Source organism: Schistocerca gregaria, chromosome 2 (genome assembly GCF_023897955.1).
Source record: "Schistocerca gregaria isolate iqSchGreg1 chromosome 2, iqSchGreg1.2, whole genome shotgun sequence".
NCBI lineage: Eukaryota > Metazoa > Arthropoda > Insecta > Orthoptera > Acrididae > Schistocerca > Schistocerca gregaria.
Genome location: NC_064921.1, coordinates 233,363,227 through 233,506,800, shown reverse-complemented (window position 1 = coordinate 233,506,800; position 143,574 = coordinate 233,363,227). Strand labels below are relative to the sequence as shown.

The following is a 143,574-nucleotide window of genomic DNA, read 5'->3' as shown; positions in this document are numbered from 1 at the left end:
CAGCATAGGTGTGACCTATGTGAAGACGAACAAGGAGGATCTCGTCCCGTCGACTTGGTTGGAAGGAGGTACGCCAGTGCCGAGTTGTGGGCTTTAGTATAAGGAGCTTACTGTCAGTCACTTCCAGCCACTTGCCTTCCCATCGAGACATGGCTTCGTACCTCAACAGCGAGGTAATGGTATGTAGGGGGATGGCACACCAAAGTAACTGAGGATCACGACACACCCTTTCGTTCCCCCGCAACACCCATGTGCCACGGAACCCAGCAGAAAGACACCTCCTTCCCCAGTCGTCATCGTTGGTCATCCTGGATAGTCTGGATTACTTTATCTGCTGGGTATAAATGTTGGAGAGTGTGAAGGGCAGTCAGATAATCGGAACAGACAAGCAATTTAACACTGGGAGAACGTCTCATCTGCTCCAATGCCTGAAAGATCGCATATAATTTTGCGTCGAAGATAGTAAATTCTTGAGGCAGTTGGACCTTGAGACACAATCCGGGAAAACGACAGAGCAACCAACGGAATTCCCCTACTTAGACCCATCCGTAAAGACACTAGCGTAGTTGTGGTGATCATATAAAAGGTTAGAAAATATCACATCAAAACAGGAGGGGTGCAGTCTCTCCTGCACTGCACTAAATTTAAAATTACGCTGGTACTTTGCAGTAACCAGGGCGGCAGACGGTTTAAACCATAGATTTGAGGTTGTACTTGCTGCACACTGAATGACTCCAGCACACGCTGCACGCGGATTCCAAACGGCTTTGTTGCTCGTGGACGGTTGGAGGAAAGGCGTTTCAGAGGTAGACGAGCAACAGTACGGTATGCTGGTGAAGCCGGAACTCCGAGGAACTTACGTGCCTGGTACACCAAGAGGGGCTGCCACCGGATGATGAGCGGCAGTTTCCTGGCCACAACATGGAGACAGAGCTTGGGACTGGCTCAGTAGGCACCAGTGCCTAGCCTATCACCTCATGGTGGACAATGTCAATGATCTCCAAATAAGGCCTCGCCGATCCATACACCACGCACACATAGTCCAGCCGCGAACGCACGAAAGCCGTGTAAACCTGGAGCAGAAGCGCCCAGTCTGCTCGACAAGAAGTATGGTTAAGGCACTTTAAGGTATTCAGTACCTTTAGGGATCTGGCTTTCAGGTGTCTCAGGTTGGGAAATCAGACAATTTAGAGTAAAAAATAAGGCCCATAAACCTGACTGAGCTTCTAAAATGTAGGATGGTGTCCCTCATATGAAAGACAGGTAAATTAAATATACGACGAGAACGATTAAGATGAGCGCACACAACTACCTGCATGAAACTGAAAACCCGCCTTTGCTGTCCACCCCTCTGACCTCCGCACTGTAAGCTGCAACTGATTGCTCGCTGTAGCAACACTGGAGGAGAACAGAAAACAGTAAACTCGTCTACAAATACAGAGCACTGTACAGGACTCTGCACCGTAGACGTGATACTGTTTATGGCCATGGCAGAGAGGGTAACACTTGAAACACTGCCTTGAACGACACCATTCTGCTCAAAACGATCTGACAGCGAATCACCAACTTGGGTCCTAAAAAAAACCGCTGAGACAGGGAAGACCATATGAAGATTGGGAGGTGGCCACGAAAGTACTATTGATGCAGTAGTGAGAGAATAGTGTCTAAAAGTAGTATCGTGTGTCTTATGATATGTTATGCCTAGACAGTGATGGCTATGTAGGGAAGCCTACAGAATAACCTCTCTAGTAGGGTCAGGTTTTTGGCAGTGGACCCAAATCTCCGGAATCGACACTGAGAGTGGCTAAGGAGTTGCCTAGTCCCTAACAACCAGATGAGACGACGGTTAACAATTCGATCCAGGGTCTTTCCAACACCGTGAAAGCAATACTACGATAACAGGGACATGTGCAGTCCTTTCCTGGTTTGAGAAGAGGTTTCAGAAGTGCCTCTGTTTCCTCTAGTTGGGGAAATTACCTTTCTGCTACACCAGATTAAAACATTAGAGGAGGATTTCCTTTGACGCTGCTGGCAAATGACAAAGCATGCAGTACTGGGTTTGGTCACGACTGGATGCAATATCACGAGTCTGACAGAGCCGATTCCAGATCCCACACGGAGGAAGTTGTAAGTCTCAGAATTGTTGGACTTGAAATCCAATTTTCGCCTCTCTACGACGAAACGCCGGACATTTCCTCGCACTGGCAGCAGTCCATGCAACATTCTCTGCCAGCATCTGAGCGATGTCTCCAGGTGCTGTTTGGAGACACCCCTGGTTCAACACTGCTGCTACTGGTAAACGCCTCTGTTCACCAGGAATCAACCTGATGGCTTCCCACTGTTTAGTAGAAAAAGTGGAACGATTGGTAGAGTCCACGAACATTTGCCATGACCTTTTCTTGCTCTCCTTAATTACGCATCGAGCCTTGGCTCCCACGACTTGAAAGACTATGAGGTTGTCTGCTGTAAGGCGGCATTTAAATCGGCGAAGAGCTGAACGCACTCATCTGCCCACCAAGCTTCAGGTCACCACCTAAGATGAGGCAAGGACTTTAGGATGGATAAGTCAACGGCATGATAGATCACTTGTGTGGTCCACCCATTCCTGGACGCTGTTATGTTCAAACACAGCCAGCTGGCTCAACAGCGTCCATTTAGCCCAGTTAAGTGAATGTGGAGCGGAAAGTGGTCACTGAATTGAAGGTCATCAATGGCCGCCCATTGAACAGAGTCTGAGGTCTGGAGAGCAGAAAAAGGGGTCGATGGCTGAAAATGACCCAGTAGCAGTACAGATGTGAGGGTTAGTATATGTATTGAGGATGCACAGCTAGAGACGTCGTAGGGATCTCAAAAACTCTACTCCAAGGGCACGTAGGGGTCAAGTACCACAAGACATGATGGGAATTGAAGTCTACCAGTAGGAAAAATGGTCTCGGGAGTTGTTCCACGAAATCTATGAAAGCTTCAGAATCTGTAGCATCTGTCGAAGGTAAATACAGCGAGCAAACGGTGATCCTCGGACACCTATGAATTTAGACAGCAATTGCTTGTAGATCAGTAGCTATGGGAAGACCGGAGAAGTGATGCGCATTATTGAGAAAAGCAAAAACACCTCCTTTGGCTCTGCCCTCAGTCAGATCATCCTTTCAGTGAAGGGTATACCGCCGTAACACAGGGGTGTCAGTGATTTTAAAATGTATGTCTTGTAAAAACAGGCACGGGGGCGTTCCTGCACTTGCAGTTTCAGTTCCTCCACATGTCCTGAACCCATTAAATTTCCACTATAATATGGGATCCATCTACCACAGGTCCTTTCACTCCATCTTTCCGCCAGAGATTGGAGCGCGTAATGTGTGGGGGCTCACTCTTGAGGAAAGATGATTGCCCAAGTCCAACACCAAGCTCCATTGACTCTATCGAAGAGTCAAGAGATATGTCTGATGGTAGGAGATAGATGTCGTCAGACTGTTTATTCCCTGGCTAGGTCGATGGGGGACGCTTGGCCTTTGATTTTTTTTGTGCTGAGTAAGCTTCGAGGTACAATTGTAGCAGTGGTAGTGGCAGCGCTGGATTGTGGACCAGACTGAACCTTATAGGGAGCAAGAAGCTCCGCAACGTTAGCGACCATAGACTTTTCCTATGTTTTGGGAGGAAGTGCAGGCTGCGAAGGAAGTGCGCCAGCAAAAGTACACTGAGAAAATCAGCTACTAGTGCTAACTAGAGCTACCTCCACTTGTGTAGCAGCATCGCTTTTCTGTATTGTCAGTCTAACAAGGAGGCAGCGGACGTCGGGGGATGCAGAACCTTATAAATCTTCTTGGCTTCACCGTAAGGGATCCGTTGTGTGGTTTTAATCTCCTGCAACTTCCGTTCTTCAAGGGAGACACAACAGTCCCTTCTCCAGACAGCGTGAGCTCCAGGACAATTCACACACTGCGGAGAAGATAAACATCCGATTCCTTCGTGAGTAGCCTTACCACATTTGCCACAAGTGGCTTCCCCCTTACATCCAAAGGTGGTGTGCCCAGATCGCTGGCATTTAAAACACCACTTTGGATTGGGGACATAGGGCCACACAGTTAAGCGAAGAAACCCCGTCTTAATGTGTTACAGGAGTTTTGTGCCATTAATAGTGAGGATGAAAGAGTCGTATTTAATCAGATCACCTTACACCCTTTTCATAACATTGTGTGCACTTCTACAATGCCTTCTTGACCCCATTCAACTTTCAGGCCTTCTTCTGGGATGTCCACCAGGTCTCTGTATGTCACAATATCGTTACTATAGTGTAATGTAGCGTGAAGCTTAGTCACAGTGCATATTTCCCAAGTGTTTTGGCCTTCTGCAGATTTGTTACCTGTTGGGAACTTAATGTTTCCACCAAAAGCGTCCCATTTCATAACGAATTAACTGATTTAAAATTACCTGTGCGCTAACCACTGTGCCACCTCGCTCATCATGTCCTCTGTCTTGTAACTTAAACATAGTGGCTGGAAGAACTCTTAGTACTTCGTCTGTTGCTGTTATTACCAAATATCTTAAGTTGCAGGCTCAAGATACTGCAAATAGTAAAACTTCAAAATTAACTATCTAATTACAACGTGGGACTTTACAGAATTACAAGCATTTCTCTGTAAACTGAAATAGCCTCATTGTTTAATTTATAGTGGATTTTTTGTTACTGTATATAATCTTATCTTGTGGTTAGACGTTATGTGAATTTTAAAGTTCATGTGTTTGGAGGATGTCTGAGCCTGCACATGAAATTCTTTGAACAGTAGCAGCAGTAACCTCGGAATGCTTGCACTGCAAGATGCAGAACATGTTGTTATAACATATCTTATACTGCAACAGAACATTCCAGGCCGAGTAGGAATTGCAATTGTGGAACACACAGACTAAGAAGTTTCGTAAGTATATTCTTTATACAATTTTGTGACACTCTGTGCATAAAACGTGTACACTGAGGTGGCAGGTGATATACACTCCTGGAAATTGAAATAAGAACACCGTGAATTCATTGTCCCAGGAAGGGGAAACTTTATTGACACATTCCTGGGGTTAGATACATCACATGATCACACTGACAGAACCACAGGCACATAGACACAGGCAACAGAGCATGCACAATGTCGGCACTAGTACAGTGTATATCCACCAGTCGCAGCAATGCAGGCTGCTATTCTCCCATGGAGACGATCGTAGAGATGCTGGATGTAGTCCTGTGGAACGGCTTGCCATGCCATTTCCACCTGGCGCCTCAGCTGGACCAGCGTTCGTGCTGGACATGCAGACTGCGTGAGACGACGCTCCATCCAGTCCCAAACATGCTCAATGGGGGACAGATCCGGAGATCTTGCTGGCCAGGGTAGTTGATTTACACCTTCTAGAGCACGTTGGGTGGCACGGGATACATGCGGACGTGCATTGTCCTGTTGGAACAGCTACTTCCCTTGCCGGTCTAGGAATGGTAGAACGATGGGTTCGATGACGGTTTGGATGTACCGTGCACTATTCAGTGTCCCCTCGACGATCACCAGAGGTTTACGGCCAGTGTAGGAGATCGTTCCCCACACGATGATGCCGGGTGTTGGCCCTGTGTGCCTCGGTCGTATGCAGTCCTGATTGTGGCGCTCACCTGCACGGCACTAAACACGCATACGACCATCATTGGCACCAAGGCAGAAGCGACTCTCATCGCTGAAGACGACACGTCTCCATTCGTCCCTCCATTCACGCCTGTCGCGACACCACTGGAGGCGGGCTGCACGATGTTGGGGCGTGAGCGGAAGACGGTCTAACGATGTGCGGGACCGTAGCCCAGCTTCATGGAGACGGTTGGGAATGGTCCTCGCCGATACCCCAGGAGCAACAGTGTCCCTAATTTGCTGGGAAGTGGCGGTGCGGTCCCCTACGGCAGTGCGTAGGATCCTACGGTCTTGGCGTGCATCCGTGCGTCGCTGCGGTCCGGTCCCAGGTCGACGGGCACGTGCACCTTCCGCCAACCACTGGCGACAACATCGATGTACTGTGGAGACCTCACGCCCCACGTGTTGAGCAATTCGGCGGTACGTGCACCCGGCCTCCCGCATGCCCACTATACGCCTTCGCTCAAAGTCCGTCAACTGCACATACGGTTCACGTCCACGCTGTCGCGGCATGCTACCAGTGTTAAAGACTGCGATGGAGCTCCGTATGCCACGGCAAATTGGCTGACACTGACGTCACAAATGCTGCGCAGCTAGCGCGCCATTCGACGGCCAACACCGCGGTTCCTGGTGTGTCTGCTGTGCCGTGCGTGTGATCATTGCTTATACAGCCCTCTCGCAGTGTCCGGAGCAAGTATGGTGGGTCTGATACACCGGTGTCAATGTGTTCTTTTTTCCATTTCCAGCAGTGTATACATGTACATATACATATACAGCGGCATCCCGTACACAGCGCATGAAAGGGAAGTGCATTGGCAGAGCTGTCGTTTGTACTCAACGCTTGAAATAACCGCAGAAATCAACGTGAGGCGTACGACGACGTAACCGTTAGGACATGCGGCGAAGTTCGCGCACTCTAACGCCATAGTGTGATTTCTTGAAAACTAATTGTTAAAAAGATTCTGCAACAAAATTTTGTCCCATGCATCTTTTCGGCAGAAAATGGACGCCATAGAAATTCAGTTTGGTAGAACGGTGATGCAGTTTGGGAACACGGTGATCACAAATATGACATGTAGGTTCATTCGATTCTGGGAAGTCGTGCTGCGAAGTTAGAACAGTGTGTAGAGGCCTGATTTGGCATATTAGAGTTCCAAAGCTCGCTCTAGAAGTATCTTTTGTTATTTTACAATTTTAATCTACCCAATAAGGCAGCAATATGTACTGTTTCTTAAACAATACTTGCCCTATAACTACAGTTTTTTTAGATTAATCGTAAAGATTATTGGTCAGAGGTGTCAGAAGTATCCTGAAGAGTAATAATCAGTTAAAAATTATCTGCTGTTGGACATAAATAACTACAGAACTCATCAATGTGAAGATGTTAAACATAATATATTCAGTAAGATCGACCAGTTGCAATACTCTATTAGTGACAGCATGTCTTTCACAAAACATACAATTGTCTTCAGAGCAGCAGATATCGCGTCTTCAAACATTTACAGACTTGCTGGATCATGTTTCTCTGGACTCTTCGCAGAATAACTGCGTCCACAGTTGCAAAAACGTAGAAGTTACAAGAGCATGGAAGCGCGTTGCCAGTTGCTCTACATTTATTGGCGGAGTGCGACAAACAGTCTCCTTAATGTGTCCCCACAGGAAGAAATCTAAGGGATTCATGTCAGGCGAATTCAGAGGCCATAAAATAGGAACTCTACAAACAAACAGTTTCCCGAGAAGTGAAACACTACGGTAAGTGTGCACGTTCACAATCATATCGGAACCACAATCTCTGCCGAACATGATGTGAAACATCTTCTTCTGCTTTAGGCAAATTATTTGTGAGATATGTATGAGACTTAGTCAACCTGTCTGCTACTTAAAACTAAACTTAAAAGAAAATACCTCTCGAACAAATAAAATTTTTCACCGTGCACAGTGTATCACAGAAATTAAATTCACACAGCATCTGATTGTAGTAATACCTCACAGGTAAGCATTAAAAGCCAGTCATGAGCAGTTTGGCTACATGACTCATCGGACAAGCAGGCAGAAGTTTTGATATTAAATACAAAGAACACATTGATGATTTAAGGCTTAGAAACTTGAACAAATCTGCATTTGCAGCTAATATTGATAAAGAAAACCATTCAATGAGAAACAATGAGAACAACTTAAAAATTTTACATCTAGCAGAAAAGGGACCCACTACGAATATATTGGAAGAAATAGATATACACATACACAAAAACACCACCGCAGACTATATCCTTAATGATCAGAGTTGACTAACACCCCTTTCCTGAATAATATCCAAAAATTGTTTTCCACCCTCCAAACCAAATAGTATTTCTACACCAATCTGCAGATCAATTAGCAAATTTATATGTTACTACAATTCTCATGTTGCTAAATATAAATAAATGAATAAACAAATAATGCATAGTCTACTGTCATGCTGCATCTTTGTAATTAGTGTAGCAGTATTTGCTAATATTCACAAAATCAGTGTCTCTCTGTACTGGTGTAAAAGGCGCTTCAGTTACATAAGTGAATATATGATCTTTTTCCAAACATAGAGCATCTTTATAAATCTACGATCTATCATTGCATCTTTGACACTCGTATGTTTGTAAACACTTTGTATCTATCGAAACATGCGTTGCGTGTTAGAAGTCTGTTCTGTGACTAATATGAAGTGCTGAGTGATACAAATTTACCTGTGCAACGGTAGGAATGTGATGGAAATGCATTCAATGACAAATGTGAAGCGCTCAATTATGTAAGTTTATGTGTGCAATGATGGGCATGTGGCGAAAACTACGAACGCCGTCTGCTGGACTATGAAAACAAGTACTCCAAACCGGCATTTCACGTGATGCACATCCCAATGCAAATCTGTAACACAGCCATATGTGTGACGTGCTTATAATTATGTATTATTTATATTTCAGGACAACTAATCAGTAAAAAAATGCACCACATGCTCTAATAAAAGCATGAAATCCGTCTGACGATGAATTGTAATGATTCGAAACCGGTAACGGTACATTTTCAATAAAATAAATTTGTAACATTGTTTTTCATAGTCTTCTTCATTATTTTATAAAGGGAATTTGTAACTGGAATTAACGGTTGCACAACTACAATTTTTATTTATTTTCTCGCTTCTTTGTTCGTTACTGGCTTGGAGTCTCAGCCTCATTTTAAGTTATTTGTGCGTAAATAGCACACAAAAAGTGCGTCTCCGTATTATGACACAAATTTTGGCGAATCACTTTAAAACAGCGTTATTCTGTAATTAATTCATGTAATACATAACAAAATACTTATTAAGACCTGCTCCTCCCCCCCTCCAAGTATAAACGTGTCTACTGCTGGTACCGACCTAATGTAATTAGCAAATATCTAACTTCCTCATAGGAATAAAATAGGTATCATCCATCCGAAGTGCCTTCAAGTACATCATACCTGTTTTATTCCCATGACAAATTATAGTTGTCTGTTTAGGACGCTCGAACCTAAAATACGTACATTTTACGGTTCGTGAAGATTAATTTCCTATTTTGTGGAATAAAAATTTTTAATGCCTGTACCGCATATATTTTTTGAAGCAATTAAAGCACGATAGCTAATTTCGGTTGCTTTCTGCAACAATCTGCGGATCGTCCAAACCGTAAAAGAAAGCGGAGCGGTCAATATGAAGTGAAAACCACCACCATTAGCTGTAAAAGAGCAATTACATGCATTCTTGTCGTGGGCTAAGAAGATCATGACATTAGCTAGTTACAAACTTCATCGCGAGCGAGCCAGTTTGTTAACCAAAACGTCGTTAGAAACGGTAATAAAGAAGGCGAATAGCGAAAAAGAGAGATATCGCATTCCATTTCATTTCAGGTAAGCCACTTTTAATTGTCTGCTACACATCACTCATTCGTCATTTGCAGTTTTTGGGTTTGGACTCTAAGATTGTAACCGTTCTTCCGCTACTCTGCGAGGGACAGCGTACAAGGCTGACCCTATGTTTAGAGAGTACGCTGTAGTCGGAAATAGTCGACTCTCGCTCTCGACTATCCCAGCCACTGCAGCTCCCCATCGCGCTGAGTGATTTGTGAGGAACATTGCGATAAGGCGGTGCTAGGAGCGCTGCCTCGTAAATAGGGTGGTATCTGACAGCCACCAGCAGTCGCAGCCGTAGTGCTTACAAGCCGACTACGTAGGACCTGCACTCAGAGGGGGCTCAAGTTGCTGAAGCGAGGATCTCTTACGATATGTCATCTTCTTTGCGCAGGCTCTATGTCGACGAACGTGACATACTAGGAAGGGCAGATTATTTTCTGAAAGCAGGTTGATTTTATTCAGGATTGCAGTTCACCGTATTATTCCCTGCTGTTTAGGCTACTAAGCCCTATTTTTCAACATAATCTTCGCTCAGTACTACAGTCTTACGCCACCGTACTGGGAAGGCCTGTACGCCCTCATGGTACCACTCTACTGGTCGACGTCTGCGTCAACGTCTCGCTGCGTCAATAACCTCCCAACCACCCACGTACTGCTTCCCGCCGAGTGCCTCCTTCATTGGGCCAAAGAACGGAAGTCGTAAGGTGCGAGATTTTGGCTGTTGGTTGGATGAGGAAGAACAGTCCAATGAAGTCTTGTGATCTCCTCTCGGGTGCACAGACGTGTGTGGGCCTTGAAGTTCGATGGAGAAAGGGAAGTTCGTTTCAATTTTTGTGGCGATGAACACGCTGAAGTCGTTTCTCCAGCTTTCTGGGGGTAGCACAGTACACTTGAGAGTTTACCCTTGCATCATGAGGGAGGACATCAAACAGAATAACGCCTTCAGAGTCCCAGAATACCATCGCCATGACTTTGCCGGCTTTGAACTTTTTCTTCGAACGGGATGTGATGTGGTGCCACTCGATGAGTTCCCGTTTTGTTTACGGATCGAAGTGATGAATCCGTGTTTCACCGCCTGTGACGATGCTCGACACAAAATAATCACAACCATCCTCGTAACGCGCAAGCAACCTTCGTTGCTCTTTTCGGCCTTCTCGTAGCCGGTGAGTAACCCAGCGAGCACACACCTTTGAGTGCACCAAACGAGTGTGTCAGCACTACCGACAGAGACGTCCAGTTGAGCAGCGAAGTGTCTGATTGCGATCCATTGATCACCTCAAATGAGAGTGTGAGCACGTTCCAACATTGCAGGAGTTACAGCTGTGTCGAGCTGGCACGTGGGAGATCGGACAGGTTTGAGCGATGTTTTTGTGATGATGACCGACGCCCAATAACTCGTGGTCCTTTTGTTCCCTGCCAGGTCACCAATAGACATTCTGAAAGCGTCTATGAGTATCTACGATGCTCTGGTTTTCCGCCCCCAAAAAAAAGCAATGTCATCTCTCTGCTTGAAACGCACCTTCGTCACAGATGCTATTTTGAAGGCTTCATGTGGCGCTGGCCACCTATCGGAGCTTCATGAAACTATAAGGGCTGAAACGTGAATGACTCACGATGTCCCACAAGAAATTTCTCTGCTTTTCAACCTAATTAAATGCAAAAAAGTGTTACATTACATATTGAATGCCCCTTGTATTTCTGCAGACTTGTGCCTATCAACATATTGCTCTATGGGTCCAACAGAACGAGGAGCATTCGCAATGTCTTAATTACCACCTCGAAAAAATTAAGTTTTCTAATTAATTTCTTATTTGTTTGCACGTACATGATTCCTGTCCTCATACATATGAAAATCCCCTCGCCGCAGTATCGTAGCACGCCCCTAGAAAAAGTCAGGACAGAATGTTTCTTTTTTTTTAATATGGTTTATTGGCCTTGGCATAAACCATTTAGCCATACAAGTGAGTAACTACAAATTTGGGTTACAATATCAGATATATAGCAAATTACATGAATTCCAAGTGTACGTCATGTGCGTTCACACACACAACAAATCCATATATCACAACTGCTTACGCTGGAACCTCTGTGACTGGCTTATAACTGGATATCCCCTCCTTACAAAAGCTGGGCAACACTCACATATTCCGTTGTGGGCAACTGTAGAAACAGGTCCGCCGCAGATGTAGGTTGGGGAATTCCTGCTCTGATCAAGGCCTTAAGGAACTTTCGTAGTTGTCTGTCATAGCGTGAACACCCTAGTATCACATGGTTGACGTCTGCAGTCTCAGTTGCATGGACTTCGCAGTATGGAGATGGCTGAACTTTCCTCCTAAAAAGATGTGAAGAGTAACAACCCATGACCCAGCCGGATCCACGATACAGTGGTGGTATGGCGTCTAGATAGTTTGATTTTAGAGAACCAGGGTGACCGCGGAATATTCGGCTGTATTGCAGCATAATGTTTCTTTGCACTGTTGTGAGATCTCCTATGTCTGTGACTAATTTTGATGGAAATTTTTCTTTATGCCAGCAACAAAATCTGTAAGTGGAAGGAAAGTCCAGTAAGGGTGGCCATCGATCACACTTTGTTTCGCCAGGTGGTCCGCCATCTCATTACATGAGATACCAGAGCGACCCTTGATGTATAAGAACTGGACACGTTTATGTTGACTTTCACACTGATAGATAATTACATCGAGCACAAGGCGGTTAGTGTTGGAGTCCCATTGCTACTTTCCAGTGCACTCTTCGAATCCGTGGCAATAAGGATGTCATCCAACTGATTTGCCGCTTATTGAAGGGCTTCCTTAATTGCAATAATTTCGGGAGTGAAGATTCTGGCTCAACAGTGGTCAAGATTGTGGATCTCTGCAGAAGTAAGTGAAGCCGGTCGCTCTCTTCTTTTGGAGCTGTCACTGAATATTTTGACCGATGGTGGCCCCGTTGATGCAATCAGCTGGGAAACGCCAGTGCAAGTAGTGAAAGTTCGATCTGACCCCTATGAACTGATAGAAGATTGGAGGATGGCAGATTAGTACACAGTATTCCAAGCTAAATGCAGGAGGCAGAGTGGCGTTTAGGGCGAGGGGTGCCACGTATCATTACTGCCTGAAACTTTAAACTAGGAGGATACCCTCCTCTTTGGAATCCTATCAACGTATCTGTTGTCCTCAACGAAGCAGTTACGATTTTGGAGAAGAGGATGATCTACAGTGAAGAGCCAAAGAAACTGGTACACCTGCCTAACATCGTGTAGGGCTCCCGGGAGCACGCAGAAGCGCCGCAGCACGACTTGGCATGGACTCGACTAATGTCTGAGGTAGAGGTGGAGGGAGCAGTCCCCATGAATCCTACAGGCCTATTCATAAATCCGTAGAAGCGCGAGGAGGTGGCGATATTTTCTGACCAGCACGTTGCACAGCATCCCAACTATGCCCAATCATGTTCATGTCTGGGGGGCAACGGAAGTGTTTAAACTCAGAAGAGTGTTCCTGGAGCCACTCCTTAGCAATTCAGGACGTGTGGGGGTGTCGCACTGTCCTGCTGGAATTGCCCACCATAATGTACAATGGACATTAACGGATGCAGGTGATGAGGTAGGATGCTTACCTACGTGTCACCAGCAGAGTCGTATCTAGACGTATCAGGGGTTCCTTATCATTCCAACTGCACACGCTCAACACCATTATAGAGCCCCCACCAGCTTGAAAAGTCACCTGCTGACATGTAGGGTCCATGGATTCATGAAGTTGTCTCCATACCCATACGCGCCCGTCCGCTCGATACAATCTGAAGGGAGACTCGTCCGACCAGGCAACATGTTTCCAGTCATCAACAACCCAATGTCGGTGTTGACGGGCCCATGCGAGGCGTAAATTTTTGTGTCGTGCAGTCATCAAGGGTGCACGAGTGGGCCTTCGGCTCCGACAGCCCATATCGATTATGTTCGGTCGAATGGTTCGAACGCTGATACTTGTTGAAGGCCCAGCACTGAAATGTGCAGCAGTTTGCGGAAGGGTGGCACTTCTGTCATGTTGAACGATTCTCTTCAGTCGTCGTTGGTCCCGTTCTTGCAGGATCTTTTTTCGGCCTCAGCGATGTCGGATATTTGATATTTTACCAGATCCCTGATATTCACCGTACATTCCCCACTTTATCGCTACCTGATGTGACCCATCGCTCGTGCGCCGTCTATGACACCACGTTCAAATTCACTTAAATCTTTATAACCTGCCATTGTAGCAGAATAACCGATCTAACTACTGCGCAGACTCCTGTTGTCTTATATAGGCGTTGCTGACGTCAGATCCGTGTTATGCCTGCTTATGTATCTCTGTATTTGAATACTCATGTCTATACCAGTTTCGTTGGTGCTGCTGTGTATTTCCGCTTCTTTAGTAAAGATAGTGCTCCGCAGTTGAAGGAGCGTCTCCCTTGCTTTCACCAAAAGCGTATTCACTGGTATAAATTTCATTACCAAAATATCTAATGGCACGGTACTACAGAGTATCGATCTTGTTTAGTAGAGACATGGAGGCGTTGCCATATGATGTATACCTATAATCCAGTACAGACCAGTCATGCCACGGTAGAGAAGGAGTGATCATCAGCTTCTCGCCATAAGCGAGATATCGTTCAAAAAAAAAAAAAAAAAAATAAAAATAAAAAAAAAGGTTCAAATGGCTCTGAGTACCATGGGACTTAACATCTATGGTCATCAGTCCCCTAGAACTTAGAACTACTTAAACCTAACTAACCTAAGGACATCACACACATCCATGCCCGAGGCAGGATTCGAACCTGCGACCGTAGCAGTCGCGCAGAGATCGTTCGTATGATATTGATTGACTTTCCCAAGTCAGTCTACTGTCAACAAAGAGTCCAAACCAGTTGATTGAGCTCCTAACTGGAATAGGAAAAGGCCATAATCGTATATCGGGCGTTGTTATCGCCCGTCTCTGCTGCGAATGACAACCGCTGAGGATTTGGTATCTGCCAGATTCTGTCTAGTTCCGCCCTAGCGCCAATATAGCACGTACTGAGCTCGGTCCAATCACCTTAGCGTCATCCTCAAGCTGAGAGAAAATGTGTACAACAGATTTCATCGATGTACATTAGGATATTTACTGAAAGACCAAAAATTGTGCTAAGGTCTGACAAGCACACTACACGAAGAATAGAACTTAAGATGGAGCCTTGCGGCAGTCCTCTGTGTCCCAGACGCAGTCCACGCAAGGCTTTATTCGGTTGTCTGACACATAGGGCACATTGCCCGGAGAGAGTAACGGTTGCGGCCGACGAGGTCTGGTACATTCATTGACTGGAGCTTCCGTCACCGGAAAAATAAAAAAAACAGTGACGTCAGGTAACAATCAGAAGCATAAATAGGTTCTATGTCGGTAGTTAAGAGACTTAGGCTGTTTGTGGGGTGTCTTCCTTTTCGAAACTCGTATTGACAGCATGACGAAAGGAAGTTCCTCTCAAATCACCATTCCAAATGGCGCTCTATGAGCCTTTCTACTGTTTTAAACACGCAAGAAGAAAGACCGATGGGTGTTATGTAATGCCCGGATCGGGTCTTTGCCAGGCTTGAGTATGGGCACAATAAGTGCACCAATGGTCCGGGAAGTTGCCTAGCTCCCATAAAAGATTGTAGATGTCGATCAATATGTCTCAGGCTTTGTCCGGCAGATTGTCCAGCATTTTATAGTGGATGTCGTGTAAGTAGGCTGTTTGGGTTTTTATGTTGGTAACGCCACGTAGCGCTCTGTATGAAAATCACGGGCTGTGCTATGTGTAGTCTGTGGCTGGTTGGCATTGTTGGAATATTCGCTATTGTAGTGTTGTCCAGTTGGACGTGAACAGTGCGTAGCGTTGGCAAGTTGGAGGTGAGCCGCCAGCAGAGGTGGATGTGGGGAGTGAGATGGCGGAGTTTTTAGAGCGGATGCTCTGGACGGGTGTAAATTTACCAGATACAGTAAATTTGTAAGACTGTATGTCGTGAACTAATGTATATATGATAACTTTTGAACATTTTTAAGGTAAATTCATTGTTTGTTCTCTACTGAAATCTTTCAGTTGCTAACTATGCCTATCAGTAGTTAGAATCTTTTATTTAGCTGGCAGTATTGGCGCTCGCTGTATTGCAATAGTTCGAAGATTTTTGTGAGGTAAGTGATTGATGAAAGGTATAGGTTGTTGTTAGTCAGGGCCATTCTTTTGTGGGGATAGTTGAAAGTCAGATTGCGTTGTGCAAAAAATATTGCGTGTCAGTTTAGTGATGATCAGAGTAAGTAAAGAGAGAAATGTCTGAGTACGTTCAGTTTTGCTCAGCTGTTTGAAAATCAAATAACGTAGAAGTTTACCAGCACCGTCATTTATAATTTTTGAAAGGGGACGTTACAGTTGTCATACCTTGGAGCAGAAATCCCGCAGTTCTAGGAGTTGAAATGAAGTCAATAAGGATTGCGTCGATCCCAGGAACAAAGGAGCAGCAGCAGATTGGCAGTCATTCAGGGATGACCGTTGGGGGCGCGACGATTCGTATGAAGTCATCCAGCCAACTAAAATTTTTGAGAAAATTTTTAAAGGTGCTGAGGAAGGTAGAATGAGGCAAGTGGCACCCCACTTTTCAGTCGGTCTTTTAAATAAACACGAACATATCTGCATTTTTTGTGCCTCTATAGGAGCAATTTCCGCTGGTGACACTATACGCAGACACCTCGAGCTATACATATTCCGTAGTGGTGTGGTGACGGGAGCGGTATCCAGCCACCCCTTAAATTGGCCATGTCAAATCTGTTCGTGGCTGTGCCGGCCCAGCTCCCATACGGGACAAAGGTACAAGAAAAAGGAAAGAAAAGCACACTGGGCAAAATGCTTACCATCCCCTTACTAAACCACGCTGGTCCCTTTGAAACGATGTAGATGGTGCAGAACTGGTACTAGGCAGATAACTGACCCTCCACCGCTGAAGTAAATAACGGTAACGAGGTTTTGTGTATGTGGCAGATGGTCTGCATGCAATTAGCGCAGTAGGACGAGTGGAGGATGTGAGGTATTCACGAATGCACCAAAGAATTACACCAACTGCCCACGGCGAGACTGAATGGCGCCTGGTGGTGTTGCGGTCACATGGCGCAATAAGATAAGTATACGAGCGGAACAGGTCGAAATGGGACACTTAGAGCGACAATAAAGGCAGCGAATGGGGAATCCATCTCCAGAAGAGACTCTGAAAAGAGCATATTGTTAAGGTGGGATGCCTGCGAACGAGCATCTCGGTCTGTTCGACTGTTCTCGTCCTGCTGTCACGAGCATCTACGGACAGTGGTTGAAGGACTGTGAAACGACGAGTTGGCGACGAGGTGTCGGACGTCCATGCTCAACACAGAACGTGGAAGTCGAAGACCTGCCCGCTATATAAAGCAGTGGGGGGGGGGGGGGCGGTGACCAGTGGCAGATACCACCGAGTCCAATGCAGGTGCAGGTATATTTCGGAGCAGACCATTCAGTGCACATTGCTGCACGCGCGGACGAGTCCTGCGTGGGCCACACGACATCGTCTGTTGCGATTGCTCTGCCACATGATCATCGACAATGGCTAATGGATCAATTGTAACGTGTCACCTGACTCTTAATCGACCGCTGTTCCATTGCTGCTAAGTGACATATACGCCCTGTGGCGTGGGTTGTGGTGGTATGGGAGACAGACGCTGTTGTTAGACAGACGCTGTTGTTGGCCAGAGCTTTTAAGAGTGGTGTGTAATGTCGTGCCGTAGTTTATGGGAGATGCAGGTATTTCTTGAGGTTTAGGAGATGTGGGGACTTTATGAGCTAATAAAGAAAGCAGGTGGCAGAAGATAGACGGATGTAAGTTGGAGTGCAAGTCGTTCAAGGATGTGAACAGAGTGATAAAATTTCGGAGGAACTGAGATACATACTACTTTTGAATAGCTGAGGCAGGGTGGGTGAAGATTTTGATCTTGTGGATGTTGGTCGTGGAATTTGGCTCTCTTTTAATCTATGAGAATTCCAATCTAGTTTTTCGAACAGTAATGGTCCTACGAATTTTAGTAGTTGCACGCCTGGTAGCTCAGTGGTCAACATGTCTGACTTCAATGTGGAGGATTCGGTTTCAATTCCCAGTACTACCAGGGATTTTCCGTTTTTGGGAGACCTGGAACGGGGTGCACTGAGCCTAATGACGCCAGTTGAGGAGCTACTTGAAGACAACTAGCGGCTTCCAGGGCTGGGAAGCTGAGATATGTCGCTCCATACCGCATCCGAATGACGTCGTGTGGCGCAGAAACACACGGCCCCCCGTCGGTACTGAATGGTCGTCACGGCCAGTAGAGGGAGGATTGGCTTTAGCATTTAGTGATTTAATGACGTAGAGAGGACTGTTATGAACACTTAAGTCACAGTGACGAATGGTTCGCGTTGTTTTTTCCTCAAATATTACAGCAGTTTTGCATGGTTGATTGCGAAGTATCAGTTGTGAAATGAAATAGTTGAAAGCTTTTCGCCATCTCGACAGCGGCGAAACTCAGGCGGGGTGGGAGATTGTGCTAGTTTTGGAAATCATCAAGCTGTGGAATCATCAGGCAGAGCTGTAATTTAGGTTTCGTTTTTATTGCCCCTTTACGCCATCAGAAAGATTGACATTACTCGAATCACTTACCGCATTTACTAATGAACTATAAATGAACCGTCTGGAACTATGCGACCGCTACGGTCGCAGGTTCGAATCCTGCCTCGGGCATGGATTGTGTGATGTTCTTAGGGTAGTTGAGTTTAAGTAGTTCTAAGTCTAGGGGACTGATGACCTCAGATGTTAAGTCCCATAGTGCTCAGAGCCATTCGAACCATTTCATAAATAACAGCAAAATTTAATTCTTTTCGATCAAGAAAATACGCATCTTGGTCATTCAGAGGAAAAGTGCGAAGTGCTGAAGTGCTCTTTGTACTCGCTGACAGTACTTAGCTATCAGCTGTTTGCATTGTTTATGTTCAACTTCAATTTACTACATACATTGTATTATTTTATGCATGAAACTGACTACAGCAAACTCGCTCGGTGAAGATAAAGTGGGGATGGAGGAAATATTGGGATAAAAGAAGGGTGGGATAGACCCAGGAACATTAACGACTCGATATTAGTTAAAATCGATGTATCTCTGTTGTAGTTCCTCAAGCTACTGGTAAAGAGAATGCTTGAAGACTGCGCAATTTGGTCATTTAATACATCGTATCTTATATTTTGTAGTGTAGTCAATCAAATGTCCTTTTTCTTTCATTTTGTGACATAATTATGTGCGCTGAAATGGGATTTACCTGAAACAAATATATACTCCGCAACTTGTTCAAAACTCCGCAACTATACTCTATTGATCGTACTAACGATCATATTGTAAACAAACTTATGCGCGGCGATTGTTCAGTGGTCGTAGCACATGTTCACGGATGTTGTTACATCATTGGAAGTGGACCCTAATTATGTGTTAGATATTTTGTCGGTAATGTAAATTAAGTATTAACAGACAGCAATGCGTTCAAATGCATGTCAAGTCTTATGGGGCTTAACTGCTAAGGTCATCAGTCCCTAAGGTTACACAGTACTTAACCTAAATTATCCTAAGGACAAACACACACACCCATGCCCGAGGGAGGACTCGAACCTCCACCGAGACCAGCCACACAATCCGTGACTGCAGCGCCTAAGACCCCACGGTTAATCCCGCGTGGCAACAAACAGAAATAATTTTGATCAAATACTACACTACTGGCTATTAAAATTGCTACACCACGAAGATGACGTGCTACAGACGCGAAATTTAACCGACAGGAAGAAGATGCTGTGATATGCAAATGATTAGCTTTTCAGAGCATTCGCGCAACACCTACGACGTGCTGACATGAGGAAAGTTTCCAACCGATTTCTCATAAACAAACAGCAGTTGACCGGCCTTGCCTAGTGAAACGTTGTTTTGATGCCTCACAACACGTTTCCGACTTTGATAAAGGTCGTATTGTAGCATATCGCGATTGCGGTTTATCGTATCGACCATCGCTGCTCGCGTTGGCCGAAATCCAATGATTGTTAACAGAATATGGAATCGGTGGGTCCAGGAGGGTAATACGGAAAGTCGTGCTGGATCCCAACGGCCTCGTATCGCTAGCAGTCGAGATGACAGGCATCTTATCCGCATGGCTGTAACGGATGGTGCAGCCACCTCTCATCCCCGAGTCAACAGATGAGGACGTTTGCAAGACAACAACCATCTGCACGAACAGTTCTATGACGTCTGCAGCAACAGCGGTTACCCTTGACGCTGCATCACAGACAGGAGACTCAATGACGAACCTGGGTGCACGAATGGCAAAACGTCATTTTTTCGGATAACGCATATAGGAAGCATGTATTCGTCATCGCCCTACTGGCGTATCACCCGGCGTGACACTATGGGGTGTCGCTGGTTACACGTCTCGGTCACCTCTTGTTCGCATTGACGGCACGTTGTACAGTGGACGTTACATTTCAGACGTGTTACGACCTTTGGCTCTACTCTTCATTCGATACCTGCGAAACCCTACATTTCAGCAGGATAATACACGACCGCATGTTGCAGGTCGTGTACGGGCCTTTCTGGATACAGAAAATGTTCGACTGCTGCCCTGGCCAGCACATTCTCCAGATTTCTGACCAATTTAAAACGTCTGGTCAATGGTGGCTGAGCAACTAGCTCATCACAATACGCGAGTCACTACTCTTGATGAACTGTGGTATCGTGTTGAAGCTGCATGGGCAGCTGTATCTGCACACGCCATCCAAGCTCTGACTCAATGCCCAGGCGTATCAAGGCCGTTATTACGGCCAGAGATGGTTATTTTGGATACTGATTTCCCAGGATGTATGCACCCAAATTGCGTGAAAATGTAATGACTTGTCAGTTCCAGTATAATAATTTGTCCAATGAATACCCGTTTATCATCTGCATTTCTTCTTGGAGTAGCAATTTTAATGGCCAGGGGCGTTAATGCTTACGCCATGTCTTTCTTCTTTCCAGTGTACAGTTGCTTTCTGTGAACTATTACGTGCACGACGTTATGACTAGTTCAGGTCAGCACATGGCGGCTTGGTTTGCAAATACTCTCTCAATTTCTCCTTTGAACATGAAATGCCGAAACGCTTGAGTTTTCACCTTCTTTGTAATAAATTTGAGAAACGTTAGCGACGACAGTGTTATGCATCTGGGGCGCTTGCGTCGGCTGATTGTGAGTTTTCACAGTGATAGTTCCGGAGGGCACGCCGAACCACTTTGACAGTATATGCACAACTGTCTTGAAGCCATACCACTGTACTTGTTTATTGTAATGTCACCGCGTATTTCCGAGCCACGGGAGACAAAGAACAATACCGGGTTGGATATATCGTTATAAAAATAACGCCAAATCTACACAGGTGTGGTAGCTTAAATGCATGTAGTAATTGGTTTGTGTACGAGAAGTTGTGGGTTCTATTCCACTTTTAAGTCAATTTTCTAAATGTTTATTGAGAGTAAATGGAGTATACGGAGGAAAATCAACATTTGTATGTGACAATGCATTGGCCATCATACCTCAGTTTGTAAGTGATGCCGGCCGCGGTGGCCGTGCGGTTCTGGCGCTGCAGTCCGGAACCGCGGGGCTGCTACGGTCGCAGGTTCGAATCCTGCCTCGGGTATGGGTGTGTGTGATGTCCTTAGGTTAATTAGGTTTAAATAGTTCTAAGTTCTAGGGGACTGATGACCTAAGATGTTGAGTCTCATAGTGCTCAGAGTCATTTTTTGTAAGTGATGATATTCCTGTGCAGGAGATTTCAGCTATCTATGTCTTGCTGAAGAAAACATCCGGAGGTTAGGAGGGAACAAAGAACCTCTCCCGGGAGGAGGAGGAGACTAGAGTTTAGCGTCGCGTCGACAACGAGGTCGTTGGGGACTGAGCACAAACTAGGGTTGGGGAAGGTCAGAGAATGAAATCAGCCGTGTCCTTCTCTAAGGAAACATCCCGGCATTTGTCTAAAGCGATTTAGGGAAATCACGAAAAGCCTAAATTAGGATGGCCAGTCGTGGGTTTGAATCTCCGTCCTCCCGACTGCGAGTCCACTGTGCCTCGCTCGGTAGAACCTCACCTGTTGTGAATAGTGAAGAAAATGGCAGGAAGTCTCAGGAAGTCTCAGCCTCCTCTCGCCCCCCCCCCCCCCTCACAAAATCACTTCTCAGCAGACAGGCGGAAAATCATTGTGGTGCTTCTCACTCGTTCGTGTTTCTCATGTCTAAAGTGAAAATGGCTGAAACTGCGTCGCGTTCTTTTGTGAAACAAAGAAGAGAAACCCTGGCCGTAAAAAAACGGTGAAAAACTGTTAGTTGTCAACGTTCTGAGAAGTTTTCTTCGCTGAGTAGTGCGGGTGCGCTACGCTGCAGCATAAAGCGTAAGGTTATTTTCGTATCAAACTATACACACCTGAAGCTCCTTGGGAAATTATATCCAACGAGGTAACAGCAAAAATGGAAGAATACGCCGTGTAATGTTCACATCACGATTTTCTTACGATGAACAGATTATAGCAGCAGACTAGTGACTTTTCTCTTAAATAACGCCGCAACATGTTTGTAAGGTCTATTGTAAGTTGTACCACTGTTAAACTTAAGACTACTATAATATCGTAATTAAAAAATCCACAAAAAAGATAAATTATTATCTTAAAAACCTTAACTGGCAAGGATAGCGAGAAAGCGGTTACATCAAAGAAAGCATTAGAACGGGCTTCAATTACAAGCCATATCATTTTGAATAAAACACTCGAGCTTTCGACTGCTGTCTCCACTGTCGTCACTGATGCAGCGCTTTATCTGTCACGATGAAAATTGCTTCCAATGTTCAAATGTGTGTGAATTCTTAAGGGAGAAAACTGCGAAGGTCATCGGTCCCTAGATTTACATACTACTTAAACTACCTTAAAGTAACTTATGATAAGAACAACACACACAACCATGTCCGAGGGAGGAGTCGAACCTCGGCGGCAGGGGCCGCGAAATTCTTGACATGGCGCCTCTAACCGCGCGGCGAAAATAGCTTCGGTACATTATTTACACTCATTTGATTATTATCACACCTCCAGATGTTTTACATAAAAAAGAATCATACTCCCATCATCAGATGTTATTTGATGAACCGAAAAAAATATCGAATGAAAAGAAAGCCACAACCAAGGACCATCAGTTTGGTAGTCTAAGCCAGCCCTCTGACCGAACAAGCTGAGCTACCTTGCCGGCAAATGAATCACCGAAAGAAGTGTCTTCTTATTTTCAATATATAATTTCCTCGCAAAACTTGAGACCAAATCGGGGACCCATGTGTCAGACCGTCCTTGTGAATTGCGGAGGTAGTGTTTACCTGTGGCGTCACCTGGTATACCATTTGCAAAGAAGAATCCAGTGACTTCTAGCGACCTCTTGCGTTGACCCAGGGCTGTTAATGTTGTGCTGCAGTGCTGTATTAGCGCTCGGCTGATACATCACATTGTGCGCTTTCAGGCTGTTGCGACAGGAAACTGGTGCAGTGTGTTCAGAGGTCAGGAACTGAGGACCGAGATGACGTAACAGTAACGTGTAGGTTAATTGTTACGTTGGTTTTCTACAGCTCTTCGACTATGTATGGTGAGTAGAAGCTGGATTATATGCATATGCATGGCTCTTTTTCACCGGCTATTGCTTATTTGAAGTACAAACTAGTGACATGCATATTTTCACTCTGTGTTCACAATATTTTAAAAATTTTGACGGCCGGTCTCCCGCTCGATCTAGTTTCGATGTCTCATAGATTGACCGTGACCTAGAACTGCGTGCAATCGCTAACCGAGAGGCCACCGCCTAGCGAAATTATTACAGAAGAGAAATAGGAACAGGCAGACAGAGTCAATGATCTTGCCCCCTCATCCCCGGTTAATCCCCTCCGCTGCCATACCGTACGCGTCGGCAACAAGTTAAACTACGCAAACTTTTAGTCGCTTGTCCATTGTTTCAGTTAAGCTCTCTATTTACCTGTACACAGTTGAATTTTGTTTACGATGTGTAGTGTGTAACATGTGGTGCGCCGTGCTGCCCGACAAAAACAAACGTCATTTCGTGTATTGCTGACCATCGTGGAACATTTACATGTGACTGAGTTGTTTTATATTGTCGAGTTTGCGAGAAAATGTTTCGTGCAAAAAAAAAAAAAAGTTTCAAATCGACCAGAATGTCAAGCCAAGTCTTCATATCGCAAGAATGTAGACGAAAGGTCCACGATAACAGCTTCTGACAACAGCAAAATGTCGGTTTAATATGGATCTGTGTGAATCATTCATTGCAAGCAATATTCCTCTTTACAAATTTGCAAACCCTGTCCTCAAAGGCTTCCTGTGCAAATATTGCTTAAATCAGAATATACCAGATGAATCGGTGGCCGAGCGGTACTAGGCGCTTCAGTCCGGAACCGCATGACTGCTACGGTCACAGGTTAGAATCCTGTCACGGGCATGGATGTGTGTGATGTCCTTAGGTTAGTTAGGTTTAAGTAGTTCTAAGTTCTAGGGGACTGATGACCTCAGATGTTATGTTCCATAGTGCTCAGAGCCATTTTGAACCAAATGAATCAATATTGCGTAAAAATTACATACCGGTTCACAGTTTCGACTTTGAGATATAATGCAAGCGGTAACTATGTTTTTTAATGTTTTGATCTTGCATATTTCGACACTTTTTATTCATTTTAAGTACTTTTCATGCATATTTTAAGGTTTTTATGATGCATAAAATCCGCCCTCTAATGATAAGATTTTGTAATGCCTACGCCGCACTGCGGCTCGTCTCTTTTGCTGGTTACACGTATTCCCTGTACGCTTCAACTTTCTACATTGTCGCCTAATCTTCCCCTCCCTCAATTTTCTCACGAACACTTACTGAGAATGTCGACGTGCTCACAATTCCACCCATCTGCAGAGCGCCTGCTACTGAAACTAGAAAAGATTACAGTCTTTGATATCATATTATGAACTGTGCATCATCTATATCACTTATTAGGAACACACCACTCGAACCCAGATCTCCCGCTTTACGCCAGCGGTCGCCTTAACCGCTTTGGCTGCCCATGCACAACTCACGGCAAAACTAAAACTTCCATATGTCCGAGTGTCCACGTTCCATAGTGGTTACATACAAATCGTACGATTTCCGCACAGGGAGAGACGTCGTTTTTGCTCGTCATATTGCTTTGCTTTGGCATGAAATACAGCAGGGCAGTGACTGTATAGTTCGATGTAAATTTACTTCGGACATGATTGCAACTTTGTATTGAATTATGCAGAAACTGTAAAATGGACATCGTCATTCTGAAATCGTATTATTTACATTACTATAATGTACAGTGAAAATGACTAAGTAAAACTTTCAAACAATGGAATACAAACAGGCAACGGGTTAAACTATGTATATATTTATTTATTTTTCTATTCGTCCGAGGATAATATCAATAAGTGGTTTAGTCATCATAGTACAATGAAAATAAATATACTAATATTTTCTGTGTGTATGTATATTAGAGATATTTAATAAACATATATGCAGAAAATATTATAGATATTTAATATACATACACACAGAAAATACCAGTACGTTTACGAGTTTAGGACAGGTGATCGGCCATGGCCTCGCTGAAGTAACCATCTCATCATTAGCTTCAAATAATCTGAACTGGAAGCAGAGTGGACAGAAAAAACTCCATCCTCTTCGATTTGAAGTTAGTGTCTTAACTACGCTGCCTCCTTCGTCCAGTCCGTCTTGTAAATACACTTTTGATCATACGAAATTTGAACGTGACGTAACTTGTAACACACACATTGAAAAAAGTTTTGCATCACCTCGGTTCCGAGAGTTCCAGAACTTGTACAGAAAATTGGAATAGAGATCAACAGAAACATCATCTCCGCCCTTTTTATTGCTCATGAAAACCACACATTGCATGTTACCACCGTAGAGCAAGACCTTCAGGAGTGGTGGTCCAGATTGCTGTACAATCCGATAACTCTAATACCCAGTAGCATGTCCTCTTGCACTGATGCATGCCTGTATTCGTCGTGGCATACTATCCAAAAGTTCATCAAGGCACTTTTGGTCCAGATTGTCCCACTCCTCAACGGCGATTCGGCGTAGATCCCTCAGTGATTGGTGGGTCACGTCGTCCATAAACAGCCCTTTTCAATCATCCCAGACATGTTTGATAGGGTTCATGACTGGAGAACTTGCTAGCCACTCTAGTCGAGCGATGTCGTCATTCTGAAGGAAGTCACTCACAAGATGTGCACGTGAATTGTCGTCCATGAAGACGAATGCCTTGCCAATATGCTGCCGATATGGTTGCACTGTCGGTCGGAGGATGGCATTCGCTTATCGTACAGCCGTTACGGCGCCTTCCATGACCACCTCGGCGTTCGTCAGCCCCACATAATGCCATCCCAAAACACCAGAGAACCTCCATCTTGCTGCACTCTGTGGAAGGTGTGTCTAAGGCGTTCAGCCTGATCGCGTTTCCTCCAAACACGTCCCCGACGATTGTCTGTTTGAAGGCATATGCAACACTCATCGGTGAAGAGAACGTGATGCCAATCCTGAGCAGTCCATTCAGCATGTTGTTGGGCCCATCTGTATTGCGCTGCGTGGTGTTGTTCTTGTAAAGATGGACCTCGCCATTGACGTCGGGAGTGAAGTTGCCCATCATGCAGCCTATTGCGCACAGTTTGAGTCGTAACACGAGGTCCTAAGATGCACGAAAAGCATTATTCAACATGGTGACGTTGTTGTCAGGGTTTCTCCGAACCATAATCCGTAGGTAGAGGTCATCCACTGTAGTAGCAGCCCTTGGACGGCCTGAGCGAGGCGTGTCATCGACAGTTCCTGTCTGTCTGTCTCTCCCCCATGTCCGAACAACATCGCTTTGGTTCACTCCGAGACGCCTGGGAACTTCCCTTGCTGTTGAGCACTACCTGGCACAAAGTAACAATGAGGACGCGATCGACTCTCGGTATTGACCGTCTAGGCACGGTTGAACTACAGACAACACGAGCGGTGGACCTCCTTCCTGGTGGAGTGACTGGAGCTGATCGGCTGTCGGACCCCCTCCGTCCAATAGGCGCTGCTCATGCATGGTTGTTTACACCTTTGGGCGGGTTCAGTGACATCTCTGAACAATCAAAGGGTCTATGTTTGTGATACAATATCCACAGTCAACGTCTATCTTCAGGAGTTCTGTGAACCGGGCTGATGTAAAACTTAGCGTTCTCGCTTCCCGTACACGGGTTCCCGGGTTCGATTTCCGGCGGGGTAAGGGATTTTCTCTGCCTCGTGATGGCTGGGTGGTGTGTGTTGTCCTTAGGTTAGTTAGGTTTAAGTAGTTCTAAGTTCTAGGGGACTGATGACCATAGATGTTAAGTCCCATAGTGCTCATAGCCATTTGAACCATTATTTTATGTAAAACTTTTTTTTGATTTGTGTATAAAACGTAGTTATGCACTGCACACACTATGGACACCCGCTGGTGACTGCAGGCCATTAATATGAGTATGCACGTCTGATATTCTTTCCTTCAGCACATCTATAAAACAAAGTCAGCGTACCCTCTGACGTGTGAGATGTCAGAAGAATGACAAGACCTTGGCACATTTGCTTCTAAAAGCATTATATTGTGATCACGTGATAGGGTGTTGGAGTTGTCTTGCGATCCACTAGGTAGTCTTTGTGTGGTATGCATTACGTAGGAAGTATTTTTTTGCTGCCTCTTTTTAATGGACTTGTCTCAGCAATCTTTTCCATCACCATGGGCGCTTTATTATACTGTTATACTCCCTGATAGAAAATGCTATTTTGAGTTTCTTGATTGGTTTTCCTTGTAAAATGCAGCTCCAAACTGACTCTTATTCCGTGTTTGTGTGAGAATTATTAGTGAAATACTTATTAATGTCTTTCCTCATATGCAAAACAGATATGTGGATCATGATTTTTGTTTATGGGGCGCTCAACAGCTTGGATATCAGCGCCCGTACAACATCCTATTCTTTACATAGTCCAGTCTCGCCATTTTCCCGAACGATGAAATGATGACACAAACAGCCAGTCCCCGGGAGGAGGAGGGGGGGGGGGGGGGACTAAGACCCAGGACGCCGTGATCCATAGGCAGCAATGCCAGCCATTATACCACGAACTGCGGACGGATGGATAGACGCACTGAACTGGTACAGTAAGGTTATTCAGACGGTTTCATCTTATGCCCTACATGGGAAATCATCGTTTCCTCATATTTGCGAAAACGTGCTTTCTGTTCGGTAGTTCCGTTTCGAATTTCCAAGAGCAGGGATGAAAATCTCCGTGCTGAGATCAAAGAATATGAATTGAAGGTAATAAGTTAGTGACATTTGTTTGTTTACTTAGATCAGCCTTCATTTATTTGTGTATTTTATTTGTGGTGGGAAGACAGTTACTTTCGTTGATAGCTGCCGTAGCCTTCCTTAATGTGTACGGGTGGAAAAATAAATAAATCTTCATCGAAGTATTTTTGCCCCGTATTCCGACACTCCAGCGATGCTGCACGTATCAATATTGTGACAAGTTGTATCTCTAAAATTACACATGGAAACAAATAAATCAAACTACAATAGGACGGCATTAAACATGTTCACCCTAAAAGTGCATTGACACCGACTTAGACGAAACATTCCCTTATTAGTTTCCTCTGTGCTGTAAAACACACAATTGCTTACACAGGTTGGGGAATACGCGTTTTAAGTACCGTTTGTTTGAAGATATATCGCATTGAAAGCTAATCCATGAAGTACAAAAGGGCTTACGTAGGTTTCCAATTCTACAACTGTACGTTCCCTCTTCTGCTTTAGAAAACGCTGGACAAATACAATGTAAGTTTTTGTTCGTTAGTTGGTTTTTCGATTATGTAAAGTTTCTTTTGCCATATGAGGAAAAACAAGAGGCATATACTCCTGAATTTGTCTATGTGCTCTAGCTTTTCCATTTTATAGCATAAGATTTTTGTCTCTTCTTTAGACGCTTATTCATCATTTGATATTTGCGACCACATTATTCAGCGTTGCTTAGTGTCATCTACTACTTTGAGAGGAAAAATTTGTTCTTGACGACCATGCGTGCCGTTAGTCTTTAGGTCCAGACCGAATTACCTTACATTATGAAACACTTTCTTTCTTGTAAATAAAAATTCTCTGCTTCAACAGTGAGACGTATTTTCGCTATCTTAAAATGAGGATGTGTGGATAAAATATGTTTGATAACTTCTAATGTTCTGTAACTAGGTAGTATTGGCAATTGTAAATGAAGTACTGGCCTTGTCTTTTTCACCTGTAGCTACACTTGACAAACCATCTTATGGTATGTAGCGGAGGGTACTTTGTGTAACACTGAAAGTACCACTCCTCCCTTTCCCACCCAGTTCGCCATACGTTCGCGGGGAGCCTACGTCTTCTAAGGTCGAATAGCTCTAATTTTATCATCACGGTCTTTCCGCGAGATGTGTGTAGGAGGGAGCAATATTATTGGTTGGATCTTCTATGAAGGGACGCTCTTGGAATTTTAACAGTAAGTCTACATCTACACCCACATATATACTCCGCTAGCTACCAAGCGGTGTGTGGCGGAGGCCACTATTCGCTCCAAAGTCATATTTGCCCCTCTCTGTTCCACTCGCGGATCGCGCGAGGGAAAAAAGACTGTCTGAACGCCTCATTTCGCCTAATTTCCCTTAACTTTGAAGGTGACCATTGCACGATTTAAAAGTTGGTGGTAATGATATATGCTCTACATCCTCGGCGAAGATCGGATTTTGGAATTTAGTGAGCAGCCGCTTCCGTTTAGCACGACGTCTATTTGCAAGTGTGTCCTACTTCAAATTTTTCTACGAGATTTGTAGCGCTCTCGCCATGGCTAAATGTGCCAGTCACCAATCCTGCCGCTCTTCTTTGGACCTTCTCAATCTCTTAAGTCAGACCGAACTACCGCTACGGTTGAAGGTTCGAATCCTGCTTCGGGCATGGATGTGTGAGATGGCCTTAGGTAAGTTCTAGGGGACTGATGACCTTATAAGTTAAGTCCCATAGTGCTCAGAGCCAACCCCCCAGACCGAACTGGTAAGGGTCCCATACAGAGGAACGATATTCTAAGATTGGACGAACTAACGTACTGTAAGCAGATTCCTTTGTTGAAGGACTGCGTAACTTCTGGATTCTACCAATAAACCGCAATCTAGAGTTCGCCTTACTCGTTACTTGTGTAATCTGTTCATTCCATTTGAGATCATTTCGAATAGTCACACCCAGATACTTAACGGATGTTACCACTTCCAAAGACTGGACGTTATTTTGTACTCGTACATTAATGGGGATTTTCGCTTTGTTATACGCAGGAGGTTCCACTTACTATTGTTGGAGTTAACTGCCAGTCATTACACCACTCATTCATTTTTTGCAAATCATCATTGATTCGTTCACAACTTTCTTTTGATACTACTTTCCTGTAGACTACAGCATCATCGGCAAACAGTCTAATGCCGCTGTCAATACCATCAACCAGATAGTTTATGTAAATCGTAAAAAACAGCGGACCTTTTCCGCTGTCCTGGGGCACACCTGATGTTTAACTTGTTTCTGTTGAGGTCTCCCCATTCAGGACGACACACTGCTTTCTGTATGTTAGAAAACTTTGTGTCTAATCGCATATGTCATCGGATAGACGATAAGCGAGCACTTTTTGGAGCAAGCGACAGTGTGGAACTGAGTCGAACGCCTTTCGAAAGTCGAGGAATATGGCATCAACCTGAGAGCCGCTATCTAGAGCCTGTTATGTATCATGCCAGCTGTGTCTCCCAAGACCACCGTTTCCTTAAACCGTGCTGGTTTCTGCAGATGAGCTTCTCATGCTCTAGAAGGATCACTATGTCTGAACACAAAATATGTTCCATGATTCTATAACAAACGGTTGTCACTGAAAGCGGCCGGTAATTATGTGCATCCTCTTTTTATAGCTTGCTATGACCTGGGCCTTCTTCCAGTCCCATGGAACTTTCCGCTGTTCCAGTGATTTCTGATAGATGGTGGATAAGAATGGTAGGCTATTATATTTGTAACATATGCAACCCAAAATCTTACGGGGACACCGTCTGAGCCAGATGCCTTCCTGGCGTCTAAGGATCTTAACTAAACACTGTCAGCCATCCTTGTGTTTGTTCGATAATTGACAGGGGGAATGGTGCTGTAGTCCTTTACAGTAAACGAATTTTTGGAAGCTAGGTTTAGAATTTCGGTCTTCTGTACATCATTATCTTTTACATTACCCGTTCTGTTAGCAAGAGAAGGCATTGAATTATTTATAGTATTCACAAATTTTACGTACGACCAAAATTTTTTGAGGTTATTATTAGAATCGGTGGAAAAAATGTTGCTTTCAAATTCGTTAAAAGAATCTCTCTTTGACCATTTGACAGCTGCTTTCATTTCGCATAATTTCTGTTTGTCAGCAGGGCTGTGACTACATTTAAAACGACTGTGCAAAATTCTCTGCTTTCTCAGCATCTTCCTAATATGGTTGTTGGACCAAGGTGGATCCTTTCCCTCCCCTAAATTTTTGCTAGGAACATATTTCTCTAGCACGTGGTGGACAATACCTTTAAATTCGGACCAAAGATGCTCAATATCTTTGTGTCCCGCGTTGAATGCTTGGAGCTGAGTTTGCTTTTCCAAACGATAAAACTCTACGCTCTTTCTTTGTTTACTTTTTTATTTTTTATTTTTTATTTTTTTGCTATTTCCACTGACATAGTAGCCATAAAGACATTATGGTCGGTAATACCTTCTTCTAGGTTAACTTCCTCAAAAAGATCAGGTCTGGTTGTCACCAAGATATCTAATATGTTCCCATCTCGATTTGGTTTCCTAACCAATTGCTCAAGGTTGCATGTTGAGAGCGCTCCTGGAATAACATCACGCGAGTCTTTGCTTCTGCCCCCTGTGATAAACGTGTAATTTTCCCAGTCAATTGACGCCAGATCAAAGTCGCCACCTATAACTAATGGATAATTTGGATATTTATTTCCTACGTACTCAAGACTTTCCCTGAAACGTTCTGCGACGTTTGTTGTGGATGCTGGTGGTCTATAAAACATCCTAATACAACGGTCAATTCAAATGTGTGTGAAAACTTATGGGACTTAACTGCTAAGGTCATCAGTCGCTAAGCACTACTTAACCTAAATTATCCTAAGGACAAACACACACACCCATGCCCGAGGGAGGACTCGAACCTGCGCCGGGACCAGCCGCATAGTCCATGACTGTAGCGCCCTCGACCGCTCGGTTAATCCTACGACGGTCAATCCTTGTCTGATTGACAGCTTTATCCAGTCTATTTCACAGTCCGACCCAATATCGATCTCAACTGCGTTTAAACAGGTTTCAACTGTAATGAACACACCACCTCCCATAGCAACAGTCCTGTCCTTCCTAAACATTGTTCAATCCGAGTTCAAAATTTCACGGATGTTTATGTCTGGTTTCAACCAGCTTTCGGTACCTAATACAATACTGACATTACTACTATTTATTTCGGGGAGTAGCTCGGGGATCTTGCTACAGACATTTTCGAAAATTTACTAACATGAGATTTAGCATATTTAAATTCTTTGGAATGATCTGTTTAAGCAAACTAACAATTTTTACAGTTGACACACTTACATCAGTGTCATGAACTAGTAATTTTTCAGGCCAACGGTTTGGTTCCTGTGGGGAGGAACCTAATCTAAAAACACCCCATGTGGACGCCACAAGTACTGTGCTTCCTATGTGTAGTGCACCCCTGATCTGTCGAGGGACGTCCTACAATCTTCCACCCTATACCGTTGGTCGAGGAATCTACAACCATTTTCGTCACAGTCGATGTAGCGTCTGGTTTAGATTCTCCACTCGACCCCCAACCAGAGGACCCCAGTCCACCCTGGGTACGTTGCTGCAAATCGACAGCTTAGCTTCCACTCATCGAGAAATGGAGGCCGCCTTCACAAATTTAGTCAGCCGCCGAAAGGGCCCAAGGATTTCCTCGGAACCCCGACGACTGGCGTCGTTGGTGCTGACATGTGCAAACAATCTGCAGCTGGCTGCACCCCGCACGCTCGATAGCCGCCGGAAGAGTCTCTTCCACATTCTGGACAAGGCCCCCGGTAAGCACACCGAGTGAACGTTGGACTTCTTCCCCGGCCTAGCCGCTATGTTCCTGAGGGGCTCCATGACCCGCCTAACATTGGAGCTCCCAATAACTAAAGACCCCTACCCCCACGTACCTGTCCGAACCTTGCTGAGGGAGCGGCCACTATCCTGGGAGAAGGTGCATTCTGATCCGGCTCAGCCTCCCCTCCCCGCTCCCCCTCCCCGCTCCCCGCTCCCCCTCCCCCTCCCCCCTCCCCCTCCCCCCTCCCCCCACCCCCCTCCCCCCACCCCCCTCCCCCCCAAGCATCAGATAGCACACTCAACCTATTAGCACAGTGTAATGCAAAATACCTCTCTTGCAGTGTTCTGCCATTCAAGTTGGGTGAACATCTTTGCGATGTTTTGGCGCGTGCGGAAGGAACCTGTGACAAAATGCATTTAATTTCTATAGATATTCAATATTACCTCTGTTCTATATGGTACAGCTCCCAGACTGAAGTGATATTCAGAAATCGGTCTAACGAGAGTTTTGTAAACCACCGTCTTCGTTAGTGGACAAGACTTCCTGAGGATTCCTCCAATGAATATATCTGGCATATGCCTTTACTGCGATTAGTTTTTATGTCATTCACGACTCGAAAACGTTTCGTACGTGCAGTCTAGTATTTAATGAATGTGACAGCTTCCAGTGATACTTTTACAATCGTGTTACGATGCAAAAAGAGACCTTCCCGCCTATTTATGAGTAAAATGTAGATTATTTGGGACAAAGTACCTATCCTTGTACCAAGCGTCGATCCTCAACAGGTCTCGCTACAGTTTTATAGCGCTGTGACTCGTCTAAAGACATCAGCATTATCTGCAAAAAGCTTTGTGGAGACTGCATTTTGCAGGAGGTCACTATACAATATTCTGAATAGTAATAGTGGTATAAGACTCCGTGGGTATCGTCGATATTACTTTCACTACTGAACCTTTTTCTTCGCTAAAAATTTTCAGTTACAAGCTGCTTTCTGTTTGCCAGTCACAAAGCAGATCTGTCATTTCGTGTGCTTGTATTTTGTTACAGTACACAGTTTTTTAGAGCGCTATTGTACAAATGTCAAAACGAGGTATTTGACAGCTTTAACCAAATTATTTTAACAGTACTTTCTCGTGCACAAAAATAAGACTGGACTGTGCAGTAAGAATGACAGTCCATTAAAATTTTGTAGAACAGTTATCTATTCTCTATAGCTGCCTGGCCGCTACGCGAATGACCCAGGGAATCGTGATCAAGTTGAAAGCTTTCGAATGTCTGGAACAAGGATAACAATCGATGTAGAGGCGCCTTAGGGTCAGAAAGACAATGTTCTGTTTCGGCGTGAGCGCAACTGCTGGTCATTCAGGCGTGCTCACTTCGAGCAGCTGCACCAGGAGTTCCAGTACTCTGACCTAAGCTGTGGTTTCCCTTATCTGATTAGCGTGTAGTGTTTAGTGCTCTTTAAGCAATATCTAACTCCCATTAAATTTTGTGTTTGTGAATTTATTTCGATCAGTTTCTCTTTCCTGTTGTGAGACTAGTGAGTACTGTTCAGCCAGGTCTCATCCTCTCCTTATAGTACGTTAGACTGCAGTTTTAAATGTATTTCATTATATGTAGACACCAAGACTTTATTTTGTGTAATGGTTTTCAAGTTGCGCAATTATGAGAACGAAACTTTGCCGGACGCGAAAATTCCTCCAGTTTCAAGAAGCACCCCTAATTACAATTAGGAAAGATTTTTGACATGCTTAGAGATAACACTGGGAGCGATAGTGTACAAGGATTTCAGAATTTTTACGTTATTTTTGTGGAACATAAAGACTTTAAACTTCATACTTGTTAAGAGTTAAATATCGACATAACTACGCAAAAACGCCGTTTTCAGAAGCATATATGAAGGAACCGCAGTAATGTACGAAAATTTTAGAAGATTCGTTGCCGAACGAGATCTTTCGATAATCGACGAAAAAAGATATTGCCGTAAGAGCAATAGGTTTTGGGAAATTGCGTAATTTTGAAGCTGTTTACGAACTGGAAAATTTAAGTCTCAAAAAGATTGAACTCTTTCCCTAATTAATATTGAGAACAGATTTTTGAAATGCTGAGAGGCGCTATAGATATCCATATCGTATGTGAACTTGAGATTTTTTACTTCATTTTTGTGGAGTATACAGGCCTTAAAGCGATTTTATATCCTACTGAGAGCGATGCCATGTGACGGCTGCCTGCGGACGCCAAGACTTTGGAGATTAAACATTGAATGACTAACAGTTTAAATCAGACTGTATGTGTGGTGGCCTTCCACTCTTCGCACCAGCTTCGCTGGGTGGAGGCCACGCGGCAGGCAGACACGGCCTATCAGAGGGCGATCCCCAGCTGCAGCGTGTTTTACGACGGTGCGCCTGGCGTCCCTACCACAGCTGCCGATGCCCGCTCAAGAGGCCCGTACGCCGATAGCCCCATCTCCCGCCACCCGGCACCCAGCAGTTCGGCGGTCGACGTCTGCTCCAGTCGCTCCCTCACCGCGATCGGGAAGCGCTGGGGGACATTCTGTCCATCCTGTGCTGAAATTCATTCTCCGCCGAACCTTTCAAACTCTGGCTTCCTGCTTAGCAACATCTTTCCTGTCAATTTCTACCATCTTACAACCTACCACCGGTGACAGCTTGAGGTAAAAGGAACTTGTCTGGAACGACTCCAACTTTTGGCTCCACTGGAATACTAAATTGTCGTCGAGCTTCTGCATTCGTCATCGACGCGTTGAGTCTTGCATTGGACGGCGCTGGAAAAGTTGGCAAGAGGCAAGTTGTCAGCCAAACCCAGGCAAGTGAGAATTTCCTCTGTTTCGTCTATAATCGCTCGCAAATCGTAATAAATGGAATTTTCTCTTCATAATTTTGTTGAAAACGTTAGGCACAGAAATAGAAATCGTCTCTACATGGTATTTCCTTAGTAAGAAATTACTTCGTTACGTACATTCTTCGGGCTCTCTTCAGTCCTCCTACCATTCTCATATGAACTGGCGATTGTTGTGACACGTACGTCACTAATGTCGCTGTGAATTGAATACAGCTCTATTTTCTTTCTCCGTCCCATTTACATCTGTGAGTGAAATTTTCTGTCTAGCTGTCATCATGCGTGTGCCACTGAACCAAAGATGGGGCTTCAGCTGTTTTAGTTCATGTGCTGTGGTGCATTGTGGTAACTATGATACGAATAGTATGTTAATTCTTATTGAGATGCTATTTAACTTGGAAGGACCAAAATAAAAACCCAACAAAAGGATTCATACGGGTACTAGCGGACAAATCCAGCCCTGCCCGTGTATTTATTTTGGCAATTTTCTGTTAGAAACGGAAACGAAAAATGACCCATGTCTGTAGTGTAAAATCGAAAAAAATTCACTTCCATGTTGCTTTCAAATTATGAAATAGTCGTACAAAGAAACATGCATAGTGTACAGATGTATAACTACAGTATCCCGGGTAGTTTCGACCGAGCGAGGTGGCGCAGTGGTTAGACACTGGACTCGCATTCGGGAGGACGACGGTTCAATCCCGCTTCCGGCCATCCTGATTCAGGTTTTCCGTGATTTCCCTAAATCACTCCAGGCAAATACCGGGATGGTTCCTCTGAAAGGGCACGGCCGACTTTCTTCCCCGTCCTTCCCTAATGTCAGGAGGCCGTGGCAAAATTAGGGAGACCAGCAGGGGATCGAAGACTGGTGCTGGCACTGGCGAATAACACTGGACTAGGATTGTTGATATTTTTAAAAATACTGGAAATACGATTTATCGATATTTGAAATACACAATTGCCATCACTCGATATATCGCAAACCAGTATCGATATACCGACAGGAAAGATATCGTCGTAATGGCCTATAAAAATATCATGTGCACCTTGTAAATACACTATGGGATCAAAAGTATCCGGACATCCCCCAAAACGTACGTTTTTCATGTTAGGTGCATTGTGCAGCCACCTACTGCCAAGTACTCCTTATCAACGACCTCAGCAATCATTAGACATCGTGAGAGAGCAGAATGGGGCACTCCGCGGAACTCACGGACTTCGAACGTGGTCAGGTGATTGGGTGTCACTTGTGCCTGTACGCGAGATTTCCACACTCCTAAACATTCCTAGGTCCACTGTTTCCGATGTGATAGTGAAGTGGAAACCTGAAGGGACACGTACAGCACAATTCTAAACTGCATCAGGACACACTGCAAATAGTATGACAGTTAGGCGGGAGGTGAGAAAACTTGGATTTCATGGTCGAGCGGCTGCTCATAAGCCACACATCACGCCGGTAAATGCCAAACGACGCCTCGCATAGTGTAAGGAGCGTAAAAAAATGGTACAAATGGCTCTGAGCACTATGGGACTTAACATCTGAGGTCATCAGTCCCCTAGAACTTAGAACTACATAAACCCAAGTAACCTAAGGACATCACACACATCCATGCCCGAGGCAGGAGTAGAACCTGCGACCGTAGCGGTTGTGCGGTTCCAGACTGTAGCGTCTATAACCGCTCGGCCACTTCGGCCGGCGTAAGGAGCGTAAACATTGGACGATTCAACAGTGGAAAAACGTTGTGTGGAGTGACGAATCACGGCACACAATGTGGTGATCCAATGGCAGGGTGTGGGTATGGCGAATGCCTGGTGAACGTCATCTGCCAGCGTGTGTAGTGCCAACAGTAAAATTCGGAGGCGATGGTGTTACGGTGTGGTAGTGTTTTTCACGAAGGGGGCTTGCACCCTTTGTTTTGCGTGGCACTATCACAGGACAGGCCTACATTGATATTTTAAGCACCTTCTGTTGATGAGCAATTCGGGGATAGCGATCGCATCTTTTAACAATCGAGTACATGCTCATAGTGCACGACCTGTGGCGGAGTGGTTACACGAGAACAGCAGCACTGTAATCGGCTGGCGTGCACAGAGTCCTGACCTGAATCCTATATAACACCTTTGGGATGTTTTGGAACGCCGTCTTCGTGACAAGCCTCAACGACCGACGTCGGTAACTTTCGTCAGTGCAGCACTCCGTGAAGAATAGGCTGCCATTCCCCAAGAATCCTTCCAGCACCTGGTTGAACGTATGCCTTCGAGAGTGGAAATTTTCATCAAGGCTAAAGGTAGGCCAACACCATACTGAATTCCAGCATTACCGATGAAGGGCGCCTCGAAGTTTTAAGTCATTTTCAGCCAGGTGTCTGGATGTTTTTGATCATATAGAGTATACTGTCGGCTTTAGAGCTGGTACTGCATTGATTTATTATTAGTTGTGTACGTCAATAAGCGAACAGCCTGACAATCCTCCTCAGAGCAAGAATTGAAAGGCAAACGATGCACGCTCACGCTTGGCGATGACAACTTTGCTAACAACGGTAACTGCATGGAAGTGGCGCAATAAAACGTGGCCTCTGGGTCCGTCGTTAGATTTCGTCACATATCGGTTTTTCCGGAACACTTCATGATGACTTCCATGTTTTTTTCATTTGTACCAACGCCACCGACCTAGTAGTTGTAGTGTCAAAATTTCGTGGTGAAGTTAAACGCTGCGGTTTCTGTTGGTAGTTCCCAGTGCCGATTACGTCAACATTTCCTCACTCGTTTCCGCCCACCACAAAGACTAGTCTTGTCATTTAGATTTTTGTTCATCATTTGCAGCAAATGTTATTGAGGAATGTCAATGTGAAAATATAGCACACAACTTGCGTTTAACTTTTTTAACGCAACTGGTGTGCTGTTTCTTCACTTCGGAAATCTTATTCTTCCATTCACACTGCCAATCCCAGTGCAATGGGACTTTTTCTTTGTGCTGCCTGCACTTGGTTCACACAGAGAAATACTGGCCAAGATGAATACTCAAAAAGTAGTAAGATTCCTTCACACAGCGAATGTAAAATTGTTCTACTACGATTTCAAAAGAACAGGTTCAAATATTTAGCAACAATTGAGAGAAAAATATAATGTAACATGAAAACATCGGCATTCGATGTTGCCGTTTCGATATCGATATATCGGATCTTGAAATTACGATATATCGGTATTTTATCAACAGCCCTACTTCGGAACTAAAAAGGCGAAGACATCCACTCTTGGCGGACTACGCTATTGGCGATCAATCGCGGGAAACATGAATCGCCATAAAATATCAAGGATTAACTGTCCTGAACGATCTAAAGTGAAATGATTACATAAAACTGATATAGCAAAAGTGATGCAGGTTGACATTCACTGGATATTATTCTGAAACAAGAGAATAAACCAGAAATATATAAAGTCAACACAGAATGTTAAATTTTACTTTTACTCTGGTTTTGAGATTCGGGAAACGTCCGTGACATTCCTCGAAATGTCTCCCCCATTTATTAGACGGATACGCTATTCTCGCTGGTACCCATTAGCCGCAAACACAAGACCTCAACCTGACTGGCACTCTCAGTAAAGAGCTGGGAGAACAAGGGTATGGAACACATTTGCTGTGGTTGTTGCCCTATCTGTCAAGCCGTAGTGCGTGTATCACCGATTAGTGCTGGGAGGAGTGGTACAGCAGCATCGATGTGCTCGGAGCCGTTGCACGTTCGTTGCGTACCTTTAAATTCTAACTACACAACGGACGTAATACACCGTCCACAAACTGAAACTACTTCAGTAGAGCACAGAACGAGTCAAAGTTTTTGTTTGCTCATGAGACAGGAACAGGAACTAAAGCATTCGTTCGTAAAAAAGCTCTTCAGTGCCTCAGTCTCTACAGAGAAGCGAAGAATGATCACACTGCTTACAGAGAAACGACTTAGCTTGCACCTAGTGGCGAAAACGACACTTTGCAAATTGTAACTGGTCGATTCTTGACAGACGCATTTGTTAAGTCCCAGTTGCTCCCCAGGCGGTGTCTTCTTTCGGAAGGGGCAGGACAGTCTCCTTTTCACGCCGAATGCCGGTTTTCGGTGAAGCTCGCGGCGTCTGCATGTGTGCTCCCTGCAACGAATCCCTATGTCAGTCTATACTCCTTAGAGAACACTGTTCTAGATCATGCTGCAACACCTCCTCCAACTAAGGACTTCTCCAATCAAATTCACTTATCTGATTTTTGGTGGGAAACGTGGCCGCCATCTCCCGTGAGATCGGTAAAGGGTTAACTTGCATCCCCCGTTCGTGACCCCGTACATTCCTTTCCACTAAAAGGACGCCTCCTTTCTTGTAAGACGCTTTCGCTCTCCAACCCCGATTTCCGGCACCTGGCTGTTTTCAGTTTCCACCCATTGTTTTAATGGCAGTAGTGCGTCTCGTATCCTTTCACCGACATCGCAAAAGGCGAGAGGGGGGGAGGTGCTAGCAGAGCTGTAAACCTGTTGCGTCCATTCTGTTCTCTTCAGAGCAGTAAAACATCCCTCCTGGTCGAACACGACACGGCTTCTTTTCTGACTTCCCTTCTGTCGATCGCTTCTTTTACAGGAACTCGTAACGGTTACCGCTTCCTGTTGTCAGCTTAAATGAATTCCCTGGCATGCAGCACTACAGAAAAATATTAGTTCGTGGTGCTACCCAGACCAAAGAAATTATTAGTCATCCGATCACCCCTCGTAAATTTCGATCTCATATCGAATAAAATATGCAGATGAGGTAGCATAACATTACATGTATGGAGGCAAAATATTCCCGCATCACAGTGATATTAAATTTACTGTGCAATTCAAAAGCAATAAAGTTATAATCATATACTCGTCCTGGACATTTACTGAAACATGCAGAAATCAGAAAGAAAAATTAAATGTCATTGTCTGCCATTAGCTGATTTCCACAAGCATAAGAGCATTGAATAACAAATATGTATACACGCAGAAATGTACTCTGTTACCCGAAACACGCCGAAGCGCCCAATCCATGCAGTTCGATTAATACTAACAAACCTGCCCCAGACTCCATGAATTTCAAATATCGTGCGGTATGCGGTTCTCGGCCATCCCGAACAAAGCACATCTGTGACACATTTGTGGTTACGTCATGTAATAATAGCCTGCAATCTGCTCACTTCAGAAAAATATTTACTACGCGACGAACCAGAACTATGAAATAGGGTTAATGCTCTGAACGATGGGAAGTTGCGTGAGTATCCCTTCACAAACAACAAAAATTGCACATAGGCTTGGGGAGCAAAAATACTATATTCATATGTTGGTACTGTTGTAGCCACAGGATTCTCATAGGCAAATTACAGTATTACGACTGGAACAATATTTTATTTTAAAGATAAAGCAGATACATTACTTCAGAAATTCGAGTGCCTGCTTGTACTCAACAGCATTTATCAAAAATGTCCGCTTGGCTACACTTCACATCGTTGTAGGATGCGGCGGCTATGGCGTGCTTTGCTAGTATTTAGCGATTCTGCGTTGAAAATGTCTCCAGACCCGTTATACATCTGTTGCAGTTACTGATAGGAGTGCTGCACTATCGCAGTTCTTGTCGTGATCGTGGTGTAACAGATGTTCCAGAGCATGCACAATCTGAAATACGCTGCACTGAAGTTTTTGCGGAGCGCATAGCTCTCGACAGTATCGTGCTCCGTGGCACTCTCAAAACAGTTTTAGTCCAATGGCTGACACAACGATGTTCAAAGTGGTAGTGTCCGTCCACACGCATCGATTCAGCAGTGATCCACAGATCTGCTGCGTCCACTGCGTACTCAAAAACTTAGTTCATCCACGCATAAAAGCAGAAAGCACAATTGGCAGTTTACTCGATATTAATCACTTACTTTATGCAGGTCACTACAATACATTGAACATATTAATTTTTTTTTTAAATATTGAACTTCAGAGAGGAGTTGTGAACCATTGAGCGCTTTTTCCGTTAAAATTCTCTTCCAGGAAATGTCGGGCAACAATACTTTTTCTCACATATGTCTCATTAAATTACCACGACGAGAAAAACCAGAGAAACTGGTCGTATTGTGGGGGTCTCTCTGCTGTTGATTTCTCACGAACGATTTACATTGATGGAACATTGAAAGGGGAAATATAGTGATATCAGAATTACTCTTTGCCACATGCGGCAGGGCATATAGATGTGGTACAGATGTAAATGCAAGAGACAGCAAAGCACTCTCATAATCGGCAGATAGAGGGACGGTCTACTCGTAGATGATGCAATAGTGTGGCCTGTCCGATCGCAAGTATTTCAGCTGTTACCACGTTTCCGTGGTAACAAGGATTGTCCATTAACGCTAGAACAAGGAAAAATAAAGCTCGCGTAGAGACGTTTGGTATTCTCGATTTGTTTGTAAACATTATATTCCAGCCATTCCAACAGAAATATAATTGAGGTGCAGTCTCTTCAATGTCTTGTTGATGTCAGTACTTTAATAATTTGACAAACATATAGTGATAACGAACTCTAAGGAAATATGAATCGAATGCAAGAAAGTTCCTCCGGCAAGGACGAAATTGTCATTGGAGTGACAACTGTTCAAAGATTATGTACGAGGTTGGTGATACTGCTTTTCTATTTCTAAAATATATTGTTTCACACAAGATATTGCAACCAGAGCCTTTCTATTCAAAGTGATGGTTTTGTGACGATCTTATCCTGCATGTTAATGTTCCGTCTTATGACGATTAGAGAAGCTATAAGTTGTGCATACGTAATTAAATTCGATGGCGTTTAATATAATCGCTGCAGATGTGTGGAGAAGCGGATCGGAAGAGGTTTAAAACACAATGTATAAGAGGCGATCAAAAAATTCCGGTTGAGTTGTTGCTGCACCTATTATGCCGCGTGGAGCGACTCAGATGCGGGTATATAAGCACCGACAAATAGGCAGGGGATTAGTGTTGTATTCGTGTCTTTCCGACATGCTTGCGATAAATGCGGCACGTGAACTTTGGCGACGTTATTTCCATAAGCGTCCAAACAGGACCAACGTGCTGTTACTCTCTCCTTAGCTGCCGTAAGACAAACACCTCTATCCATCGGAGAGTAAAGAATGTGAATGGGACAGCATGTCTGTAGAAAACCGCCGTTGTGTAATGATGCGTGAAGTTCCGCGCTGGTCGCGATTCTGCACAACACACGTCCCCATATCGCAAATGTCGTAACGCAGATGCTACGCCAACTCAAGTGTGAGGCACTAGAGTTCCCGCCGTAGAGTCCTAACTCTCATTTCATTATCATGCTTTCGCTCCCTTAAGAGGCCTTGAAGGGTCAACGATTCCTGTTAGACGCGCATGTGCAGTAGTTATGGACTTCTTCAAGGAGCAGGACGTGATATTTTACTAAATAGGTACTGTCAACCTAGTGCGTCGATATTCACGCTGATTTTACTTGATTGACATACCGATTCTGAACTTACGTCCTTCGAAAGGAAACATTTTGATTGCCCATCATAGAATAGAAGTCAACCATACAGCACCGAACTGTGTATTTCTTGCTACGCATAAAAAAACATACGGTGTAATGTGTTGCAAAACGTGCTCTCACATTAGCAAAAGCATTTTATACATTCATCTTCTATCGAAACACATGAATTATCACTCATGGTATCGAGTTTTCACACATAGTCTACGGTCTTCATTACTATTAAAGATCCTTGAACAACGCCAACTGTGTGGCCGTGCGGTTCTAGGCGCTACAGTCTGGAACCGCGCGACCCCTCCGGTCGCAGGTTCGAATCCTGCCTCAGGCATGGATGTGTGTGAAGTCTTTAGGTTAGTTAGGTTTAAGTAGTTCTAAGTTCTAGGGAACTGATGACCTTAGAAATTAAGTCCCATAGTACACAGAGCCATTTGAACCATTTGACAACGCCAACTATTTAGACACACCACATGTTTTGAAAATAGCGTTGTTTCACAAAACAGCAAAAAGTTAGAGCTTTCACGATGTTAGTCGCTTAGAGGATTGTAGACAGTGATGATAAAGGGCATGAGGATGCAGAAGGCAATGGGAACCTCTTCAGATAGATGAGGTATATCTGTTGAGAATGAGACCTGTAATCGAAAAAGTGTCATGCTAATCTCTTCATTGGCAAAAGATATTGGATTAGTCCCTTTTCGGATCTCCTAGAGGGGAATGCCAAGGGGAGGTGACCATGAGAAAAATATGGAATAACAAACAAAGCGATAACATTCTACGAATCGGGTCATGGAATGACCGAAGTTAGAATCGAGGATGTGTTAGTTGACAATTAGTTAGGCTTTAGGCACCAGAGAAGCAATACCGACCTTGCGCTTGATAATGAAAACAAAACAAGAAAAATCAAGCCCACTTCGTTGCATTTGTTGACCTAAAAGAAGCATTCGACAATGTAAACTGGTGCAGGATTTTCGAAAGTCTAATAAAAGTGCGAGTATGCTATAGGGAAATACGAGTAATATACGGCATGTACGATAACTAAGAGCGAACAATAAGAGTGGAAGATGAAGAATGAAGTGCTAGGGTTATAGAGGGTATAAAACGGGGATGCAGTTTATCACCAATACTACATGGAAGAAGAATGACAGAAATAAAAGGAAGAGTCAACAGTTGGATTAGAAGTCAGGTGAAAGAATATCCGTAAGACTGCTGATGACACTGGTATCTTCAGTAAAAATGAATTACAGGATGTATTGAATGGAATGAAGTCTGATGAGTACAGAAAATGGACTAACAGTAAATCGAAGACATACGAAAGTAATAATGAGAAGTAGCAGAAATAATAACGGCGAGAAACTTAACACCAGAACTGGTGAGCCATTGCTGCTCTCTGGTTATCAGTTATTCGCCCAAGTGCACGGTTTTGTCCACTAGGGCGTGGTAGACGGATGTTGGCGCACTCTGGCGGCTATTAGGGGGAAGAAAAAAGTTAAGCCCCGGCGCGATGAAGACGAGAGTAGGCAGTCAACACGAAGGATTACCTTTGATTTCAATAAGATGTGGAACCACAGTCACACGTTTAGGTGATGCTGGTTGTTTCTCTTTCTAGTGACATATGTTCTCGCTTCCGTACTTATAACAGCAGTGGACTTGTCTCTAAAATAATCGCAAAGTCTGAAATGGATCTTTAATTGTACGTTGCGACGGGTAAACCAAATGATACGTCCGTTAGCCTGTTCCCGAGCAGTGACGTCAAGTGATTTGTCATACTATCAAATTTCTGCTTGTCACATGCTCCTATTTATACAGGGCTATTACAGATTTCAAACACTTATTGCTTACAAATACAAAAGATAGTAACATAGTTCCAAAGTTCCTGGAAAGAGAAAAGTTCAAATTTTTATGCATTCAATGTGAGCACCATGTGTTACACGAAAAATATCAAAACGTTGGCTGGTTTCCTGCCACACACGAAGCAGCTAGTCTCTCATTATCGAATTCACAGCTTCAACAATGCTATGTAGCTGACGTTTTAGAGTGTTGTGCATAGGGAAGATAAAAATGCGGTCTTTTACGTAACCCCACAGATAAGTCAAAAGGCGTGAGCTCTGGAGGCCTATGGAGCCACCGACGATGAAGTTCACCTTCTGCTCCTCTTCTTCCAATCCAACGTAATGGAATGGCACCATTCGCGTAAAGTCGTGCATGCTTGGACGTTAAGCACATGTTTCTCACTTCGTTTTTGACCCGGTTTGTGTAATAGATCGTGACTACAACCTAATATTTTAGAACTTTTTGTATATTGTAATTGATAAAAAATGTATAATGATAATAATGACAATGATGATAATAACGATAATAATAATAATAATAATAATAATAGTAGTAGTAGTAGTAGTAGTAGTAGTAGTAGTAGTAGTAGTCGTAGTAGTAGCAGTAGTAGTAGAAGTTGTGGAAAATAATTGGGTGACCTCACGGACGAACCTTTTGAATTGTTCTCGTACTTCCAGGTTTTGTAGGTCAGTGCCCCACATTATTTTCCTACAACAGTAAGATAACATTCTCAAAGTATAAAAAGTCCCCTCTTAGGTACAGGTAAAAAAGTGCATAGAATTAAAGGTAATGATCGTGAAGTCCCTTTAATTTTATTAAAATTTGGTTCAGACTTGCGAAATAGCTTTTTGCTAAATGAAAACCAAACGTCATCATCATATTAAAAAATTATAGTAATGTTTTGATTTTTTAATTAATCTGGAATTTTAATAAAAGTAAAAAATAGTGTATCGGAGTTCGAACCAACGACCTTATGGTTCCAAAGCCTTTAACTGACGGATCCAGTTCCAAAAAATGTTCAAAGGTGTGTGAAATCTTATGGGACTTAACTGCTAAGGTCATCAGTCGCTAAGCACTACTTAACCTAAATTATCCTAAGGACAAACACACAACCCATGCCCGAGGGAGGACTCGAACCTCTGCCGGGAACAGCTCCAGTTCCTGGCAAGTTAATTTTTATTAACAATTCTGAGAAGTCTTTTAATCTTAAAAGTGACCTTTTTTTTACTTACTGCTTTAAGAAAATCTTGTGTCGACACTGACTTTCAAAACTTCTAAGAATGAAGAAAATCGGAGAAAACGGGACTTACGCTGTGTCCTTTCAGGTGATAGAAAAATTATGTTAAACTGACGAAAAAATCGCAACATAAAAAAAATGTGTAGTAATGAAATTTTGGGAATACATTTGTCTAGGTAACAGATTCAAGTGATTAACATCGCAAAATCACAGGTCAACGTAAGCGAGAGACAAACCATTGCAAATGTGAAATGGTGCTATATTAATAACCAGTGTAACCACCATAATTTTGAATGCAAACATGGAAACGTGAATGCATTGTGTATTTCAGGTGCTGGATGTCAGTTTGTTGGATAGAGTTCCACGCCTGTTGCTCTTGACCGGTCAATACAGTGATGGAGTTGGAGTTGTTGTCCGATGATGTCCTGTACGTACCAGATTTGAGACAGATCTGACGATCGCGCAGGCCAGGGCAACATGTCGACGCTCGGTAGAACACGATGCGTTACAACAGCGGTATGCGGTCGAGCGTTATCTTGTTGGAAAGCACCCCCACTGAAATGCTGCTCATGAATGGCAGCACAAAAGGTCGAATCACCAGACTGACGTATAAATTTGCAATGAGGGTGCGTGGGATGACCGCTAGAATGCTCTTGCTGTCATACGAAGCCGCACCCCAGACCATAAATCCAGGTTTAGATACAGAGTACCTAGCAGACATATCGGCTGCAGGCTCTCAGATGGACTCTGTCTAACCAACACACAGCCAGAACTAGCTTTCATCGGAAAACACAACAGACCTCAACCCTGACTTCCAATGAGGTCTTGCTTGACACCATTGTAGCCGCAAGTAGCGTTTGGCTCAGAGTTCCTCTTGAAGTAGGGGAGAGTTTTGGCACATTGAACCATAAAAAAGATTTCTCCGTGTTACTCATGCAATAATTTTATTACAGAGTTGTGATTTACAGATGTTACAGTTTAATCATTCAAGTATAAAATGGTCTTATATGATTTTATTGTCATTAATTGTTTTTAGCTGCACGCCTTTGAAGAAAATTTGGTAAATGGTTTATTGTGCCCCACATGTGGGGTACAATGAACCACTTTAAATAAGTTCATTGAAAGAATCTGCTTAGCATACAAAGTAAGTGTAAATGTACTTTAAACATTTTGTTTACATATATTCCACATGTGAATCATATAATTAAATCTGTAGGCACACAAGCATGTAACTTATTTTGGAATTACCGAACATCAATGGACTCGAAGCCGATTCCAAATTTGAAATATTATTGTCTCTTTGTCACATCATCAGTAGCAGGTCGGGGAGCACATAAAGTATGTTAACAGCTGGAACAAAAGCTTAATCCTTTACCTGAGGAAATTGACAGATGGCTTTCATGATAGTCTAAAATTAGAAGCGCAGGATTGTCTTTGCTGCTACTGGATTTATGGATGAAATGTTTAATGATATCCACAAAAAATTCGGTGTTCATCCAGTCAGTCTTTGTTGCTAACCCCAGGGTTCCTGTTGGTACATTACTTATCATATGTGGTTTAAAATGTACTTGAGGAAATATCAGTGCTGGGGGCAGGAAAGTACCACCTGCACTGATTATGCAACAGGTGGTCACCAAGACACCACGTTCTCCACTAGTAGCTTTAGAAATCTGTTTACTTCCCTTTTGTGGCACTACCTTTGGAAGCCTATCTGGTACAGGTGAGGTACTGGTTTCATCCAGATTGAAAACCCTTGTACCATCAGCGGAAGTAGGGTATCTCAGGTAAAGGTCTTTCAAGTTTTTGAAGAAATTCAAAACAGAGATTTAGCTGCTTGGTGAACTGCCATGCCCTTATTAAGAACCTCCTGCACAGCTTCTTGCATAACTTCGTGGTCAGTTTTATCTCTGTCCGTCTTCCTGCGGTATGAACGAACCATCTTCAAACCTGATAATATAAAACAGGACTTCTGAATGGCTGTAATTTAAAAGCCTTAAATACCTACACATATGTTTTTACCCATGCTAAGGAAACAAAGTACAGAGTGTTTGTATTGGACAATTAAGATTCCTGGGGCACAATGAACCACGGCTCATTGTGCCCCGGGAGAGCTTGGTCGAATTTATCCCAACAGTACATATTTCAAACAAAGCTCATGTGAGGTTATGTATGAACATTGTTACTATTTGAAGATCTATATCATATTGTTACAATGACTTAGTTTCTCTAAAATTTGGTGACAAAGGATTGAACGAAATTCAATCTATCTACACCTCCAAAAATTAGTTCACTGTCGTGAAACTAACATATAACGAGTACAACACTATTGGCAGGAACTAGATCCTGCAGAAAACAAGTGGAAGTCGGTAGAGCAGTACTGACAACATATGCACAGACGAAAAAAGAATTTACCACCTTATACTGAAATTATGCTACCTGATTCATCGTGCCCCGTGGTTCAGAGTGCCCCACTCTCCCCTAACCGAGTTGTAACAGTTCGTTGTGTCACTGTGGTGCCAAATGCTGCCCATATTGCTGTTTTAGAAGTAGGACGATGGTCTTCCCTCTTGGCAGTACCACGTGGCCATCCAGAGCCTAGTCATGTTCCTAGTGTACATTGTTGTGACCACCGCTGCCAGCAGCCATAGCCATGTACAGTGGGTACATTCTTGCCTAATCTTTCTGCAGTATCGCAGAAGCAACGTCCACCTTCTCGTAGCACTATTACACGAACTCGTTCACTCAGTTAGGTATTGACAATGGTGTCTTTGTCACCTTACAGGCATTATTGACTAACGGCAACTCACAAAGTGCAACCTCAAAGATAAGTAACGCTCACGATCGTTACAGCGTGTATTTGAAACAAACCCTGTTTGAATGGTCATAGTGGCGCTGCTAGTAGCATCCTTACCCGACTGGCGCGAAATGTGAATAATCATCATCTTTCAGACGTAGAAAGATGCCTACCAATTTGTAATATTGATGCATTAAGTTGTTCTGAAAGCGGTGCTGATATTCAAGACAATGAAAGCGGGTTAAAAGCTGTGAGCTATCTGGGGAAGTTAACCTTGCATTACTGAGCAAATGTTTCACCAGGTATCCAGTCTAGCTTACCAAATTCCCAACCAGTCAAACATTAATTATAATCTTTTAATAGTCATCTTAAGACAACTGCTTATATAATCAGTTTATATCTGGACATTTAACATTGATCATTGTTCCGTTAAAATTTCTGCATATTAACCTTGATTCATAACTAAACTGGTGCCTTATTTAGGATTGTGAAGATGTGAGTTTGTAATCTTACGGAACACATCAAATATGGAGCCAAGATTGGGAGACTGCATACAACACTGCATTCAGAAAATAACACAAGAAGAACGTTGAAACATGTGCAAGAGGAAATTAGCCACAACCAACCGGTTCAATTCCCACTCAAAGAAGTTACGGTTGTAGCGCACTCCTGTCCGTCATGAAATTACCACACACTGGTATACTAAATTCCTACTAACTCTCTGTGAAATCTTCTCAAAAAGAATAGCTGAGGACTACTTTGATGCTTACACCACATGCTTCACGTGGTCAATTTGGTTTACACAAAGAGTGTAACTCCACAATAATTTTGATAATTAAAATAAATTACATCGAAACGCAATTTACAAAAGAAAAACCTCGAACTGGTTACTATCTTCTTACTATTAACCTGATGGCTCAAACAATTGTATAAGCACGTGGTACTGGTCTCACAAAGTACACCCCACGTGGGTTGAACATAAAGAAATGTTGCTATATTGAAAAATATTGTCAAGACGAGACGTTATAATCTCACGCACATTCGCATTCAAGATTGATGATCTTAGTTACAGTTACGGATCCTCAACATGTTGTTCCACTTTACTCACAAAGTAGTGACAAAGCTACTACTGGAAAATATTCTGAACTTCACACTCGAATTACACTGTGTTGCAATTTAAGATAACATATTTTAGATCTAAACCTGAAATAAAGGTGATTAAATTTTCAGTTAGGCTGAACTTAAGAAATCCATTGTCCTACGTACTTAGCAGAGACACGCTTAGCCGGAGATCTTACGACTTCAGACGCTCGCCGCGGAAAGACTGGCTGGGCCCCTACCGAGGTGGGCCCCTACCGAGGGTGCTTCACAGATACAAACGGAAGTGACCAGGGAGGCAGCTTCCTATAGGAACATGACAACAGGACTGGTTGGGAATTTGGTAAGCTAGACTGGATACCTGGAGATCTTACGACTTCAGACGCTTGCCGCGGACAGACTGCCTGAGCCGCTACCGAGGGTGCTTCACAGATACAAACGGAAGTGACCAGGGAGGCAGCTTCCTATAGGAACATGACAACAGGACTGGTTGGGAATTTGGTAAGCTAGACTGGATACCTGGAGATCTTACGACTTCAGACGCTCGCCGCGGACAGACTGCCTGAGCCGCTACCGAGGGTGCCTCACAGATACAAACGGAAGTGACCAGGGAGGTAGCTTCCTATAGCAACATGACAAGGGACGGACAGGACCATACTAAGAATAGAAACCTGTCTGCTTTTAGAAAGCGTAGCTACCTGTTCCGACGTTGGTCCTACTGTTCTCTAGCAGACAGGCTTGTCTGCTACCATCAAGCATGCAGCTAGAAATACATTTGCTCATTCATCCTTCCACACAGAAGGGAAGGGGGATGACAGTATTTTATCATACACACTATATGAAAGAAAGCGGATGTAGGTTCCGTATGAGACAGTGTGACATGAATTACATATAAACTGTGTTTTAAAGTGTAGTAGTAAGACAGATCGTTCTTGTTTATGTGTAAAAGTAACACGTTCCACTGCTCAGTCTCCTCCCAGATAGTCAGAAACACCACAGTAAATTTAGAAGTGGAATGTACGCCGTAAATGACAACAGATTTAAGAAATTAACACGAAAGGAATCCAACGGAGACCTTTCAAACTTTCGTTCACGTCGCACAATTTCTTCTTGCCTGTTGCGAGTTTTTTTTCGACAGTGTATTTACTAGCGTTCCTGGTGTGAAAAGAGAATGTGAAGTTGTTGGGAAGACTTGGCGGTGACGACAGCTGGACGTACTGCTGTTGCAGTGGTGATGTGGCGACGCTGGGTGCTGGTGTTTCCCGCAGCGGCCGTGTCGCTGGCGTGCAGCTGGTGGTGGGTGTGGCGCAGCGCGGCGGAAGCCACGGACAGGGGGTGGTCGCCAGCAGCGGCCAGAGGGCGGGCCGCGCTGCCCGCCGTGCCGCAGCCGCTGCTGGAGCTGTACCACAGGCACCGCAGGCACCGGCCGCACCCGCCCCCGCCGGCGGAGCTCATCCGCGGACTCAGGCCCACGGCGCAAGGTTCGTCTGCCTGGCGCACACTCGAGAAAAACTCGGGTAGTCCTAAAAAAAATTGCTATTTATGGGTTTTACTGGGTTTTTCGATTTTTTTCCTTATTGCCCATTAAATAATTCAGTTTAAGCTCATATGATAAATTTATTCCAAACACTAACACGTGTGTATATTGAACCGGGGACCTAGAAACGACGGAGAGGCTTCGTTCCGCAGTAGCACTATTACACGAACTCGTTCATTCAATGAGCCTTGCGGAGTAGCCGCGCGGTCTTAGGCGCCTTGTCACGGTCCGTGCAGCTCCCTCCGTCGGTCCGTCGGAGGTTAGAGTCCTCCCTCGTGTGTGTGTGTGTGTGTGTGTGTGTGTGTGTGTGTGTGTGTGTGTGTGTGTGTGTGGTCGCCAGCAGTTCCATGCGGCTTTTCGCGGATGATGCTGTAGTATACAGAGAAGTTGCAGCATTAGAGAGTTGCAGCGAAATGCAGGAAGATCTGCAGCGGATAGGCACTTGGTGCAGGGAGTGGCAACTGACCCTTAACATAGACAAATGTAATGTATTTAGAATACATAGAAAGAAGGATCCCTTATTGTATGATTATTTGCTAGCGGAATAAACACTGGTATCAGTTACTTCCGTAAAATATCTGCGAGCATGCGTACGGAAAGATTTGAAGTGGAATGATAATATAAAATTAATTGTTGGTAAGGCGGGTGCCAGGTTGAGATTCATTGGGAGAGTCCTTAGAAAATGTAGTCCACCAACAAAGCAGGTGGCTTACAAAACACTCGTTCGTCCTATACTTCAGTACTACTCCTCAGTGTGGGATCCGTACCAGGTCGGCTTGACAGAGGAGGTAGAGAAGATCCAAAGAAGAGCGGCACGTTTCGTCACAGGGTTATTTGGTAAGCGTGATAGCGTTACGGACATGTTTACGAAACTCAAGTGGCAGACTCTGCAAGACAGGCGCTCTGATCCAGGTGTAGCTTGCTGTCCAGGTTTCGAGAGGGTGCGTTTCCGGATGAGGTATCGAATATATTGTTTCCCCCTACTTATACCTCCCGAGGAGATCACGAATGTAAAATTAGAGAGATTCGAGCGCGCACGGAGGCTTTCCGGAAGTCGTTCTTCCCGCGAACCATACGCGAGTGGAACAGGAAAGGGAGGTAATGACAGTGGCACGTAAAGTGGCCTCCTCCACACACCGTTGGGTGGCTTGCGGAGTATAGATGTAGCCCCCAGTGGTCCACAACCCCACTACATGCACAGCAGTCCACCCACCTCACCGCCGCCCCACACCGAACCCACGGTTATTGTGAGGTTCGGTCCCCAGTGGACACCCGGGTACGTCTCATGCCAGACGAATGTAGCCCCGTGGTTGAGCAATTATGGTGTACGCGTACGTGGAGACAGTGTAACTGAGGCGGAATAAGGGAACCAGCCCGCATTCCCTGAGGCAGAAGAAAAACCACCTTAAAAACCATCCACAGTCTGGCCAGCACACCGGGCCTCGGCACAAATCTGCTTGGCGGATTAGTGCCGGGAACCAGCGCCGTCCCGTTCGGGAAGCAGGGCGTTAGATCTCGCGGCTAACTAGTCGGGCACACACTAACCCGTACTTACAACTAATTTATTAGTGCCTCATTTCATGTCCTGGCAGCACTGCATCCGTTACGAGTATGTACTCCTCCACCTATGGATTTGTTTCATCAAAATTAAGAAATTCTTTAGGAAAGGAAAGACCCGAGAAATTAGTGTAAGTCAATTTCTGTATTGCAACGGCCTTGACGCAGTGGATACACCGGTTCCCGTCAGATTACCGAAGTTACGTGCTGTCGGGCGTGGCTGGCACTTGGATGGGTGACCATCCGGGCTGATAATATTTATTTTCAATCTGTTGCTGGCCGTTAGGTAGGTTTGCAATTTCGAATCTCGTTGTAATCCATGACAACACTTGGCTTTCCCAGGATGCCATTCTTCTACTTTATTTCTTGAAATATATGTTCGTAGAACATACTGACGACCATGACGTTTCCCTCCTTACGCTGCACTGCACCGACACCATCTTACTTGTTAGTTTGACAACAACATCTGGGCTACTGTCACTGGGCAAATACTGTAATCCTTTGCAAGCAAATCATGTGCAGACTACAATATAATTCAGAAAGTCACTTTATCTTCACTGTAAGGACTGTCATATATTCCGACTCACCAGTTTCCAAAGAAAAACGTAATATCTGGCCGAGAACAGATCATCTTGACTGGTAAGAGGCACCATCTAACGGAAGGAACATTAACTGACGGCAATATAACTCTGAAACTCGTTATTCCCATTAGCTACAAGCCACAGAATGTTACGTACAGATATATCCCTTGAACTGCAACGATGTCTAACGGTTACCGCTGGTGTACTTGCTCTTTTGAACAGCATCCCCTATGAGAAAACCAGTTGCGTCTTTACCCGTGGTTACTCGTACTTTAGGAACCTGGGCAATCCACGACTCTTTCTAAATACAACAGCTCGATGGAGACATAGGCTCGAGCCGCACACGTTTACTCTCATGCGCCACAGCTAATGCGCTGCAAATAGTAACCTGTAGTTGCGATCCTGCAGTCAAATAGTCTATGCATTTGCTACGTTCACGAGTTAGTAAGATAGACAGAAGTTCACCGCCCAGAATCGAACACCTCCACAGTCGAGTAATACTCATTATCAGAGGCAGGTTTGCCTTCTTCAAGAATGAACGGAATTGTGTCCAGAGTCGCTCCCTTGAGCTCTTCACTCGATAAGTCCTAGTCTCCACTTGACTCCTGTAGTGCTTTCCCTTTGGCTGAAAGCCATCCCCACCAAAAATACATCGTTCTTAACTTCTAACAACATGATTTGACTCAACGTGACCACTTTCCAGACTGAAGTATAACAACAATATTTAAATAAAGATATGTTACAAACATTTGTTGCCACTCAGACCATTCACAATAAATATACATAAATTTCTTCACAAATAAATTAGCCAGTATTCTTGCGCAAGTGCTCTCACGATAAATGGCCACCTATTATCGTTAAACATGGTTTAAACAACTATTTAGGCTTGCTTGTCAGAAATGTTTTTCGGTACTCCTTTCCAAAGATGATGGTGTCAGTCAACACATGCGGTTGGCTACTTAGAAAATTACATTTATTTTTTATTATAAATTGTAATTAAAAGTTAAATAATGTTACTGGCAAAACAGTAAATTGTTCATTAAATAAATGCAGAAGTATGACAAAATATGAGATATTCATGTTGTATTCATTTGCTGTGAAGTTGTGGAGGATACGATTTACGACAAACATTTACATAGTGAACAGATAAGAAATTAAGAAATAAAACAGATACGGATATGTAGCTTCAGATATGTTAGCTATACTGCAATGCTCTCATCTGAGATACCGTTTACTGAAATCGCATGAAGCGTTCAAAAGTTGTTAATTCAGAGATTTCTTGAGAAAAAGTTTATTCGCTATGAAATATTACCTTCTGTAGTCTTGAAGATACTGAAATATTGTGGTGTTATTTTGCTGCTCCTCACTTTTCTCAGATTGCAGATGTATTCAGATTTGCTTTAATACTTGATTGTGAATTTATTATGGATTCTTGAAGAGCTGTGGAGGCCATCTCTCGCCTGTTCTGACACTGATTTCTCTTAGAGCATTGTCTCTCACACGGAGGCCATGCGAGCAACAGCTAATCAAATTCCAAATTTGTGATTTAGCGATATCCGGCTGGCGAAGCTGGCCGTCTTTGTACTTGGACTCTACCAGTCACCTAGTCGGACATGCTGTGGCACGTCCTGAGCTCTGGGCCCACTAGCGTTCAGCCGACCTATACTTTTATCTTACCTTGTACCGATACTGGGCGGCCGATTAGCTCGCCTACCTACGCGTAACGTTACAGAACCCACTGAGAATGAGCAGCTCGTGGACGGATACAGACGTCTTTCCCACCCATGGAATTGCGTATCAACTGGAAAAAAAAAGAAAGAAACTGCGATCATGATGCTTGCCGATGGTATTTGTTTTTCGCCACATATTCAACTTTTCAATGTGTCACATTTTTTTCTCAGCGACGGATGGCTTGATGGAGACCTTTGTTGTAGAAATCTGTATCGTTGTCTATCGCAAAATGTTCCACTTAAAAAGTCATCTAGTCATTCTGAAAGTAGCAGCTATGTAATGGTTCTTTCATCCAAGGGAAGATGTCACTCTGTGTCCTGTCAGCCGAATACGGGAGTGAGGCAAAATTTGTTAGCAAAAAACAGCAACATTTGTGGCTGTATTCTATGCAGAAAAAGCTGAGGTGTTATCCTGCAACAAAATCACCTACTGGACACTTCGTCCCGCTGCTTCACCTTGACAGCCTTCCATTACCTTATCAGGAGGTTTCAGTGGTATCTTTCTGTGATTGTTCCTTAGGAGCACAATCTGTTAGCAGTAAACGCTGTCGGGTATTGAAACGTTGCTTCAGTTACCCTCCCTTTTTTTTAAACAACATTAATTAACAGTTATCGCATTAATATAGGCTCTTCAGTGTCTCTATAATTAAAGACTTTAACATTTATATACCATCAATTACTTACAAATTCCTAAAGTGTTGAAAAGTGTCAGAATTAAAGTATTTTCTTAACAGAATCTGACATCAAAATCCAGAGATACAAACTGTTACTAAGGCAACTTAAATAACCTTCTTCCGGGACCGTCTCTGATTATTCGTTTCGCTGCTAACAAATGCTTAGTATTATCTTTATATAATCACTTTATTCCTTTAATAAATCTTTTAGAAATACTTTGACCAACTAGCGTTTAATTACTCGCAGTATATCAGTGCCGACCTCTTAAGACATTGCTTTACTGTCTTACGCCAAGAGGCGCTAGCCTTTGGTTTTAATTATTCTCAATTCAGTTGTCTAAATCTTATCGCTGACTAGAGCATACTTGGATTACTTGCTAAATGTCAGAACAATTTAAAGTCTTTCCTGTTTTACAATTACTGAAGGTTCGTCGTGGGCGAATAATAATTCGGGGACTAAAATTTATTTTTAACGAATGAAGGTTTACTTTTCTTTGTTTTTAAATGTTAATGCTTTACAATGACCAAACGTCGATTGTGAATGAGTGACTACAAAAACTAATAGCCCCACACTAAGCGAGATGAACAAAAGAAAAAAATATCGGAATAAATCCTAGATGCCATCACCACTTTATATCTCAACTTCAGATTTCCAAAATATTATACTCTTCAGGTATTGGCCTCTCGTGTAGCCACAAGCAGATCCTAAATGAAATTATTAGCCATCACTTTTACTGCAGAAATAATAGTAGTAGTTAAAATCTCCGCCCTGAAATTATTCAACTACGGTAATGGGGTCTCAATGGTTAAGTCTCTAACAATACGTACGGGCAAAATACGCTGTCTATAATAATTCACCTCCGATCCGTGTGATTCTGTGCTTGATACTAATCAAGAAAAGTTTCGGGAATAATGCTCGATAAGCTATTACATACAGTACGTTACTACCTCGTTGTACGACTCTATACTCGAAAAATTACACTCGCAGCAGACCCTCAATTACCTTACAGTGAGAGACAGGTGTAGGACGCTACCATTATTTCTTAACAATTAGTATGGGAAATCTCGTGACCGTCGGTCGCTCTTCTAGAAGCCATCTCGCCCGGGATGTTCTCTTGAGCGCCCAAGCTCTGCTGTTGGGCAACGATGCGTAGATGATCTTAGCCGTCTCTGTACGAATACTTGCTTGGATGGTCGCAGTACGAATTTTTTTCGAGAACATATTCATCAACATAAACTTCAGTTACAATGAAAGGATAGCTGCGAGGGGTAGCCGCCCGGTCTAAGGCGCCTTGTCACGGTCAGCGTGGCTCCCCCCGTCGGAGGTTCGAGTCTCCCTCGGGCATATATGTGTGTGTGTGTGTGTGTGTGTGTGTGTGTGTGTGTGTGTGTGTGTATGTGTGTGTGTGTGTTGTTGTTGTTAGCATAAGTAGTGTGTAAGTCTAGGGACCGATGAGCTCAGCAGTTTGGTCCCTTAGAAATTCACACACACACACACATATATATATATATATATCACCTTGATTTACCTTACTTCTTTGCCTGCTATTACAACAGACTAAAACGATAAAATTAAGTCGCGACGAGACGAAAACCGATTCAATAATTTTGATCCGCCACAACGCGACGTGTATGTTCTAAATATGCCGACTCAGTAGATGGTAGATCGTTGTCGCTGACTGGGAAACTTTATTCCTTTCCGGAATCTACGGGATCATGCCAACTGACCTGACGTGGCGGAGGAGGACGTGTCTCCAGTCCGCTCCCTGACTTTCTGCTTGCTGCGCGTACTTGGCGTCGCCGTTTATAGAGCGAGTAAATACACTAATACACTGTCCGATCAAAAATGTCCTGGCACGTATTACTGGACATTAACATAGGCTGGGTTCGCCTTCACGACGCTGTGGACTCTGCTTTGGACACTTTCAGTGAGGTTTCCGAATGTGTGTGGAGGAAATAAAGCCCATTTTCCCTCAAGAGCTAAACCAAGAGAAGATAGTGGTGTTGGACGCTCGGGTCTGGTGTGAGATCAACGTTCTAACCCATCCCAAAGGTGTTCCATTCGGTTCAGGTCAGGACTCTTGAGAGGCAAGTTCTTTTCAGTAATGTTACTGTCCACCAACAATTGGTTTACCGATCCAGCTTTAAGACACAGTGGATTGTCATGCTGATACAATAATCGTCTCCGAACTGTCCTACTGCACTTGGTACACAATTCTGCAAAATGTTTCTATCCTCGGCATGTAGCTTTTACGCTAACGTAATAAGCATATCACACCATAAGCACGAAAAACGCAACCCACACTGTAACACAGTCCTATGTACTTCAGTGTCGGCGTTACGTATGACCGCTTATCACTGATTACGGAAATGTGACGCATATGAGGAGTTGCTTTGCCAGTCTATTCCATTCTTTTTAGCTCCATAAGCACACTCATTCTGGTAGCTGGACTGCTGGTAGCGCTTTCGAAATCAGTAGCTATTCCTTCCGCTAATTTCGTGCTATCTTTTATAACCGGCCTCTGTTATGCTCGATGGTTCCTGTATGTCAGTACATGACGTCTGCCAGGTCTCCACCTAACTAGTTGTTCTTTCGCGTTTCCACTTCCGAGTAACGTCATCAACAGTTGATCTGGGTAGCTTTAGACGGTCTGTCTTATGTCCCTCATGCAACTGTTAAAAAAAATGTTAAAATGTGTGTGAAATCTTAGAGGACTTAACTGCTAAGGTCATCAGTCCCTAACCTAACACACTACTTAACCTAAATAAGGACAAACACACACATCCATGCCCGAGGGAGGACTCGAACCTCCGCCGGGACAATCCGTACAGTCCATGACTGCAGCGCCTCAGACCGCTCGGCTAATCCCTCGCGGCTGCATCTGTTACTTTTTCTGACATCCAATGACTCATCTGTGATCGAAGTAACTGAGCTACTCTGTCCGGTTCATTTTGCTTTTGCCGCTTCTGTACTGGCAACACAACACACGCCGTGTCCTTTTTATGTTGGCGGTTCTACCTCTCGTAACATATAGTAGTCAGTTCGGCTTTACAAGTGTGTGTTCTGATACTTTTGATCAGGTAATATAGTCTTATCCTCTGGACCGCTAGCTACAGCATTTGGGTTCTCTTTATTGCTGGCTTCCTCTTGTCTAGTAGTAACTTCATTTTCCAATTGTTTTAGTATAGCTTGTTAGTCTACACATATGATTCTGTATTCCCATGGGACCGAACGATTGTTCCAGATAACATACGGAGAACGTTAGTAAAATCATTAAAAATAAACGTCGTCAGAAGATCCCGAGACAAAATCTGACAGACAATACGTTACACTTGTGATCGTCAACTAACACTTTCTTACACCAGTAGTTAGGAATTATATTCCTAGTTTCACTTTGAGAAGACTTTCTCTGAAAATCGATTTTAGATTCTACGTATGTATAATCTTATGTTTGCGATTTGAGATTTCTTAACTTAATATTATTGTTAACCGTAACCTTCAGTTGCAACGATCAGAGTGCAGATGTATTAACATTGCATGTGCGCTGCCGGCTAGTTCACTGGAAGAGTTGCTGTGCTATGAAATCAGTACATACTGTTGCATGCAGCAGCTTAACGTTTAATCGACTTTACTAGCTTTATACTCCTTTTTTAAAGGCACCGTACGATGATGACTTTGTCATAATACGAAAAAGTCACAGTACTATTTATGCGACCCTAGAATGAGAAGTCGTACTAAATAATGTTTCTCTTCAAATGGTTCAAATGGCTCTGAGCACTATGGGACTTAACATCTGTGGTCATCTGTCCCCTAGAACTTAGAACTACTTAAACCTAACTAATCTAAGGACATCATACAACATCCATGCCCGAGGCAGGATTCGAACCTGCGACCGTAGTAGTCGCGCGGTTCCGGACTGAGCGCCGTAACCGCGAGACCACCGCGGCCGGCTAATTTTTCTCTCTCCGACATGTTTTTGTACGTAAATACCATCATATTTAACAGATTTGACAATTAAAAGGGGTGAATAGATGAGAGTTCAGATTTGTTTATCGGTCTTGTGCCTTCACTCGTACGCTGTCCACAAACCCCGAAATGCCGCTGATATGTTAGGGTGAACAGCGCCCCCTCTCCCGAACCAACAACATACCTATAAAGCACAGCTACTAATTCCAAAACACTCAGTCAATAGCACACGAACCTTCAGGATGTGGTTCTCTAGTAGTCCTAACCTGTGCCAATCCTGATCTGATACTTCAATCAGTGAACACTACTTCTCAGTGTAGACACTGCTGTGGCAGTGTCTTGTGTTTTCGATGCGTTGCGGCTGCATCTTCGGACAGGTGAAGTGCAATGAATTGAGTGCGACTACAACTATAACTCGGACTGCCTCTCGCTGGATCCAAGCCGCTTAAGCCATGGAGCACGGCTTACGTCCTGGTACGGCACCGCGCTATTTATTTCGCGTAACGCTTTACGTGAAACACATACCGTTCTTTGCTAGCGACGTCTCTAGATGACGGGTGGCATTTACTGGTGGACTTGCTCCGCCTGGCATATGGGTGTACCGTTCGACATCTGTTGCTGGAGGGAAGTCTAGCTTGCACGAGTAGCGACTGGCTGTCACAAGTCATCTCAACTATACTGCTTTGTCTTGGTATACTGAATGAGTCACAAAACTGATTTCGTGGGGTGGACAACTGTCCCCCTGAGAAGTGCTATTTGCTGTACAAAAAAAAAATGGCTCAAAGCGTGTCCATGTGATCGACAATCATTTTGGCTTTGAGAGTATCTACTATGAGAATCATCGGTATCAAGATTTCTTGGAGGTTTTTTCCGCACCTCAATACAAGTCTTTTTTTCTTCGCTCTTTATAACACAACCATTGTCTACTACCTTCCAGCGTTTATTGCTTTTCTCTCTCTTTGTCTCCTTCTTCTTCTTCTTTTTCTTCTTCCTCAACAATAAAAAAGCGCGAAATGTTCGTATGCCAATATTTTTAAGAAAAATTTTAAGGGCGCTACGGAAGATGGAACGCGGCAGCTGGGACCTCACATTTCAGTCTGTTAAATAAACAGAAGCTTGCAGGAGAGCTTCTGTAAAGTTTGGAAGGTAGGAGACGGATACTGGCAGAAGTAAAGCTGTGAGTACCGGTCGTGAGTCGTGCTTCGGTAGCTCAGATGGTAGAGCACTTGCCCGCGAAAGGCAAAGGTCCCGAGTTCGAGTCTCGGTCGGGCACACAGTTTTAATCTGCCAGGAAGTTTCATATCAGCGCACACTCCGCTGCAGAGTGAAAATCTCTTTCTGGAAACATCCCCCAGGCTGTGGCTAAGCCATGTCTCCGCAATATCCTTTCTTTCAGGAGTGCTAGTTCTGCAAGGTTCGCAGGAGAGCTTCTGTAAAGTTTGGAAGGTAGGAGACGGATACTGGCAGAAGTAAAGCTGTGAGTACCGGTCGTGAGTCGTGCTTCGGTAGCTCAGATGGTAGAGCACTTGCCCGCGAAAGGCAAAGGTCCCGAGTTCGAGTCTCGGTCGGGCACACAGTTTTAATCTGCCAGGAAGTTTCAAACAGAAGCTTATTCGTATTGTGTGAACCCAAGAGGTGCATTCGTCCTCTGGTTCCTTTCTTTACCCTGCTGCATCAGGGCATGAGACTCATATGAAAAGAAATGTATAGGTCAGCAGAGTTCAGACAGTTTACGTATGTGAAACTAAAATAACGCAAAAATAATTTTGCACCTCAGGCCGAATTTTTATGGGCGAAAAAATTTTACATGTCCTACAGCATAGTGTTCCTAGATGATAACAGAAAAACATTACAGCATATTTGTTGGTGCTACGTCACCTATAAACTACGTTTACGGCTCAAAGGATTTTACTTGCGCATTTTACGATCACTTTGGCTTTGGGAAAGGTAAAGGCACAAGAGAGGTAGTTTTGACTTGGTTGATAATGGAAGCAAGGCCCAATAAAAATGGACACACATTCATAGGATTTGTTGAACTGAAAAAAGGATTCGACAATCTCTAATGGTACTAGATGTTTTGGGGAAAAAGGCAAGTTATACGGAGAGAATGGTAGTATGTAATATGTACAAGAGCCAACAGGAAAAAGTAGGAGTTGAAGACCAAGAACGAAGTGCTCGGTTTAAAAAGCGCGTAAGACAAGAATGTACTCTTTCGCCCCTACTGTTCAATCTGTACATCGAAGAATCAATGACGGAAATAAAAAAGAGATTCAGCAGTGGAATTAAAATTCAAAGTGAAAGGAAGTCAAGGATCGATTCGCTGAGGACATTGCTGTCCTGAGTCAAAGTGAAGAAGAATTAGGTGATCTGTTGAGTGGAATGAACAATCTAATGAGTATAGAATATGGATTGAGAGGAAGTCGAACAAAGACGAAGGTAAGAGAAGTAGCATAAATGAAAACAGCTAGTAACATAACATCAGGACTGATGATCATGAAATAGATGAATGTAAGGAATTGTGCTATTCAGGCAGGCCAATAACCAATGACGGACGAAGCAAGGACGACACAAAAAGCAGACTAACACAGGCAAAAAGGGTTCTTCTGGCCAAGAGAAGTCTACTAGCATCAAACACGGGCCTTAATTTTGAGGAAGAAATTTCCGAGAATGTGCGTTTGGAGCACAGTATTGTATGGTAGTCAAACATGCACTGTATGAAAACCGGAAGAGATCAGAATCGAAGCATTTAAGATGTGGTGCTACACAAGAATGATGAAAATTACATGGACTGGTAAGGTAAGGCATCACGAGATTCTCCGCAGAATCGGCGAGGAAAGAAATACATGGTAAACACGAACAAGAAGATGGGTCAGGATGATAGGACATGTGTTAAGAGATCAGTTTCTCCGCAGAATCGGCGAGGAAAGAAATACATGGTAAACACGAACAAGATGGGTCAGGATGATAGGACATGTGTTAAGAGATCAGTAGCCGGCCGGTGTGGCCGAGCGGTTCTAGGCCCTACAGTCTGGAACCGTGCGACCGCTACGGTCGCAGATTGGAATCCTGCCTCGGGCATGATGTGTGTGATGTGCTTAGGTTGCTTAGGTTTAAGTAGTTCTAAGTTCTAGGGGACTGATGATCTCAGATGTTAAGTCCCATAGTGCTCCGAGCCATTTGAACCATTTTTTGAAGACACCAGTGAATAACTTCTTTGGTACTAGAGGGTGCTGTAGAGGGTAAAAACTGTAGAGGAAGACAGCCTGTAGCATATGCAGTAAATAATTGAGGACGCATGTTGCAAGTGCTCCTTTGAGATGAAGAGGTTACCACTAAACGTTTGCAAGTAGGACAATTTTGAACATCTGTTCTCGGAAACAGATTAAGATATGAAGAAAATTTTTAAAGTTGTTGGAGATCAGAATGTTAGGAATACATTGTAAAAACTAGTCATTGTCTGTGCTTAGCAGAGTGAAATCCTGGGCTGGTGACGACAAAAATATAGCGAAACACCTTTTTTTGCGTTTTATGAGGAACTGCCTATGAGCTACTGGTGCCTCCATAACTCCCATCATTTCCTCCGTTGATCACATAAAGACAAAAAGAACCATCCGATTCGCTCCATTTGTCTAAGAAGGAGGAAATGTTGAATTCATAATTTGACCCTCTACTGTAAGACAGTGAGAGTAAGACGACCCTTCTGTTGGCTGTAAAATGGTCCCTAGCTCCAGGGCTACCCAACATCTGAGCCTACCTTTTCATCACGAACAGAACCGGAGGTCTGGTCACTGGAAAATCTGGTTTTTATGCGCGGCGCTTCCGAAAATATTATTTACGAATGCTGTCACATGCATACCGATTCTTTGACTCCTGAAGTCGGATGTGTGATGCTTTCTGCATGGAGGAAGACGGAGAATAATTAGCGGCTGTGTCAGTGAGCTCTCTGTGTTCCATGACTCGCCCTCCCCCTATTCCTTGCCCTCGCAATTGGAAGCGTTAACACACCCTCCGTTAGTGGCATCTGCTGTTGCTTTGGACTACAGAAAGCTATCAGAGTCGTTCAGTTGCACTTGGACCGACTTAACGTGATAATAAACAGCGGAGTGCTACCACCGTCTTTTGTTGACGTGACTCGTGTTGTTTGCAATAACATGATGCAACCGTGTGAGTGGATCCTGCTCCCGATTACTCGATTTTGTTCTCCATCAAAATCTTTCATTTGCTAACTATGCCTATCAGTAGTTAGTGCCTTCAGTAGTTAGAATCTTTTATTTAGCTGGCAGTGTTGGTGCTCGCTTTTTGTGAAGTAAGTGATTCATGAAAGGTATAGGTTGGTGTTAGCCAAGGCCATTCTTTTGTAGGGATTATTGAAAGTCAATCTCTCCACTGAGATGCAGTCCATGGGAGGGAGGGGAGCCGTATCTAACTGCTCTTCCTAAGCCTCAAGCTAGGGCCGCTCGCTTGTTGCGTAACACACAGCGAATGACTGCAGGGGAGAGGGAAGTGCTGACCGAATGAAGCTTAGTCTCGTGGAAAACGAAAAATCTACAAAGATCGAGACCCGTCTAACTTGAAGGGGGAAACCAGATGGCGCTATGGTTGGCCCGCTAGATGGCGCTGCCATAGGTCAAACGGATATCAACTGCGTTTTTTAAATAGGAACCCCCATTTCTATTACACATTCGTGTAATGCGTAAAGAAATATGAATGTTTTAGTTGGACTACTTTTTTCGCTTTGTGATAGATGGCGCTGTAATAGTCGCAAACGTATAAGTACGTGGTATCATGTAACATTACGCCATTGCAGACAGTATTTGCTTCGTGATACATTACCCGTATTAAAATGGACCGTATACCATTTGCGGAAAAGGTCGATATCGTGTTGATGTATGGCTATTGTGATCAAAATGCCCAACGGGCGTGTGCTATGTATGCTGCTCGGTATCCTGGACGACATCATCCAAGTGTCCGGACCGTTCGCCGGATATTACGTTATTTTGGAAACAGGAAGTGTTCAGCCACATGTAAAATGTCAATCACGACCTGCAACAAATGATGATGCCCAAGTAGGTGTTTTAGCTGCTGTCGCGGCTAATCCGCACATCAGTAGCAGACTAATTGTTTGACAATTGGGAATCCTCGAAAACGTCGGTGTTGCGAATGCTACATCAACATCAATTGCACCCGTACCATATTTCTATGCACCAGGAATTTCATGGCGATGAGTCTGACCGTCGTGTACAGTTCTGCCACTGGGCACAAGAGAGAAATTACGGGACGATGGCAGATTTTTTGCACTCGTTCTATTTAGCGATGAAGCATCATTCACCAACAGCGGTAACGTAAACCGGCATAATATGCACTATTGGGCAACGGAAAATCCACGATGGCTGCGACAAGTGGAACATCAGTGACCTTGGCGGGTTAATGTACGGTGCAGCATTATGGGAGGAAGGATAATTGGACCCCATTTTACCGATGGCAATCTAAATGGTGCAATGTATGCTGATGTCCAACGTACTGTTCTACCGATGTTACTACAAGATGTTTCACTGCACGACAGAATGGCGATATACTTCCAACATGAGGGATGTCCGGTACATAGCTCACGTGCGGTTGAAGCGGTATTGAATAGCATATTTCATGACAGGTAGATTGGTTGTCGAAGCACCATACCATGGCCCGCACGTTCACCGGATGTGACGTACCCGGATTTCTTTCTGTGGGGAGAGTTGAAGGGTATTTGCTATCGTGATCCTCCGACAAAGCCTGACAACATGCGTCAGCGCAATGTCAATGCGTGTGCGAACATTACGGAAGGCGGACTACTCGCTGTTGGGAGGAATGTCGTTAGACGTACTGTCAAATGCATTGCGGTTGACGGCGATCATTTTGAGCATTTATTGCATTAATGTGGTATTCACAGGTAATCACGCTGTATCAGCATGCTTTCTCAGAAATGATGAGTTCACAGCGGTACATGTATCACATTGGAACAACCGAAATAAAATGTTCAAACGTACGTACGTTCTGTATTTTAATTTAAAAAACCTACCTGTTACCAACTGTTGGTCTAAAATTGTGAGCCATCTATCACGAAGCGAAAAAAGTGGTCCAACAAAAACATTCATATTTCTATACGTACTACACAAATATGTAATAAAAAATGGGGTTCCTATTTTTAAAAAACGCAGTTGATATCCGTTTGACCTATGGCAGCGCCATCCAGCGGGCCAACCATAACGCCATCTGGTTTCCCCCATCAAGCTAGACGAGTTTCGTTGTTTGTAGTTTTTTTTCTTTTTACGCTTTATTTCATGAGATATTTGGCCCGGTCACGATCAATGGACCACCCTGTATATCAGTTCATGATATCCAGTCTTACAAATTCCCTCTTTCTGACGGACATGTCCATATCGTCCGCTCTCAAAACTCTGGCATCTCTCTCCCTCTCCCTCCCCCTCCCTCCCCCCACATCCACCACTTCTGGAGTCTCACCTCCAACTGCGCAACGCTACGCGCTTTTCACATCCAACTGCCCAACACTACAATACCGAATATTCCAACAATGAGTCCGAGCTGCCACAGATTGCACACAGCACAGTCAGTGATTTTTCATACAGAGCGCTACGTGGCGTTACCAACATAAAAACCTAAACAGCCTACTTACAACGTGCTATCCATTTGTTGGCCTAAAGTTCCCCACTTCTGGCCTAGAGTATCATTAAGAAAACGCACCACATCAGCATTCCCGAATTGTTTCCCTGTGGTGTGAGGAGTACTACACGAACGTCGCCCACTCCTGTCGCTCATTCATTCTCATGACGAGAATCACATCGAGCGTATCTTAGATGTCATCCAACAAGATTTATGCTTCTTGCGTTCAATAAGTAATGCAAAACATTTTTTTCCTCGGCCAGTTTCGGTTGAAATATGCGAATTTTTTGTGGGTCATCGAGGACATGAAATTCAAATAGGTGGCAGCGCTATACGTAGCCTTCAAATTGGCGTCTGTAACGCAAGTGGGTTTCGAGCACCGCTGACATTGAGTTTCTTCTAGAGTAAAGTAGATATTCATAGGTTCAGAATGTCTAACGGAGATCTAGCAGCGAACAAAAACACGGTGAGTCGTTGGGCGAGGCGTCTGTCATCATCGCAACAACATTGTGCAAACCTGTCCGATCTCCCACGTCCCGGAAGCACGTCTATGCTTCCTGCAATGTTGCAACGTGCACTCTCTCTCATTCGAGGTGATCGATGGATCACAAACAAACAACTCGCTGCTCTACGTCTCCGTCGGTAGTACTGAAACTCATTCACAAGTTCGGGTACTGTAAGTTGTGTGCCCGCTCGATTCCGCCGCCTATAGACAGCAAGGACGGACCGTACGTGTGCAATTGTTTGCGCGTTATGAGGCTAATCGGGACAATTTTTTTGTCGAACATTGTCTCAGCGATGAAACATGGGTTCATTGCTTCGAACCGGAAACAAAACGTGGAGTGGCACCTACATCACCTCTCCCCTGAGGAGAGTTTAAACCCACACCCTCAGCTGCTAAAGTCACAGTTACTGCCATCTGGAACTCTGAATGGCTTATTCTGTGTGATGCACTCTCTCATGGTGCAACAGTCAACTCTTAAGTGTGTTGTACTACCCTCAGGTAATTGAGGAAACGACTTCATAGTACTCGTTGCCACAAATGAAACTTAATTGGACTGTTCTTCTTCATCTACAGTCCAGCCCGGATCTCGCACTTGCGACATCCATCTGTTTGACCTAATTAAGGATGCACTCTGCGAAAAGCACCACGTGGGTTGTAGGAATGTATTAATGCTCCAGGACGTTGGCTCCGACGTCGACCAGTAGGGTGGTACCATGCGGGCATGCAAGTCCTTCCAGTCAGGTGGCAGAAGGCCGTCGCATTGAATGGAGATTATATTGAAAAACAGGATTTGTAGCCATCGAGTAAAACAGAAGTGATTTCAGGCGTTCCCCAAGGTAGTGTTATAGACCCTTTGCTGTTCCTTATCTGTGTAAACGATTTGGGAGACAACCTGAGCAGCAGTCTTCGCTCGTTTGCAGATGACTCTGTCGTTTATCGACTAATAAAGTCATCAAAAGATCAAAACTAACTGCAAAACGATTTAGAAAAAATATCTGAATGGTACGAAAAGTGGAAGTTGACCCTGAATAATGAAAAGTGTGAGGTCATTCACATGAGTGCTAAAAGGAACTCGTTAAACTATGGTTACACGATAAATCAGTCTAATCTAAAAGCCGTAAATTCAACTAAATACCTACAGTTACGAACAACTTACATTGGAAATAACACACAGAAAATGTTGTGGGGAAAGCTAACCAAAGGCTGCATTTTATTGGCAGAACACTTAGAAAATGTAACAGACCTACTAAGGAGACTGCCTACACTAAGCTCGTCCGTCCTCTTTTAGAATACTGCTGCAAGGTGTGGGATTCTTACCAGATAGGACTGACGGAGTACATCGAAAAAGTTCAAAGAATGGCAGCACGTTTTGCATTATAGCGAAATATGGGACAGAGTGTCACAGAAATGATGCAGGATTTGGGCTGGAAATCATTAAAAGAAAGGCGTTTATCGTTGCGACGGAACATTTTCACAAAATTCTAATCACCAACTTTCTCTTCCTAGTGCGAAAATATTTTGTTGACACCGACCTACATAGGGAGAAACGATCACCACCATGAAATAAGGGAAATCAGAGCTCGTACGGATAGATACAGGTGTTCATTCTTACCGCGCGCTATACGAGTTTGGAATAATAGAGACTCGTGAAGGTGGTTCAAAAAATGGTTCAAATGGCTCTGAGCACTATGCGACTTAACTTCTGAGGTCATCAGTCGCCTAGAACTTAGAACTAATTAAACTTAACTAACCTAAGGACAACACACACATCCATGACCGAGGCAGGATTCGAACCTGCGACCATAGCGGTCGCTCGGCTCCATACTGTAGCGCCTAGAGCCGCACGGTCACTCCGGCGGCGAAGGTGCTTCCATGAACTCTCTGCCAGACACTTCAATGCGATTTGCAGAGTATCCATGTAGATATTTTTTTTTAGAAAAGACTGGGAAATAATACGATGTATTGGAATCCTAAATAAAGCCAACCTGCTTTCAGAAAAAAGAGTTGCACTGCTTATCGATCGTCCCATGCCATCTCACCCCAGTATAGCAGTGCACTTTTTGTGTTACTCTGGTTCCTAGCAAAGTCAGAAACTTGTTAAGAGTCTGGCGAAGTCGAAAGATACGGGAAATACTAGTTTAACATGTTAGCGTTTCAATCCACCAGAGTCTGTAGGAGACACTTGAAATTGCTGGAGGGCTGTGTCCACTAACAGGTAAACATCCGCAGGTCTATTTAGAAGCTACTTCTATATGCCCTTTGGTGTGAAAACTTCCCCAGTAAGTCTACTTCTGCAAATTTCGTCAACATCCAGAAGTAGCTTCCGCATGCGTAAACAGTTCCTTGCATTTTTGTGCAGTTATTTGCCGAATTTGTCAGTTGCTGCGACTTTTTCTGAAACCAGCAGGTGTTTTGTGTGTCAATGTCGGTGCGAAAACGTCAGTGTTGAGAAATGAGAAATAGGGGTGGACCAGTGAAAAAACGCATGTGTTAATTTAGGAGGTGGAGTGGTTTTCTGTATTGTGGGACACGGGCCAAGTGGCTTGACATAAAAACCAGCTGCCTATTTCATCAGGTGATTCTACTGGAAGCACTTCTGCAAGTACCTGCAGTAACTTACTGGAATCAACTTGCTCAATCAACTTGCCGAGTAAATTTATGCAAATTTTTGTTCTAATGTAAACACTTCAGCAAGTCGTCGTTTAGTGACTTTAGGAAGATAAAAGCTCAATTAGACAGTGACTTTAGGAAGATACAAGCTCAATTAGACAGTGACTTTAGGAAGATACAAGCTCAATTAGACAGACTTTCTAGTTGATGTGGTGAACGGCAGCTTGCTTTAAAATGTTAGAGTGCAGCATTTGTAGAGTGGTGTCTAACAGTCACATCGATTACATATCTGGGCGTAACGTTGCAAAGAGATCTGAACTGGAACGAGCACGTATGGAAGGTAGTAGGGAAGTGGAATGGTCGATTTCGGTTTGTTGGGATGCTTTTGGAAAAGTGTAGCCCTTATATAAAGCAGATCGCATGTAGAACACGAGTGTGGCACAATCTTGAGTGCTGCTCGAGTGTTCGGGATCCCTACCAGGTCGGATGAAAGGAAGATGACGAAAAAATTCAGTGCCATACGGCTAGATTTGTTACCGGTGGATTCGATTAACAATCGAGTGTTATGGAGATGCATCGTTAATTCAAATGGGAATCCCTGAAGGGAAGACGAGGTTGTTTTCACGCGGCACTACTGCGAAAATTTAGAAAACCAGCATTTTAAGCTGATAGCAGAAAGATTCTGCAGCCGCCAACGTAAATGTCATGTAATGACCGCGAAGGTAAGAGAAATTAAGGTTCATACTAGGGATGGTTAAAACCGAAATCGACTTTTAGTTCAGAATAACAGGTATTTCTCAGTATTTGTTTGGTCTGGGCTACAGCAGATGTTTTCTATTATATACTAGTAACCGAATAAAAAAAACGATATATCAAGTAGCCTTAGCAACGGCGCTGAAATTTTTAGTTTTTAAATAAACGTCTTAAAAAAAAGGAGTAATTTATATTCGTAAAATTTGCATCGGTTTGAAATATTGTGTTGTTAGCGAAAATGGGAGAAGCGATGATGGTTCATATGGCTCTGAGCACTATGGGACTCATCTTCTGTGGTCATTAGTCCCCTAGAACTTAGAACTACTTAACCTAACTAACCTAAGGACATCACACACATCTATGCCCGAGGCAGGATTCGAACCTGCGACCGTAGCAGTCGCACGGTTCCGGACTGCGCGCCTAGAACCGCGAGACCACTGCGGCCGGCGAGAAGCGATGAGTGCTATTTTAGTAACATTACCGACAGAAACGAGCAACAAAAAGATGCAGTAAGATTGGTGCAGCATTGCTTAGACAATTATGTCTATAATGACATGTGTGGTTGCCTAAGGTACGAGTGTACCTGCAGTGTCCAAGACTTGCTCCCACCTGGTCTGTACGGTATTTCTCGCTGTCGCCGCCGGACATCCATTACGTTCCAAAATGGCACCAACCCTAGTCTGAAAATACTTTTACGAAGTGAGGTAGCAGTTAAGTACAATGTTTTATTTGCTTTAATATTTTAAAGATTTGTTTGCCATTTCCATGAAACAATAAACAGGAAGAAAACCACGGTAACAGTAATAAAAATAAAAGCTTAACGGCAGTTTATTCATAGTATACAATAAAAATAGAAAGTGATTTGCTGCCTGTGTCTACACAACACGCGTTTATCTGCTTGTATCCCTTGAAACGGACAAATTAACACGAAAAATAGTCTTTGAACCACAGTTTTCTCCTTTTAGCACCCATTATTCACAATGCCCAAATAGTGATCTGTTCCCCGATTACAACATGATTTTTGGACACTTTAAAAAAATTAGAATCAATAGGAGAAGTATGGTAATTTTTTGTAATATTCAGCCACCTATAACTTTTCGAGAAAGCCAACGAACGGTGGATGAAATAAGTTTTCTTTTATTTTTAAATCTTTGTTCGACTTCTAAGGATTATAAATAAGAATAAAAATCTGAAAATTTCAGAAACCGGTTATTTCGAACAATTTTAACTGTCATGTTAAACTGTAACCGAAAATCGGTTTTTTCAGCAAGCTATCTTTAGTTCATATGGAAGCATATGGACAGTCATTTTTGCTTCGCTCTTTTTGTAAGTGGAACAGGGAAGGAAATGACTATTACTGGTACAAGATATCCTCCACCATACACGATATGGTGGCGTTCGGAGTGTGTTTGTGTGTGGAGATGAAGGTGTAGGCTTACTCGTGGTGATTGCTTGATAGCGGTCACACGCCTTTCGAATCCGCTTCATTCAACCCCAACCTTTTAAGGTACACCAAAAGAGGTCCAGCGCTGTGTGTGACGTACTCCTCACGAATGTACCACGCTCAACATTGTGGTGTGTCGGGTGTTGCAGGCTGGGCGCCGGGCCGCGCCTTATTGGAGTTCCGGCTGCCCACCACGGAAGCTGGCGAGCGGCTGAAGGCGGCTGAGCTGAGGCTCCACGCCAGACTTGCAGGTGAGTGGCTGTCACCGACGCCAGGGCTGCTCGTACTGCTGTGCCGTGGAACAGTCGCCCACAGGAAGTTCCGGGCAGCTGGCAACGCAGTTGGCGCTCTTCAGCTGCGGTGACGAAGACAATAGTCCTCTATAGAGCTACGATGATACTGGGGCGATCTAGCGAGATGCCTCAGTGGTTAGCACACTAGACCCGCTTTCGGGACGACGACGGTTCAAACCTGCGTCTGGCCGTCCTGGTTTAGGTTTTCCATTATTTCCCTAAATCGCTTCATGTAAATGCCGGGATGGTTCCTTTAAAAGGGCGCGGCCGACTTCCTTCTCCATCCTTCCCTAATCCGATGGGACCGATGACGTCACTGTTCGGTCCCCTCCTACAAAACCAACTAACCAACACTGGGGAGTTGCCATAGAGACTTTAAGGGTAGGATGATATTGATGTGCGGTGCAGCAACTGCAAATGTCAAGGACTTTCTGTCGCCGATTTCACTGTACGCCGTTGCAAGCGCCAAACGTACAGCCACATGAAATGTAACCAGTGCAGAAGCCGTTACTTTCGTAAACACACAAAAGTGTGATAAAAGGACTACAAAAAAATTGAAAGTTATGAGTATGACACTGTCGTTACCATGGAAAATATTTAAGTGAAATCCGTACACAGATTTCAATAGATTCCTCTGTAAGTCTCTCAGTACAGTACATGAGACATGAACTTTCGATTACCACCTCGAAAAAGTATTATGTATCAGGAAGTCGTTTCTGAAAGTATTTGTTTGGAGTGTAGCCATGTATGGAAGTGAAACATGGACAATAACTAGTTTGGACAAGAAGAGAATAGAAGCTTTCGAAATGTGGTGCTACAGAAGAATACTGAAGATAAGGTGCATAGATCACGTAACTAATGAGGAGGTATTGAATAGGATTGGGGAGAAGAGAAGTTTGTGGCACAACTTGACTAGAAGAAGGGATCGGTTGGTAGGACATGTTTTGAGGCATCAAGGGATCACAAATTTAGCATTGGAGGGCAGCGTGGAGGGTAAAAATCGTAGAGGGAGACCAAGAGAAGAATACACTAAGCAGATTCAGAAGGATGTAGGTTGCAGTAGGTACTGGGAGATGAAGCAGCTTGCACAGGATAGAGTAGCATGGAGAGCTGCATCAAACCAGTCTCAGGACTGAAGACAACAACAACAACAACAACAACAACAACAGCATACGGGTAGCGCTAGTGGCGCCACTATGAACATCAAAATCAGGTTTGCTTTAACTTTGCATTGAAACGGTCGTGAACGTTAGTTACCTTTGTGATAGGACGTGGTGAGCTGAAGATGAGTCAAAAATGCCTTTATACGACAAAGACGCAATTATTTAAACCTCACTGGGTTGGAACTATGTCGTATAATAGGGCTGAAATAAGCTGGATATTCCTTCTGCGGTACTGCAGAAAGACTTGGTACGAATGTAGCCGTAGTACATGATTGCTGGCAGCGGTGGTCACGGGAATGTACGGCCGCGGTCTCCGGTCAACCTCGTGGCACTACCGAGAGGGAAGATCAACGTGGCCGGCCGTTGTGGCCGAGCGGATCTAGGCGCTTCAGTCTGGAATCGCGCGACCGCTACGGTCGCAGGTTCAAATCCTGCCTCGTACATGGATGTGTGTGACGTCCTTAGGTTAGTTAAGTTTAAGTAGTTCTAAGTCTAGGGGACTGATGACCTCAGATGTTAAGTGCCAGAGTGCTCAGATCCATTTGAACCATTAGAACCGCCACTTGCGACTTCAGTGGTTCAAGCGGGAGCTCATTGGAGGGCAGGGTGTAGGTTTGTTCTGTTGTCTATGACAGCAGGAGCACTCCCTTGGTTATCGCACCCAACCTGCCTGCAATTTTGTGCGTCTGTTTGGTAATTCGACCTGTCGTGTTGTCGTTCATGAACAGTAGTCCAGGGGGTTTTTGCCCAAGAGGATAAAGCACGCCCACACACCGCTGTCGCAAGCCAAGGTGCTGTGCACAGTGTCGCCATGTTGCTTGGGCCTGCTCGATCACCAGATCTGTCTCCAATCGAGCACATATGATACATCGTAGAACAACGACGCCAGCGTCTTTCACACACAGCATTGCCCGTTCCTGTATTGAGCGACCAATTGCAACAGGCGTGAAACTCCATTCCACAAGCCGGCTGCTGTGGCCGAGCGGTTCTAGGCGCTTCAGTCTGGAACCGCGCGACCGCTACGGTCGCGGGTTCGGATCTTGCCTCGGACATGGATGTGTGTGATGTCCTTAGGTTAGTTAGGTTTAAGTAGTTCTAAGTTCTAGGGGACTGATGTCCTCAGGTGTCAAGGCCCATAGTGCTTAGAGCAATTTGAGCCATTCCAGAAACTGACATACGGCACGTGTACAACACATTGCTTTTTCATCCTTGAGCTCAATTCTGTCGGTTACACCGGTTGTTAATGTATCAGCATTTCACATTTTGAATGGTTGATCTCGCGCTTACATTAACTAGTGATCTTCCGATGTTAATCACTGAAATATGTTACCTAGACAAATGTGTTATCGAAATTTCGTTAGTCTGCGTTAATTATTTTTTAGTGTTGCGATTTTCTCCCGTTAGCGTACCATCCTGTCTGCTCCTACTAGTCAGAATTTTCCATGTGTTGCTGCCTTCGCCGATTCTGTGGAGAAACTCCTCATTACTTATCAGTCCATCTAACTTTAAACTTACTTCTACAGCAGCATATGTCAAACGTTTCGATCTCTTCTTGCACTACATTCCTACAGTCTACGATTAATTACCAAAGAGTTCTGTGATCCAAATACAAAATTTTAAAAATTTATTCCTCACATTAAGGCCGAAGACTGATTAGTTGGATACTAACTGCAGGGTAATCAAGATGAGTTCTGTAGACGCCTAACCATAGAGGAGTGTTGCATGTATCACTACGACCCCGATACAAGGGAGGGGAGCAAGCAGTGTAAACACTTAGATTCAAAATCGCCGACTAATTCGAAGACCATATTCGCACAAGGTGACGCTGAGTGAATTTCGAGACTGTCGTTCTGTAGTGCTGGCAGATAATTCTCGTAAGAGGCAAACCGCCACAGCAGCACACTATTTAAATTCCCTGAAGAGGTCAGGGGAGGCTGTCAAACCGGAGCTTGGCGGGAACGTGTGGAAGGCCATCATTTCACCTCCATGCAGTCCGCCTCCGGTAGCTGAGTGGTCAGCGTGATAGACTGTCAATCCTAAGGGCCCGGGTTCGATTTCCGGCTGGGTCGGAGATTTTCTCCGCTCAGGGACTGGGTGTTGTGTTCTCCTTATCATCCTCATTTCATCCCCATCGTCACGCAAGTCGCCGAAGTGGCGTCAAATCGAAAGACTTGCACCAGGCGGGCGGTCTACCCGATGGGAGGTCCTAGTCACACGACATTTTATTTACCTCCATGTAACGCCCCAGTCATTCAGTTCAGGACAGTACAGATGCTGCTTCTTGGGCTACCAAATTCTGCCTCGGCTCAGCCCTCTGTATTCTCCTCATGTGGCAGCCACTGACCTTTTTCTCTCTCATCAGTTCCAGAATGACGAGATAGTTTTCCGAAGTGGAACTTTTCCTGAATAGCCAAAATCCGCACTTCTGCAACATACGTCTCTCTGTTCTCGCCTCCTTGAGATACTGGCATCTCATTGAAGGGTGTATACGTACAGTTTAATTGTCGCAGTTTGATTTTTTCTGTATGATCATTTAGACTCCGAATACACCTCATAAACATGAATGATGTGTAACGGGAAAGGAGGAGAAAATTAAAGTTGTCCGTAAACGTGTATACCAAACATTAACTTCAAAATTTTATGCAGTGAGTAAAATAAAGCTGTCTTGAGATAACGTAGAGAATAACTGAATGTTAATATAATAGTTGATTTTGCTAAGTGGGAAAAAGGTACAGGAAACGTCCCAGGGGAGGTACACCCCACTTGAATTTGAAGATAAAATATCTGTGGCAGTGACCTCGGTATCAGCACATGGCAGGTGACCCACCGTCGTGCGATAAGCCAGTCAACCTTGTAATCTTGTGGCATATTCTCCATGACAGTTTGCACTATCCTCACCTCGTAAATTTTTACTTTGTCTCCTACGGATTTGCGCACGCGACGACAGTTTGTCGCTTGTTCTTCGTGCAGACCACCACGGTGCAGAGATTTGTCATTCATCCTATTCAAGGATGACGCTATCTTTGTAAGGAGCCTAATCAGCAACCTTCACAATACCCGCCTGTGGCCTACGCAGATACCCCATGGAATGGTGGCAACGAATCATCAGCACCAATTCTTTTCTTCTGTTTTTGGCCATTGCCAGTCAACGTTTTATATCGTTACTACTTCACCCCTCATCAGCTATTTTTCTGCCCAAATGGCTACACTCGTCTACTCGTAGTGTCTCATTTCCTAACTAATTCCCTGAGCATCGCCTGATTTAATTCGATTACATTCCACTGCTCTCGTTTCTCTTTTGTTACCCCCCCTGTGGGTTCGGGGGTAAGAATAGGCCCACGGTATTCCTGCCTGTCGTAAGAGGCGACTAAAAGGAGTCTCAAACGTTTTGGCCTTGTGAGATGGTCCCCTAACGGGTTTGACCTCCATCCTTCTAAATTTTCCGAAGAGCGAGCCGATTGGGGAAGGGCGCCTTACAAGGAGCGATGTGTCCATCAAGCATTACCATCTCTAGCCAGGTTTGTCGTCATCGCTTAGCAGTCCCGCTCACCTACCATCTCTTGGGCGTGGATTTGTTCTTGGGTGCGGTTTCTTGCAGTCTGCTATGCTGTGCCGCTTTATGCGCCAATGACGATATTGGACTACATCACCTGAAATCCAGCACGGTAGCCAGTCCGTTGTGGTGGGGCCGCCATGTACCCTGTTGGTTGTAGCCCCCTGACTACACAGGGATCGCTCTGCTGATGCCAGCGCCGTTAACTCCCCACGTATGCCAAGGAGTAGATGCCTATCTCCTTGGGGCATTGGGACTCCCGGCAATGGCCATCCTGCCAGGTGGTCGTTGCTGAGGCTGGGTGGCGCCCGTGGGGAGGGCCCTTGGTCGGAGTAGGTGGCATCAGGGCGGATGACCCGCAATGAAGCGTGGTACATCATCTCTTGCTGGTGGCCAGCCGCCAGCAGTCTCTAAGCGTTCCAGGGCTCAATACAACGCAACTACATATGACCCCAAATCGTTCCCCTCCCTGGCTACACCATGGGAGGAACGAAAGACTAAGGATGCCAGCGAACCATACTCGCCCCGCTACCTGGTGTGTACGAGAGCTGATGGTGAATCCTTTACATCCATGAAGCCTCAGTTCTTCGTCGAGCACTTAGAGGACAAGTTCGGGGAGGTGGAGTGCTGTCCAAAATGCGCTCGGGCTCGGTTTTGATCAAATCGGCGTCCTCCGCCCAGTCCCGCCGGTTACTCGATTGTAACAAGCTGGGGGATGTTCCGGTTACAATCACGCCCCATAAGAGTCTTAATATGGTCCAGGGCATAATATTCCATCGGGACCTTCTATTGCAGTCCGATGACGAGCTTCGCGCCAATTTAGAGCGGCGAGGTGTTCACTTCGTCCGGCGCGTACATCGTGGTCCAAGGGATAAGCAGGTTGCCACCGGTGCCTTCATCTTGGCCTTCGAAGGTGATACTTTACCTGAGAAGGTCAAGGTGATGGTCTATCGTTGTGACGTCAAGCCATATATCCCTCCCCCGATGCGGTGCTTTAAGTGCTGGAAGTTCGGGCATATGTCTTCCCGCTGTACTTCCAGCCTCACATGTCGAGATTGTGGACGCCCATCACATCCCGATACTCCATGTGCTCCGCCTCCCATCTGTGTAAACTGCGGAGAGCACCACTCACCTTGCTCGCCGGACTGCAGGATCTACCAGAAAGAGCGCAAAATCATGGAGTATAAGACCCTGGACCGCCTGACATACACTGAGGCCGGGCAGAAGTTCGAACGCCTCCATCCTGTTCGAATGCCTGCCTCTTACGCCGCGGCTACTACTGTTACGGCCCCATTATCTCTCCCTCAGACTGCCACCTCTCAGAGCCGGAATGCTACACCTGCCCCCTTGATGGTGGGGGGCACTTCACTCCCTGCTGCTCCTGCACTACCTGCCTCAGGAGCAGCAACCCCCCAACCATCGGGGACATCAGTCCCCACTTCTAAGCTGGGGAAGCCTCAAACTTCCCCTGCTCGAATAGCACGGAAAGGGTCCCTTGGGTCCCTTCCTTCCCAGGTTTCCGCCTCTGGGAAGGGTGACGTCAGCCAATGGAAGAAAAGCAGACCAGCGGCTGATCGCAGGGCTTCCCGCTCCTCCTCCGTCCCGGAGACTGACTCGCTGGAGCCCTCCCAGCCAATGAAACCCAAGGACCAGAGAGACAAGACGAAGAAGAAGACCTCTAAGGCCAAGGACCACGCGGTGGCATCCACCCCACTGCTCCCTACAGGCTCTGCGTCCGGGGATAAGGTGGAGATCCGGGCGTCCGCTGAGGACCTGGATCTCGCCGGACCCTCAGACGCCATGGAAGCAGATTGTACTGGTCCTCCATCGGTGGCAGCAGGTGACCCAGTGGCGTGATCTGCCTCCTCGGCCCCTTCACGCCTTTTTCGGACATGTACAAAGCAATACTCCAGTGGAACTGCAGCGCTTTTTTCCACCACCTTGCTGAGCTTCGCCAACTCATCAGCAGTCACCCTTTCCTCTGCATTGCCCTACAGGAAACTTGGTTTCCGGCAATGCGGACCCCTGCCCTACGTGGGTATCGGGGTTATTACAAGAACCGGGCAGCTTATGAGAGGGTATCTGGTGGAGTCTGCGTCTACATCCTTAACTCTGTCTACAGCGAATGTGTACCTCTTCACACACCTTTAGAGGCTGTCGCTGTAAGGATGTGGACGCCTCAGCCTATTACTGTCTGCAGTTTGTATCTTCCGCCAGATGGTGATGTCTCGCGTCATGTGTTGGCTGCATTGATAGCACAACTGCCTCCTCCTTTTGTATTACTGGGCGACTTTAACGCCCATAACCCCCTGTGGGGTAGCGCCGCGATTACTGGCCGGGGTAGAGATGTCGAGACTCCTCTCTCGCAGCTTGACCTCTGCCTCTTAAACACGGGAGAGCCGACACATTTCAGCGTCGTCCATGGCACATTTTCGGCCATCGACCTTTCTATCTGCAGCCCCGGACTTTCACCATCCATCCACTGGAGTGTCCATGACGACTTATGTGGTAGTGACCATTTCCCCATCTTTCTGTCACTACCACAGCGTCACTCTTCTGAACGCCCCTCCAGATGGGCTCTGAATAAGGCTGATTGGGGCTTGTTCTCCTCTCTCGCCACTATCGCACCTCCTTCCCCTGACACCATTGATGCGGTGGTTCAGTCGGTCACCACCGGCATCGTTTCTGCGGCGGCATCTGCGATTCCCTGTTCATCCGGGTCCCCTCGGCGGAGGACTGTGCCTTGGTGGGCGCCCGAGATCGCAGAGGCGATTAGAGATCGCCGGCGGGCTCTTCAACGCCATAAGCGGCACCCGTCCTTGGAGAACCTCATCGTTTTTAAACAGCTCCGTGCCCGTGCCCGACGCCTTATTCGCCAACGGAAGCAGGAGTGCTGGGAACGGTATGTTTCCACCATTGGCGTCCGTACCTCTGCATCGCAGGTTTGGGCTAAGATTAGGCGACTCCATGGCTATCGGCCGCCTGTCTCTGTCCCTGGGCTTTCGCTGAATGGAGTGGTGTGTACTGACTCCGACACGATTGCGGACCGGTTAGCAGCGCATTTTGCTCAGTGTTCCGCATCTACGAATTACCCACTGGCCTTCCGCTCCCGGAAAGAGCGGTTGGAAAGTTGGAGGCTTTCCTTTCACACGCGCCACGCGGAGTCGTACAATGCTCCTTTCAGCGACTGGGAATTCCAGAGTGCCCTATCTGCTTGCCCTGATACGGCTCCTGGGCCAGACCGCATCCACAGCCAGATGCTGAAACACCTCTCTGTGAATTGCAAGCGACGCCTCCTAGATGTTTTCAACCGCATCTGGGTTGAGGGTGTGTTCCCCTCTCAATGGCGAGAAAGCATCGTCCTCCCCGTGTTGAAACCTGGCAAGAACCCGCTGGAGGTGGACAGCTACCGCCCCATAAGCCTCACCAACGTTCTTTGCAAGTTGCTAGAACGTATGGTGAGCCGGAGGTTGAGTTGGCTCCTCGAGTCTCGAGGCCTTCTGGCTCCGTCTCAGGGTGGGTTCCGCAAAGGCCGCTCTGCCGTCGATAATCTGGTCTCCCTAGAGTCTGCCGTCCGTACAGCCTTTGCACGCCGCCAACATCTGGTTGCCGTCTTCTTCGACATGCGGAAGGCGTACGATACGACTTGGCGATATCACATCCTGGCCACACTTCATGGGTGGGGTCTTAGGGGCCCGCTCCCGATTTTTATTCAGAATTTTCTGTCGTCTCGTTCCTTCCGCGTGCAAGTTGCTGCGTCCCATAGTTCCTCCCGGGTCCAGGAGAACGGGGTCCCACAGGGGTCTGTCCTCAGTGTCTCCCTGTTTTTAATTGCGATCAATGGGCTCGCTGAGGCGGTGGGATCGTCCGTCGCAGCTTCGTTGTATGCAGACGACTTCTGCCTCTACTACAGCTCCGATGGCATTGTAGTTGCTGAGCGCCAGCTGCAGGGCGCTATCCGCAAGGCGCAGTCGTGGGCTGTAGCGCACGGCTTCCAGTTTTCGGCCGCTAAGACCTGCGTTGTGCATTTCTGCCGGCGTCGCACGGTTCACCCTGAGCCACGCCTTTACCTTGACGGTGAACCTCTTGCTGTGGTAGAGACGCATCGGTTCTTGGGACTGGTATTTGATGCCCGGTTGACTTGGCTGCCTCATATTAGGCAGCTTAAACAAACATGCTGGCGGCATTTAAACGCTCTCCGTTGCCTTAGCCACACCGGATGGGGTGCCGATCGGTCCACCCTTCTCCGGCTGTATCAAGCGCTGATCCAGTCCCGCCTTGATTATGGGTGTGTGGCTTATGGTTCGGCGTCGCCATCAGCGTTGCAATTGCTGGATCCCATCCATCACTGCGGGATCCGACTCGCCACAGGAGCATTTCGGACAAGCCCTGTTGACAGCTTACTTGTGGAGGCTGGTGTTCCTCCATTGCGGATCCGGCGCGACCGACTTCTGGCCGCTTATGCTGCCCACGTTTGTAGCTTGCCAGGGCATCCCAACTACCGTCTCCTGTTCCCGCACTCGATCGTCCATCTTCCAGACAGGCGGCCCCGGTCAGGGTGTACGATCGCGGTTCGCATCCGGGCTCTACCGTGTGGGATTGAGTTTTTTCCTCTCCCGCCTGTTTTCCGGGCCAATCTCCGTCTGCCCCCTTGGTGTGTGCACCGACCATGCATTCGGCTGGATTTGGCACAGGGTCCGAAAGACTCGGTCCCTCCTCCGGCCCTCCGCCGCCGCTTTGTTGCTCTCCTTGCCGAGTTTCCCGGATCTGCCGTGACCTATACCGACGGTTCGATGGTCTCTGGTCGCACTGGTTACGCTCTTACTCTAGAGGATCATTGTGAGCAACGGTCGCTGGCACCCGGGAACAGTGTATACACTGCCGAGTTGGTTGCCATCTATCGCGCCCTAGAGTATATCCGCTCCCGCTCAGGTGAGTCCTTTGTCATCTGTAGTGACTCCCTGAGTGGTTTACGAGCTCTTGACCAGTGCTTTCCTCGTTCCCGTCTGGTGATGGCCATCCACGAGTCGCTCCATGCTCTTGCCCGTTGCGGCCGCTCCGTGGTCTTTGTTTGGACCCCAGGTCATGTCGGCATCCCGGGCAATGAGCGGGTTGACACGCTGGCTAAACAGGCAGTGAGTTCACCGGCTCTGGAACTCGGCCTTATGGAGTGTGATCTCCTGTCGCTTTTGCGCCAGAAAGTGCTTGGTGCCTGGGGTGACGAGTGGCGCACCCTGCCCACGCCCAACAAACTTCGGGCGGTGAAGGAGACGACCGGTGTGTGGCGCTCCTCCATGCGGGCCTCTCGGAAGGACTCTGTCGTCCTCTGCCGGCTGCGCGTTGGCCACACGTGGCTGACGCACGGCCATTTGTTGCGCCGGGAGGACCCACCGCTATGTCGCTGCGGGGCAGCTCTGACGGTGGTCCACATTTTGGTGGACTGCCCGCTTTTAACAGGACTCAGGCAGACGTTTGCGCTGCCTGATACCCTCCCTGCCCTTTTATGTGATGACGTTGCTATGGCGGACCTCGTGTTGAGTTTTATTCGGGCAGGGGGTTTTTATCGTATGATTTGAGTGTTTGTCCTTTTATTTCCTGTATTGACTTGGGCCTTTGGCCTGTGGTTTTAAACTGTGGGTTTTAATGTCATTTGGTGGTTGGCTTTTCCTTATTTTCATGGTCGGCCAACCACCTTCACACTCGGTGCGATTTTAGTTCCGTTTGTCTGGTCTTTGTCTGCCTTTCTTGTATTGTGTCGTCCCTTCTCTTAGTTCTCCGTTTTTAACGACTGACAGTTTTTATTTCGTGTGATTTTATCGTGGAACAAGGGACCGATGACCTTAGCAGTCTGGTCCCTTCAATCCCACACCCAACCAACCAACCAACCAATCTCTTTTGTTAATGTTCATCTTATATCCTGCTTTTGAGACACTGTCTATTCCATCCAGGTGCTCTTCCAAATCCTTTGCTGTCACTGACAAAATTACAGCATCATTGACAAACCTTATTGTTTTTATTTCTTTTCCTTAAACTTCATCTTCTTCTCGAAATCTTTCTTTGGTTTTCCTCACTGCTTGCTCACCGTGCAGATTGAGGAACATCCGGTGGTAGGGTATATCTCTCCCTACCTCCCTTCCCAACCACTGCTTGCCTTCATGCACTTAGTCTTCTATAATTGCCATATGTGCAAGTTGTAAATTAGTTTTCGCTCTCAGTTTTGCTCCTGCTACTTTAGAATGTCAAATAGTGTGTTTCAGTCAACATTTCAAAGCGGAGAGGAGCTGGAAGTGAAAATGCCAGGCGACCAAATAAATATAATGACAATAAAAGAACAAAATTTCATTCGCTCTGCCCAGTGCATTAATTGGATTAAAGCACAAATAGCTGCGACAAGGCGCGCACTTGAAACGAAATGTGCTGAAACGACCGAGAAAAACTTTTACAATAAGCCAGTAGCACCCAGAGAGAAGTCGCCGAGGGTCACCAGCAATGGGGGTGGCACCCTACCCGACTCTCCGTCTTTTTTACAGTAGACACAGGCGTAATATAACATTCAAATAAGGAGTTAACGAAATTAAATACAACTACTTTAACAACCAGGGTAATCACTTCAGTGATTCTTAAGCTCTAAATATTGATAGGAATTAATAAACCCCCAAAACATCGGAAGTACAATGGCTTCTACAATACAATAGATACACTATGAAAATAAACAATTCATGCTGAATACGTTAATGAAATGATAATCTGAAGTTTAAATACAAGGCAAACCAGGTTGCTTGTAAGGAGCCAAGACTCTCGGCAACTTTGTGAAAGGTGTTAAGAACTTTAACTTGGCTCAAGTTAGTTGAATAGCAAAGATCCGCTAAACTCAGGAATTTCATAACAAAAAATTTAAAGCTTTGCATAAGCGCTAGGTAATATAGTTAAATATCTACAATACAGAGTAAAATAAATTAAAAATAATTTGAAGGCAGAAACACAAATAAGACAAGTGAATTCGTGATGCTTAAAGAAAAAAAAATGTTCTCATACCTGCACTATCACACAAGGTCAGGAACGCCAGACTGCTGAAATAATGTCTACAACGAGCGTTATCTACACATGCTGAAACAAGGGACCAAGCGAACTCGCAGAGTCTCCACATGTGTGCATCCCGAGGCGCACAGATATCTGAAGCAAGTGTTCAGAAACGTGCTCACCGTAGTTTCTTCCTCCTATGATTGCCGGGGCTGAACAAGGTTGACCCAGCATGCTTCCAAAAAGGCACTACCATTGGTTGCAGCCTAGCAGCCTATAGTCGCAACGTTCGCTTTCTCCTGTGGGCCCTATTCTGTATCTACATCTACATCTACATGACTACTCTGCAATTCACATTTAAGTGCTTGGCAGAGGGTTCATCGAACCACAATCATACTATCTCTCTACTATTCCACTCCCGAACAGCGAGCGGGAAAAACGAACACCTAAACCTTTCTGTTCGAGCTCTGATTTCTCTTATTTTATTTTGATGATCATTCCTACCTATGTAGGTTGGGCTCAACAAAATATTTTCGCATTCGGAAGAGAAAGTTGGTGACTGAAATTTCGTAAAAAGGTCTCGCCGCGACGAAAAACGTCTATGCTGTAATGACTTCCATCCCAACTCGTGTATCATATCTGCCACACTCTCTCCCCTATAACGCGATAATACAAAACGAGCTGCCCTTCTTTGCACCCTCTCGATGTCCTCCGTCAATCCCACCTGGTAAGGATCCCACACCGCGCAGCAATATTCTAACAGAGGACGAACGAGTGTAGTGTAAGCTGTCTCTTTAGTGGACTTGTTGCATCTTCTAAGTGTCCTGCCAATGAAACGCAACCTTTGGCTCGCCTTCCCGACAATATTATCTATGTGGTCCTTCCAACTGAAGTTGTTTGTAATTTTAACACCCAGGTACTTAGTTGAATTGACAGCCTTGAGAATTGTACTATTTATCGAGTAATCGAATTCCAACGGATTTCTTTTGGAACTCATGTGGATCATCTCACACTTTTCGTTATTTAGCGTCAACTGCCACCTGACACACCATACAGCAATCTTTTCTAAATCGCTTTGCAGCTGATACTGGTCTTCGGATGACCTTACTAGACGGTAAATTACAGCATCATCTGCGAACAACCTAAGAGAACTGCTCAGATTGTCACCCAGGTCATTTATATAGATCAGGAACAGTAGAGGTCCCAGGACGCTTCCCTGGGGAACACCTGATATCACTTCAGTTTTACTCGATGATTTGCCGTCTATTACTACGAACTGCGACCTTCCTGACAGGAAATCACGAATCCAGTCGCACAACTGAGACGATACCCCATAGCTCCGCAGCTTGATTAGAAGTCGCTTGTGAGGAACGGTGTCAAAAGCTTTCCGGAAATCTAGAAATACGGAATCAACTTGAGATCCCCTGTCGATAGCGGCCATTACTTCGTGCGAATAAAGAGCTAGCTGCGTTGCACAAGAGCGATGTTTTCTGAAGCCATGCTGATTACGTGTCAATAGATCGTTCCCTTCGAGGTGATTCATAATGTTTGAATACAGTATATGCTCCAAAACCCTACTGCAAACCGACGTCAATGATATAGGTCTGTAGTTAAATGGATTACTCCTACTACCCTTCTTGAACACTGGTGCGACCTGCGCAATTTTCCAATCTGTAGGTACAGATCTATCGGTGAGCGAGCGGTTGTATATGAGTGCTAAGTAGGGAGCTATAGTATCAGCGTAATCTGAAAGGAACCTAATCGGTATACAATCTGGACCTGAAGACTTGCCCGTATCAAGCGATTTGAGTTGCTTCGCAACCCCTAAGGTATCTACTTCTAAGAAACTCATGCTAGCAGATGTTCGTGTTTCAAATTCTGGAATATTCCATTCGTCTTCCCTGGTGAAGGAATTTCGGAAAACTGCGTTCAATAACTCCGCTTTAGCGGCGCAGTCGTCGATAACAGTACCATCGGCACTGCGCAGCGAAGGTATTGACTGCGTCTTGCCGCTTGTGTACTTTACATACGACCAGAATTTCTTCGGATTTTCTACCAAATTTCGAGACTGTTTCGTTGTGGAACCTATTAAAGGCATCTCGCATCGAAGTACGTGCCAAATTTCGCGCGTCTGTAAATTTTAGCCCATCTTCAGGATTTCGCGTTCTTCTGAACTTCGCATGCTTTTTCCGTTGCCTCTGCAACAGCGTTCGGACCTTTTTTGTGTACCACGGGGGATCCGTTCCATCTCTTACCAATTTATGAGGTATGAATATCTCAATTGCTGTTGCTACTATATCTTTGAATTTGAGCCACATCTCGTCTACATTCGCATAGTCAGTTCGGAAGGAATGGAAATTGTCTTTTAGGAAGGCTTCTAGTGGTACTTTATCCGCTTTTTTAAATAAAATTATTTTGCGTTTGTTTCTGATGGATTTGGAAGAAATGGTATTGAGCCTAGCTACAATGACCTTGTGATCACTAATCCCTGTATCAGTCATGATGCTCTCTATCAGCTCTGGATTGTTTGTGGCCAAGAGGTCAAGTGTGTTTTCGCAACCATTTACAATTCGCGTGGGTTCGTGGACTAACTGCTCTAAATAATTTTCGGAGAATGCATTTAGGACAATCTCGGAAGACGTTTTGTGCCTACCACCGGTTTTGAACAAGTATTTTTGCCAACATACCGAGGGTAGGTTGAAGTCCCCACCAACTATAACCGTATGAGTGGGGTATTTATTTGTTACGAGACTCAAACTTTCTCTGAACTGTTCCGCAACTGTATCATCGGAGTCTGGGGGTCGGTAGAAGGAGCCAATTATTAACTTAATTCGGCTGGTAAGTATAACCTCCACCCACACCAATTCGCACAGAGTATCTACTTCGACTTCACTACAAGATAAACCACTACTGACAGACACCAACACTCCACCACCAATTCTGCCTAATCTATCTTTCCTGAACACCGTCTGAGACTTCGTAAAAATTTCTGCAGAACTTATTTCAGGCTTTAGCCAGCTTTCTGTACCTATAACGATATCAGCTTCTGTGCTTTCTATTAGCGCTTGAAGCTCAGGGACTTTTCCAGCGCAACTACAACAATTTACAACTATAATTCCGACTGTTCCTTGATCCAAGCACGTCCTGTAATTGCCAAGCACCCTTTGACATTGCAGCCCATCCCGCACTTTCCCGAGGCCTTCTAACCTAAAAAACCGCCCAGTCCACGCCACACAGCCTCCGCTACCCGTGTAGCCGCCAGCTGAGTGTAGTGAACTCCTGACCTATTCAGCGGAACCCGAAACCCCACCACCCTATGGCGCAAGTCAAGGAATCTGCAGCCAATACGGTCGCAAAACCGTCTGAGCCTCTGATTCAGACCCTCCACCCGGCTCTGCACCAAAGGTCCGCAGTCGGTTCTGTCAACGATGCTGCAGATGGTGAGCTCTGCCTTCATCTCGTAAGCAAGACCGGCAGCCTTCACCAAATCATACAATCGGTGTAGTAGTTTAGTCTCGGTAGGGAAGACATTTTCGGTTCTTTATCGAAATATCCTGTTCAGTAAGCTTCTGAGACTTGTTACCGAACGGATCTCCCACCAATTTTACGACAATTGTACTGAGTGGTTTTGGATTTCGGTGTGGCCCAGTCCATTGGTGAGCTGTGGTTTATGTACACCTATAATTTGTTTTTTTAAACATATTCAGCGGTTATAGCTTTGGATTTAGTGATTGTGTCACTAAGGAATCACCAGAGGACGCATACAGTTGGAAAGTGAGTACGTAAAAGACTATTTTCCTTTGTTAGGAATATGATTAGGTTAAGTTATTACTGTGAATGATTACATAAAAAAAAGTTTTTGGTCATTATTCTCCGAAAATAAGTGTTATTTTTATGCAAATAAGAGCTTAAAGATAATTAAATATCAAGACATCGGCTCTGCTTACGTATATTACATGAGTGTGAACGACGTTACTAGTGCCTTTGTGTACTTTTTCCCACAAATAGGTTAGCTAGTAATTATCAAAACGTATTTACAACTTCCAAGTATCAATGGAAAGCAATTATGTGAAGCCTGATATTGGAAACCTTCCAAACTATCACGCATGTGTGACTTCCGCAGCACCATTTGGCAACGAAGTCAGCCTACGTTCCTCTCCACAATACTACAACAAAAGAGCATTGTGTATTTGTTGTTTGGCGTGGCCAATTGGTTAGCGCGCGGGAATGCGGTACAAAAGGTCCCGGCATCGTGCATGGGTCGATGCAAGTTTTTTTTTTTTTTCCTCTTCATACACTCCTGGAAATTGAAATAAGAACACCGTGAATTCATTGTCCCAGGAAGGGGAAACTTAATTGACACATTCCTGGGGTCAGATACATCACATGATCACACTGACAGAACTACAGGCACATACACACAGGCAACAGAGCATGCACAATGTCGGCACTAGTACAGTGTATATCCACCTATCGCAGCAATGCAGGCTGCTATTCTCCCATGGAGACGATCGAAGAGATGCTGGATGTAGTCCTGCGGAACGGCTTGCCACGCCATTTCCACCTGGCGCCTCAGTTGGACCAGCGTTCGTGCTGGACGTGCAGACCGCGTGAGACGACGCTTCATCCAGTCCCAAACATGCTCAATGGGGGACAGATCCGGAGATCTTGCTGGCCAGGGTAGTTGACTTACACCTTCTAGAGCACGTTGGGTGGCACGGGATACATGCGGACTTGCATTGTCCTGTTGGAACAGCAAGTTCCCTTGCCGGTCTAGGAATGGTAGAACGATGGGTTCTATGACGGTTTGGATGTACAGTGCACTATTCAGTGTCCCCTCGACGATCACCAGAGATGTACGGCTAGTGTAGGAGATCGCTCCCCACACCATGATGCCGGGTGTTGGCCCTGTGTGCCTCGGTCGTATGCAGTCCTGATTGTGGCGCTCACCTGCACGGCGCCAAACACGCATACGACCATCATTGGCACCAAGGCAGAAGCGACTCCCATCGTTGAAGACGACACGTCTCCATTCGTCCCTCCATTCACGCCTGTCGCGACACCACTGGAGGCGGGCTGCACGATGTTGGGGCGTGAGCGGAAGACGGCCTAACGGTGTGCGGGACCGTAGCCCAGCTTCATGGAAACGGTTGCGAATGATCCTCGCCGATACCCCAGGAGCAACAGTGTCCCTAATTTACTGGGACGTGGGGGTGCGGTCACCTACGGCACTGCGTAGGATCCTACGGTCTTGGCGTGCATCCGTGCGTCGCTGCGGTCCGGTCCCAGGTCGACGGGAGGTCGACGGGCACGTGCACCTTCCGCCGACCACAGGCGACAACATCGAAGTACTGTGGAGACATCACGCCCCACGTGTTGAGGAATACGGCGGTACTTCCACTCGGCCTCCTGCATGCCCACTATACGCCCTCGCTCAAAGTCCGTCAACTGCACATACGGTTCACGTCCACGCTGTCACGGCATGCTACCAGTGTTAAAGACTGCGATGGAGCTCCGTGTGCCACGGCAAACTGGCTGACATTGACGGCGGCGGTGCACAAGTGCTGCGCAGCTAGCGCCATTCGACGGCCAACACCGCGGTTCCTGGTGTGTCCGCTGTGCCGTGCGTGTGATCATTGCTTGTACAGCCCTCTCGCAGTGTCCGGAGCAAGTATGGTGGGTCTGACACACCGGTGTCAATGTGTTCTTTTTTCCATTTCCAGGAGTGCATATGCAACACGTTCTGAGACTTTGTTATTCGTGTAAGTTAAGATTTTTCTGCAATATTCGTTGTTACTTACATGTAAGAACGCACTTCCTCAGTAATGATTTCGTGTTTCTGTGTGTTTAAAATAAGAAATATGAAATTGTTAGAGATGAAATTGCTGTGAGTGAAACAACCGACAGTGACCTTTATATTTTTTCTTGTCCGCAATAATTGCGAATATGTAGCGATTTCCGATTATGCGGTTAGACAGGCAACTACGAGCACAACTAAAATGACTGGGAATGTAACCAGTAGCAGTCATCTTCATAATCTTGCTTTCACAAGTATTTATCTGCGATCGAATCCTCAACCACAGTAGACAGAGATGAAAGATCTCTGCCGCAGTATCTTTCGACTGTAGCACTATATACGAAACATTTTCATTCATGAGATCCATGTTATAAACTTCGACGAACTGCAGGAGCTCTCGAAAATGCCTTTTTTTCAATTTTTGTTTTTAAGACCCAAATCGTTGACGCATCATACAGGTAAGTGGGCTACTTAATCATTTGGGTCTCTAGGAGCGTGTTATAACCACATTCTGTTTATATTCTTATTCTTTAAAACTCTAAATCAATTTTTCGGGTGTTTTTATAGTTTTATTGGTACAATGTGGTACTACACACTATTCCTAACTAATTTCCCGAAACGTAAATTCCAAAACACGATGTCAGTGTGAATAGGAATAAAATGACATAATGCGGCATTTTCGACAATCTGCAGAATACAGTCAAATACGCTATCGTTATTATGCATGCATGGAAACATGCGGTCAAAGAAACTGTAAAATTTTTTATGAATTTCAGCTGAGAATCATGGAAAAGGATACACTGCTTCTGATACTGTTAAGGAGGAGGCAAGGGCGATGAAGGCGGGCACGTCAGCTCGATGGAATTCGGCGTCATCCGTTATGGCAACGTAAACGCAATCTTCGGTACTTGGAAGAATAGCGCGCCTGTGCCGTCTGCTAGCCGCTTTGTGTTCGTGGCGCTGTGTGCGCTGTAGTGCGCATGCACGGATCTGCGGCCGCTTGCTTTTGATTGGCTTGCGCGACATGAACCGACAACAGCGCTTCGGTTCTCTAGACCCGAACAGTATGAACACACTCTAATTAGAGTACTAGACCGTTCGGTGCTATTGAGTACCGAAACGATCGACACAATGGCGGGACGATACAGAATAGGCACCTAGGCCCCTGCTTATTGCAGCCTAGCAGCCTACAGTCACAACGTTTACTTCCTCCTGTGGGCCCACACTGCCGCGGTATGCTGTGTTTGCCCAGCTCAGCCTCTTCCCATCCGCTCCCATGTTGTTGTTGTTGTTGTTGTCTTCAGTCCAGCAGCTCTCATGTTGCTCTATCCTGTGCAAGCTTATTCATCTACCAGTACCTACTCCAACAAACATCCTTCTGAATCTGCGATTTTTACCCTCCACGCTACCCTCAAATACTAAATTGAAGATCCCTTGATGCCTCAGAACATATGCTACCAACCGATCCCTTCTTCTAGTCACGTTGTGCCACAAACTCCTCTTCTCCTCAATTCCATTCAATACTTCCTCATTAGTTACGTGATCTACCCATCTAATCTTCAGCATTCTTCTGTGGCACCACATTTCGAAAGCGTCTATGCTCTTCTTGTCCAAACTATTTATCGTCCACATTTCACTTCCATACATGGCCACACTCCATTCAAATACTTTCAGAAATGACTTCCTGTCACTTACATCTATATTCGATATCAACAAATTTTCTTCTTCAGATTCACTTTCCTTTCCATTGTCTGTCCACATCTTACATCCTCTCTACTTCGACCATCATCAGTTACTTTGTTCCCCAAATAATAAAACTCACTTGCTACTTTAAGCGCCTCATTTCCTAATCTAATACCCTCAGCTCTTGAGTAGTCCCCGCCCAGAGATCCGAATGGGGGGCTATTTTACGTCCGGAATATTTTACCGAAGAGGATGCCATCATCCTTTAACCATACAGTAAAGCTGCATGCCCTCGGGAACAATTACGGCTGTAGTTTCCCCTTGCTTTCAGCCGTTCGCAGTACCAGCACAGTAAGGCCTTTTCGGTTAGTGTTACAAGGCCAGAACAGTCAACAATTCAGACTTTTGCCCCTGCAGCTACTGAAAAGGCTGCTGCCCTTCTTCAGGAACCACACGTTTGTCTGGCATCTCAACAGATACCCCTCCGCTGTGGTTGCACCTACAGTACGGCCATCTGTATTGCTGAGGCACGCAAGCCTCCCCACCAACGGCAAGGTCCATGGTTCATAGGTTGGTCTGCTCCCACATGAGTCCGAAAACAGAACTCGTCAAACTGGCGTGGCGAGCGGTTTCAAGTCTCGCGTGTGCACAGCCCGCACCCTCTCGGGAGTGCTCTCGATCCTCTTGCTGGGCAACTAGCATCGACTACAACCCTGAAGCCAAACTGATCTTCTCTCAGGTCTATTTTTATGTTCGTATGGTACGTGCTTTCGTAATCAAGATAGCCGAAGAGTTTGGTGTTTCAAGAGGCACCGTATGGAAATTTCGATCTCGTACAGGGAAAGCGGAAAAAGTTACAACGCGGACGAACGCGCTTGTTAAGTGCTAGTGACGAACGACCATTGAACGGGATTGTAATGAAAAATAAGAGGGTCCGCTGCTCGTCGTTGTGTGGTAGCGTTCTCGCTTCCCCCGCCCGGGTTCCCGGGTTCGATTCCCGTCGGGGTCAAGTATTTTCTCTGCCTCGTGATGACTGGGTATTGTGTTATGTCCTTAGGTTAGTTAGGTTTAAGTAGTTCTAGGGGACTGATGACCATAGATGTTAAATCCCATAGTGCTCAGAGCCATTGGAAAAATAAGAGGACGAGGACTCCAAAAGTCACTGCAGAACTGAATGTCGCACTCGCGAACCGTACCAGCACTGAAACAAAGCGAAGGGATGTCCATTAGCAGGGAATTTAAGTGCCAGCTGTAATTCCAAAACCATTCATCAGTGATGCAAATGCCCGTAGCCAGAGAACATGAAGCCACCAGGACTGTGGAGCAATGAAAGACCGTCATTTGGTTGAATGAGTATTGTTGCACAGTATTTCCAACTTCTAGTCGCGTTTGCCTGCCAAGAAGGAATCACGGCGGGTCCATCGCGTTGTCCAATATTTGTTCCCCAGTGGTGACACTATGTTCTGTAACACTCCCCTTGTTCACACAGGTCGCATCGTCCAGGACTGGTTTCATGAGCACGAGGATCATTTATTGCATTTCCCCTGACCGTCACAGTCACCAGATCAGTATTATTTAGCCTTGTGGTCTGCTGTGGGAATTAGGATGCTAATCGCTGTCCATCTCCATTATTCTTAGCTGAAGTTGCATCTATTTTGCAGGAAGAATGATATAAGATTACGCTCAAAACCATAAGGGAATGATGTAACCATCCATAGACGGTTGGAAGCTGTTCGGAATGCCGATGATTTTCCAACAGAGTGTTAGGTATATTAATATATTTTGTTTTTGCTTTTTCCATACTTTCTTTCACTTTCCTTGTCCATGCACTTCAAGGTGGAGAGAAAAGATTATTGACAGTTTATGTTTCAACGATTGGAAGCTTACATCAGAAAACACCAGACAAGGGAGAACGTTGTCTAGCCCCAGACACAAGAGGACAGTTAGCTGAAGCGTTATCATGTAGAAGCCGCATTACACTTCGTACTAAAAAAGAAATGTCTTTCCAACATTGGAAGCGGGATCACCAGCTGCGCGGGGTAGCCGTGCGGTCTCAGGCGCCTTGTCACGGTTCGCGCGGCTCCCCCCCGTCGGGGGTTCGAGTCCTCCCTCGGGCATGTGTGTGTGTGTGTGTGTGTGTGTGTGTGTTCTTAGCATAAGTTAGTTTAAGTTACATTAAGTAGTGGATAAGTCTAGGGACCGATGACCTGAGCAGTTTGGTCCCGTAGGCCTTACCACAAATTTCCAATTTCCATTTTGCAGGATCACCAGCAAGAAGTGTGGATATGCCTTGACTGTAAAGGCTTTACGAATCCTCGCCCACATTTCCGAATATATATACATTGTTCTTTAAAACGGTAGATTTTATGAGTTTTGTTTCAAATGTGACAATTAAATGTTGCTGAGTGCTGCTGTTGTGGTTTACATTGTGTGTGTTGAAGATGTGTGCAATTATCCAAACGTGATTTGAGTCTAGATCTGAAACGTGAGAACAATATGTTCCCCTTTCCCCTCTTTCTAATCTGTTTAATCTGTGTTGGAATGGATAGGGCTTACAGTTATTAATTACACATCGTGATTGTCTGCAGTTCTATACTTCAATTAAAATAGACGTTCTGTTTCAAAATTAAGTCAGAATTTTGACAGGAGATTCATAAGTTGGCACTGACGGGGAAAAGGCTTATACAGAGACTTTTTAGGCTGAAAGATAAAAAACCTCAAACAAGCTGCTTATAACATACTTTGGATCATGGTTGTTAAGTGTCAATAGTGTTGACCGTAAGTTCTCAGGACGCATTCCGTTTGGTCACAAACTGATGCTGGGCAGAGGATACTGTAGATGCTACCTTGCAAGAGCAGGGGGAAGATTTTTATTCTTCATTACTGGAGATACCTACTGGGAACATGTTCTGTTATCTTTATTTCAGTAGAATCAGTAGTTAAAAGTTTGGTATTTGTTGAGAGTTCGGCACGCAACACCAACTTCTGGCTGACTGTAGTTGTGGAAAGAATGAACACTGAAGTACCGACAGTCCTTTTAAAAAAGACTGTCACTCGTACTGATACGAAACATCCAGCCAGACATCAAACATCGTTCAAGCTCGTGTTCTGAACAAGAGTGCAGCTGGCATGTCTGTTGTAACATTTAGATTGAATAACATCTACATCTACATCTACATCCATACTCCGCACTGGCGGAGGGTACCATGAGTAACTCTATCGGTTCTCCCTACTATTCCAGTCTCGTATTGTTCATGGAAAAAAGGATTGTCGGTATGCCTCTGTGTGGGCTCTAATCTCTCTGCCGGCCGCGGTGGTCTCGCGGTTCTAGGCGCGCAGTCCGGAACCGTGCGACTGCTACGGTCGCAGGTTCGAATCCTGCCTCGGGCATGGATGTGTGTGATGTCCTTAGGTTAGTTAGGTTTAAGTAGTTCTAAGTTCTAGGGGACTGATGACCACAGAAGTTGAGTCCCATAGTGCTCAGAGCCATTTGAACCATTTTTTTCTAATCTCTCTGATTTTATTTCCATGGTCTCTTCGCGAGATATACGTAGGAGGGAGCAACATACTGCTTGAATCCTCGGTGCAGGTATATTCTCGAAACTTCAGCAAAAGCCCGTACCGAGCTTATGAGCGTCTCTCCCGCACTCTTCCACTGGAGTTTATCTATCATCTCCGTAACGCTTTCGCGATTGTTAAATGATCCTGTAACGAAGCGCGCTGCTCTGCGTTGGATCTTCTCTATCTCTTCTATCAACCCTATCTGGTACGGATCCCACACTACTGGGCAGTATTCAAGCAGTGAGCCAACAAGCGTACTGTAACGTACTTCCTTTGTGTTCGGATTGCATTTCCTTAGGATTCTTCGAATGAATCTGTCTGGCATCTGCCTTACCGACGACCAACTTTATATGATCATTCCATTTTAAATCAATCCTAATGCGTACTCCCAGATAATTTATGGAATTAACTGCTTCCAGTTGCTGACCTGTTATATTGTAGCTAAATAATAAGGGATCTTTCTTTCTATGTATTCGCAGCACATTACACTTGTCTACACTGAGATTCAGTTGCTATTCCCTGTACCATGCGTCAATTCGCTGCAGATCCTCCTGCATTTCAGTACAGTTTCCTGTTGTTACAACCTCTCGATATACCACAGCATCATCAGCAAAAAGCCTCAGTGAACTTCCGATGTCATCCACAGGGTCATTTATGTATAGTGTGAATAGCAACGGTCCTACGACACTCCCCTGCGGCACACCTGAAATCACTCTTACTTCGGAAGACTTCTCTCCATTGAGAATGACATACTGCGTTCTGTTATCTAGGAACTCCTCAATACAATCACACAATTGATCTGATAGTCCATATGCTGTTACTTTGTTCATTAAACGACTGTGGGGAACTGTATCGAACGCCTTCCGGAAGTCAAGAAACACGGCGTCTACCTGGGAATCCGTGTCTGTGTCCCTCTGAGTGTCGTGGACGAATAGCGCGAGCTGGGTTTCACACGATCGTCTTTTTCGAAACCCAATAATACACGGCCGCAGAGAGCGAGGGATTACGACATGGCATGTGACGTGATGGCACGGAGGAGGGCGCGTCTCTGTACTGTGACGGTGTGCTCGCTGCCTGCTGCACGTATGTGGCGCCCGTATCTGTGTGAACGAGTACGTAGTATCGCTAGCTGAGTCGCTGGTTACGGCTGTGCCACATCCCTTTTGCAGGCGGTCCACCAGGGGTGGTCGCAATGGTGGCGTGGTCGGGCCCACGTCGCCTGGACGGCGGCCTGCGGTCCGTGGGTTCGCGCCCCGCCTGGCTCGCTCCACTCAACGTGACTGCGGCGCTGCCCAGCCGCGGCGCTGTGACGTCACTCGCTATCAACGTCACGCTGCACGGCCCTCTGCGCCTCGGCGAGGCGCCGCTACTTCTGCTGCAGTACGAGCCACCACACAGGACCGCAACTGACCTTAAGGTACTGCTCCATTCACCATCAGAACGGCGACCTGCACAAATTTATTTATTTAGTTTTCTTTACTCCACATATTAGTTTGAGGCCTGCCGCAATTTCCACTCTTCACTCTTTATCTCAGAGTATAACCTATATCCACCATCTTCAATTGTTTTGTTGGATATACTCCAGTCCCCCCCACAGTTTTCATACTCGACAGGTTCCTGTAGTCTGGAAGTTTGTTGTAACCTGTCGTAACCGCGATCGGAACAGCCGCGAGGTGGCCGAGAAAGTGGGGCAGGACCAAACGGAGAGCGGCCCGCGAACAAACAAACGAACGAACGAACGGAAAGGACGGACACGAAACAACGACGGATGATGGAGAGAGACCTTACGACGACAACACGCAAGAAGCAACTGAATGACAGACAACCAAACGAATCCAAGACGTCCATTAGTAATGAAAACAAGGAACGGTAAACACGCTGTCTGTTGTCGAGGCGATATGTCAAGAATCAAGCAACGATTTGACTCGCTGACTGAGATTTTTTTTTTCTTTATTGTGATTTTAATATCCGTACTACAACAGGTAGGCTGGCAGCAGCACATTACGCCGCTCTTCAGCCCAAGATATTACAATGGTAAAACAGAGAAGACACATGAGTTGGAACAAATCGGCTGGGAAAAAACGGTAGATACACTCGATGACAATCCAGAAAACAAACTGTTGACACGACGCACAAGCACTGATGACTTTGATGGTACACGCGAACGATGGAGCGTGAGGGTGAACACTGAACACAGACCACGACGGCACACACGAGAAATGGATGGCGATGATATCCGGCGCGCGAATGTCCACGTGACGTGTGCGAATCTGGGGACCTGCCAAGAGGGGAAGAGGGGGAGGGGGAGGGGGGAGAGGGGAGAGCATGGATGCCAATGGCAGAGGAGATGGGAGGAGGAGTAGAGGGACAGGGGTAGGGGAAGCCCCAGGGAGGAGTGGGAAGAAAGGGAGAAGGGAGGGAAGGAGGAGAGAAGGGAGGGAGGGTGCCCAAAGGAAAAAACACAGTAAGTGGGAGGGGAGGATCATAGTTGATAGGAGGGTAGATGGAGGGGAGGAGGGCATCATCAGGGAGGGGGAGCTGGAGGAAGCGGATGCGGATTCAAAATTTCGCGGCACTTGGCAGCAGGAAGTTTTTCGTTTGTATGTTAACTCTCGCAATACCAAGCCATTTTCAGTAAAGTGTATTACCAAAAGGGGACGAGGGTACTTTTTGCCCCCACAAAAAATTTAAAATATAAATAAAATTCATTAATTGTTCTTGAATTAATAACACATTTTTGAAAGATATATTGATGCATAATCCAGAATCTGAATATTTTCAAGCATACATTTTATATCTTTCATCCATGTCGTCATTTAAGTTTACTAAGTCTAATTATCTTGAGAAAAGTTAGTAGTTAAAGTAGTTATAGTACTTCACGATAATTAAAAATACACTCCTGGAAATTGAAATAAGAACACCGTGAATTCATTGTCCCAGGAAGGGGAAACTTTATTGACACATTCCTGGGGTCACATACATCACATGATCACACTGACAGAACCACAGGCACATAGACACAGGCAACAGAGCATGCACAATGTCGGCACTAGTACAGTGTATATCCACCTATCGCAGCAATGCAGGCTGCTATTCTCCCATGGAGACGATCGTAGAGATGCTGAATGTAGTCCTGTGGAACGGCTTGCCATGCCATTTCCACCTGGCGCCTCAGTTGGACCAGCGTTCGTGCTGGACGTGCAGACCGCGTGAGACGACGCTTCATCCAGTCCCAAACATGCTCAATGGGGGACAGATCCGGAGATCTTGCTGGCCAGGGTAGTTGACTTACACCTTCTAGAGCACGTTGGGTGGCACGGGATACATGCGGACTTGCATTGTCCTGTTGGAACAGCAAGTTCCCTTGCCGGTCTAGGAATGGTAGAACGATGGGTTCTATGACGGTTTGGATGTACAGTGCACTATTCAGTGTCCCCTCGACGATCACCAGAGATGTACGGCTAGTGTAGGAGATCGCTCCCCACACCATGATGCCGGGTGTTGGCCCTGTGTGCCTCGGTCGTATGCAGTCCTGATTGTGGCGCTCACCTGCACGGCTCCAAACACGCATACGACCATCATTTGCACCAAGGCAGAAGCGACTCTCATCGCTGAAGACGACACGTCTCCATTCGTCCCTCCATTCACGCCTGTCGCGACACCACTGGAGGTGGGCTGCACGATGTTGGGGCGTGAGTGGAAGACGGCCTAACGGTGTGCGGGACCGTAGCCCAGCTTCACGGTAACGGTTGCGAATGGTCCTCGCCGATACCCCAGGAGCAACAGTGTCCCTAATTTGCTGGGAAGTGGCGGTGCGGTCCCCTACGGCACTGCGTAGGATCCTACGGTCTTGGCGTGCATCCGTGCGTCGCTGCGGTCCGGTCCCAGGTCGACGGGCACGTGCACCTTCCTCCGACCACTGGCGACAACATCGATGTACTGTGGAGACCTCACGCCCCACGTGTTGAGCAATTCGGCGGTACGTCCACCCGGCCTCCCGCATGCCCACTATACGCCCTCGCTCAAAGTCCGTCAACTGCACATACTGTTCACGTCCACGCTGTCGCGGCATGCTACCAGTGTTAAAGACTGCGATGGAGCTCCGTATGCCACGGCAAACTGGCTGACATTGACGGCGGCGGTGCACAAGTGCTGCGCAGCTAGCGCCATTCGACGGCCAACACCGCGGTTCCTGGTGTGTCCGCTGTGCCGTGCGTGTGATCATTGCTTGTACAGCCCTCTCGCAGTGTCCGGAGCAAGTATGGTGGGTCGACACACCGGTGTCAATGTGTTCTTTTTTCCATTTCCAGGAGTGTATTACAAAAACTTGAGCTTAGGTGCATAACACAGTTTTGTGAGAAGAATTATTAACCAGTTTCTTCGGAGTCTACTTCACAGTTGGAACATACAATTGGTTTTTGCTGTGTTTACCACACGTGTATGTCTTATAATTTTTGCAGATTATTGTTGTATTGTTCACTTTGCTGCTCCTTTCTGCTTTTGAACGGCTTCCTTTGCACCAACGTTCTGCTTCATTTTCCATCCGAGAGTGCCCTCCATACTTGAAACTTTGGCAGTCCCGCAATATTTGTAGCCCTTTCTTCAACGTATGGTTTCTTGAGCTGCAGTCCCAGTTCTTGAAGAAAAAGTTGTCGCTTATTAGGTTTTTTCTTATTTTAGTCTGGGAAATTCAACAAAAGTAGTGTATAGCTATTTGCCACTACTATGGCCACAAGAGTATAGAAAACAGACAGCGGACACCTTCTTGTAGCCCTCTTACTTGAATATTTCCTGACCCTTTTATCTATCATTTCAAGGCAACCTTAAGTCTCATTATAATATAAATTTATAACTGCTTTCTTCTTAGTGTCAGTAGGTGAACCAATTGCAGGGTCATAATCTTGAGGTGATAGAAACAGCAGATTTCTTTTGGTTTTTTCACGGGGGACGTAAGAAACAATTGGAATTGGAATATTTCCAGCAAATTTACTAGAATATAATTCTCTTCTTGAGATACCTTTCAGTTCTTGAGATATATGTTTTCTATTAGCTAGTAATGTTCCCACAAGAGTTAGCATATGATTCCTCCATAGACCTTCCGTCGAAGCAACTGACGTGTAACATCTGCCTGTGGTGGCATTTCGCCTTGGATTATGTCTAAGAACCACGCATTTGACCACAGCTGCAGTGGAATTTGGCTGGCTGAAGTGGCTGTGCGGTTCTAGGCGCTGCAGTCTGGAACCGTGAGACCGCTACGGTCGCAGTTTCGAATCCTGCCTCGGGCATGGATGTGTGTGATGTTCTTAGGTTAGTTAGGTTTAACTAGTTCTAAGTTCTAGGGGACTAATGACCTCAGAAGTTGAGTCCCATAGTGCTCAGAGCCATTTGAACCATTTTTTGCAGTGGAATTTGATTGTTATGTACCATCATTTCTTTTCCCAGCATAAGGCTCCAAGCTGACAACATCTCTGGCTTTAGCGTCTATGAGCATGCGTATAAGTATACCGTATTTACTAGGTTTTTTCTTCATGAAGATCTTGAAGGGACACCTGCCCCAGAACAAAATGGTTCAAATGGCTCTGAGCACTATGGGACTCAACTGCTGTGGTCATTAGTCCCCTAGAACTTAGAACTACTTAAACCTAACTAACCTAAGGACATCACACACATCCATGACTGAGCAGGATTCGAACCTGCGACCATAGCAGTCGCACGGTTCTGGACTGAGCGCCTAGAACCGCGAGACCACCGCGGCCGGCACCCCAGAACAATGACAACATTTCGTCAATAACAGTGGGCATCCCAAGGAATAATATTTTGACAGTAATTCATTCATTTTATCAAAAACTTCTCATACTGCAGCAAACTTATCACGTTTCCTGCGATCTCTTCGTGACACTCTATCATCAAATCTTACTATTATAGTAAGCTGCTAAAATCTGGTTCGGCTCATGCTAGCAGTATAAAAAAACCTTCCTGTAGTGTAAGACCATAAATCTGTAACAGATGACTTACTGTCGTCTTACTTACCCATAATAATAAGTAGCCCCTACATATGCCATGAATTAAAGTCTGTCTGTCTCGGGAACTTTCTTCCTCAGTGATTCTTCAGTGGTATGCTTTATTACGATGATGACATATTCTGGAGACAAAAGCTTTTCAAACGATTGTCTTATTGATCCTACTTTACCTTTGTCTCTTATGCCTTCTGCTTCTGTCACTATGTTTTGTGCTACTCGCGTCTGATCCTGGCGGAGGTTCGAGTCCTTCCTCGGGCATGGTGTGTGTGTGTGTGTGTGTGTGTGTGTGTGTGTGTGTGTGTGTGCGTGTTTGTCCTTAGGAGAATTTAGGTTAAGTAGTGTGTAATCGTAGGGTCTGATGACCTTTGTGGTCAAGTCCCATAAGATTTCACACACATTAGAACATTTTTTGTGCTACTCGTCTTCTAATGTAAGGAGGTTTGGAGCTATAAAGTGTTCCAGTGCTTGTAATATACTTGTCACTAACCACGCAAGCTGAGTTGTCATCAGTTTCAGGTGCACAGAACTCATCTTCAGCATCTGTAGGAACTCTATCACTGTCCACGTCCTGGCCTACAACACATTCCTCTTCACGTTCACTCACTACATCGTCCGTTTCACCAAATTCAATTTGAGAGCTTTTGGATTTTTCCAAAATCTGTGATATTTCTCGGTCAGTAAGTGACTGCCAATACATGTTCAGTCACAGTTGTAGCTAATACTGGACTAAGTGCCACTGAACAGGAAACAGTAAAGAACCAAATAGAAATGAATCATTGTTGAGACCATTGTTGTTGTCAACCCAGAGAAATATAATGTCCATGTGTTCTAAGGTCTCATAATGCTATTATTTGTGGAGTAAGACGACCATTGCGAGAAGTCGCATTTCCTACTGAGGGAGGGAGAGGGGGTGTTGGGGGGGGGGGGGGGGGGCAGGAGACTATGACCACCTCCCTTAAACTTAAATTTTCCTATTAAGCTTGAATGAAAAATGTAAAACAATCACACAATCTGGAAGAAGACTTAATTAAAGACAAATATTTTTTACAAAATTTTAGAAAATAAAGTACCTCACTAGATTTCAATACTTTCAAATGGTGGGCATAAAGTACCCCCCCCCCCCCTCCCTAGTTATTGCCAAAGTTAAGACATGAAATATCATCCTATCCCTTCTGCTTGTCAGTATTTCCCACACTCCTTTGTTCGTTGATTCTGCCGAGATCCTCGTCATTCCTTATCAGTCTACCAAATTTTCAACATTCTCCTCTAACACCATACCTTAAACGCTTCAGCTCTCTTATTTTCCGGTTTCCCAACAGTTCATAGTTCACTTCACATTTTCTTCCTCAAATTAAGATGAGTATTGTCAATTTTAACTCTACTGGACTGAACTGGTTTGCTTAGTTTAACGTTGAACAATGCACATGATGCGCCTACATAACACTCTCACACAAAAATGAGTCGCCCAACCAATCTGAGACTGTATAACAGAATATCGGTATTGCAATTAGTCAACCAAATTAACACAAAACCTAAAGCGGTAAACTAAAGAAACTGTGCTGTGAAATTCTGTATTGTGCTACAGAGCGTGAAATCACCATACGTGACTTGCAGCTCCAACACACAAAACTAACAGAATCAACATGCTGCATAAAATTACAAATTAAACTTTGAACGTATAAATAACAAAAATTTATCTGAAATTACCCTGTGAATTTACGTAACCAAACTGCCTGAACAGAATTCCAAATATTAAATAACGCCCACGCAAATGTGACACTGCACTGTGAGAATAAGTCTGTCTAACATAGACATGTAATCTGAATTGAACGTTACCTAAATTGAGCCGGGAGCTAATTTTGAAATTCAAAGCAATAACTGTGAATGCTCTTACTGTCTTGAAGGCAACGTAACTGGCTCCAGCAAATTTTCATGGCTTACCTGTGGCAAAGGAAACTCGGTACTGCTCGAAGTGATGAACATAAAAATACAGCTCAGCAACAAACCGGCTAAATAAAAGAAAATCCTTGTGCAGTGCAATGCAAGAACATGCTGCTATACTAAGAGCATTAAGCTTCGTCTTTACTTTTATGCAATTGTGTTCCTCTCGGTGCAATGCGGCAATACAAAACCACACACACACACACACACACACACACACACACACACACACACACACACAAAATGGTGCAAATGGCTCTGAGCACTATAGGACTTAACTTCAGAGGTCATCAGTCCCCTAGAACTTAGAACTACTTAAACCTAACTAACCTAAGTACATCAATACACACATCCATGCCCGAGGCAGGATTCGAACCTGCGACACACACACACACACACACACACAAAAGAAAAAAAATCGTGAGCAGACAGTCGGGGATATTGCATTTACTGATTGATGTAATAGGGACTAGCACTCAAGTTGAAACTCTAGCTTTTTGACAAATGTGATCATCTTTACTTCTTAGTAAAAGTGAATCTGCCATGAATAAAATTTGTAGAATGGTAACGATAAAACTTCTCAGGGCAAATCATCTGAACAGATAACTTTGCTTCATCACATCTCAATAATCAAACTAATTAACCTGGCCAAAAAAATTCCCACTAAAACATTCTGTTTTCGAAACAAATCATAAATTTCTCACAGACACGCAAATCAGCAACGGCATTAACTAAAAATCTTCACACTTCTCAAATTAATCTTCACCACATCATATTTCCAATATTCAGCATCCTCTGTATCTTTATCTTTGTACTCTGCAAGCTATTTCCGGACTGCTCCGTAGTGTGACCAACATCCGACTCACTCAATCACTCACTTCTTACAGAATGCTACAGCAACCAAAGATCACATTACTCGTGCTCAGAATGTCTGTGGCGTAACATACTGACAACTGAAGATCTCTCTTTGGAAAATGTACAGACTACAAATGTTAAGTACAACACATCGAAAGATAACAGAGCTCACATCACTCTCAATGCATAACAAAAATCAACTAGAAACTTTACAATGTTTGATACTAGTAGACTTTCTTTAGTGAGGAGTGCTCTTTTCGCCTGTGCTAGCGTGGCTTTTACATTCACTTTGCTTCGTGCTTCCTTCCAAAACAGAATAATTCCTTCACTTTGTGTACTTCGTGGTTCTCAATTTTGATATGAAGTTTATCACTAATCTCATTTCTGCTACTCTTCATTACTTTCACCTTTTTTTTGGTAGACGTCACTCTATGCGTCCCTGTCTCACTGTATTTCTAATCCGAGCACTTCTCTCTTGGTCTTTCCATTCTTACCGTTTCTTCTAGATTCTTATACATATATAGAGTAGTACCCTTCTTTCCCTATAGCTTACCCCTATATTATTGAGATTTTCAAACGTATTGCACCATTTTACATTGTCAACGAATCCTATGAACGTGTCTTGATTTTTCGTACGTCTTGCTTCGATAATAAATTGCAACTGACAAACTGCCTCTCTTGTGTGTGTGTGTGTGTGTGTGTGTGTGTGTGTGTGTGTGTGTGTGTGTGTGTGTGTGTAAACCACTGGGCCGATTTCAACCAGACTTGGCACACCTACTCCTTACTGTTCGGCAACAATCGCTTTGGGGGTAATAACTACCTATTTATCATAGCCCAGGGCCAACGGCCCTGCCGCTGTGGTAACACCGGTTCCCCTTAGATTAGCCAAGTTAAACGCTGTCGGGCTGGGTTAGCACTTGGATGGGTGACCATCGAGTCTGCCGTTCGCTGTTGGCAAGCGAAGTGCACTCAGCCCTGGCGAGGCAAACTGATGAGCTACTAGATTGAGAAGTAGCGGCTCCGGTCTCGTAAACAGACATACCGTCGGGACAGCGGTATGCTGAACACATGCCCCTCCATATCCGCTTCGAGTGAACCCTGTGGGCTGAGGATGACACGGCGGCCGGTCGATACCTTTGGGACTTCATGGCCTGTTCGGGCGTAGTTTTTTATCGTAGTCCGGGAGATACGACGTAATAAACACTGAGATACGTGGAAAAATGTCGCATCACGCATGACGTTTAAATTTCTCCTTTACTACTAACTAACTGACCTATTTTGCAGACAGAATACACATAAGCGCTCAATGTACCTGCACAAATACTTCACTGTACCACGCACATGTCAAGAGATATGACGTCATGAACACTGAGGTGTGTGAAAAAACGCTGCGAAAATTACTATTCAGGTAGTAGTGGGCGAGTGAAGACATTGTGTGGAACATCATTAAATGCGTTCTCTGAAATTTACCTAGAACAGATAGGTCGGAACCCCACACATGATGGAAATACGTTAAATGTGATGGCAACAAACAGACCTGACTTCTATGAGGATGTTCATATCGAAACTGGTGTCAGTTCTGTGTTGCTGTTGTGGCAGCAATGATTACCAAAGTACAAAAGGAAAAATAAAACTAGTAGAATGATATATATGTTCAGTAAACTAGATAAAAAAACAGTAGTGTCATACCTCAATGACGAACTTGAAATTTTCAGCGCAGGACGGGAGCGTGTAAGGAACTACGACGTAAGTTTAACATAATAATTGACGAAGCACCGGATAGATATCTAGCCACTAGAACAGTTCAAAATGGAGGGGACCCTCCATGGTATAGCGACTTTAAAGAAACTTCCAGAGTCTACTGTGTTATAGGTGTAAAACAAAGCATAGGGCTGAACGAAACGCCTTTGACTTACAAGAGAGCAGTGCGTGAGGTCTTCATTGACTGCCATTGAAGAACATTGTCACATGAACTTTCTCAGAACCCAAAGAAATTCTAGTCATGTGTAAATACTGTTAGTGGCAACAAAGTTAGTGTCCAGTGACTCGGAATGAGACAGGAACTGAAACTGACGTTTGCATAGCAAAAGCCGAAATGGTGAACTCGATTTTCAAATGTTTCTTTACAAAGGATTCTGAAGGCATCGATCATTTGAAACCCAACTCCCACTTTACTCACATGACATACTCAAAACTTTGGATCGAGGCGGACATGTAGATGCAGTATTTCTTGATTCCCATAAAGCTTTTGACGCAGTACGACCAGATAGCCTATCAAATGAAATATGCGACTAGACTCAGGATTTCTTGGCAGGCAGGACAGGGCATGTTCTCTTGGCTGGAAAGTCATCGTCAAACGCAGGAGTGACTGCAGGTTTCGCCACTGTTTTGGGACGTTTACTGTTCATGTTGTATATTAATGACCTAGGCGCACAATATTAATACTAACCTTAGTCTCTGTGTAGATTAAGTAGTTACCTATAATGAAGTACTGGCTTAAAGAATCTGCATATAGATTCAGTCAGGTCTTAGTAAGACGTCAGATGCCACGATCGCAACTTGGTTTAAATATTCGGAAATGTAAAGCCGTGCTCTTCACAAAACGAAAATACTTTCTCTCCAATGAGTATTCTTTCGTCAGTTAGACTCTGTATCTCTTGTGTTATCCAAGGATTTCTAACCTTTAGCGTATTTGGTCCTCTACTGCCTTCATTTCATCCGTATTTCATCTCTTTGGCTACCCATTCGTCTTATATTGTGTTCCTTGGTCCTGTTTGTCAGTCGTTGCCTAATACGAAATCCAATAATTACCATACCGACCTTGTGAAGATACGGCACAAAGGCGAGGAAAGAGAAGATCCTTAAACCTATTCCTGCACTACCCTTAAATATTTTTGTATTTACAACCTTGTACTCACCTGAGCAGAAGTTATGTTTTTAGAGACTCCGCACTTCACTAATTTTCACATTATCTGAGGTCAATCTATCCACTTCCCTTCTGAAATTTTCTAATCTACCTACCAATTAAAGAATCGAACATTTCACCCACCGATCCGTAGAATGTCAGTTTTCTGACTAGATCAACCTCTTGAATAGTATGTAGCGGAATATCTGAATGGGCGGCTGTTTACCTCCATAATATGTTACACAAGAGGATGCGATCATCATTTAAATATACCGTATAGATGCTTGTTCTCAGGTAAATAACGGCTGTGGTTTCCTCTTACATTCATGCGCCCAGCAGTATGAAAATAGCAAGGCCATGTCGGCCGCTGTTACAATGCCAGATCGGCCAGTCATCCAGACGTGCTTCTGCAACTACAACTGCCCGTCCTTGAGGACTACAAGCTTGTCTGGCCTCTCTATAGATACCCCACCGATGTGCTTGCACTTGGTGGATAGCTACATTATGTGATCAGAAGTATCCAGACACACCCAAAAACATACGTTTTTCATATTAGGTGTATTTTGGTGCCACCTACTGCCAGCTATTCCATATCAGTGATCTCAGTAGTCATTAGACATCGTGAGAGAGCAGAATGGGGTGCTCCGTGGAACTCATGGACTTCGAACGTGGTCAGGTGATTGGGTGTCACTTGTGCCTGTACGCGAGATTTCCACACTCCTAAATATCCCTAGGTCCACTGTGTCCGATGTGATAGTGAAGTGGAAACATAAAGGGGCACGTCCAGCAGAAAAGAGTACAGTCCGATCTCATCTGTGGACTGACAGAGACCGCCGCCAGTTGAAGAGGGTCGAAATGTGTAATAGGAAAACAAATATCCAGACCCTCACACAGGAATTCCAAAGTGCATCAGGATCCATTGGCCGGCCAGAGTGGCCGAGCGGTTCTAGGCGCTACAGTCTGTAACCGCGCGACCGCTACGGTCGCAGGTTCGAATCCTGCCTCGGGCATGGATGTGTGTGATGTCCTTAGTTTAGTTAGGTTTAAGTAGTTCTAAGTTCTTCTAAGTTAAGTCCCATAGTGCTCAGAGCCATTTGAAGGATCCATTGCAACTACTATGAACGTTAGGCGGTAGGTCAGAAAACTTGGATTTCATGGTCGAGCGGTTTCTCATAAGCCACACATCACAACTCGCTTGGATTAAGGAGTGTAAACACTGGACGACTGAACAGTGGAAAAATGTTGTGTGGAGTGACAAATCACGGAACACAATTTGGCGATAAGATGGCAGGCTGTGGATATGGCGAATGCCCGGTAAAGTCATCTGCCGGCGTTTGTAGTGCCAACAGTAAAGTTTGGAGGCGGTGATGTTATGGTGTGTTCGTCTTTTCCGTGGAGGGGGCTTGCACTCCTTGCTGTTTTGCATGGCGCTATCACAGCACAGGTCTGTATTGACATTTTAAGCACCTTCTTGCTTCCCACTGTTACAGAGCAATAGGGGGATAGCGTTTGCGTCTTTCAATACGATCGAGAACCTGTTCATAATACACGGTCTGTGGCGGAGTGGTTACACGACAATAACATCCCTGTAATGGACTCGCCTGTACAGAGTCCTGACCTGAATCCTATAGAACACCTTTGGGAGGTTTTGGAACGCCGAATTCGTGCCAGGCCTCACTGACAGATATCGATACCTCTCCTCAGAGCAGCACTCCGTGAAAAGTGGGCTGCCGTTCCTCAAGAAACCTTGCAGCACCTGCGAGAGTGTAAGCTGTCATCAAGGCTAAGGGTGGGCCAACACCATACTGAATTCCAGCAATACCGATGGAGGGCGCCACTAACTTGTAAGTCATTTTCAGCCAGGTATCCGGATACTTTTGATCATATAGTGTATCTGTATCAAAGTGGCAGGCAACCCAACCTATATAGCCAAGATCGATGGTTCGTTGCGTTGGTGAGCAATCTTAGTGAAGTATGTAAACACCACTTACGGTTTAGGCGTTAGGGCTGTTCAGATTAGCCGACTGCTGTCTACAAGGCAGTCCCACGAGTTATCTATGACGGCGGGACATGTGATCAACATGTTGGCGATTCCTCTAGCCGTTATTGCAAGTAGACGAATCATGATATTGCCGCTGGTTCTTTATTCACGCAGCTCCTCATTCGCCCTCAGAAGAGTTAAATGGGCCCCATGCCCCACACCCATACCTCAGAAAATTGAGGTGCTAGCGGGAATCGAACCGGCGCCCTTCTGCACCAAAAGCAGCAGCTCAAGGTATTCGGCTATGGAGGCAGAATATGATTGGTGTTACACAAATTAATTGAAACTTCCTGGATGATTAAAACAGTGTGCCGGACCGAGACTGGAACTCGGGACCTGGCAGAAGTATAGCTGTGAGGACAGGGTGTGAGTCGTGCTTGGGTAGCTCAGTGGTAGAGCACTTGCCCGCGAAAGTCAAAGGTCCCGAGTTCGAGTCTCGGTCCGGCACACAGGTTTAATCTGCTAGGAAGTTTCATATCAGCGCATACTCCGCTGCAGAGTGAAAATCTCATTCTGGCACAAATTAATTAACTCTGTATCTTTCACGATTATGTGTCCCGAAGTGCAGTTCAAAAAGAAAGAAATTGTTTTGTGTTAATGTTTAGTGGCTTTAGCCTCTAAGGTAGCCTCCGCGTCAAACCGAACCTGCACGGTAGCGTGGAATCATTGTAGTCGAAGAACTTGAAAACAGCAGAGTCGGGATGTTCAGTCTTGCACTGTGTGTGAAACTAAGGGTGTCACTGTCATTGTGAGAGCTCGCCACCTCGTGCGTGTGTGTGCACACTAAGTACTGCGAATGCCGCGTTGCTTGCCTGAGTGTCCGTGTTGTCCCGCAGGTGGGCGGCGGCCGTGAGTCTCGACGCAGACGGCGGCAGGTGGAGGCGGAGGACTACGAGGAAGAGACAAACCGCGTCTGGAGCAGGGACAGTGGGGGCGGCGGGGGCGGAGAGCTGCAGCTCCAGGTGAAGGCCCGGTCGGGCCGGCGGGCGCGCGGCAACTGCCGCAGGAAGCCGCTCTACGTAGACTTCTCAGAGATCAACTATGACACCTGGATAGTCGCCCCCACTGGATACGAGGTAACGAATACAAATAAAGCATAGCACGTATTTCCTTCCCCCCTCTCCCCCTCTCTCCTAAGTACAGAGGAGCATAGCCAATAGCGTATTTCTATGCATCCTGCTACTGAAGCAGTTAGGAGGTTGTAAGGTGCCTCTTACGTGAGGAAGTCATATTTACCAGTTTTAATAAATTATTGTCTCTTATTGATGTATTCACGATAGTTAGGAAGTGCTGTAGTCCGTAGCCGGCCATGAGTCGGAGAGCACGCTGGCTGGGTAGGTGACGAAGCGACCACGTGTCGCGCGTAGTGGGGTGGGGCTCGGCGCTGGACCGTGGCAACAAGCGTCAGCCTGGGAAATATACATGACGGGAAGTACCGCCATCTTGGCGCCAAAGTCACCGATTTTGTTTATTTATATTTAATAATTAAAGTCATTTATGACGACATGAATACTAGGAGGAGCCTCTGGATGTTTAAAACTATTTATCACAATTTCGCCTCGTTAAAATTCACACCCGTTCATTAACAAATGCATATCTTAGTAAGTACGAACTTGATCGGAGATCCACGAACTGTGACGAAACTAGTAAGAGATACAGACTGCACTCCAAAGTCGGCGGTCGGCGTTAAGAGCTCTTCCTGTCTCGTTCGGTGGAAGCCATGCTCTCGGTTAGGAGTAGTTTGTGACATGAGTGTTTCATTATTGATCTAATAGGAATAAAAGTGATATTACGGCATTCTGAATGTTAATTTCGACTAAATAGATACCCCAAAGTTGATCGACAGCAATTTCAGATAATTAGCTTCCACCGACAGTGACGTCCAATGCGCCAATGAAGAATCTGCACGGGACGACATTTACGAGAGCTGCATCGCGCACAGGTAGGAGGAAATCCGACGACACGACCCACCAAGGTGGATCAAGGAAGGTCCGACTTACACTCGCAAACTCCTGGTGGAAATGCTGACCAGTTATACTGTACATCACATATACCACCCTCTACGGATTCGCGGCGAAGTTGAGTAATAACAGTATCAGTTTAGAAGCGGGGGGATCCAGCAAGGTATGAATTAAAGGCGTTGAAAATTGTGTAACCATTGTATTAATTACTTCCAATCGTATTACATAAGACATGCCAACCAATAAAAGCATTTTTACAAATATGGTGACACTCAAAAGGCGAAGTAAATATTTTTCCCTAATTCGCGTAATGTTCTTCACCTCAGTAACTAGCGAAGTAAATTTTATAAAGTAGCCTATCTTCATCATCAGGATTCAAGCTAGATCCTTAGCTTAATTCATCGAAATCGGTTCTACGGGTTAGTAATAACGAATTTAAACGTTAAGCACGATGCGGAATTTATTCACACATCTCACTGTTTGACATCATATATTCTGAACTATGTGTCCTACAATGATATAATTTTGCAGATATATTTGGTGGTTATATGAACACTGCCTGCAAAATGTGTTATAATACGATTAGTAGTAAAGAAGGAATAAATTACATAGCCATGCCTGATGCGAAAATGAACAGCAAAATTATAATAACCGATGAACTTTTTTCCTTTCATCGTTATGAAAAAGAGGGGGGGAGGGGGCGAAGGGTTGGCGAGAATAATTTTCTTAAAGGTTTGAAATTACGTGTAAAGTTTGTTGCAAGTCACAAAATGCTCTTGTTCTTAAATACAGGATGAATAAAATCCTTGTATTCGCGTATTGTGGCCTACACTTCTGTTTCACTCCAACACCTTCGATACGTAGATGGTTCTTCTTACCCCAAAAGGGATTCTGTCCCAACAATGAGACGCGTACCAAATTCTGACGAAATCGGTCAAGTGGTTCCAGAGGAAATGAGGAACAAACAAACATAAATAAATGCATGCATGCATACGTACATACATTTCTGTAACATGTGTAGATATCTTCCTTTTTCGTGATCTGATTTCGATGGTTCAAATGGCTCTAAGCACTATGGGACTTAACATCTGAGGTCATCAGTCCCCTAGACTTAGAAGTACTTAAACCAAACTAACCTATGGACATCATACACATCCATGCCCGAGGCAGGATTCCAACCTGCGACCGTAGCAGCCGCATGGTTCCGGACTGAAGCGCCTAGAACCCGTCGGCCACAGCGGCTGGAGATCTGATTTCGATGAACTGAAGTCTGGTCGGTTCCCAAAGCTATCCTCAAGCTACTGGGAAAGAATTTGCCTTCTAGGTAATTTAAAAAACTATTTGCTTATGTCCAAGATAAACTATTGCCCTTTGATGTAGCATCTGTCTGCTGATCAATTCAGTGGCTAAAGTTAAAGGAGTTAAAAGAGTATACCAATTCTACAGGTTCAATTACTTCTATACATTTGACTCATCGAATTTTCTGATACTTCAATAAATTTTAGTTACTTGAGCAGGAAACTTAATGGGTATGCGTACTGGTTTACGATCCCACCGCATCCTCACCGCCCACCCCCTCTGGAATTCCAACTTCGTTTACAAATGCCACCAAATCACAATCGTTCTTGAAGGTGCATGGATCACTACATTCTTCCAAGCTAATGGCTGCTCTTTGGTAAGACCTCGTTGACGTTATCACCTATTTCTGTGTGTTTGCTTTTCCTCAATCTTCACCAAGGCTTATGTGCTTTGTAGTTCCACAGTTGTGGCATTTATAAATCCTGCATTGGTTTCAGATGTGATTTTGTACTTCAATCCTCTGTTTAGGAAGATGTAGATTTTATTGATACTGAAATACTAGATTAGAACAACTAAATTTTGGTGAGTAAACTTTTTAAAATTTTAGGTAGAAGCTAGTGAAATGTTAAAGTAAATTAGTAAGGATTAGCTTGGAAAATAGAGTAAATAATTAAAAAGAAATGAACCTAATTTGGGAAAAAAGAAATTTGCTGCTCTTGACTAAAGAAAGGATCACCTGTTAGAACATATCCTGAAGCATCAAGAAATCTTATTTTTTGTAGAGGGGAGTGTGGGGGCTAACAATTATAAAGGAAGGCCTAGGCATGAATGTATAAGTAGGATCACATGGATGTTCGTTGCAGCAGTTATACAGGGATGTTTCCGCCAGAAACACTAGTGTGGTGAACTGCATCAGACTAATCTTCAGACTGAAGACCACAACAACAACAACAACAACAACAACAACAGGAACGACACCACACAAAATTTAAGGTAATGGTTTCAACATGGGAAGGATTGTAATTTTTTTATGTGCAGTTTTACCCAAAACATTAGTGTATGAAAGACTAACGATAATGAATACTCCAAACTCTAAGATAAAAGTGACATAGAAAAGAATTTCTTTTCGCTGTTGTTAAGTTAAATATAAGGGGGTTGTTTGTGTTGTTGCACTGGATGCTTATCACCCGAATATTTGTCAGGATTTGTAAGCGATGCGTTCTTGAGGTACGGCAATACGAGAACACTGAGAAGTAAGTTTAAATAGTTTTGTTAACAAAGGCGGATTATAAAACCCGCACGCTACGCTCACCCATCATCACTGTGTCTGTCATCCTAACACCGGCTAATTACAGTCGCATTGAAGGGCTCCATGCAGAACTAAGGAATAGACGTATTCGATCCCGAGGCCGCGCTAGTTATATCGCGCACTGCAGATGACGGCCAGTGGCTTTAGTCGCTGCATCGCACTGCGGCCGGACACACGTGTACTGACCAAGCAAATTGTCAGCATTCCAGGTAGGCCACCTGGCGACTGTTACGTACCGTATGGCTGCATGCAACCTGTATACCCTTACATCACTCTCCCCAGAGAAAAAGAGCAACCATAGGTGGCTCAAAACGTCCTCCTGGGCCTTATGAATCGGTTTCGTCATTTGTGGCATCAGAACGCATTGCAACATGTATTTCACTTGCACACACAGTAGCGTTCTGTACAGAGAAGCGTGCCTTCAGGATGACAATTCCATACGTGACAAATGCTGTTGATAAATTAATAAAAGCAATAAAAACACAATACTGACAATCAAGTATGCATTAACATTACTGGATGAATCGAAGAACTTAATTCTATTTGCTGCTTCAATGAAGTTTGACTCATTATCGGAAGAAATTTAATTTTCACGGATATCCTTAATTAAATTGTTGTCTTCAGAAAAACTTGATAAGGAATGCTTTCCATATTTTAATATGTATGAATCATTATAATAAACAAATAACATTTTCGTTAATGGCAAACGTCCAGTTCCATGAAATGTATTTGGCAATACACTAGACACATCAAATAGTTCCCATGATAAATCACAATGTGTGGCATTCAAGATTAATCCACTGTTATACAATTTGAGTGTAAAGGGTAGCTCAGGTGTGTCATATTTTTTACATGCAAATGTGACATCAAGGGTGGAGAAAATTATACTTTCAGAACATCGTTTAAGAAATGGATGATAAATATGTATTAAAATTCTAGGGCAATCATCTCTTGGTGGATGATTCATAAACAATTCCTTCTCACAGCTTCACACTCTGCTGTCTTAGAATACTGCCGATTCAGGGCAAATTAACGTATGTCTACATTTACACATATGCAAATCATTTTCGTTTAGGGACACAAAATGTCTTTGATCTTTGCTGATCAGCAGATAACTATTCAGTACGTACTTTACATGATTACCTGCCTGTCTTCATTTCACAGGGTAAGTATAAATCTTATACATTTCAAAAATATGCTTTGATCTAGCAGTGACTATAGAAACAATAACAGTTAATTCATCTTCAATCATTAAAGAGTGTGTGGTGGTTAACTTATACTATGTAAGAGTTAACAGGCTAAATCATAGTAAAGGTTGCATCTAGTTTTCGCCCAGTTGGTAGTAGGATCTATAAAAATTGTCCTGCATGTAGTAGTACGCTGCTCAAACACTCTTTGAACTACTTTCTAAAGCTGTTCTTAAGTTAAGGGCATGAATTTCAGCATTTGATAAATTATCAGTAATCCTTAGCAAAAGAGTGTTTAAGTCTAAGTGTACACTTCCAGCATTTAATCCTTGGAATAGTTCGTGGATATTTGCGTTCGTTTCATTACGAATTACGTGGAAATGTGAGATAAATTGCTTTACAATCTGTTCAAGGAAATCTGTATGGTTAGTAATGGTTCATCGCATATTCTGTAATACGATAATTTCTTTAGAGAGGTTAGTTGAATCTGTACTGAACTGTTGTTCAAGAGCTAATATTTTGCCTTTAGCTTCCAGTAGATCTCGACTAGTTTAAAGTACCAAATACAGTACGAAGGATACTCCCTCAAATCAAACCAGGCGCGTGTACTCCTAATTAAAGTTTTGTGTGGCAAAAGCTTTAAATAAACAGTTCATCTCTTATTCATAATTAGCAAATGTAGGCTCTACCTACATTTTGGTTGTGATCCAGTAGTTATATATTTTCATAATTGTATCATTACCCTTAACAGAACGAATTAGATCAATTTGCTTCTTTACAGAATTAAACTGTTGCTGGCTTCCGCTCAAATTGTACTTTGCATTCCCTGTTGAAACTACCATGTCAGATCGTGGTTCAAACAAAACACCTGTTCTCTATGGTACTATTACTACAGCGTTAGTAGAATACGCTATCATAGCAAACATTAGAATAAAAGTGGACATGGTTAATTAGTTTTAAATTCTAGAGTTAATAATGAACGTAAAATAAATGAGTTTCTTGTGCTAACCTGCGGAATAAAAGGTTTAGTTCAGTTGTGCAATCGTGCAATAGCTTCAATATTAAATTTTCACAACACATTCACATAAGTACATGGCTGAAATAAACAAACACATGTTTACGCAGATTGTACGGGTGTCTGGAACGGGATCGCTCGGAACGTGGCGATGCCTCAGCCTCGAAGTCTGGACTGCGACCTCGCGATTTTCGTTTACTGGGTTTCACAACAACAGGTCTGCCTCTCGGTTGGTTCTCGTCATCTTGCGGTACTACAGGAAAACTACCCAGAAATGTATTTACGTGGTTGACATGATCGACAATCGAACGAAAGGACAGTTGGAGCTTAAGAGTGACTGGCTATAACACCTCCAAGATCTTCTTTAGCACCACGTTGCTTGGATACACAGTATCTCCAACTCGATACTGTGGCACTGCTGCTTGGCGGTCGTGTTGCCTTGCTTCCTGAAGAGAAGATTGATGATTCCACTGTTCCACTCCCATCCATGCTTCCTTTAGCTTGCGTGCTAGATCCCTTACGTGTTCATTGCTGATTCCGGCAGTCGATCGTGCAAAGTCCAAGGGTGAATGCAATTTTCTTCCATAGACGATCTCATTTGGGCTTAGGCCAGTTGAGCTGTGCATTTTGGCATTGTAACAACTTACCAAGTACGGTAAACAGACATCCCAATTGCCGTGTTTGCTGCTCACATAATGGCTAAGTAAATCAAAACATTGTGGGGCTACGGGTTAAATAGTCTATGATCTCTGCCATTTACACGAGCCTGAAAATTATTTTTGCAGTCAGCCAAAAAGTCCACATTACTCATTGTGCTCACTGAAAGAAAATGTTCCTACTTGCTATTTATTCAGCAGGATCAGGAAACTATTACTATAAATAGTTTAGGGTTTTAACTTACTGATAGATTCAGTAAATGTTCGCACGCTCAATATATGTTTTACCTATCTGAATCAACACTATTAACATTTCGGAGACGACCTGTACAGAAAGTTCCAGGTAAATTGATCCATCGCCCTGACTTGTAATCAACATAGTTAATTGCTCGCCTGAAAAGTGGAAAATAATGTCGCCACTGGCCACGTGGTTTCGTCAACATTGTGGTTGGCACACAATTACTTCCGTGAAATCAAAGCAATCCAGGACAGTGTACAATCCACGCGAGTTGACTTCCTATTTTTACTGAAAATGTGTTTGGGAGCTGCCTGGCTGTGACGTCATCTGAGGCACAGAATCGCAAGCGTTTGATTGACGCGGACAGGTATATCTCGGTGCGAAGTCTCTCTTCTCTGTGCCTCCCAGACTGTATTTTTTTATGTGCTCATCGGAACGCCGAACGGAACATCTGCTGCCAACCACTCTAGGCACAGGTAGCAGCATATAAATTGCCCCTTTCTTGAACACACATTAATTAATAACTCTGTCGTTTAACAATTTGAAAACGTCTTAATTTTCATATAATTAAAGTTCAGTTTGCATATTTACTGAAAAAGTTTTAGCTCGACTACATTTAAACTTTCCTGGCTAGAATTTTTAGGAAGGTACCGACAGTAGAACGTGATCTCCGAACTGCCTCTTTAAAATTCCTTGTGATTATTGTTTCATCAATGTAATCGAGTGCTGTATTTAGAACTTTGTATAACAAATGCAAATGATACTTAATCTTTTATGAATAAGGATGCTTTTTCCCAAATTAGGTATTTAAAAAAGTGGTTCAAATGGCTCTGAGCACTATGGGACTTAACATCTGAGGTCATCAGTCCCTTAGAACTTAGAACTACTTAAATCTAACTAATCTAAGGACATCACACACATCCACGCCCGAGGTAGGATTCGAACCTGCGACCGCAGCCGTCGCGCGGCTCCAGACTGTAGCGCCTACAACCGCTCGGCCACATCGGCCGGCTTAGGTATTTAGTAAATAACTTGAAAACTGTAATTCTTCATGCTTTCCCGGCGATCTGTTGACATCTTGGACATTCGGGAATCCAGCCGGATGTTCGCGTCGTTCTCGCACGATATTTCAACAGCGTGCCTCGCTGTCTTCTTCAGGTGCTACCAGTCTCAGGTAGCACCTGAAGAAGACAGCGAGGCACGCTGTTGAAATATCGTGCGAGAACGACGCGAACATCCGGCTGGATTCCCGAATGTCCAAGATGTCAACTTGAAAACTAATAGAGGTAGCTTAGTAGTCACGCAGTTAATGTTTTTATATCAAATTGAGGCTACATACGAGTTTTCATTTTTGAGTTTAATATTTAGCGCCTTCATCTTTACGTAAAAATGCCAATTTTGACCAAAACATTGCCCCGATCGAGTTGAGACTTCTAACTTTTGATTATGACATACATTTGCACGTTGTGAACAATTTTTATCTTTCCAGCTTCATTGTTTAGCGCCTTTTAATTTTTCTTAAAACAAATATAATCAGCAAAAATATTCATTTGATTATTCTGAGACTCACAATGTTAACATTAGTACACTGAAGCACTCACTAACAAAGTTTTGAAAAGTTACTTTAATTTTTAATTTCGCCCTCAGATTATGGTGCAATCCTTTGTATTCTAAACACAGGCACGTTATAATGACATGAGTAAGTCCTGGCACAGTCACTCGCCTCCGTATCTTACACAATGACACAGCGCTTATTTCGCCACATTATATATCGATCATCTATCACATTACTTTTCCCTTTAGTGTATGGTAATTGCAAGGTTATTACACCCACACCAGAACAAACGCAGCAGCTTGGTTCCCTATGGTACACAGCTTGCTTCCCACATCATCTTCCATGTTAATGACATTTAGAAAGATGTGAGCTGCTTGCTCACTTTGGGTGAAAGAGAAATTTTCCCTCTCCACTTGTATTTGTTGATGTTATATGGCTATCTATCGTCAGAATCAATGGTATGTGAATCTAACGGCCATAAATAATAGGTAATAAGAAAAGCAAATTCGTTTATGAACTGTACTTGTTTCCTCTTACAGAAAGCCAACATTGGTAGCTTATGTAGGATAAATCGAACTCCAACAAAATTTCAGGAGTTATTCATTCATATTTTCTGAGTATTTTAGTAAAAGGGATACAAGGTCTGCAGCGGGTCATTACCGAGTAATAATAGAATAATTATCTTCTAGGTTTATTGTCCCAGTTACCTTTGCTGCAGTGTAAATACCTTAATAATGAGAAAGGCTGTAATAAGCTATTGCCCGAAAGTAAAATACGTGTACAGATGCAAAAATACTGTGATTAGGTTGCTGCCTGTGTAGGAACAGCTTAAGATTGAGCCACTGCTCCACTGCATTCAGTGAAGGCAAACGCAAGTTGGATACCGGCCAAATCGTCTTCATTAAATCAATCTAAACTGCTGTATATTATTGTTAAAGTAGAACATCCTCATCTCATCTCCATCGACACGCAAGTCGTCAGAGTGGCGTCAACTCAAAAGACTCGCACCAGGCGACCGGTCTATCCGACGGAAGGCCCTACCCACACGACATTTCATTTCATTGCCGGAAAAAGACAAACCCTTCACAGAACAGTATAGAATGCAAGATTGAGCATGAAGACAAACGCGACATTACTGTTGTCAAGAGTTACGAAAGTGGTAAGTGAGTGGAACATGTTTGTTTCGAAGTTACGCACGCAACGCATACAGCGGACATTTATACTGCTGTGCATATATCGTCATATACGTCATATACGCTTACAAAGACAAACACGAGTAAGAAATAACACGAAATGGAATTACTCTGCAGTGTGCCACTGGCGACCTCGGGTTAATAATTTCAAGATCGTTCGTGTGTGCCTAGGTGTAACAAGCTAGCATTTCATGTGGAAGTAGCAGGTAGAATTATATACATCACGCACACGTACAAAACAGCGTCTTCTAGAGTTGATCCCTTTCGCAGAGTATCTCGCACGGTCGTGTTCCCATTGATGATTCAGCTCTGGCAATCTGCTACAGGAATGAACAGATCTACTTTCCATTAATGTATATGTAATTTTTTTAAAGGAATGTCAGAAATCTATTCCAAATTGCGATGTATGTCGCAACGCTCAAAAACAGTGTTGATGCTATCACAATTATTTCCTCCTACATACTTCAAAATCAATGACAGTGAGCTCTGGTCTCGCTGTATGGAGCATAACTCCTCCAACAAAATTTCGAAGGTTACTCAGGTCTAATTCCTGACTACACCGTTTTAGCACGAGTGACCGCGTAGTATAATGTTGTTCAGCATGACAAATCCTGCTGTTGCATTGCCTATTTCATCGTAATCATCGCCTAAGGTGAGGTTGTTCACGTGAAGTCTTGTTTTCTCACCTCTCCTTGGTTGGTCGTAAATGGCCTTAATGTGGTAGCATTGCCTTTCCTGGCCTTTGATTTGCCCGAACTAAGAGAAAAACAATTCCATTGAAATTTCACCAAAGTTAGAAGGTCAAGTTTCAATATACAGGGTGGTCCATTGATAGTGACCGGGCCAAATATCTCACGAAATAAGCATCAAACGAAAAAACTACAAAGAACGAAACTCGTCTAGCTTGAAGGGGGAAACCAGATGGTGCTGTGGTTAGCTCGCTAGATGGCGCTGCTATGGGTCAATCGGATATCAATTGGATTTTTTAAATAGGAACCCCAATTTTTATTACATATTCATGTAGTACGTAAAGAAATACAAATGTTTTACTTGGACCACTTTTTTCGCTTTCTGATAGATGGCGCTGTAACAGTCAAACGTATAAGTAAGTGGTCTCACGTAACATTACGCTATTGCAAACGGTATTTGCTTCGTGATACATTACCCGTGTTAAAATAGACCGTTTACGAATTGCGGAAAAGGTCGATATCGTGTTGATGTATGGCTATTGTAATCAAAATGCCCAACGGGCGTGTGCAACGTATGCTGCTCGGTATCCTGGACGACATCATCCAAGTGTCCAGACCGTTCGCCGGATATTACGTTATTTTCGAAACAGGAAGTGTTCAGCCACATGTAAAATGTCAATCACGACCTGCAACAAATGATGATGCCCAAGTAGGTGTTTTAGCTGCTGTCGCGGCTAATCCGCACATCAGTAGCAGACTAATTGTTTGACAATTGGGAATCCTCGAAAACGTCGGTGTTGCGAATGCTACATCAACATCAATTGCACCCGTACCATATTTCTATGCACCAGGAATTTCATGGCGATGAGTCTGACCGTCGTGTACAGTTCTGCCACTGGGCACAAGAGAGAAATTACGGGACGATGGCAGATTTTTTTGCACGCGTTCTATTTAGCGATGAAGCATCATTCACCAACAGCGGTAACGTAAACCGGCATAATATGCACTATTGGGCAACGGAAAATCCACGATGGCTGCGACAAGTGGAACATCAGCGACCTTGGCGGCTTAATGTATGGTGCGGCATTGTGGGAGGAAGGATAATTGGCCCCCATTTTATCGATGACAATCTACATGGTACAATGTATGCTGATTTCCTACGTAATGTTCTACCGATGTTACTACAAGATGTTTCACTGCATGACAGAATGGCGTGTACTTCCAACATGATGGATGTGCGGCACATAGCTCGCGTGCGGTTGAAGCGGTATTGAATAGCATATTTCATGACAGGTGGATTGGTCGTCGAAGCACCATACCATGGCCCGCACGTTCCCCGGATTTCCTTCTGTGGGGAAAGTTGAAGGATATTTGGTATCGTGATCCACCGACAACGCCTGACATGTGTCAGCACATTTTCAATGCATGTGCGAACTTTGCGGAAGGCGAACTACTCGCTGTTGAGAGGAATGTCTTTATACGTATTGCCAAATCCAGTGAGGTTGATGGACATCACCTTGAGCATTTATTGCGTCAATGTTTTATTTACAGGTAATCAAGCTGTAACAGCATGCGTTCTCAGAAATATGTTCACATAGGTACATGTATCACATTGGAACAATCGAAATCAAATGTTCAAACGTACGTTCGTTCTGTATCTTAATTTAAAAAACCTACCAGTTACCAACTGTTCGTCTATAAGTGTGAGCCATGTGTTTGTGACTATTACAATTCCATCAATCACAAAGCGAAAAAAGTGGTCCAACTAAAACATTCATATTTCTTTACATACTAAACTAATATGTTATAAAAATGGGGGTTCCTATTAAAAAAAAACTCAGTTGATATCCGTTTGACCTATGGCAGCGCCATCTAGCGGGCCAATCATAGCGCCATCTGGTTTCCCCCTTCAAGCTAGACAAGTATCGTTCTTTGTAGTTTTTTCGTTTGAGGCTTATTTCGTGAGATATTTGGCCCGGACACGATCAATGGACCACCCTGTATATATTATGTGATCAAAAGAATCCGGACGCCTGGCTGAAAATAACTAAAAAGTTCGTGGCGCCCTCAAATGGCAATGCTGGATTTCAATATGGTGTTGGCCCACCCTTAGCCTTGATGACAGCGTCCACTCTCGCAGGCATATGTTCAATCAGGTGCTGGAAGGTTTCTTGGGGAATGGCAGCCAGCCCATTCTTCAGAGTGCTGCGCTGAGGAGACGTTTCGTTGTCGGTTGGTGAGGCCTCGCACGAAGTAGGCGTTCCAAAACACCCCAAAGGTGTTCTATAGGATTCAGTTCAGGACTCCGTGCAGGCCAGCCCATCAGAGGGATGTTATTGTCGTGTAACCACTCCGCCACAGGCCGTGCATTATGAGCAGGTGCTCGATCATGTTGACAGATGCAAACGCTATCCCCCAATTGCTCTTCAACAGTGAAAGCTAGAAGGCGCTTAAAACGTCAATACAGGCCTGTGCTGTGAGAGTGCCACGCAAAATAACAAGGGTTGCAAGCCCCATCCATGAAAAATATGACCACACTATAACACCACTGCCTCCGAATTTGACTGTTGGCACTACACACGCCGGTGAATGACGGTCACTGGGCACTCGCCATACCCACATCCTGCCATCGTATCGTCACATTGTGTACCGTGATTTGCCACTCCACACTACTTTTCTCCACCGTTCAATCGTCCAGTGTTAACGCTCCTTACACCAAGCGAGGCGTCGTTTTTCATTTACCGGTGTGATGTGTGGCTTATGAGTAGCTGCAGTCGACCACGAAATCCAAGTAATCTCACCTCCGGCCTTACTGTCACAGTACTTGCAGTGGATGCTGATGTAGTTTGGAATTCCTGTGTGATGGTCTGGATAGATGTCTGCCTATTACACATTACGACCCTCTTCAACAGAAGGAGGTCTTTGTCAGTCAACAGACGTGGTCAGCCTGTAGTCCTTTGTGTTGTACGTGTCCCTTGACATTTCCACATGACTATCACATCGAAAACAGAGGACATAGGTATGTTTAGGAGTGATTGAGTCTTGCGAACGGACGTATGACACAAGTGACACCCATCACCTGACAACGTTCGAAGTCGTGAGTTCCACAGAGTGCCCCATTCTGCTCTCTCACGATGTCTAATGACTACTGAGGTCACTGATATGCAGTACCAGGCAGTAGGTGGTAGCACAATGCACCTCATATGAAAATATTTTTGAGCGTGTTCGGATACTTCTGGTCACATACGCCTTAGAACTTTGGCCAAGTTTCAATGGAATTGTTTTTCTCTTAGCTCGGGCCAGTCAAAGGCCAGTAAATCATAATCATCTTAAGATCATCCCTATTCATGACCACACAAGCTTCCGTATCTTCATTGCTGCTGTTCTGATCGTCTGATTAAGAAATTACAAAATTTTGTATGGATTCTACTCTTCTACCTTCTTCTAAATTCGACCTTGTAATCTCTTTTCAAAAATGTTTCATTACATTCCTCCAATTTTGTGGCGTTATTCTTGTGACGGCTTCATTTACTAGGTTCTCTGTATCTCGCTTTGTAAAGATTTCTATTTCGCGCTGCGACATCTTTTCTTTGGGCCCAGATAAGTTCTGTGGTACTTTAATGGCAGCGGTACGATGGAAGAAGTGTATATTTGTTGCTGTGATACTCTGATACGTACAGCATACATCATCTCCTGTGGCTTGGATCGTTTCACTAATTCCAGCAGTTCCACTTTTCTCATATTCTGTTTAAAGCCTATTTTATCTTCCAACCAGCTGTCATCTCTCCTTACAGCAGCCAGTGGTGCCTTGCTTTACTGTACAGAATGATACGGCACATTATCCATTACAAAAAAGAACTAGAACGACATTCGGTACAAACAAGTAACAAACTGGTCTTTAAACGTATCTAGACTCGTTTCCTCATGCTAATCGAGTTTTATTTTGGCTGAATCACCATCATAGCATGGGCCACGAAACCGTTCACAGAACCAGCATGAACAATTAATCGTACTCCCTTACCAGTTGGCACGCTCATAGTTCTGTGGTGCGTGTCGTCTGCCCATGCGACGGATCGTGCATGGCGCACCAGATTCGCTGCAAGCAACTCATGCAGGAAACATCACCACGCCATAATGTCTCTGCACCTTTCTTCCTGAGAATTATTTCCACCCGAACCCAACTGCTTTAAAGTACTGGAGAGCCTTGTCATTCTGCCTGTGAACAAACCACTACCCGATTGGTATGCCATCAATGCTGTAGAACACGAATACTTGTTGTTTGACAGCACTTTTCAACGTTGTTTGTCACACAACATGATCTCCTCCCTGATTTTCCAGGCGTCACAATAACAAGGCTCGCAGCTGAATTGGTAGCCTCAGTATAATTTGTGACACTCTTCACTGTCGCTGTAGAGATGCTCAGTGCTTCTGCTACTCTATTACTCACTATACAAACTGGTATCGAATGCCCACCATTCTCCCTATCAAAATAAACACGCAGTCAGAGCGCGCGCGCGCGCGCGCGCGCGCACACACACACACACACACACACACACACACACACACACACACACACACGGCAAGAGGCTTGCACAGTTAGTGGAATGCACACATACACATACAAACCTGAACGATGGATTTGCCACCACTGACAAAGCAAGGGTCATCTAGCAACTCGACAACACTCAACACTGAGTATTGCCATGCTAACGTAAACAAAATCTCGTGATCTGATTGGCCAAGCACGTGCGGTAAGGCCACTTCAACTGTCAGAGCTCTTCTCTCGCCATTCTGCAGATCCCAAAAATGGGACAAGTGGATAATTATTAATCTCTCAACAGGCTGAAGCGTCCATTTCGACTAGAATACTGCTTCCTCTTCCCCTCTCCTCCCCTCCCCCCCTACTTCCCACCCCCTCCTCCTACTTCCCCTCCCATCCCCTACTTCCTCTCCCATCCCCCTACTTCCCCTCCCATCCCCTACTTCCCCTCCCCTCTACCTACTTCCCCTCCCGTTCCCCTCCCCCTACATCCATTCCCTCCCCCTCCCCTCCCCCTACTTCTCTTCCCCTACCCCCTCCCCTCTCCTCTTCCTCCTTACCCTCTCCTCTTCCTACTTCCCCTCCCACCTCCCCTCTCTACTTCCTACTTCCCCTCCCACCTCCCCTCTCCACTTCCTACTTCCCCTCCCACCTCCCGTCTCACTTCCTACTTCCCCTCCCACCTCCCCTCTCCACTTCCTACTTCCCCTCCCACCTCCCCTCTCCACTTCCTACTTCCCCTCCCACCTCCCCTCTCCACTTCCTACTTCCCCTCCCACCTCCCCTCTCCACTTCCTACTTCCCCGCCCCCTTCCCACTTTCTACTTCCCGTCTCCCCTCCCCTCTCCTCTTCCTACTTCCCCTACCATCCCCTTCCCCTACTTCCCCTCCCCTCCCGACCACTCTATTCTCGATAGTCCCATTTGACTTCGGGAGTGAGGTATGTGTGTGTGTGTGCCTGGTGAGTTACAGGCGTTCCAGTGCGCGGGTCGGTGCTCGTGGCCGCTGCCGGAGCACCTGTCGCCCACCAAGCACGCGCTGGTGCAGGCGCTGCTGCACACGTTCCGGCCAGGGCTGGCCCCGCGCGCCTGCTGCGTGCCCACGCGCCTCCTGCCCATCTCCGTGCTCTACATGGAGCCCACTGGCGTCGTCACCTACCACTACAGCTACCACGACATGGTGGTCGCAGAGTGTGGCTGCCGCTGAGCCGCATCACATACTTCGATTTGATTGTTACAGACTGCTGCTCTCAGCAAACTGCACTACCTGCCGCTCATTCGACGACACGGTATGACGAACTGCTTCACTCACTGATGCAGCTGTCAAGATGTTATCAACTGACGACAGCTTGCCACGGAACCTCGTCATGTACCAATGCATCTCTTCACAAGATGGTCATCACAGACTGCAGCTGCCACTTAACCTGATTTCTTATATGGTCGACACAAGGCTGAGGATGCCTGTAAAATAACTGTGGTCACAGACTGAGTACAGTGCTGAAACATATCCCTTAGCGTGAACAGTTGTCACAGACTGCAACTGTATCACTGCTATTTAATAAAAATTAAAAAGTACTGCAGACTATTACATATCTGACCGATTACCTACAATGACAGAATATAATGTGAACCTTAGAAAATTTGTATTGTAAAATGATTGGTGAAGGACCTTATGGGCAAATGCATGCAGCAAATGCAACAGATTGATGTTACTTAAATACCTGGGAGTAGCACTGATAGTGAATAAAGAACACAATATTTAGTCGTCCGTCTGTGATTTTATATTTACAGATCTTTTGTTTCTATGTCCTTTGTACTAATATTTCCATCCTTAGAATCTTCCAACAAACGACTGTCTCAGTTGAAAGCGTCTGTTTAGTAAGTAGTCGGAACCTCAAAAGTTTGACACATATTGCCACTATTGGAGGTACAGCCTTTTTTGCTTGGTACAGTGTTTAGTGTGGTTATTGAGTAGTCACCGGCGAACAACTGTACGTCACCCCTGTGGATGGAGACCAAACTACTTTACAAGAAGAAATTAGATATTGATGTGAGTAACTAAAACGAGTACATAAGCAGCTAGTATTCTCTATAAGTGTTCGACCGCAGTTGATGTGCCGCTGAACTTATTACAGGCAGCACAGCTTACCTCTAAACAGGCTCTGCCGATGGGAGTGGGGAAACACTTTCATGATGCCTATTTAAGAGCTACATAATAAAAAATTCTATCAACATTGAAGAAAGTTGTTTGAATTATGAAAACACTTGAAAGTAATGAGTAGACACGTTCCTGTTGGCTCATCTTCCTGCTACAAACTCTTGTAACTCACTCCATAAATTCACAATATTTCTTCTTCCTCTCCTCACTCCCGGCCGTTGTGATGCCCTTACATATTTACGACTCTGAAAGACGTTATCTTCTCTTTCCTTCAATTTTTGTCGAGCCCCTGCTAGGTTTCGCTAACAATCAGTTGCCGCGCGGGATTAGCCGAGCGGTCCAATGCACTGGAATGTGCTACTGGTCCCGGCAGAGGTTCGAGTCTTCCCACGGGCATGAAAGTATGTGTGTTTGTCCTTAGGATAATTTAGGTCAGGTAGTGTGTAAACTTAGGGACTGATGACCTTAGCGACCGAGCGAGGTGGCGCAGTGGCTACCACACTGGACTCGCATTCGGGAGGACGACGGTTCAATCCCGCGTCCGGCCATCCTGATTTAGGTTTTCCGTGATTTCCCTAAATCGCTCCAGGCAAATTCCGGGATGATTCCTTTGAAAGGGCACGGCCGACTTCCTTCCCTATCGTTCCCTAATACGATGAGACCGATGACCTCGCTGTCTGGTTTCCTCCCCGAAACAATCCAATCCAATCCAATCCAATCCAATGATGACCTTAGCAGTTAAGTTCCATAAGATTTCACACATATTTGAACAGTTGTCGCTCATCAACGATCTGGGCAGGTCATTTTTGCTGCTACAAAAGCAGGGTGAAAACAGTCAACTAAATTGCGGAACAGGGAAGAACCGAGAAAGGGAAAAAGTACCAAGGGCTCTTATCTGCTCTATCCTAGCTCTATCCTATCCTATCTCCCGTAGACACTGATTCGTGTAAATTCCCTTTCCTACACTGTAATGTTCAAACCAGCCTTTCCAATTAGATTCTCATATTCCACTTCCATTGATGGTCCACCGTGCAAGTTTCCTTCTAGGCGTTGTATCTGTACCTCAAGTCAAATACAGAGCACAGCTGAACTGCCGAAGTCTGTGTTCCTTCGTATAGGAAAGCCTCTGCTCGGAACGTCACCAGGAGTGCAATATGTACTCTGGTATGATCACTCAGATATTTTGCTTGCTGCACGTCCTGCTCCTCCCAGGAGCATTCGAACACCTCAGACAGTGTGCAATACTGCCATTTGATGCACAAAGTGCACCATTTATGAGATGTAATATCTGCAGTAAAGACTACATTCCAGGTAGGCATCCTGTCGCTTGAGGGCCAGGCTGAGTACGAGTTTCGTTCGTTTCGCTTGTCAAACGACACTGACAAGCATCGTGTAGGATGGCTTGGTCATAGCAAAAACCGATCCTATTCAACGGCATGGTAGCCCAATGTGAAATATCCCAACCAGTATCACCTTCCCACATTTCAAGTAATCCCAAACCCAATCTCTGAAGAATACCTTCATACTGCGTATTAGCGAAAGAACGCCAGATATACAGTGAAGATACAACTGTGAGGCAGGATTTGCCAACACTGGTTGAAGTATCACCATAAGGCGCCTGAGCAAGTCTGCTTGACTCGGCAGGAGATACCTTCTTAGAGCTTGCAGGTGGTCCATGAATTTATGTTGAGTGATGAGAAAATCCAAAAAACAATGAAATATTTCAGGATAAGCTTGAGCTTATTCATAGATGCAAATTTTGATGTGAAAGGAGACTGCTTATTGCTTGATAAATGTTTTCTACAAGATATACTCGTTGTTGTTGTTGTTGTAGTTGTTGTGGTCTTCAGTCCTGAGACTGGTTTGATGCAGCTCTCCATGCTACTCTATCCTGTGCAAGCTTCTTCATCTCCCAGAACCCACTGCAAAACACATTCTTCAGAATCTACTTAGTGTAGTCATCCCTTGGCCTCCCTCTATGATTTTTAGCCTCTACGCCGCCCTCCAATACTAAATTGGTGATCCCTTGATGCCTCAGAACATGTCCTACCAACCGATCCCTTCTTCTGGTCAAGTTGTGCCACAAACTTCTCTTCTCCCCAATCCTATTCAATACTTCCTCATTAATTATGTGATCTACCCATCTTATCTTCAGCATTCTTCTGTAGCACCACATTTCGAAAGCGTCTATTCTGTTCTTGTCCAAACTATTTATCGTCCATGTTTAACTTCCATATATGGCTACCCTCCATACAAATGTTTTCAAAAAAGACTTCCTGACACTTAAATCTATACTCCATGTTAACAAATTTCTCTTCTTCAGAAACGCTTTCCTTGCCATTGCCAGTCTACATTTTATATCCTCTGTACTTCGACCATCATCAGTTATTTTGCTCCCCAAATAGCAAAACTCCTTTACTACTTTAAGTGTCTCATTTCCTAATCTAATTCCCTAAGCATCACCCGACTTAATTCCACTACATTCCTTTATCCTCGTTCTGCTTTTGTTGATGTTCATCTTATATCCTCCTTTCAAGACACTATCCATTCCATTCACCTGCTCTTCCAAGTCCTTTGCTGTCTCTGACAGAATTACGATGTCATCGGCGAACCTCAAAGTTTTTATTTCTTCTCCATGGATTTTAATACCTACTCCGAATTTTTCTTTGGTTTCCTTTACTGCTTGCTCAATATACAGATTGAATAACATAGGGGAGAGACTACAACCCTGTCTCACTCCCTTTCCAACTATTGCTTCCCTTTCATGTCCCTCGACTCATAACTGCCATCTGGTTTCTGTACAAACTGTAAATAGCCTTTCGCTCCCTATATTTTACCCCTGCCACCTTTAGAATTTGAAAGAGTATTCCAGTCAACATTGTCAAAAGCTTTCTCTAAGTCTACAAATGCTAGAAACGTAGGTTTGCCCTTCCTTAATCTATTTCCTAAGATAAGTCGTAGGGTCAGTATTGCCTCACGTGTGCCAACATTTCTACGGAATCCAAACTGATCTTCCCCGAGGTCGGCTTTTACTAGTTTTTCCATTCGTCTGTAAAGAATTCATGTCAGTATTTTGCAGCCGTGGTTTATTAAACTGATAGTTCGGTAATTTTCACATCTGTCAACACCTGTTTTCTTTGGGATTGAAATTACTATATTCTTCTTGAAGTCTGAGGGTATTTCGCCTGTCTCGTACAGCTTGCTCACCAGATAGTAGAGTTTTGTCAGGACTGGCTCTCCCAAGGCAGTCAGTAGTTCCAATGGAATGTTGTCTACTCCGGGGGCCTTGTTTCTACTCAGGTCTTTCAATGCTCTGTCAAACGCTACACGCAGTATCGTATCTCCCATTTCGTCTTCATCTACATCCTCTTCCATTTCCATAATATTGTCCTCAAGTACATCGCCCTTGTATAGACCCTCTATATACTCGTTCTACCTTTCTGCTTTCCCTTCTTTGCTTAGAACTGGGTTTCCATCTGAGCTCTTGATGTTCATACAAGTTGTTCTCTAATCTCCAAAGGTCTCTTTAATTTTCCTGTAGGCAGTATCTATCTTACCCCTGGTGAGATAAGCCTCTACATCCTTATATTTGTCCTCTAGCCATCCCTGCTTAGCCATTTTGCACTTCCTGTCGATCTCATATTTGAGACGTCTGTATTCCTTTTTGCCTGCTTCATTTACTGCATTTTTATAATTTCTCCTTTCATCAATTAAATTCAATATTTCTTCTGGTACCCAAGGATTTCTACTAGCCCTCGTCTTTTTACCTACTTGATCCTCTGCTGCCTTCACTAATTCATCCCTCAAATCTACCCATTCTTCTTCTACTGTATTTCTTTCCCCCATTCCTGTCAATTGCTCCCTTATGCTCTCCCTGATACTCTCTACAACCTCTGGTTCTTTTAGTTTATCCATGTCCCATCTCCTTAAATTCCCACCTTTTTGCAGCTTCTTCAGTTTTAATCTACTGTTCATAACCAAACTTTAAATTACTTTTGCTTACGATCACCTTCCTCCCATGCATTTTAAGGATCATATTTGTGTATTTTCCTCATTGTGAAGATTTTATTAGTTTTTAACAAAAACAACGAAGTACACTTTATTTGTGGCCCCATAATTACCACTTCCTAACCAAAGCCCTATTGCTTCAACATTGTAACAAATAATTGTTTTTCGCGTAGACGAACTGAAGACGAGGCATTGTACTAACTATGATTGCTACAAGGGGCGCCTGCAAATTTTTAATGCCAGTACGGGATAAAGAATTTCCCAATTTAGAAATTTTTAGGAGTTTGTTTCCGCTGATCAGTTTCTCGTAATGGTTTTTACAGTGCGCTTTTAGCAACTGGTCAATTCTCTAAACATAAAGAAGCTTACAGCCTTATTATGATGAAACTTATTTTTGAATTCTCATATTTTCCACCATTTACATTAATTGCTGCAGATTCCTTCGCAAGCCCTCTTCCCTCGATTGATTCTTTTTCTGCCGGTACAAATTTCGCAGTGATTTCCATATTTTTCGCTTTTGAACCGCTACCACAAGCTTTAACATCCATGTATGTGGAAACGACATCGTGCTCCCGCTCACGCTCAACCTATAGGACAACGCATGTTATGCATTGAGGTAATAAACGTCACGTATAGCGAAATGCACATATACAGATAGCGGTAGTCTCGCGTACATAAGATATAACGGGGCAGTGCATTGCCGGAGCTGTCACTTGCACTCACGTGGTTCATATGAAAAGGTTCCCAATGTGATTAAGGCCGCAAGACGGGAATTAACAGACTTTGAACGTCACTATCCACTGCACCAAGAATACCAAATTCAGGGAACTTCAATCACCGCGAACAACACAGTGGCCGACGCCTTCATTTATCGACCGAGAGCAGCGGCGCTTGCGTATTGTTGTCAGTGCCAACAGACAAGTAACACTGTATGAAATAACCGCAGAAGTTAGTGTGGTAGTACGACGTACGTATTCCTTAGGACAGTACGGCGAAATCTGTCGTTAATGGGCTCTAGCTAAAAGCACAACATTCGCTGCGGCGCCTCTCCTGGGCCTGTTGAGATGGACGCCGATTTCTGTTGGTAAGAGCTGATGGTAGGATTCGAGTGTGGCAGAGACCTCTCGAAGCCATGGTCCTTAGTTGTTTACAAGGCATTGTGGAAGCTGATGGAGGATCCTTAAAGTTGAGGGCTGTTTTTGCATGGAATGGAGTGGGTCCTCTGCTCTAACTGAACCGATAATTGACTGGAAAACGTTATGTTCGACCCCTTGTTTCCAAACAACGATGGAATTTTTATGGATGAGAATGCCTCACGTTACCGAGTCACAAATGTTAGCGGTTCGTTTGAACAACATTCTGCACAGTTCGAGCGAATGGTTTTGCCAACCTGATTGCCTGACATGAAGCCCATCGAACAATTATGGAACGTATTCGAGATGTCAATTGGTGCACAAGATACTGCACCGGGTACATTTTTTTAACTCTGGACGGCTGTAGGGGCAGTTTGGCTCAGTATCTCTGCGTGGGACTTTCAACGAATTGTGAAGTCCGGGCCATGTAGAATTGCTGCACTTTGCTGTTTTTTTGTAAAACTATGCTGTTTGTTTCAGAATATAAATCATTTTGGATTCTGTAAGAAGTGAAGGTGGCATTTTAGGGGCATTTTAAATATGTTTCAATATCTGGCAGTAATTTAAATTGCAATTATTGTCAATAACAGCATCTGCATTTGTTTTTCCTCTTAAAGACAAGTCATGTGATGCATTAAACAACAAGCAAGAAAAAGCTGATTTTAACTAAGGGCGATTGGCTTGTACAATTTTCGCTATGTTCTTACTGACGAGTTCTTCTATACACTTAGTTTTGTTTGTCATATCATTAACACAATTACTTGAGTTTTCAACTGCATCTTTAACCCATTAGGAATTCATATCCGTTCCTGCAGATTCGTGAAATTTTTTGAAACTGGTGAGTGGACAGCTTATGGATGAACAGTGATTGCCATGCGTTATACGTGATCCGAAAAGGATTCACATTAACAGAGCAAGGCGCGCAGTCCGGAACCGCGCGACCGCTACGGTCGCAGGTTCGAATCCTGCCTCGGGCATGGATGTATGTGATGTCCTTAGGTTAGTTAGGTTTAAGTAGTTCTAAGTTCTAGGGGACTCATGACCTCAGAAGTTAAGTCCCATAGTGCTCAGAGCCATTTGAACCATTAACAGAGCGCATTTTCAACTTCTTTAGAATAAACCAATCACGGATACAATACAACAAATCGAATCGAAATGTCTTCTCTATGTCATGTACGTCATTAATGACATAATTTTTTTCAGGTTGATACTGATTCTGCAAAATCTGATACTTCATGGATTTTTCACTCGCCTGGTTTTCAACGTTATTTCTGACATCGGAAATACTTACCAGAAGACAACTATGAATTTCATCAAAATACTTGAGATCACCAGAGGTACTGGCTAGGTTCATATTTTCTGTGTGAGTACACTTACTGGCATTTTTAATGGATCTATTTGAGTTTTACTCACCCCCTTGCTTCTGACTTTCATTGTGGGTGCCATATTTTCAGATTCCCTCACTTCGTTTTCGGTTTTCATTCGTTTGAAAATAGGTCATTTTTTCACTTTATTTACTTTACGTTTACACCATCAATGTTCAAAATTATACGTAAATCATATCCAGGCGCCACTGCTCAGTTACAACTCATTGTAGACTAAGGAAAAGCTAAGGAGCAACTTCAATCGCCACCGATAAGACTGTCCCGCTATATCGATAAACTGAGTGCTGCGACAGGACATTACAAAAATGGTTCAAATGGCTCTGAGCAGTGTGGGACTTAACATCTGAGGCCATCAGTCCCCTAGACTTAGAACTACTTAAACCTAACTAACCTAAGGACAAAACACACATATATGCCCGAGGCAGGATTCGAACCTGCGACCGGAGCAGCATCGCGGTTCCGGACTGAAGCGCCTAGAGCCGCTCGGCCACAACGGCCGGCGGACATTACAGAGACGTTCACGCTCAAATGCTGCGCTTAGTTGCAGCAGTGACTGGGAAATTAAGTGAAGGCTGTTGTACAGCAATTACTCAAGAAGCGCCACCGACTGTTTGACAACATTGGTTGTCAGTAGTTTCAATGACGACGACTTCCTATTTCCACAGACTAGTACCGATCAGCAACCACATAGTGCAAGTGAACACCCCTTCAACAAATAAAAAGAAATATACCGCAATTTGATACTTGGAATTAACACCTGACAGTTGTAATCCTTTATCTGAAGTTCCTACATGAAGGCAAAAAACACTGCTCAGGCTGCAGAAGGCATTTTACTAAAACCATGACCGGTATCATTCCATTTTAGGCGCATCCTGGTGATGTAAACCAGAATTATAAAGCAATTTTACAATTTTATTTTCATTTATTAAATATTCTTATACGTAGTAGAATAATCCTGTACATCGAGTACTTACGTAAATTGTGTCTATAACATTATCCTCTAGTCTCTCCCCGTCCTTCACGTCAAAAAATGGTTCTAATGGCCCTGAGCACTATGGGACTTAACATCTATGGTCATCAGTCCACTAGGACTTAGAACTAATACCACCTAAGTAACCTAAGGGCATCACACAACACCCAGTCATCACGAGTCAGAGAAAATTCCTGACCCCGCCGGGAATCGAACCCGGGCGTGGGCCTTCACGTCACTGATAAATTAATACCCCCTAGAAGGGTTCGTCAAATTGATAGAAACGTGTCCCTAAGACAAAATAAAGCGAGTATTTGGTTCGGAGAGAATAAAATAAGCATTGCACAGAATGTGAAAATGTACACTCCTGGGAATTGAAAAAAGAACACTGCGAATTCATTGTCCCAGGAAGGGGAAACTTTGTTGACACATTCCTGGGGTCAGATACATCACATGATCACACTGACAGAACCACAGGCACATAGACACAGGCAACAGAGCATGCACAATGTCGGCACTAGTACAGTGTATATCCACCTTTCGCAGCAATGCAGGCTGCTATTTTCCCATGGAGACGATCGTAGAGATGCTGGATGTAGTCCTGTGGAACGGCTTGCCATGCCATTTCCACCTGGCGCCGCAGTTGGACCAGCGTTCGTGCTGGACGTGCAGACTGCGTGAGACGACGCTTCATCCAGTCCCAAACATGCTCAATGGGGGACAGATCCGGAGATCTTGCTGGCCAGGGTAGTTGACTTACACCTTCTAGAGCACGTTGGGTAGCACGGGATACATGCGGACGTGCATTGTCCTGTTGGAACAGCAAGTTCCCTTGCCGGTCTAGGAATGGTAGAACGATGGGTTCGATGACGGTTTGGATGTACCGTGCACTATTCAGTGTCCCCTCGACGATCACCAGAGGTGTACGGCCAGTGTAGGAGATCGCTCCCCACACCATGGTGCCGGGTGTTGGCCCTGTGTGCCTCGGTCGTATGCAGTCCTGATTGTGGCGCTCACCTGCACGGCGCCAAACACGCATACGACCGTCATTGGCACCAAGGCAGAAGCGACTCTCACCGCTGAAGACGACACGTCTCCATTCGTCCCTCCATTCACGCCTGTCGCGACACCACTGGAGGCGGGCTACACGATGTTGGGGCGTGAGCGGAAGACGGCCTAACGGTGTGCGGGACCGTAGCCCAGCTTCATGGAGACGGTTGCGAATGGTCCTCGCCGATACCCCAGGAGCAACAGCGTCCCTAATTTGCTGGGAAGTGGCGGTGCGGTCCCCTGCGGCACTGCGTAGGATCCTACGGTCTTGGCGTGCATCCGTGCGTCGCTGCGGTCTGGTCCCAGGTCAACGGGCACGTGCACCTTCCGCCGACCACTGGCGACAACATCGATGTACTGTGGAGACCTCACGCCCCACGTGTTGAGCAATTCGGCGGTACGTCCACCTGGCCTCCCGCATGCCCACTATACGCCCTCGCTCAAAGTCCGTCAACTGCACATACGGTTCACGTCCACGCTGTCGCGGCATGCTACCAGTGTTATAGACTGCGATGGAGCTCCGTATGCCACGGCAAACTGGCTGACACTGACGGCGGTGGTGCACAAATGCTGCGCAGCTAACGCCATTCGACGGCCAACACCACGGTTCCTGGTGTGTCTGCTGTGCCGTGCGTGTGATCATTGCTTATACAGCCCTCTCGCAGTGTCCGGAGAAAGTATGGTGGGTCTGACACACCGGTGTCAATGAGTTCTTTTTTCCATTTCCAGGAGTGTATATAAGCGCCAATAAAAACATACCATGTTTTCAGGTGGAGGTGATCTGGGCACGGTTATAAGGAACAAAGAACTAGCTACCACACTATGCATCGGGTTTTTATTTATCTGTGACGTGAAGGACGAGTGGAGGCTTGAAAACAGTAAAATAATGTTTTAAATGCAATTTACGTAAGTACCAATGTGCAGAATTATTCTGCTCCGTGTAACAATGTTTACTAAGTAAATTCCTGTCTAGATCATCTGAGGATGTGTCTAAATTGGCATGAAACTGGTCGTGTTTTCAATAAAAAAAGCTTTCTACAGCAAGACTCATGTTTATTGCCTTCATAAAGAATGTAGATATTTGGCTGCAATTGCCAGAAATTTAAAATAATTCGTACATAGTATGAAGTTTGAAAGAGTAAACTTCTGTGTGCAACTGTTTTGTTACGCCAATAACCATTTGAGGTTTATGCGATAGGGCGCATCTAGTGACTTGGGAGAAGGGAGGAGAGTTTTTTAGATCCCACAGAAAGGCAGCATTTGCATCATTTCTGTGACAGGACTCTCATCACTGATATCTTCATATTCGTAAGCTAAATAAATTCTGACTATGCTCAGTTGACCGACGAAAGAAGAAAGTATTCAAATGTTCAGAGAAATTCAGGAATACAGAAATAAACGTCGCTGAGGAATCAAATAAATAGGAAGCGCAGGGAAGCTAAGACGAAAGAACTGCAGGAAAAATGTGAAGAAATTGAAAAAGAAAAGATTATCGGAAGGACTGACTCAGCATATGGGAAAGTCAAAACAATCTTCGGTGAAAGTAAAAGCAAGGACGGCAACAAAAATTCCATTGTTAAATGTAGAGGAGAGAGCGGATAGGTGCAAAGAGTATATTGAAGGCCTCTATGAGTGGGAAAATTTGTCTAACCGAAGAAGATACGTAAGCGGATTTAGAATAGATACGGGATCCAGTATTAGAATCAGAATTTAAGAGAGCTTTGGAGAACTTAAAATCAAATAAGGCAGAAGGGATAGACGACATTCTATCAGAATTTCCAAAATCATTGGGGGAAGTGGCAACAAAACGCCTATACACGTTGGGTGTAGAATGTAGTAGGAGTTTGGCGACGTACCGTCTGGCTTTCGAAAAAATGTCAACAACGCAATTTCGAAGATTGCAAGAGCCGACAAGTGCAAGAAATATCATAGAATCAGCTTAACAGCTCATGCATCCAAGTTGCTGACAAGAATAATATACAGAAGAATGGAAAATAAAATTGAGGATGTGATAGAAACGATCAGTTTGGCTTTAGGAAAGGTAATGGCACGAGAGAGGAAATTCTGACGTTGCGGTTGATAATGGAAGCAAGACTAAAGAAAAATCGGGACAGGTTCATAGGATTTGTTGTCCTGGAAAAGGCGTTCGACGCTGTAAAATGGTACAAGATGTTGGAAATTGAGAAAAATAGGGGGAAGCTATAGGCAGAGACAGGTAATATACAATATGCACAAGAACCACGAGGGAATAATAAGAGTGGACGACCAAGAACGAAGTGCTCGGATTGAGAAGGGTGTAAGACAGGGATATAGTCTTTAACCCCTAGTGTTCAGTTTGTACATCGAAGAAGCAATGATGGAATGAAAAGGAAGGTTCAGGAGTGGAATTAAAATTCAGAGTGAAAGGATATCAATGATACGATTGGCTGATAACATTCCTATCCAAAGTGAAGGTGAATTACATGATCTGCCGTATGGAACGTACACTCTGATGATTACAGAATAAGGATTGAGTAAATCGAAGAAAGACGAAGGTAATGAGAAGTAGCAGAAATGGGAACAGCTAATATGTTAACATCACGATCGATGATCACGAATTAGATGAAGGTAAGGAATTCTAACTAGGCAGCAAAATAACCAATGACGGACGGAGCAAGGACGACATCAGAAGCAACTAGCACTAGCAAAAGGGGCAATTCTGACTAAGATGAGTGTACTGGTATTAAAGATAGGACTTAATTTGAGGAAGAAATTTCTGAGAAGAAATTGTATGGTAATGAAACATGGACTGTGGGGCAAAAGAAGAGAATCGAAGGATTTGAGATGTACTACAGAAGAACGCTGAAAATTGTGTGGACTGATAGGGAATGAGGAGGTTCTCCAGAGAATCGGTGAGCAAAGAAATAAGTAGAAAGCGCTTACAAGGAGGGGGGACAGGATTGCAGGTCATCCGTTAAGGCATCATGGAATAACTTCTCATGCTAATAGGAGCTGCAAAGGGCAAAACTGTAGAGGAAGACAGAGATTGAAATACATCCAGCAAATCATTGAGTTTGTAGATTGCAAATGCTACTTTGAGGTGAGGAGGTTCACACAGGACAGGAGTAAGTGGCGGGACACATCAGACCAGTCAAAAGGCTGATGACACAAAAAAGGTGCAGCTGTCCACACAGTCACCTCCCTCCCCTCTCCTCCCCTTCCTCCCTTTCGCTGTGAATGCCTCTAGTTGCTACCTTCCCTTGAAACTGAAACACTAGTAGAATAAGACCATGTTTTGAAAAGGAACAGCAACCAGTATACTTCTGTAGTACGTCTCTTACATTAAATTTAGTAGCGTCAGTATTAAAGAGAAATATTTCTCATGCCTGGATGGAAAACTATTTTGATATGTGAGCCACATTTCGTACACACCATCTATAAATTATGTGCAATGAAGTGTTTAAGTTTCAGACTTGACTGGCTCCAATTTTAACTCTCTGATATTGTAGATGTAAAATTTTACTTTTCTGCGTTTTGAAGTGTGCGATTTTTCACTTTTTAAGGTTTAAAGCAAGTTGCTCATCTATGTACCCATTTTAAAATTTCATGAATATTTATGCAGCTGTTTTCTGATATTACATTGTAGACGTGCAAAGCTTCTGAGTTTAATAGTTATGTTCTCTGACACGTTATTAACATCTGATATGAACAACGGTAGTCATAACACACGGCCCTGGGGCACGCCTCAGACTACTACTACTTTTGTCGATGACTCTCCATTGGAGATAACATACTGCATTCTGTGAAGAATTCTTCAGTCCAGTCAAATATATTTTTTCATACACTTTTGATGTTAATGACATGGTACTAAGTCAAAATCTTTTTGGAAGGCAAGGAATACTGCAACCAAATGAACAAGGAAGTTTGAGAAAGTGATTGTTACATTGAAACGTTTATGTACGAACTCAGTAACAGAAGTTGCCAAGTGAGGTTAAAGTTACTATCTGAGTAAATCATTGAACTGGGTTCGAGGTAAACTTTGCAATTAAGTAACATTGTTTATACTCTTTGTTGTCTGTATGATTAATAACTGCATAAAAGGATAAGTAACAAGTATACATACATCTCACTACAATAACAAGGTCACTGGTGATCTCTCTACAAACCTAAAAAAGTATTCTAATCATTCACCATTCACATACAAGAAAATGTATCTCACACACACACACACACACACACACACACACACACACACACACACACACACTAATAATATCTGTATTGTATTGGCTACAAGCTCAAAGAAAAATGAAAGATTGGGTGTACTTCTGTCTCTGCAGTGATCAACTGAGTTTCACGTCTGATTCACAAAAAAAAAAAAAAAAAAAAAAAAAAAAAAAAAAAAAAAAAAATTAATTCCATGTGGTCACAAATAGCTGAAATCACATTGACGAGACTGAAAATCTCAAGAAGCAACACTTCTTTTTTCCGCTGCAAAACGTTTTGAGATGCAGAAGATTTCATGAAAATGTTAAATCAGTTAAGGAATAGTCAGGGTTTTACATAGACTTTAAAAGGTCTCTAGCAATGGATAGTGAAGAGATGTTAGCATGATTCTTGAAAAATCGCTCGAGTGGCGAAAATAATTTTTATTTAAGCAGCAATTGCAGATGCGAGCGCTGATGGTACTCGCCAGCCAGCAAAGAAAATAACACTCTACAAAGTCCGCCGTTATATAAGGGTTTCAGTTGTAAGTCTCCTGTCTTTTTTCTAGATTCTATGTACACGCTTGTATGTAACCTGAAGTCAAGCCTTGAATGAATTTCCTCTTCTATGTATGGAAGCAAAGATGTTATAACGTTACCTGACAATTTTTTTAAAGGAATAGAACAATGAAGGGCAGCAGTAGGAGGAGTAGCTTACAAAACTATGTAGCGTTTCACAGATGGTTGTAAATCTTCTGAGTTGTACTGTGTCATTCTATAAAACACTTTGAAACATAAATTATTAAACCAAATTTTCGGCCGTATTACTATGGCGCCGGCCGCTATGCCCGAGTGGTTCTAGGCGCTTCAGTCTGGAACCGCGCTGCTGCTACGGTCGCAGGTTCGAATCCTGCTTCGGGCATGGATGTATGTGATGTCCTTAGGTTAGTTAGGTTTAAGAAGTTCTGAGTCTAGGGGACTCATGACCTCAGATGTTAAGTCCCGTAGTGCTTAGAGCCATTTGAACCATTACTATAGCCTTCCTCGTTGCAAAGAAAGCCGTTGCAATATGGTTGAAATGTCGGTTTAATAGTTTATATTTTCAAGTCTTTTGTACAACGACACGGTACAACAACCAGAAGAATTTTAATCGTCAGGAGTAGCTTACTGTGTGTGGCGTAACGGTAATGGGCATAAATGAACATTTCACTGAAATCATTAAACCAAATCATACTAACTTATGATAAGCTCTGGGTCTGTCTTCAACGATATGTGAGTAACCGGCTAGTAACCTAATTATGTGCAGTGAACATGCTTGACTCAGTCTGTTAGCTCGACTTTTTCTTTTTAGGAATCTGAAATTTAGAGACAAAGAAATTACATAGCATAAAAATGACGAACCGCCAGCTCCATCTCCAGTTGATGATTGCCTTCTTCAGCGTGGAAAAAAAATCCATACAAAGAGATATCGAAAGCCCCCAACAGACAGTAGACCGGCAGAACCTTTGTAAGTTTGAACCGCCAGTTCCCCACCGGAACGCGCAACACACTCGTACCTGTTTGGCTGTCGTAACAAAGCACCAATGTCTTTGGCCTCGTATCTCCCTAATGAGTTAGTCAAAGACTATGGTAGTTTTGGACATCTATTTCTTGTTACAGAAACATGTTTACAGAGTATCTGCGATTTAGCATACATGGAAAAAAATTGTTCTGGGAGTTATGACAGTGATAGAAAACTTTCACAGTCTCTCTTAACAAAAAGGAAAACCTATATCCGCGACAGATCTCTAGTAATAAATATGAACAAACACATGCAATGTTATAGCAAAAGAAACAAATTGGTATTACACTTGGTTCCCGATGGTACCAAATAAAAGAATTTCACCAAACTCTCTGACAAAGAACACTAGAAAATAGCCTAGCAAAATATCGTTTGCTAGTGAGAGTTTAATGTTGTAACGGTTTGAAAGAGGTAAGCCAGACTGAAAACTGATGAGCAAATAGTGATGGATGCAATGATCTACGTGGCCTAATTTGAAACAATTTTTAAGTCACAAGCACATAAAATTGGAATCGCTACGAAAAATTATAACGAGGCTTTTTTACGCGAAGCCAAAGGAATAAAGAAACCTGTGTGAAACTACAGGAAAATTTGCTGCTGTACTCAATTTCAAACATAATGCACCACTAAATCTCACCAAAGAAAACTGCGAATGGGGTCACGAAGTCCGCATCCTTCATCTCCAGATATTGGAACCAATCTCTCAACTGTAATACAATTCAGTTTGGATGTATATTCGTTGGCGGCTCTTCCACATCGCGATCGCAAAGAAAATCGTGAAGAAGATACTATTGCCATTCGCCTGTGTATCAGCTCAGAGATCATTTTGCATGGCAGGCGAGGACAGACTACTGCGTCTATCTTTGAAAATGCTATATGCCAGTTAAGCCCATGCACAAAACAACTGTATCGTCATAACAATATAATGAAACGCATCTATGGGCCAGGATTCAATAGCAACTGAAACTCTCAAACAGGAAACACAGGGTAGATTCTATATGTGACCTCAGAGAGAAAAATTCATATAGGAAACCACTGCTTATAGTAAAATCAATGAAAGGAGGCAAAAAAATTACAGTAGAGATGATGTCAAAGAAGTATGAGAAAGGATTGATACACACGTTCAGAAAAAAGGAACACTTTGAACGACTAAAGACGGGACGTTCATATTCACAGGACGTGTAAATTAGTATGTTCTGCAGAAATGATTACCATTTGATCCATGTCGGCCAGCTGGTTCAAGGTAGACATAGATATCGCGGCGCAACACCAGTACCGGCAAAATGCGCGTGCGGTTCTCGTTACCACTATAAACAGAAGGTAATGGATCAGTGTGAGTTGAGCAAACGTGCAGGATGCCTCGCAGACGTATGCATGAGAGAATGTGGTGTATCCACCCGGGAAATTACTGCTCGTCTGGGACAGAGAGACTGCACACTGCACCGGGTGTGTGCAGAATGGTTCAAGAAAGGTTGTAGAACGCGACAAGACGGGTCAGGTAGCGACGCCTAGACCACATCCAGAGAAGAACGACACCTCATCCGAATGGCATTCCAGAGCAGATCTGCGTCCTCACCGGCTCGTTGGGGACAAGAATAGCATCAGATAGTGCTTTCTGAGGAATGCAGGTTCTGTTTGCTTGAAAATGATGGTCGCACTTTGGTTCGCCGCAGACGGGGGAGCGGCATTACAGCACCAACTCAAGGCCTTAAGTGTAGGGTGCAACCACGAATCACAGATGATGCCTGTCGAGGACACTGTGACGAGCGTGACCTACGTGATGACGTCCTACGACGTGTAGCCCTACCCTTTCTGCACAACACCCCAGACGCCATTTTTCAGCAAGACTACATGTTGCTGCACAAACACGTGCCTTCTCGGTGTCACATGATGTCAGTCTTTTGCCCTGGCCTCCCAGATCACCACACCTGCCTCCAATCGAAAACGTATGGGATGTGGTGAAACGATGGATGCAGCGCTGCGACCCAATGCGAATCACCACAGATGAACTTGGAAATCAGGTGAATGTAGCATAGATGGCTACACCACAGCACGACATTCGCATCTTATACGTGTCGATGCCTTCATACACGGAACAAGTTATAAGGGCCCATGACGGACCATATGCCTACTAGGGAACAGGACACATGCTGAATCGAGGTGACTGAAATGATAATCATTTCTGCAGAATGTACTGATGTACATGTCCTATGAATATGAACTTCCTATCTATAGTCGTTCAAGGTGTTCTATTTTTTTCTGAAAATGAGTGTAGAAATTCTGGAATCCAATAACAAACAGAAACTAGAACGGGTGTTGCTGAAACACAGAACAGTAACAGCCTGGCAGATTAAAACTGTGCGCTAAATTTGGTAGGTAGGAGACGGTGTACTGGCGGAAGTACAGCTGTGAGGAGGGATCGCCACTCGTGCTTGGGTAGCTCA

At 44.5% G+C, this 143,574-nt stretch overlaps 1 protein-coding gene across 1 annotated transcript; it reads left to right on the top strand.

The window, feature by feature from the left end:
* Window positions 1-23,032: 23,032 nt before the first annotated feature.
* Window positions 23,033-126,449, top strand: LOC126336761 (growth/differentiation factor 7-like). The gene is made up of 6 exons (XM_050000766.1): window positions 23,033-23,251; window positions 51,423-51,674; window positions 72,358-72,459; window positions 96,448-96,695; window positions 109,877-110,116; window positions 125,655-126,449. The coding sequence occupies exons 1-6, from the start codon at window positions 23,245-23,247 to the stop codon at window positions 125,886-125,888; spliced, it is 1,083 nt and encodes a 360-aa protein (XP_049856723.1). The 5' UTR covers window positions 23,033-23,244; the 3' UTR covers window positions 125,889-126,449.
* The last annotated feature ends 17,125 nt before the right edge of the window (window positions 126,450-143,574 follow it).

Coding starts and splice junctions, on each gene's coding strand:
- LOC126336761 (XM_050000766.1), top strand. Junction 72,460..96,447: donor GCTCCACGCCAGACTTGCAG/GTGAGTGGCTGT, acceptor TCCCTTTTGCAG/GCGGTCCACCAGGGGTGGTC. Junction 110,117..125,654: donor TCGCCCCCACTGGATACGAG/GTAACGAATACA, acceptor GGTGAGTTACAG/GCGTTCCAGTGCGCGGGTCG.